Here is a 144,179-nt window from a genome sequence, read left to right as displayed (position 1 = left end):
AACAGAAATTTAAGCCAGAAAACCAAACTAATAATATATAGAACACTCATCCTACCAGTGCTGACATATGGGTCAGAAACATGGACCATCTCCAAAACAGACGCAAATCTTCTGCTCGTCTTCGAAAGGAAGATACTAAGAAGAATAATGGGCGCATTCTGTGAGAATGGTATTTGGAGAAGGCGATATAATTTCGAATTGTACGAGAAGTATAAAAAAATAGTAAATGGTAGAGATGTAATATCCTTCATAAAAATAGGTAGGCTTAGATGGGCTGGACATGTGTCAAGAGCAAATGAAAATTACCCACCCAGATGAACTCTATTATCGGTTCCAGTGGGAAATAGGAGTAGAGGCAGACCACGACTGAGATGGAGGGACGGTGTGGACGAGGACGCAAGGAAAATCGGCGCGGCAAATTGGCAACGGTTGGCGATGAACAGAAACGACTGGCGAAATAGACTGGGGAAGGTCAAGGCTCAACTAGAGCTGTAGCACCACTGATGATGATGATGAATTGTGATGTCTCTGAAATACGTGGTTTGTTTTTAATTACATTTCAAAATCATGCATATACATTCTACAGAAATTTGTAGTACAGTCGTTAAATCAATTAACAAGACATTATCTCCTCTTTTTCATTTTTTGGAACAAACTTAAACGTATTCTCTTCTTCCTTTTTTCCGGAAAGTCCTGCAATTACTGACAAACTAGTAGCGCTAATGATTACATCTTCATCTGTTTCACATTGCGGACGGATCATTAACGAATGCAAACGTTCGCTGCAATGTAAAAGGTATTACTTTGTAGAGGACAAATGACCAAGCGTACACGTACCAATTCGTTCTTTCGTTCGTTCGTTTTTGTTCGCTTTGATTTAAATACACCTTAAGAATTTATCAATGTGTCTAAAAATTAACAGAAAAAACCAAAAAAATACTCAAACATACTATATATAAAAGTTAAATCAATTTAATGCTTTCTGATAAAAAATTTTTTTTTTTTTTTGCGTTGCCTCAATATGCATACAATGATGACTGTTTTCGGACGCGCGAATAATTGCCCTTGCACGAAACATGGAAACTTTTTGTTTCTGCAAACTACCAACCGTTGGTTTTGTAAATTATTTATTGTAATTGCAAATGCTAAACGCACGGGAAATTGTAAACCTTTGAAATCATCGTTCGTTGGAATCATCGACATACGCATGATCAATACATCCTCTCCTTTGTATTTTTCCTTGATGATAGTTGCCTCAATAACATTATTCATTAGCATTTTCACAGTGAGTCTCGTTTTATTGCACAGTCGAGGGTAATTATTGTTACGTAGCATAATAATAATTGATCCTACTTTTAATTGTAAATTGTTAGGTGGGAATCCAGGTAATTCTAATGAATTCAAAAACTCCGTAAGATAGTTGACTTTGTTGACAGAATGGTCGCAATAGAATCATCTACATCTGTGTTTTTTGCCGCCAATATTGCTCGTGCAATTATATGGTAATTATAACACGCAGAATAAGCTCGGCTCAGCAAATTAAAAATAAATTTACTTGAGAAGTACACTGAGAAGGTAAAATTATAATTTGCTCGATGCATAAACAATATAAATATCCGAAAACTGTGCAGAGTTTTCGGAGTGAGAAAAGGTTTATTGTGTGAGGGAGACAGGAGACCGGCTTTGTTCCCATCGCTGCTCCTTGCTGTGTACAGGGTGAGAAGTGATACTGGCGGAAGCCTGGCGAGAATAACTGATCTCGTGATAATTGATCAGTTTTCGACCAGAGTTAAAATGTGGCTATTCAAACATATTTATTATTGATAGAAGAGTGAAAATTAAGAATTTTATTATTTAATGCCACATTATAAATGAATAAAAATAAAAAATATTGTCCAAAAAATAAAAAAATGTTTGGGGTGAATCACCTTTATCACTTAGGGCTTCTTCTTCTTCTTAACATGCCATACACCAAAGTGTGTAGGCGACTATCTCATTACTAGAATTCTGTTCTTGGCGGCGTGACACAGCTCGCCTGTATTGTGTATTCCTGTCCATTCTTTAATATTTCTTAACCAGGATAATTGTTTGCGGCCGGCTCCTCTCCTACCTTCGATCTTCCCTTGTAGGATTACTGTGTCTATAAAACATATATTACGACCGATTCTCACACCTACTGAATAAACACATAAAATTTCATAAAAATCGGTCAAGCCGTTTCGGAAGAGTATAGCAACTAACACTGTGAAATAAATATGGCTATTGAAAAATAGGGGTTGGTGATAGAAGGGTAAAAATTAGAGTTGTATGTATTATTTAATACCACATCATAAAAATAAAAAATTTTGTTCAAAAAATTTAAAAAAATGTTTGTAGTGGACCACCCTTACCACTTAGGAGTATGAAAAATAGATTACCGCCTATTTTCAAACCTAGCGAATACACTTAAAATTTCATAAAAACCAGTTCAGCCGCTTCGGAGTAGTGTGGCAACTAACACTGGCATAAGAATTTTATATACATATATAGGTAACATAACAAGAAAAATAAACAAGTATAGATTTGATTTTCAAATAAAATTTTATTGTTTTAGAAAAATGTATTGTTAAAAGATATTAGTTATTACTATAATACACAAATGTTTAAGTTACCTACCATTGCATAACCCTTTATACTAAGAATAATAAGAGAAAAGTAAAATTTATATAATCCACAATAAATATTAATTTTTAATTGTTTAAAAAATTATTCAGCTAAATTAATAATTTAAAAATTATTTAATTGCATTTTTAAAATCTATGCTAAATCTTTTAAAATCCATTAAAAAAAAACATCCATTTTCGTTGATAAGAACCGGAGTTATTGCAACTTTTATAAATTTGAGTTATGAATTCAGTTTTTGAAATAAAAGAGTTAACTAGGGTTTTAAGGGTTTAAATGTTTATAAACTTAAAATCATAGTACTTTTGTCAACCTACTATTTCAACCTATTTTACAATACTTAACATTAACTTTTTAATCGTTCGATGATTTAACTTGTTATCATAGGCCTTTCTCTTCAATTTGGTGCTTTCAGAATTGATGTAGATCTAATAATTTACATAATAACGTTATAGATACAAGCTTTCCGGGATAAACTCTTTCAATTTAACTATTACGTGACAGGTATAGAAATTTTTATAGCTGAATATTTGTGATATTGTCCCCATTCTCACGCAAAAGTAAATTAGACAGAGAATTTCAAAACTGGCTATTAGAAAAAAAAAAAGAAAGAGTGAAATAAATATAATATTAGAATAAAAGAAGAAAGAGCAATTACTAGCTCGAGATGATTGACCTGTAGGACATGCGGGTATCGGCCATCTTTAAGAGGGACAGAGGGACATCACCTAAATATGAAGGGTGCACTTGAATGAAGATAAAATAGTTAATTCAAAAATCAGAAAGGACGAAGAAAGAGTTAATTGTTTTTTTTTATTCGTTTTAAACAAGCACGTAGTAACTTCTCAGTCTTATTTTCGTCAGATTACTTGGGCATTCCTGATCGTCATCATCTCAGAAATCCTGAACTCAGAGTTTAAATGCATCTATTTTTTTTTCATTCTTTTCTTCGGCATACATTATTTCTGAACATTTAATACTCCACGGAAGTTATTGTCAATTTCTTGATTTAGGTACCTTTACTTATTCCTTCTAGGCAGGCACCTAATAGCTTTCGAGAAGGCCAGATTTACAACGAATCTCGTCAAGTTTATGTCAATAAGTGGTATTACTTTTCACATAAGTATTATCACTGGTTAATTTTTATATAGAAATGTCTATGTATTTAATTTTTTTATAGTTACAGATTTCTATTTCTATTTCACTTATCTTTTCTATTCAGAATTCATTAAATAAATGACAATTAAGAATATCATAATGTGGTACCTAATCTTCATAGAGAATCGTTTTACTTGACAAGGTTTTCATAACGGAGACAAGCATCATGATAAGTTAGAAAATCACAATATTATTTATTTAAAACTATTTTTGTTGGGAATAAGTGACAGTATAAGTTTAAAATAAGTTTGTTTTTGACGTTTCGATTTCCTCTTCGGAAATCGTTCTCAAAATATAAAGATTAATAAATTAAACAAATTTTGTTTTTTGTTACTTGAAGAAAAATTCTGCTAATCATTTAATTTTGTCTGACTCATTTATATTGACAATTCAGATATACAGTATACAAATGATATTGCCAATATTTTTGAGTTGTATTCTTGGGGCGACTTTATGGTAAGATAGTTCATTCGATTACATGAAATCAACTATAACTTGAGAATTCCGTCAGAAAAAATCATGGCATGTGACCCGTCTTTAAAAAGACAACCACATACAATGATGACAAAAATCACCACATCCACCGATGACAGTAAAATTCTCCCGTTAGTAATTCCATAGTAAATCACGAGGAAAAACCTCATGATACTATCCTGACATGGTCAGCATTTGATCTTATATTTAGTTTATTCTCAATAAACACCAAACTCTGATTTTATGTTTGTTATTTAAAAACATAAATTATGTATTCTCAATATGTCATTGACTTTTGTATTTTCATTGCTTTCCTTTTTTAATATGGGCAACCAGATCCTACTGCGCTATGCCGAGGAATGTGCGACGCAATTGGTCTTATTTAACATAATTAGAGCCGCTTCTTTGATGTTATTCTTTTTACCCTCTAATTATTTTAGGACTATACTTGAACCTTTTGATTAAACCCTACGTTCATTTTCCCATGCATGTTTACATATTTGAGATCTATCAAATTCTCTATTTTTAATATAAGATTGATGTTCACCTATTCTAAGATTTAATGGTCTTGATGTTTCAACTAAATAAAAATGATCGCATTCTCAAGGTATTTTATAAATACAATTCTTTGTTCTTTCTTGTTCATTGTTAGGTTTAGTTTTAGATAAAATAGATCTCAATGTGTTTGTTGTTTCGAATGTTGTTAAAATGTTGAATTTATTTCCTATCGTTTTAAGTCTTTCCGATAATCCTTTTATGTATGGTATTGTTATTCTCTAATTATTTTTAATTATTTTCAGATCTTGGTTGTTAACTGCAAAGAATAATTAAAAATCTTTAGTGGAATCAGACAACAAATCTCAGAGTTGAAGGTGAACACACTGACTATGTGAAAATCATGCGTGGAGTGAGGCAAGGCTGTATTTTGTCTCCTCTAATCTTCAATCTGTACTCTGAAAGAATATTTATCAAAGCTTTTCACGAAACTGAAAAAGATATTCTACTAAATGGTTACCGGCTAAACAACATCAGATGTGCGGATGACACCATAGTATTTGCGGACAACTTAGAAGACCTACAAGTTCTTATGAACAAAATCACGTATCACAGTCAACAATATGGACTCAATATAAACGTTAAGAAGACAAAGCTTATGATAATTAGCAAGAAAAGGATAACAGAAGGTCAACTCTACGTCAACCAATCCCCTGTGGAAAGAGTGACGCACTACAACTACCTCGGCACCATAATAAATGAAGGATAGACCAACCACCAGGAGATTAGAGCACGCATAAGAAAAGCTAGATCCACCTTTAATCGGATGGGGGCCTTCTTCAAAAGTCACAACCTCTCTTGATACAAAAGTAAGAATGCTGCGATGCTACGTCTTCTCTGTCCTTTTTTATGGTGTTGAATCGTGGACCTTGAACGAAGATATGTGCAGAAAACTGAAAGCACTTGAGATGTGGCTATATCGGAGAATGTTTAAGATCCCGTGGACCGACCGAGTCACAAATGAAGAGGTCCTCAGAAGAATAAATAAGAACCGAGAGGTACTGACCACCATCAAATTTCGAAAGTTATAGTTCTTCGGACATATTATACGAAATGAATCCAGATATGCTCTCCTTCAAGCCATCCTGCAAGGAAAAATATTTAGAAAACGAGGTCCAAGAAAAAGAACAACATCTTGGTTAAAGAACCTCAGAATCTGGTTCAATACAACATCTGTGCAGCTTTTCCGCGCTGCTGCAGATAAGATAAATATTGCCATGATGATCGCCAACATTCTTAACGGATAGGCACATTAAGAAGAATTGTTATTTTCCTCTTATTATTCCTTGTGAATGTTGTAGGATCCCGTTCTAAGTTTTTCTGTTTCATTTGGTCTATTCTTAAAAATTAATAAGGGATAATCATTTGTTAATAAAACAGATGTTAACAAATGTTTCTCCTATAGGAACCAATTTTCGTTAGAACACGTAATTTTGGCTCTATCGTATAAGGATTAAATGATTCAATTTTAAATGTTAATGCCTTAAAGTTCCGTAGTCATTTATAGCATAGTTTGAATAATAGAAAGTATATGATTAAAGAAATCTACTTGATATTTTAAGGATATTATGACCTAATTTTAAGTATAAATCAATCTAAAATCGCCAACTTTATTTTCTGTCAGATAAGGGATTCAATTTGATTTCACTACTATTCATTATTTAGATCTTTACTGCATATTTTTCATTCAAACTCTAATTGATCTGACCAAGCTTTTTGATCTGATCTGTTAATGACTTCTAATACATTTTTACTAAAAGTAAAATTTTCAAAAGTAACAGTCCAAGCTCTATTTGTGGTCCACTTTCGCTCTCGTTGAAGGTCTGGGTTAGGGCGTTACCTACTTCTTGTCTCGAACTTGATGCAATTTGGTCCACTGAATTAAATGTACAGGTCTGTATCAAACAAATTTGAAACCAGTTTAATAATCTTCAAATTACTAAAATAGTTCTCCAAAAAAACGTAAAATTAAATCTAAAAAACAAAATTAAAACTAAAATGTTATTTTCAGTAAAATAAAATGATTACACAAATATATTAGATTGTTTTTAATTATGTCGTTACTCATCATCACTGATGCTTAAGTTAAAAAAAAGGTTTTTTAAAATAAACTCATATTACGCTTTTTGAAGGACTTGAATGGGCCTTTAAATTGAGTATTGGTAAAAGTCATTAGGATAAAATTAGCAAAGGTACAATTAAAATATGATTTTTGAGAAAAGAAATCGATATTAAAATTAATTACTTGACGACAAACAATAAAATTAAGCGTAATTCGTCACCATTTTACTTTATTCATATATAAAAAAATAGGTTTCGGGAGTTTGAATGGGTTTAGAAACTTAATTTTTTAAAAATGTTTAGTTTTTTAAAAATTTCAAAAACTAAAAACGTTATAAAAATATGGTAAAATAAAAATTATAGGTTTTTTTTACTAAAAAATTATTTTTTTGTAGAATTTTTTGTAAATTTTTCTAGGATCTTTCACTGAGTTATGATTGATTTAGAAGCTCAAATCTACGCACGAAAACTACCTTTCTTAATCCCTTTTAACCTACAAATCTAAAAAATAAAGTTCTTATCTGAAAATTTAATTCACAGGACTTACATCGCTTCAAATTCATACAAAATGGAGTTTTCAGCGAAAATTAAAAATTTATAGTAAAAAAAAAACAAATTGCATTTTTCGGTAAAATTTGTAGCAGGTAAATTACCTTCATCTTTGTGTATTTTGAAGCACTAAATGCAAAGAAAACAACCACCCAATAACGTCTTGAAATAATTTTTTGTAATAATTGTAAAATAGGATGCGGCACAACTTGTGGTTCCAGAAAAGTTAGACTTTTTTGCAATACCGCATGTAGTTCTTGTTCTGGCGATAATAATTATTGTAATAATTGGTCTCCAGTTATGTATCAAGATGAGGCTGAAGACAGTGATGAAAGTGAAGATAATTAAATATTTTATTATGTATAGGTACATTATAAAAATAATAGTAAATTTTTTCACTACTCATTTTCATTTTTTCAAAACTAATGAATAATAACAGTGATATAATACTTTATGAATGCACCAAAATTTAATTTTAAGCTAGCAACATTCTTTCCCTATTATTTCCAAGATATCTGAACATGAATTCAAAGTTTAAAATACGTAAATCTGGACTTTTCGATTTTTTTTCATAAAAGGGGTAGTTTTTACCCCTAAATAGCAAATAACACACATTGAGACAGTATAAATTTTTAAATGGAGGCTTAGATGAGCTGGTATACTTATCAGAAAATTCTTGCAATTCAAAAAAATAGGAGCTTTTACCTCATTTTCAGTGGCTGTATTAAAATAGCAAAAGCAAATATAGTAGAACATTTTAATGTCATATCGCTTTTAGCAACTAATAACAGAAGAAGAAAATCTGGTAGGGTTTTCTAAGGGCTTCTTTATTGCTCCAGAATACCGGGAAAATATTTTTCAAAGTATTTGTTTAATGATAACAAGTGCTTTATAAACATTATTTTTTAAGATGGATCAAAGATTTCTATCGATTTTTAGTGTGAGTTACTTTAGTGTGACTAGAAATACTTGATCTTCATATTTTCTTTTTAATAGGAGCAACTTCTTCTGAAACCCAGTCATTGTATCTTCCAAGTGAAGGATATGAGTATTGTTTCCCTGCAAAGACTTATTAAGATCATTTAATCTGAAAATCTTGCAGTGTGCAAGAGAAATTAACTTTGCAAACTAATGCAAATCAATATATGCACAGGTAGCCAAGCATCCATGGGTGTTCTTATAAGCCCTAAGGTGGACTCTAGGCTAGTGTGTAAATGTCGACACGAACTCGACAGAGTGGCGGAACATAACAGTGTTACACTGGTATAGGTTCCAAGTCATCGGGGAATATATGACAATAATGAACTTGCCAGAAGAGCATCAGCTACAAAATATATTGGTCCAGAGCCGGCCATGGAAATGCCAAAATGTATCGCCCACTACCGGAAAAAAGACTGCATCCGTCGCCAACACAACTCGCATTGTGAAATAGGGTGCTAATAGGGCTAAAGTACTGTGGAAAATAAGCAGGAATCAGCTCAGAATCATAACAGGCTTGCTTATTGGACATACAATTAAGCGATACCTGCATGCAATAGGACTGTATCATGGAGACTTAAGCTGCAGACTCTCTAGCAGAGAACCTGAAACAGTCAACTATATCTTGCATACCAATCTCGTAAGTTCTTCAACCATGAACACTTTTTTCGTCCTGGACTGCGTTTGCCTGCTATTTTCCCTTGCATAATATTTTGTAGCAGCCGATATTACTCCAGCTTTCTCTTCTTGGTACTTTTTATAATCTCAGTAGTCTTGTGGAGTTTCATATCTTCTCTACACGAGAAACTTTTACCAAAATTCTTCTATACCACCACATTTCGAAAGCCTCAAGGTAACTTAGATTAGGTTTATTTACAGTCCAAGGCTCGACACCATAAAGTAAGACCGATAACACCTAGCAGCAAAGTAGGCAAATCTGCAATTCCAATTTTAGGTCTCTGTTACATAATACCTTGGACATCCTTCTGAAAGCGGTTCTGGCCTGCTCAATTCTGGATCTAATTTCACCGTGACTCCCTGCATTACAATTTAACTGCTATCCAAAGTAAAAATTTGATCAACTTGTTTAAGTTTGGTACTATTACTATATAAGTATAGACGGTTTTATATTCTACCATTTACTTATCACGAGTATTTCGGTTTTTCGTATGTTCAGATCCAGACTCGCTTCCTTACATCTCTAAAAGACACTGTCTAGTAATATTTACAGATTTTCTTGAGTAGAAGCTAGGAGTACTTTGTTGTCCGCCTATCACAAATTATTGATGACTACACCGTTCACAATTATTTCTTCTTGTTTTTCAGAAAGTAGCTTTCTGAAAATTCTTTCAAAGTAAATTGAAAAGCAGCGGCAAGAAGAGGCATCCCTTCCGTACTCCTCTTGTAATATTCAGAGCCTGTAATTTCAAATCATGTACTAAAACTGATGTTGTTTAATTCCAATGCAAATTTGCAATTATGTGAACGTCTTTGCCATCCAAGCCAATGTCTCTTAGAACTTCGATCATTATAGAGTACCTAATATGATCAAATGCCTTTTGGAAGTCAATAAAACACAATACATATCTGCAGATATATTACGACATCTTTAAGACAGTACGTTCATCCTACACAATGCCTCTCTTTCAAACCCGTTACGGAAACCAAACTGTGTGTCACTTAGGTATTCCTCGCATTTATAATATATTTCTAGATACGGCCATGTATTACTTTTAGAAACATTTTTAATAAATGGCTTAAAAATTGATGGTTCTATAATTAGCACAAGTTTATGCTGTTTTCTTCTCAGGTAGAGCTATGAACAATGAAATAGACCAACCATTAGGTAGGTGCCCGCTGGTATAAATGGTATTGAAAAAGTTATAGCCTCTAAAACATTTCTCTCATTTATAAGCATTTATATTTCACTTGGAATTTTATCAAGACCTGTCGTCAGAGGTGAACTAATCCTATCGTCTTCGAATAGGTTCGTAATGCAATTTTCCCATTCTTTAAGTTTGTCCTCTACTTCAAATATTACTTTACCATGTTCATCATGTAGCAATGCAGTTTGTCTCTTATTAAAGATACAAGCTACGTCTTTCATTTTTTTATACATGTTAATCGTGTCGTATCTATTTTCGAGTTCTTCTGATCCAATATGTTTTCTGAGATCTAAGACTTCCTTTTAGCTTTGAGCTGCATTTTAAATTCTTTTCACATATTTCCTTTACTGTTGTTATAATTTTATTTAGCTCTCATCGATATTCTCACCGATATTTTCCCACACTAAATTTACATAAAGAAAAAAGCTTACCTGAAATACATGTTAACTAAAACCGTTGATTGAATAACCCAATGGGTTATTATTTGGGTAATTCAATCAACGCTAAAACACAAGAGGCATACCATAATTACAAGATAATTAGAAACGATACACATTTACTTGTAAGAAAAATAAAAAATGATCAATGGGAACGCTTTTCGAAAGAAATGGAACAAGATTTTTCCGGTCTGCAAAAGGAAATATGGCGCTTCATAAGAGGTCAAAGAACGTAGGTAAAGGAACTAATAGAACCAAAATACATAGAAAAAGATACGTGGATTGATTACCTAAAAAAGCTATATGCAGAGGAAGAACAAACGACGCTAGAACCGGAAACACCAGAAATTACCACAAATGAACAAATTAATATAAATGTACAGGAAGTTCTCAAAATACTTGAAAACCTGAAGAACAGAAAAGCAGCACGTAAAGACGGGATAGCAAACGAATTACTGAAATGCTGTGAAGCAGCAATGACAGAACAATTAACAACATTAATTAACAAAATTATAAAACGCAATAAAATACCGGAAGAATGGAAAATGAGTGAACTAATTCTACTAAGTATTCAAAAAAAGGAGATCAAAACAGCCATAAAACTAAGAGGTATAAACTTGTTAAATCCTACCCTAAAACTTACAACTAAAATTTTACAAGTGCTTATAAATCAGAGGATAAGTTTAGCAGATGAACAACAGGGTTTTCGTAGTGAAAGATCGTGTTCAGATGCAATATTCGTTATAAAACAAATTACTGAGAAATCACTAGAGCATAATAGACCAGCATTTCTGTGTCTGATTGACCTAAAATAAGCGTTTGGAAGAGTAATACTTAAAGATGTAATCCACCTTCTGTATAATAGAGAAGTTCCCCTAAATATTCTAAAAACTATCGAAAACACTTACCAAAACAACAAAATGGAAGTCAGAATAGATGGACAACTTACAGAACCTATAGAAATAGGCAGCGGAATAAGACAAGAGGATTCATTGAGCCCCATGCTCTTCAATTTAATTATGGATGAAGTCATCAAAAGAGTTAACAAATAAAGAGGATACAGAATGTGAAACAAAAAAATAAAAATATTCTTTTAGGCAGACGACGCAATATTGATAGGCCAAGATGGCCTATCAATATTGGCCACAGATATAACATAAGAGCAACAGAATTTAATATGACAATCTTACCACAGAAAACTAAAACAATAGTAGTCAGCAAAGAACCAACCAGATGTAAAATATGGCTAAACAGATATATTAATACTGAAATGAAGTCAAGAATTTATAAAGCCAGTGTAAGATCATTAATGGCATATGTCTCAGAAACAATACCCGATACAGCCACAACACAAAGGCTACTGGAAACAGCAGAGATGATACTGAGAAGAATTATAGGAAATACGCTATAGAGATCTAAAGAGAAGTGAAGAGATTAGAAGAAAATGTAACGTACAGTGTATAAATGAATGGATACAAAATATCAAAAAATAATGGAATAACCATATAACCAACACCAGTTGTCTTTGAACCTTGCAATTGGGTTGTATCAATATTACTTCTTCACTTCAATACTTCTTTTTGATCACCTTTTTTAATTTTAATTGAGTTACAGCTGCAATGGAATTGTGATCAGACCCAATGGTCCCGCCTGGATAAGTTTTAGTTGAATTATTGAAGTTTCTAAATCGATTGTTTATTAGAATAAAGTTAATTTGGTTCCTTATAATTTTATTCTGTGATTCTGCATTTGACTTCGAGGTGTAGATTATTTTCGGTGGTAATTTGAAGTGAGTTTTCGGTATAATGAAATCGTGTTCTTGAAAGAACTAGATAAGTCGATCTCCATGTTCATTTCTGTTTCTTATACATCAGGATTTTGCATATTAATGACCTGAGACGCCCTGCAGTCTTAAAATTGTCCTCCCCTGTCGGATCTCAGGTTTCGAGATCCACGATCATCAAAGTTTTGACTTATTATTTAGAGCCATGATAGTTAAAATTACTAATACGAACAGGCCTTTTATGCAGTAGTTCTCCTTTGCTTTCTGCATTGTAATGCCGTTGAATAATTAGCTATGCCTTGGGAACCAATTTCTCAATTCCAGACAAAAGAGTAGCCTACCACTTACCAACTCATCTGCCCAAAGCCGTTGGTCAGTAAGTGGAAGATTGCTTATACCGGCAATAACTCGGATGCCAGAGCCTCGTTTGTTATCTAGCAGAATGTACTGGATGATCAGAATCAAGATTATTTATCAAAAATCTCTACGCCGTAGAAAAAAATATGTCAAATAAAAAATGTAGCTAAGATAATTTTAAATAAAAATCTTCTAAAAAAAATATTTATTTTTCACGTTGAGAACGCCTATGAATATCTGTTCTGATGAGCCCTATTAGGGCGAAATACGTATAAACAGATACATAGACACTTTGTACGTGAAATCAAATCTTGACTGTCTTTTTTATTTTATTCGGATATACTCTGTATGAGTACAAGAAACCAATTCGCTAAGGATTTCTGCTTAGTTGAGTAGACATGTCGTGGAATGCAAATTTTAGATTCCCCATGTCTCTATTAACATCTTTATCAACGTCTGTTTTGCCTTGCAATTTTTAGTAGGCTCAGATTAAGGCAGAAATCTGAATTGTGTTTCGAAATTATTTTACGAATTTGTTATCAGATGTCGCTATTGCGTCCATATCGAAGCCATTTTAGTGTTGCTTCTTAAAGACAGAAAATATTTATTTTTCACGTTGAGAACGCCTATGAATAGCCGTTCTGATGAGCCCTATTAGGGCGAAATACGTATAAACAGATACATAGACACTTTGTACGTGAAATCAAATCTTGACTGTCTATTCATTAAATAAAAATGTTTATTAGCACTTTTTGTGTAGAATGAACCGTTTTCACAAAAACAACGCTTGAAGCGACCGGCGATTTTGAATGTCAGTTACGCGGGAAAAAAATAAATTTTAAATAAAATTTGTATTAACTACGCGTTAAAACTTCGACATCTTTTGTTCAGAGTGTCCTAGCGACAAAAATCAAAATATGTCGTAAATATGGAGAGGGCAGTTTTCGTATGCAATTTTTGTATTTTGTCACAATTAAAGTCAGTTTTTATAAATACGTTAAATAAATAAACGTTTCACGATTTTTGCCATATTTATAATTCTCATAAGAGCAATAAAACGTATTATTTTCATTGATCGGTCACTATGGATTTTCTATTATTAGGTAACAATCTTTAAAACCTTTAGCATAAAATTTCGGTTTTTAGTTTTAATAACAAATGTAAAATATTTGAAATATGACTGAGAACGCTGAATTTAAACTTTTACATTACAAACGATCTAAAACGTTCAAAACGTCATCTTTTGATTTCACAGGTACAGGAAAGCTGCACTCTTCATCTTTAAAACGAATTTTGATTCTTATCGATAGGATACTCTGATTAAAATATATCGAATATTTTCCGTCGAGTTGATACAAATTTTATTTAAAATTTCAAGCACTGTTTCTGAAAGAACGGTTCATTCTACACAACAAGTTCTAATAACCATTCTTATTAAAAATTATCTCAGCTATCAGCTACATTTTTTATTTGAAAAATTTGTTTTCTGGATTCTTGGTAAATCGATTCCCCCCCCTTACCCCCAACAATGGGTTTGCATTCATGTTATTCATCGACTACTTAGTAAAAGCTTCTAATAATTTAATTTTATCTGATTCATTCATATTCATTAACATTCAGACATATACAGGGTGTTTCACGAAGGTATGTCATAAATTAAATCACGCATTCCGGGGACAAAAATAAATTGATTGAATCCAACTTACCTTAGTACAAAAGTGTACACAAAAAAAGTTACAGCCCTTTGAAGTTACAAAATAAAAATTATTTTTTTGTATTATCTCCTAAACTACTTGACATTTTGAAATAAAAATGGACACGTTACTTTCTTGTTCTGGTTTAAGGGGGGTGTGCAACCCTAAATCCCCCCGAACTTTTGAGTACGTTTAAATCAAATGAATTTTGTGGCATCATTAGTTTAATACTTTATTTTTAAAACTTGTTTGCCTCTTATCACTTTTTCGAAAAACTAGTTTTTTCCTAGTTGGCCATAAAATTACAATTAGTTTCTACGGATAAAATAATTGCAAACAGTTCCATCAATAATAGTCAATAATTTGAAGCTATCATTTATTGTGTGAATAAGTTTAATATTAAACATTTTGATATTACAGTAAGTTGGATCAAATTAAATTATGATTTCAATAAACTATCGGGAATATTGTAGGTGAATGTCAAGGAAATAGTGAAGCAGCCGCAAGGCGTTATGCAGTAAAATACCCCAATCGAAATACACCCGATAGACGACTATTTCTGACCATTGATCGTCGTTTATGGGAAACAGGTACATTCCAACAGCACGTTGCTGGCAATAGTGGTCGTCCAATAATGGATGCAACTGATGAAGACATTTCAGAAATCATTAAAGAAGTCCCTGGAACAAGTACAAGGGTAATAGCTGCTCAACTAAATGTTACTCACGTAAGGGTTTGGAGACGTTTGAAGGATCAGCTGCTTAAACACTATAACTTAACAACGGTTCAAGAGTTATTGGTTGAAGATTATCCTAAAAGGATTGGATTTTGTAATTGGTTGTTAATGGAAAACACTCGAAATGTTAATTTTATTAGAAATATTTTGTTTACCGACGAGGCTACCTTTAGTAGAAATGGAATAACAAACCATCATAACGAGCCGACGATTAGGGCCGACGAAAATCCTCACGCCAAAAAAACGACTCATCACCAAAGACTTTCAAAGTTAATGTTTGGGCAGGAATTGTGGATAACAATCTAATAGGCCCAGTATTTTTTCTCAACAATTTAAATGGTGATAATTATTTGCAGTGCTTGGCAAACGATTTATAGGAGTATTTGAAAGAAGTGAATATTGCAATAAGGCAAAATATGTGGTTTCTACAAGATGACGCCCCACCGCATTACAATAATGAAGTCCGGGAATACCTTTGCAGGCAGTATCCTGGTCGGTGGATTGGAAGGGGTCGTGACTCACCTATTTCTTGGCCACCCAGAAGCCCAAGTCTTAACCCCATGGTGTTTTGCTTTTGGGGGTTTATGAAAGAGAAAGTGTATTCTGTAACAATAGAGGACGAACAACAATTCATTTAAGCCATTTATTTAGTTGCACGTAATTTTTTAAAAGTTAATGAAAAGGGCCGTAACACAATAAAAACTGTTTTTTGAAAAAAGTGATAAGAGGCTGTCCAATATCAAATCTTCATAATTCATATCCGAAATTGGACAGTATAATTTTATCACCCAGTAGACCGAATGAATCTATTTGTTATTAAATACACACACGTAGTTAATTAGGTTACATACACATTTGGTCAATTATAAATAATAATTTGAACATCAGTCAAAAGTACTGACAAAGTTAAACAATTTACATAAATTAAATACACATATCACGCTAGGTACGCGAAAAATATTGACCCAAATAGAATTTATATAAAACTAATATCTCTTGACTAGAGAAGCATTCAATCAATATTCACTCAACGAACATATAGTCTTCAACGATCAACTTCATCAGTCTCTACTCAAAGTAATCCCGGGTCTACACCCATAGTGTACGTCTCAACAATAAACTCTGCTACTATTATTTGGTGTTTCCATTACAACAGAACGAACATCTTCACTGAGCCAACGAAGGGAATTTGTTCATGGTCCTTCGAGCCGGATTTTATTTCGAAAAATTAAAATAATTACGTAGCAAATAATTTCATTTATTTTGATAACAATATATATATATATATATATATATATATATATATATATATATATATATATATATATATATATATGTATATATATCATTATAAGAGTGTGTGGATTACATCTTGACCTACCTCAATGCAAAGAATAGCACAGCAGGCAAGGTCAAACTCATATTTCGCTAAATTGCACATTCCGATAGAAAAGAAAGTGTTATAATACAGGTATACTTATTTAATACATAACGTACATTTAGTATTGTCTAATATATTTACCGCTGAATGTAAAAATTTTAAAATAATCATGGAGAGTCTATACGTTAAGCAAGCGGAAATAGGAACAGAAATAGTGAAACCCGTTTCAAATACAAAAAAGGATTCCCAATCTCGGAAAAATCAACAATACATCCGGGATAGACAGGAAAAATTAGAAGAATATTGGGCAAAATTTTTAAATAACCACGAAAAGCTGCTAGAAGGGGGTATAACGAAAGAAAAATATTTTGAAACAAAATACTATGATCAGGTATTTAAGACATACATTGAGGGGAAAACCCTGTTGGAAGAATATGGAAGGGTGCTGAAAAGAGGAAAAGCACCGAAAGTAAAGGAGATACAGATAAGAAAACAAAGAATCGAGGAATTATTACGGCCAGAAAATGAACAAGACTTGCAGGAGGATGAAGAATTGCAGTCAGAGTTAAGAGAATACATGGAAAAGATGAATACACTAATGATTGAAGCAGCAGTAAATGAGGAACTGGACGCTACAGATATTGGAGAAGTAGAGAGAATAAATCATCTAAAGAGGAAAGTCAGGGAAGTTTTAAAGAAAATAAGGCCAGGAATGCAACGGCCAGAAAGCACACAGAGGAGGGACGGTGTGACATTACCGCAGGTAAAAATCCCTGTGTATGAAGGCAGATATGAAACGTGGAGAACTTTCCACGATCTGTTTACTAAAGTAATACATGAAAACGACCAGTTATCAAACGCAGAAAAAATGCAGTACCTAAAAACTCAAGTAAGAGGGGAAGCCAACAGAATGATACAACACTTAAACATATCCGAGGCCAACTACGAAGTGGCCTGGAACATGCTAAAAGATAGGTATGAGAACCCAAGGATGATATTGTTTAAATTAATAGACAGGATGCTACTAGCGCAGGAAGTAAAGGAATCTTCTGCTAGAGCATTGAAATCACTACATGACACCTTCCACGAAAGTCTGGAAGCCATAGGAGGGTTAGGAACAGACACGGAAGCGTGGAGCCCATTGATAGCCCGAATTATCATAACGAAATGGGACAATGAAACTAGGAGGCTGTACGAAAACCACATTGGAGACAGTAGAGAGATACCGACGTACAAATCGACACAAACATTCCTACAGCGAAGATTTCAGACACTGGAACTGCTGGAGTCAGAAAAAAGACAAGAGAAGCAAGGAGGATCTCTTAGGAAACCAAGAACACATTGCGTGATATGCAACGGAGATCACGGAGTACCGAACTGCAGAGAATTTCAGGAACTCAATGTAAGAGACCGGAACAGGATGATAAAAGAAAAAGGATTGTGTACAAACTGCCTAGCACATAAAAAAGAAAAACAATGTTATTCACAATATAGGTGCAGACACTGTGGCGGAGACCACCACCATATGTTGCATTATGAAAAAGGAAACACAAGCAACAAAAGAAACTCCAATGAAACGAAATGAGAACAAACACAAGAAAGAAATGGAAGAGATTCAAACAATAGAAGAAACGGGTACCAAGCTGATAGGTACAGAGGAGGAAATAATAATCCATACAACGCCAGAGAACAAAATAACGGAAGGCGAGAAAATACACAAGATACCAATGGGCCTAGGAATAGCAACGACCAGCAAAGAGGGCAGAATTCAGTAAACTGTGCAAGCCATAAGGAAGGTGAAGCATTACTAGCGACAGCTGTGGTACGCATAAGAGATGCGAAAGGAGATTCACACATAATGAGAGCACTAATCGACCAAGGGTTACAATGCGCATTTATAACGGAACAAGCTGCGACGACGCTAGGAACAACAAGGAAGCCCATACAGGCGACCATATCCGGGATAGGCTCGTCAGGAGAAAAAACAGCCAACTGGAGTATGAAACTTTTAATCGAAACTCATTACGAAAGTGACTTCGAGATGGAAATAGAAGCACTAGTACTACCGAAGATAACAAGGAATTTACCGGAAAAGGATATAATTCTACCGGACTATAACGAGAAAAATGCAATACTGGCAGATCCAAGATATTACAAGGTAGGGAAGATAGACTTACTACTAGGAGTAAAAGAATACAGTTACATATTGACAGAAGGGATGCACAGAATAAGTAATGGACTCCTGAGTCAAAACACCAAACTAGGATGGATAGTTTCGGGAATAGCACGAGAAAGGGAGAATATAAAAGCAGAAGTAAGCTGTATGATATCAAGACAAGAAATGGACGTACAAATAAAGAACTTCTGGGAATTAGAAGAAGTAAATCAGGATACAAGTTTCTCAGTGGAAGAACAAGAATGTGAAGAACTGTATCGACAGACTGTAAAAAGGAATGAAGAAGGGAGATACGAAGTAAAAATTCCGTTTAGGGAAGACGTCGCAAAGTTAGGAGAATCTAAACAGCAAGCATTCGCCAGATTGATGCAACTAGAAAGGAAGTTTGCAAAAGACAAACAGTTAGAAGCGAATTACAGACAATTCATGGAAGATTATGAAAACCAAGGTCATATGGTAATAGCAGAAAACCAGGGAGATGGGTACTACTTACCTCATCATCCAGTGAGAAAAGAGGACAGTACTACAACGAAAATAAGAGCCGTGTTTGATGCATCAAGCAAAAGCTCATCGGCAGTAAGCCTGAATGATATTATGCACACAGGGCCGAAATTACAACAAGACTTGACAAATATACTATTACGATGGAGATCCAATAAGGTAGCATACTCAGCGGATCTGGAAAAAATGTTTAGACAAATCAGAATGGCAAAAGAAGACCAAAAATATCAAAAAATTTTGTAGAGAAAGGACACAAAGGACCACATACAAGAGTATAACTTAACGACGGTGACATACGGCACGGCCGCAGCACCCTTTTTAGCGTTAAGAACAATACAACAATTACAAGAAGACGAAGGAGCGAGGTTCCCGTTGGCATCGAAAATTGTAAAAGAAAACATGTATGTAGACGATATACTAGGAGGAGCTGAGACAGTGCAGGAAGCAGAAACAGCCCAAAAGGAATTAATACAACTGTTCAGAAAAGGAGGTTTCACTCTTAGAAAATGGTTGAGCAACGAAGAAAAAATAATGGAGAACGTACCGGAGGATATGAGGAACGTAGACTCGAAGGCATTCAAACAAGAAGAAGTACGGAAAACGTTAGGAATACACTGGTCACCTAAAGAGGATATAATCACATTCAAAATAGGGATAACGACGGCAAAGAAAATAACGAAAAGACACGTACTGTCAGAAGTAGCAAAACTATACGACCCACTGGGATGGATAGCACCTGTAGTAATTCAGGCGAAAATGTTCATACAGGAATTATGGGAGCAAAAGACCAGTTGGGATAAAGAATTAACTAGCAACCAACAAAGCAGGTGGAATACATACCAGGCGCAATTAGTAAATCTGGAGAAAATAACATTGCCCAGGTGGAACAACTTAAGCAAGATAAACAGAGTAGAACTGCATGGATTTGCAGATGCGTCTATGAAAGGATATGGAGCGGTAATCTACTCAAGGGTATTAGGCCCAGAAATTAAAACGAACCTAATGATAGCAAAATCGAAAGTCGCACCATTGAAAGGGAAAACGACGTTACCGAGGCTCGAGCTGTGTGCCGCGGTACTACTAGCAAATTTAATGAAGAAAACCCTACAAGCATTGAACAGGGAAAACATTGAGGTATATGCATGGTCGGACTCAACGATAACCCTGGCTTGGATAAGGGGATCATCAAAAAGGTGGAAAATGTTCGTCGCCAACAGAGTAGAGGAAATAAGACGCGTTATAGGACCGAAAAATTGGCATAAGGTAGATACAAAGGAAAATCCAGCGGACATCCTCTCACGTGGAAGTACCGCATCAGAATTATTAGAAGCAGAGCTATGGTGGAAGGGACCAACTTGGCTGACTAGTAACAAAACTTTAACTCAGGAATCAGAAGAAATACCAGAGACAAATGAGGAGGAAGTCAAAACGAAAATAACGGTGCACACGATAACGATAAAGGAGGACATATGCGAGAGATTCTCAAATTTAGAAAGAATGAGAAGAGTACTTTCATATTGTAGGAGATTTGCAGACAAATGCAGAAAAAAGAAGGACAATGGACAAAGTCAGATTACAGTCCAAGAATTAGAGGAAACGCTATTAAAGGTGATAAAGCACACACAGCACGCCTACTTCAAACAAGAAATAAATAAGCTGGAGAAGAAACAGCAATTAGACAAGAAAAATAAATTAGCGTCATTGGTACCATTCCTGGATAGACAAGGAATTCTAAGAGTCACCGGAAGACTGAGACACACGAATCTAAAGTACGGAGAAAAACATCCGATAATTTTGCCAAAGGATAGTGCATTAACAAAGTTACTTATAACAGATAGTCACGCAAGAAATCTACATAGCGGATTACAACAAACACTACAGTACATAAAAAGGAAATACTGGATAATCAACGGCAGAAGAACCGTGAAAGATCATCTAGCAAAATGTTTAAGGTGCAGGAGGTATAAAAGCAAAGCAGCACAACAATTAATGGGAGATCTACCGAAAGACAGAGTGAACCCGAGTCATCCCTTTACTAACACAGGGATAGATTATGCCGGGCCAATAAAAATAAGTACCACGAGAGGCAGAGGACAGAGGAGCTATAAGGGCTACATCTCAGTATTTGTGTGTCTGTCAACGAAGGCAGTACACCTTGAGGTAGTAAGCGATATGTCTACGGATGCTTTCATCGCAGCGTTCAAGAGATTTACGGCACGCAGAGGACAGTGCAACAACGTATACAGCGATAACGGAACCACATTCGTAGGAACAGCAAATTTGTTGAAAAAAGAAAATCAAAAAATAGATGACGAGATAAAACAAGGATTACTGGCACTAGGTACCCAGTGGCATGTCATACCTGCATATGCACCACATTTCGGAGGATTATGGGAGAGCGCAGTGCGAATAATGAAATATCACTTGAAAAGAATCATCGGGGAAACAGTTCTAACATATGAAGAATTGAGTACGGTGCTGGCACAAATAGAAGCATGTATGAACTCGAGACCATTATGTGGGTCATCAGAAGACACTGAAGGGAAAATAGCCCTGACACCAGCTCACTTCCTTATAGGGAGAGAAATTATATCACCAAATCGGGAAGAAGAGCTTACGACTTATTTGAAGATGCCGACGAGGTGGAGATTAGTGGAGAAAATAAAAAGAGACTTCTGGAAAATTTGGAAACAGGAATACCTGCACCAATTACAACAGAGAAATAGATGGCATAAGGCGCACCCTAACATAAAAGAAGAAGAAATAGTTATAATTAAAGGAGAGGATACACCTCCAGGCAGATGGCCATTAGCGAGGGTAACAGAAACACACCCTGGAGCGGAGGGATTAACCAGAGTAGTAACAGTGAGAAAGGCAAACGGGAAACTGACTAAAAGACCCATACATAAGCTAATACGACTGGAAGAAGAGAAACAGGAAAAGCCGAAAAAGGCAGCAGCACTAAGATGGAAGAAAATACTAGTAGCTATAATGTTTTTAACGATGTTAAAACCCATAAAGGCAGAACCGTATAAAATATATAATCCGGTACCAGGATTTTTCACAGAAGACCTTGGAGAGGTCGTCATAGACCGGGGAACATTTCGAATAAAGGTGTTACTCGAAAAAGGAAGAATTCGAACAGAGCACCAACTAATAGGAAATATGATACAAGGCGTACGAGAACTGTGTCATGAGATAAAAATCGTGAATTGTAAGGATATAATAGAGAAGTTAGAGGAAGGACAAAGAAAGGCGGAGTCAGTAAGCGAGGGGTTGACAGTAGAAATAAAAGGAAGGGAAAGAAGAGGAATATTAGGAACAATATTAACCTCAGTATTTGGAGTCAATGACGAAGCCTACAGTAACATTGAATTACTGTGCATTAGATAATAACCAAAAGGAGCTAATAAAGGAATCACAGCACCAGGCGAAGATAATGTTAGAAACAATAACATCAATCAATCACACAGAGAACAGGATAAACGAGCAAATGAACAAGTTTAACAAAGCACTAATCACAGGTCTACAAGAAATATCTAAAGGACTTAACGAAGTAGAAGACAAAGCACAAAAACTAGAAACCGAATATAGCACGTTACGAATACAAACGATAGCATTACAAGTTATGGACTTCATAAACGAATATACTCAATTTTACGAGGGAATATTAAACCTTCACTATAACCACGGACACTTCATTGATATAGTGAAACCGGGTGAAATAACCAAATTAATAGGGAAAGCAGGGCAGATACTGCCTCAAGGGGTCGAAATACGACGACAACCCATTATAGAAACAGAAGTCAGTCATGACGACAGATATATAACAGTCATCGGCTACTTCATAGTGACAGGGAAAAATAAGTACAGCATGCTCAAAGTCACGGCCATACCACTTAACGTTGAGGGGTCGGTGTTGCGCACATTTGTCGCCCCAAGGAATCTACTGGTCGTAGATTATGCACTACTTCGAATTGACCACGGAAGATAGAGAAAGGTGCTTACTGTTGACAAAGGCGCAGATAGCGTGCTCACCAACGGCTATAAGAAACATGGATACCCAACCAAACTGCATACTAGAAGAAATTTATGAGCGATCTAAGAATAGCACATGTCCAGTGGTAGCCAGGACAATACAGACAGCTCAATGGAGTAAGATGGGTACTCCCAACCTCTGGCTAGTTATCACGCCAGTCACGATACACATATCCATTATTTGCGATGGAAATCGGAGCGAAAGAGTACTGGAACGAGTCACATTCCTGAAGCTTTCACCCAAATGTATCGCCCAAACGAAAAATATTACATTACTCCCCACTAGCAGTGGGGTGGACAGAGCAGTGACGAGTTACCTGAAGTCGCCAATCACTCCCGTGGCCCAACTGGTGGCGAGGACACCCCGCAAGTTTAACACGCCTCTAAACACCTACCTTGACATACCAGGAGGAGAGCTACGTCATGTGTTACTTGAGGAGGAGAGTCTGGAACAAGAAATTACGCATACGCAGTGGCGATCGATTCACGAATCTAATTGGCATTATTTTGTGGCCACCGGGATCATTACTATAATGGTAATAATTGGGATACTCACGTTATGGAAGTACCGTCCTGTTGCACGACTATGTCGTTCAGGGAATCCACAAACTCAGACTAACGAACAGGAAGTACCTGTATTAGTTAGTAATCGGCACAACATTGTACGGTCGACTTCCCAAGTTGACATCCCACTTTCCACATTTTCATCCAATTGCCCTAATTTTAATCTAGAGATAGTGTACGTCTCAACAATAAACTCTGCTACTATTATTTGGTGTTTCCATTACAACAGAACGAACATCTTCACTGAGCCAACGAAGGGAATTTGTTCAAGGCAAAAAAATTTTAAAAATAATGTGTTGAAATAATGATGCCACAAAATTCATTTGATTTAAAAGTACTCTAAAGTTTGGGGGATTTAGGGCTGCACACCCCGCTTGAAATTTTTCTGTGCGCTTAGATTGTGTTGTTTCTATTTTATGAAAAATGCTTTCAGAACAAGAAAGTAACGTGTCCATTTTTATTACAAAATGTGAAGTACCTAGTTTAGGAGATGATGCAAAAAAACAATTTTTATTTTGTAACTTCAAAGGGCTGTAACTTTTTTTGTGTAAACTTTTGTATTAAGGTAAGTTAGATTCAATCAATTTATTTCTGTCCCCGGAATGCGTGATTTAATTTATAACATACCTTTTGAAACACCCTGTATACATTTTAAAGTAGATAACTTTAAACTGATATTGCCAATATTTTTGAGTTACCTTCCTGGGACGACTATTGTAAGATAGTTAATTCGATAATTCATTCATTCGATAATGTCATGAGGAAGGTTTATCAAATATTATTATACTTTAAAATGTATTATATATGTCTGAATTGTCAATATGAATGAGTCAGATAAAATTAAATTATTGGAATAATTTTTTACCAAGTAATAAAAACAATTTTTTTTTTTTATTTAAAAATGGTTTGTATTTTGAGAATTATTTCCAAACTGGAAATCAAAACGTCAAAATAAACTTATTTTAAAGTAAAATTGTGGTTTATTCACAACAAAACTAGTAAATTGCATTAAGATCCACAAGAAAATATCTTCAGAACAATATATATTTGAATATTTCAAATTATTTTCTATCTTGATTATTTCACTTTATAGTTCATAATTTCTTATGAAATAAATCTTCATTCATTGTTCATTTTACAATAATTCTTAAAAAATAATAAATATTTCTCCTTCATATGCACCATAACAAAATAAGTCATGTAACTAAATCATCAATCTGGTTTGAAATAATTATTTTAATGATTCAACCAACATTAAAACTTGTTCAGGTGTTTGGTCGATTGTTATTGTGGTCCAGTATTGTACTGGTTCATCTGAAGGTAAAATCAAAAACCAGATTGATTCTCGTCGTTGTAGTTCAGGTTTTAACGACAGGATTGGGTTAAGTTTTTGTAGAGAAAAAGTGTATATAATTATACGCACATTTTTATATAACTTCTTCTTATAAGAGTGTAGTATGTAAAAAGTATTATATTTTAAAAACTATAAGTAATCTAAATAATACAGGGTTATTAAGTTTTGTGACAAAGTCGAATATATATCTAATATTATAAAAAATATTAGGTTTATTGTTATTGTACAAGGTCTTCTATATTACTTAACAACATCAGAGACAATGTTTTTAATAAAACCCCTGTATTTCATTTTGAATTTAAACTCGCTTCACTTTCTCGTTACAAAAATACAAAGTTGTGTTATACACACACACATATATATATATATATATATATATATATATATATATATATATATATATATATATATATATATAATATGTAGGTATGTATACACACACTCAAAAATGTTTTGCATATTATCTGTAACGCCACTGAGCGTTTCTCATTTGAAATTTTTTGCACTGATTTTTTGTCTACTAAACTAATGTATTTTATTGCTTGGTTTTTGTTTTTTAATTGTCGCAAAGATTCTCAGTATTCATATTGCGTTCGTCAGTTTTCGAAAACCGATATTTGTAAAAATTGGTTTGCGTTTTATTCACTTTGTAGTGAACAATATGAATAGACACGTGATATCTGAGTTCAACAGAGCGAGAATCGTGACTTTGATTGAGGAAGGCCACACACAAGTCGACGTTGATGTCCGGGTTGGAGTTAATCAGAGTAATGTGTCTCGGATTGTGAAAAAATATCGAGACACGCATTCTGTTAGCGATCGTCCAAAAAGCGGAAGACCCAGAATTACTACCAATGTCCAAGAACGCTTTTTAACGTTAACTGCCCGGAAAACCCCCTCTTGACTGCCCCAGCTATTAGAAGAGAGCTCCAGCAAGCTCATGATATTGTAATTTGCGACCAGACTATTAGAAACAGGTTGCATTCGGCGAATTTATTTACAAGAAGACCATTGTTTGTACCAAAGCTTACGTTAGAGCAGAAAAGGACTCGACTGGAATGGGCCAATGAACATTTACAATGAAATGACAACAGATGGAGAAACGTGTTATCTTCTGACGAAACCAAAATTAGCCTTTTGTCAGATAATCCCCGAATTAGGATTTGGAGGAACCCAAATCGATAGGATAGACTTAACCAAGCTGTCCAAAGAGTCCCATATCAAGGTGGTTCCATAATGTTTTGGGGCGGCATCATGCTAAATAATAAAACTCCTTTAATTCCTATTGTTGGTAACATGAATGGACAAATTTATATTGATACCATTCTTAGGCCTGTTGTACGCTTGTGGCGAGGAGCCGTTGGTCCAGAATTTATTTTTATGGACGACAATGTGCCTCCCCATCGTACGAGACATGTGGCAGATTTTTTAGATACAGAAGATATCGTCAGATTACAATGGCCACCTTGCTCACCTGACCTCAATTCCATTGAGCACGGATGGGATATACTCAAAACAAAAATTCAGTCCCCAAGGACCTAACAACACCTTAGAATAGCAACGATTGAAGAATGGGGCACCATGGACCAGAACTACATTAATAGGTACACTTATAAGAAGCAATGGGACATCACATTCAGTCTTGCATTGATGCAAGAGGTGGAAATATGGCATATTACGTATTAGTTCCTATATCTGTACAAATTTAAAAAAATATATTTATAATACATAATATAAATAATAATAATAAATTGTTAATCCTTTAAATTTTGTTTATTGTTTTTTTCAAAACATACAATTTTATATATATAATAAAGTATTTTGTTAAAAAAAATAGATTTCACCAGATTTGGTGGATAATTTTGAAAATATATTATGCAAAACATTTTTGAGTATATATATATATATATATATATATATATATATATATATATATATATATACATATAACAAAAAGTTTTTTTAACCACAGTCGTTCAATTCCCTGTATAGTAAAAAAGTGGTAGAAAAGCAACGACCTGTTGTATGCGTAGTTTCTAAACGATTGTCAAATTTCATAAAAATAATTGATCTTATTTCTTTATAAATCTGATACAAGGTATATCCAAGGTATACCTAGACTTATTAGTATTAGAGATACTTAAAATTGTAGTGAAAAAGAGGTACCTATTTTATGAATTAAATTTATAACTTTTATTTACTTTACTATTTACAAATATCTTAAAGCAACACACAAAAAAATTAAAAAATAAAATAAAAAAAATTGTTATTTTTATTGTAGAAAGTGTTCGAACTAATCTCCCATTACGTAAACACAGGAATATCAAACCGGTTTGGCAAACCCAAAATTGTGGGAAGATGACATTGACGTCCACAACATATTCATAAAATTTAAACAGAAAATTTAAACAATTAATACACAAAAGTTATATCAAATATTGTATAGCTTTAACATCCCCCAAAAATACATCCGACTAGTAAAAGCAACAATGGACTCGTCAACAGCAACTGTCAGAGTACAGAATGAGCTCACTGAGAACTTTTCAATAGCCAAAGGATTAAAGCCAGGAGACCGGCTGGCACCGACAATATTCAACCTGGCTCTTAAATATGTGATAAGACAGCTGAATATGGGAAGAGGTAATCTCCTAACAAATAAATCAATACAGATTGCCGCCTATACCGATGACATTAGCATTATGTTTCGCAGAACAGAAGAGGCGGCAGAAATATATTCACAATTACAAAGAGGGCCAGAAGAGACCTGACTAGAAATAAATATTCAAAAGACAAAAAAACTAAAATAGGCAACAGCTAAGGTAAACAGACGCATAGTTGAATTAGAGGACGATATAGAAACTGTAGAAAGTTTCACATATCTGGGAGTTGCATTAAACAAGGATGGAACAGAAAGACTAAAAATTCAAAGAAGAATAAGAAAGGGAAACAATCCTTACTTTTCACTCGCCCATGTGTTCCGCTCCAAAAACACACACTGGAGATGGAAAATAAGAATCTACAAAACTGTTATCAGACCAATAGTATTTTATGGATGCGAGACGTGGGTGATAACAGAAGACATAAAACGAAGTCTTCGAAATAAAAGTCCTAAAGAAGATATTTGGAACAAGTAACGAAAATGGAGTATGGAGACAGGTACAACAATGAACTCTACCAACTGTTCACAGAGACACCGATTTCAGAATTCGTTAAACTTCAGAGACTTCAATGAGCTGATCATGTAGTGAGAATGGAAACCGAAAGATTTTCAAAAAGAGCCCTCGATAGTAAAATACAGAAAGCAAGACCAAAAGAAAGGCCACGGAAGGTAAAAGAATGAAGTGGCAGGGGACGCGCAAGAGAGAGAGAGAGGAGGGAGAGAGAGAGAAAGAGGTCTCATCAGAACTACTGGGTAAGAAGCCCTGAATCAGTTCAGAATCATAAGCGGCCTCCTTACTGAACTAACGCGAAAGTCAAAGTAGTTGTTATATGCAGATACCTGAAGCTGTTACATGAAGATTTAAGTTGCTGATTTTGTGGTAGGTAACCTAAAATAGGCAAACCATATTTTGCATAATTAAGAAGAACAAGAACGCAGGCGGCAAACTTTAGAGACTAACAAGTTACTCAAAAGAAAAGTAGAAAAATTTTACAGTGATGATAAATTGCTATTAAAGTTAAACAAAAAACATAATATGTAAATACTGCTTGGATATGTTAATGCCAAAGTAGAAGTTTGTGCAGTTTATGGATGTGTGTGATCTTATGAATTAGGAACAAAAAATGGTTCAAATCATCAAAGCGTAGTTAATACATCTGAACATAAACACTCGTAAGCAGGGTTTTCCTAGTGAAAGATCGTGTGCAGATGCAATATTCGTTATAAAGCAAATTACTAAGAAATTACTAGAGTATAGTAGACAATTAATTATCCGATGAAGTCCCATTATAAAGAGGAGTACGACAAGGTTGCATACTCTCGCCTTTGCTGTTTAATTCGTACTCTGAACATCTAAATCAAAACCAAGATAGAATTTCAATAGTTGGCTCGCCAATAAGATTACCAACAGAGGAAATTAAAAATGTATGTAAACAGCTGAACAGGAACAAAGCACCCGGACCAGGAGATATACCCGGATAATTGTTTAAGTACGGAACGAACAAATTGTACGAATGTCTTTGACAACTTTTCCAAGAATGCATAAACACAAGCGAAATCCCTACGGAATGGAAGATATCATACCTCAGAACTATACATAAAAAGGGTGATAAAAATAATTGTGAAAATTACCAAGGAATAGCTGTAACCGGATCTATGAGTCGAATATATGGAAAGGTGTTAAAGAACCGAATCGAGAGAGAATACTTAGATTATGAAGCAGAAGAACAAGCAGGATTTCGTACGGGTCAATCCACTATTGACCACATTTTCTCCTTAACCCAGATAATAAAAAAAAAGATGGCAAGGAGTCAAGAGATTCATATGTTGTTCGTCGACCTAATTTGAGACAGTGGACAGGTATGACCACCACAGACCTATTTCGACCAGCTGCTAATAAAATACGATGGGCCACTGTAGTAGTCAACATCCATAAAGGATAGGCACTAGCAGAAGAAGAAAAAGACCAGCATTTCTGTGTCTTATTAACCTAAAGAAAGCGTTTGACAGAATAAGACTCAAAGATGTAATCCATCTTCTGTATAAAAGAGAAGTTCCCCTAAATATTATAAAAACTATCGAAAATAGTCGATAAAATGGAAGTCAGAATAGATGGACAACTTACAGAAATAAAAATACTCTGTTACGCAGACGACGCAATATTAATAGCCCAAGTTGAAGATAGTCTGCAAAGACTCGTCTACAGATTTAACATAAGAGCAAAAGAATTTAATATGACAATCTAATCTCAGAAAACTAAAACAATAGTAGTCAGCAAAGAACCAACCAGATGTAAAATAGAAATAAAAAAGAACAAAAAAATTTAATATGAAAATCTCATCTCAGAAAACTAAAATAATAGTAGTCAAGCAAGTAGCAAAAGAATTTAATATGACAATCTAATCTCAGAAAACTAAAACAATAGTAGTCAGCAAAGAACCAACCAGATGTAAAATAGAAATAAAAAAGAACAAAAAAATTTAATATGAAAATCTCATCTCAGAAAACTAAAATAATAGTAGTCAGTAAAGAACCAACCAGATGTAAAATAGAAATTGATGGCATCAGTATTGAACAAGTAATGGAAATAAAATACCTGGAAATTACACTGTCTAGCTATGGAGACCTGGACAAAGAAGTAAGAGGGTAAGTACATAAAGCAAATATATTGCCAGGATGCCTTAATAACACTGTATGGCGAAATATACACATTAACACTAAGATAAAGTCAAGAATTTATAAAGCCAGTGTAAGACGAACAATATAAGATATGCCGACGACACGGTGATCCTTGCCAGTACCATAGAAGAATTACAGCAGGTAATGGAAAGAGTTTATTCAGTTAGTGAGGAATACGGCCTGAGTTTCAACTTCAAGAAGACAAAGTGGATGCTGATAAGCAGGAAGCAACAGCCTGCTCGACAGTTACGGATAACTAACATACTAATTGACCATGTAGAATCTTATGTGTACCTTGGCACCAACGTAAATGCAAAATGGGAACAGGCCACAGAAATTAAGGCGAGAATAGAACGAGCTAGAGCCGCATTTAGCAATATGAAAAAGCTCCTCATAATCAGGGATTTGTCTCTTCCCCTAAAACTACATCTAGTTAAATGCTACATTTTTCCGATCTTACTGTATGGTGTGGAGGCCTGGACGCTGACGGAGACGCTCACGAGAAAACTAGAAGCATTCGAAATGTGGGTGTACCGACGCATTCTTCGTATATCCTGGACCGAACATGTTACCAACATAGAGGTAATCCAAAGAATCGGAAAGGAGAAAGAAATCGTGAATACAATTAAACAAAGAAAGCTTGAATATCTAGGCCACATATTGAGACACGATAAGTACCGTCTACTGTAATTGATTGTCCAGGGAAAAATAGACAGTAAGCGAGGGCCAGGCAGGAGAAGACACTCGTGGCTCCAAAATCTGAGGAAGTGGTTCGGGCTCACATCGGTCGAACTATTCAGAAGCGCCGCAAACAAGATCAGAATTGCCATGTTAATAGCCAACGTTCGCAACGGACAGGGCACTTGAAGAAGAAGAAGAAGTGTAAGACCAATAATAACATATGCGTCAGAAACAAGACCCGATACAGCTACAACGCAAAGGCTACTGGAAATGGCAGAGATAAAAAATCTCATGGCAGAGATGAGAGTATTAAGAAGAATTACAGGAAATACGCTGAGAGATCGAAATTAAAGTGAAGACATGAGAAGAAAATATAACGTACAGTAACACAAACTAGATAAAAAGAATGGAATAACTACATAAGCAGAATGGAGGAGACCCGTGTCGTCAAAATAGCAAGATATAAGTCACCAGTCGCTAGAAGAAGTATCGGACGATCGAGCAAAAGATGTTGTGACAACCTTCCATAGATGTATTAATCCAACAATGAACAAGCCGAATTGCCTACAAAGAGGAAGAAGAAAAAGAAGAAGAAACGTAAGCACCAGATATAAAAGATTGTATTAAATATATTACATTATTATTAATCAGCGATACGGGAAAACGATGCAATCGATAAAAACCTTTCCAGGTGCACATGTAAGATCCGTTGACAATTCATCGGTCGCAACTTTAAAGATAAGATCAACACATAACCAAAAAACTGCAAAATTACTAACTTCATGTATCAAACTTCAAAGACGAGAATATAAAAACAAGTCACACAAAACATAAAAAAGCGAGTAACACATTTAAGGCAAGAAACAAGAAGAAAAGATGTTGATGGAAGGTGGTAATATCTAAAAGAAATCCTTTAACATAAAATATCAATAACATCTTAAACAACATCTTAGCAACTTTCAGTTGCTAAAAAAAAATAAATTTTAACTACCATATTTAATACCATGTTAACTAATATAAAACCATATATCATCATCATTATCATCAGTTCGTGAGCCCTGGCCTGCATCGAAACATCTCTCCATCCTTCCCTGTCGAGTGTCTGTGTTCTCCCTCCCCTTACTCCAATCTCCCTTAAATCGTCCTGTACATCGTCCAGGTACCAGAGTTTAGGTCGTCCACTTCTTCTTCTTTCTACCGGCCTATCTAACATGGTTATTTTAGAAGGATTATTTTCACTCATCCGCATAACGTGACCAACCCATCTAATGCAGTTTATCTTGATGGCTTTTAGGATATCTGTATCATCAAAAAGTCTAGAGAGTTCGAAATTATATCACCTTCTCCACAGACCCTGTTCATTGACTCCGCTAATACTTATCTTTCAAAGATTCCTAGTAACTCTTCATCTGGGTCGTCTTGCCCATGTTTCCGATCCGAAAATGAGCACTGGGCGTATTATTGTTTTGTGAAGTTCGCACTTTGTAGCTGTTGACATATTTTTCGCTCTTAGTTGAGGGCCTAGGCCAAAATAACAGCAGTTAGCCACGCATATTACTTGTGTTATTTTTTTGGATGTGTTGTTTTTGCAATCAACTAGTGACGCTGAGAAGCAGAACTCTTCCACCATTTCTATAGTTTCGTGTTGTACCTCGTTATTTTGCAAGCTATTTTGTTGCATTCTTGATATAGCCGGCATATATTTAATTTTCTGCGACCTTATGAATTGGAAACAAAAAATGGTTCAAATCACCAAACCGTAGTTTATACACCTAGACATTACCACCACATACAAAAGATTATATAAAATATATTACACCATTATTAATCAGCGATACGGGAAAACGAAGCCATTAATTAAAACCTTTTCAGGTGCACATTTAAGGGTTGCACCTCGTTACTTTGCAAGTTATTTTGTTGCATTCTTGATATAGCCGGCATATATTTAGTTTTCTGGGAGTAAATCAGAAGTCCGATGTTTTCTGCGGCAATTTTAATACGTGTGAAAGCTTCAACTGCTTCATTTCTGATTCTTCCAATGATCACGATATCATCAGCATATGCCATTAATTGTAAACTACGGGTATATATCGTACCCGTTAAGTTTATTCCCGAATCCCTCATAACTTTTTTTAACGCTAGATTGAACAGCGCGCATGATAGCGCATCTCCATGGAGCAGTGCTTTGTTTATTATAAATGGTTCTGAAACATCCCCTTGTACTGGCACTTTACATTTAACTTTTCTCATTTTCATTTTAATTCATTCTACCAATCCTTTTGGTATTCCAAATTCGATAACAGCCAAATTGGGGTCAGTCAACAGTATCGTACGCTGCTTTAAAATCTACGAAAATGTAATGACAGTCTATGTCTTACTTTGTTGTTTTTTCTAATATTTGTTTGATGGATGATATGCGAATAATGGTAGATCTGTGTTTAAAAAGGCCTCTTTGGTAGGATCGTATTATATTGTCAGTATACTGTTTCAATCATTCGTTAAGTATCAGGGACGAAATTTTGCATGCTGTATTAAGAAGGGAAATCCCTCTAAAGCTGGACCAGTCAAGTACGTTTCCGTTTTTATGCATAGGGTATATAATTCCAGTATTCCAATCTTCACACATGATTGACCATCAAACTGAAATATTTCTGCGGGTAGGTTATCTGCTCCGGGTGACTCCGGCTAGAGACTGAATTGCTTTATTCATTTCTTCCAAAGTTGGTAAAGTTGTTAGCTGAGTTTTCTCCTGTTCTAGTACATATCATCTCTACCATCAGCTCTACTTTCTTCATTAAGTAGCGTACTAAAGTGTTCCTGACACCTTTTCAGAACTTCTACTTTTATTTCAAAACAATTCCGTTATGAGCCTTCTTGCTTTGCTTGTGGCTTGAAAATTTTTATTTTTATTAAAATGTTTTTAAAATTTTCTGTGTTCCTGTTCTCTATTTAATTTTTCCATTTATTCGAACTCTTTATTAATTTTTTGCCACTTTTTTTATTTGTGCTTTTGTTTTTTCTCTCCTCTCTTGACTTGTTATTATTCAACATTCTAAGTCCTTCTGTTGATCATTTTAGATACGCGTTATACGTATCTCACGCTCATTTCACGTAATGCTCCTAATAATAGTAGCAAGCAAGCAAGCAATTTAATTAAACTCAGCCTGTGAGACATGTTCGCCCCTTAGGATTACGTTCGGGTGTAACAATTTATTAGATCGAGGGGTATTAACTCCAGTAATACACTCCACCTCGCTCCAATGCTCCAGACGATTCCTTTTCCCTCCTATAGCACTCTGATGCGCGATAGGAGCACAACTATCTGACAAATGCTCTGCATTTGGCAGATATGACTTATCCGCCGATCTGAAATTGGTTGCTTGGGCCTCAAGCTTCCGCTTTGGGCTAACGCCCAGTTGGGAGACTTGGTGCTCAAGAATTTGGGCCCCACGTGCCCGGTTTTTTTGGTTTTTTATTATTATTTTTTTGGGTGGCTTGCACCGGTGTTTTTTTGATATTTTTTGATTTTTTTTTTATGTTTTTATTGATTTTTTTTTGTAGGATGTCGTGGTGGAAGGTTTTCGTTGTTGGGGCCTATACAGTGCCTTGTGTTAATCGGAATTGGTAGAGCTACGAACGGTCCTCCTTATTTTCTTTACTTTCTCTTTAGGGGTTGTTCTCTCTAGGGTATGTATTCTCTCCGGGCATTTATTACAGCTTTCTCTCTTGGGGTTGTTCTCTCTATAGGGTTTGTGTTTATTTCTGTCTCTCTGTATACCTTTTATTTTATTCCACTATTTGTTGTTTTGTACGTTTGTGTTTCCATCGATGGAAAGCGTCGTATCTCATGATCTCTCGCAGTATGAGACTCGGGTAATTTTCCAATGCCCGCCGCTGTCCGTAGCGGGATACAGTCTACTGGCGGATATCGTCAACATACGTCCTACATTGCCGTAAAAGCGTTAATTAACTATGTGTTTATTCCATTTATTCTTGCAGTTTGTGCATTTTTCATATTTTTAAGTGTGGTTTGCAGTTCATGCATTGTTATTTCATGAACTTGCTCGATTTGGTTGTCGTCATCTAAATCTGTGTTGTATTTTTCACTAGACATAAACGTGTTTGGAATTGAAAATTTTGTTTACCTCGATTTTCTGTAGAATTAGTCAAACTTGACCATAAAGTATAAATAGAACAAATATTGGCCATTTAAATTAATTATAATAATAAAATAAACAGCGAATATTGTACCTAACATTAAAAAATTTATTTGTTTTTGTATTTTCACTGTACGCTTATTAGTGATTTAAAAAGATTGGATAACAGTCTAGTCGGATTATCGAGCGATGTTGTTGGATTTTTAAAAATTCTAAAAATTGTATAAAAAAAGGAAAACTAACTGGCGTGTGTAAATAACGATAAAGGATAAAACTTTAGCTTTTCGAAGGGAGGACCGAAAGCTGGTTTTTCACGGCGCTAAAGTTGATAGTTAATCGATAATAATTTAACCAAAAAAGATGACATACGAGGGTAGCAAAAAGAGGAGTATAGATCTTAATCGTCAACCATTTAAAAAAGTAGAATTACAACAGGACAAAAACTAGCCAAAGAAGACAAAATAGATAAACTGTCGGAATTGATGCAGCATATGAAAAGGGAGATGAAAAAAGAAAATCGTATCCCAAACAAAAATTACGAAATATTATTCAAACAAAACCTAGAAACTAGAAAAGGATATAAAAGAGGTACAAAAGAACATAGAATGACTAGACAAACAGAAAATGTAAAACAAGGTAATGACAAGACTAGCAATTGAAACAACAGATACATTCAAACCAAAAAACAGCATAATTGCCCAGTATCTAGAGATTCAAACAGAAATTAAATCTGCAAGAAAACAAAGAAGCATGCACCACTAAATTTAATACTTACTTACTTACTTTCCATGTCTGCAACACCAGTAAATTCTCTGTTTTCATATAGTTGACCATATAGGCTCATTTGCTAAAATTATGTCTTCATCTTTGCAGGCCCCTCTCATGTTTGTACATATTAGTAGATGGTGACTATTCTGAATAGCTCCACAGTCGCAGTTTTTGGGTTACTAGAACAACGTGATACGCCAGTTTTTAGTCTGTTTAGCGCTCTTCATGTCGGATAAGGCAATTTGTGTCCAGCGGCCATTTTCTCTGAGTAGATAAAATATGTTGTAGTAGCTAAAACTTACCATAAGTAAGAGCATTAAATGCGCTTCGGGGACAGACCTTAATTTTTTCAGAAAGGATTTCCGAGACTCAGTCTCTTTGCCTGAGTTTTGTGATCATACAAGGGGTGTCTTTCATCATTCTCCTGCTTCGTTCGTTCTACCTCAGACATAACCTGTTTTCTTATACGTCTGATGTCGGCTTCAGACAACCTGATATTTTACTAATTGTTTGATTAAGAGCCACGTCGACGTTTTTAGTTTCGAACAGGACTGATGCTCCAAATTCCGCGACGACAAAACATAATGCTAAGACAGAGCTGCGGAGAGTGTATGGTTCTACTTCTCATTTTATATTAGTTAATTTACAGATGATGCCATTTCTTGTATTTACTGCCTCTTAACAATAGTATCAGCAACACAGAGTTCTATTCAGAGGTGCCAAGGTATTTTGGCGTTTCGTTATCTTCCAGGATTTGGCCACATAATTTCATCTCCAGAGTCAACCGAGCATGCTTGTTATTAAGGTGGAAAGCTCACAGCTGTGTTTTGTCGGATGTAGTTTCAGATGGTTTTCATCATAGTACAGTAGTAATTCTTCTAAAACATTTGTCACTTTTTCTTCTATATATATACAAGGATTTCCACAGTTTTCACTGTATTCCTTCACTCAACCGTTTTCTCCAATTTTTCCTGTTTAGCCAGTCCCCTTCCTGTAGGTTTCTTCTACTCATTGCTTCATCCACTTCATCTCTGTAAGATCTTCGGGCTCTGCCTCTCTTTCTTCTTCCTATCGGGCTCCACTCTGTTATTCTGTTTATCCACCGATTTTGGTCTGCTCTTCTGACATGTCCGTACCAGGTGGTTAACTTCTTCTGTTCGATGTAGTCTATTGTGTCGAAGTTCATTCCCATTCTCCTCTTAATCTCCATGTTATTTATTCTATCTCTTCTTGTTACTCTGCAGCTTCTCAATTCCATCTCTGTTGCTCTTATTTTGTTTTTGGTTTTCTTATTTATTGTCCAAGTTTCACACCCATAAGTGAGGATACTTCTTGTCATAGTATTATATTTTTTTTTTCTTTGTTTTCATGCTGATGTTCTTATCCCATAGTACTGGGTCCAATTTTCGTATGCAGTCTCTTGTTTGTCCTAGTCTATTTTTTATATCTTCCTCCGTTGTTCCTTTATTTGATATTATGAAGCCTAAATACTTATACTTGTCTGTTCCTTTGATTTGTTTACCTTCGTCTATTTCCAGTTGTTTTATTTCTGTATTCTCCGTTGTTAGGTATTCAGTTTTCTTTAGGTTTATTTCCATTCCATTCTTTGTATATTCCTGCTCCAGTTTTTTCATCATAAAACTGAGGTCATCCTCGTCTTGTGAGATCACTATTTGGTCGTCGGCAAAACTTAGCGTATATAGATATTCGTTCCTTACTGGTATACCCATTCCTTCGCACTTTCTTTTTCGTGGTTTCAGGGTTTTTTCCAGGAATATTTTGAACAGGGTGGGGGATTTGGAGCAACCCTGTAGTAGTCCCTTTGTCGTCTTAAATGGACTGCATATTCTATTGCCCGTTTTGATAGCTACTTCATTATTCTTGTAGAGTGCTTTTACCGCGTTTATTAATCTTCGTGGAACTTCGATGTCTTCCATTGCTTCCCACAGCTTGGTTCTAGGTATTGAGTCATATGCCTTCTTAAGATCAACAAAAGCCAGATGGACGGATCTAGTTTTGGCCATCCTTTTTTCTATTAGTTGTTCGACCGTGTAAATGTAATCTAAGCATACTTTCCCCGCTGTGAAACCTGCCTGGTCTTCTCCAGTTTTTCTTCTACTTTATTAAAGTTTCTTCCCTGAGTTGCGACAGCTGTATTATTAGCGTAAATAAAATGTTTTGTTTGTTGGTTTATGGGTTGATCGTTGGTGTATATGTTATATATAATCGGCGCGAAGACACGTACCGACGACAGACTATTATTTTGGTTTCTATACCGACTGTTCCTGGACTGGAGTGTTACGTAGAAGCGTCTGTTTTGAAGAAAAATTTCATCAACCTTGTGAGTGGCAAATTGTCATAGGAGGCAATTAGATCTATAAATGCTACCCCTATTATTTCTTTTTATTAAAAATCATCATCAATAGGTTGGGTGAGGTTAAGGATTTGGCCGCAGCCGGACTTACCGGGATGAACCCTGTATGTTCTGGATTAATTTTGTCTTCATAAATTTTGAGGATTTGTAATGTACTGATGCAGCAATTCATCATTGGTACAAACCAATCTACGGTTATTAGTACAAAGTTCTTTATTTGGTTTGTTCGTATTTAGTCTATGTCAGCCGGCTCATTATCTTTCATTTGGTGAATTATGCTCTCAACTCCCCTAGACAAAAGGTGATATCTATAACGTCAATTTCTTTGCGTTTGCTGTTTTGTTTTATGTCCAGGCTCATCACCAGCGTGCATTGCCTGTCCGTTCTGTTAGCGGATGACGCATATAGTACGTCCTCCCCAGCTTACGCTGTCGTTTAAAAAAAAGGGCTATCCTCATATAGCTTCTCATATCTTTTAAGTAGGGGTTTATTTATTGCACCCTGCTTTTTACTGGGTTCGGCAATCATTGGAAAAATACTGTCGTGATATTTATTTTACGATTTGTACAAACTTATCATATGACCCAGAGATGGTTTCTGTTGGGAAACTTCTTGATCCAAGGTATCAGAAAATTTTTCCCGTTTTGTCTTTTTGAAGCTAAACCTTCTCTTGAAAGGAGAACAGTTTCGTATCTGATTGCCGCATTGAAAAGGCAAGTATTGGTCTGTGTTGTGTTTTTGGGAGGGGGCTTCCAACGATTTTTGTCACCTAATCTCCAATCCTCTCGCTGATAAACATATTGTCTGCGTTCTAACAACTGCGCTATCTTTCCTTATTGAAAGATGCGGTTTATTTTGGACCATGGTTAAGTTTAAGGTTCATGTTTTCCGCCCATTTTTCTAGTTCTTAGCCATTGAAAATCCGCCTCGTCATAACCCCAATAGACACTGTGACAGCTGAAGACAACCAATACGAATTTTATTGGCTGTGAGTGAAAGTTATACGGTTCCTCGAAGGAAATGTCAGCGTTTGGTGGTTTGTAGATTGACGTTATCATATATAAGTTTAACTGCACTATGAGGATCTTGATATCATTACGGTTTGTTAAAGATGTAGTGGCTACGTAATTATTGTGGTCTCTCCAGTATAAGCTTTATACCCCCAAACCTTAGTCTGCGGCTTGCAGTACCTCGATGGGTTTCTTGAGCCAGCAGAATATTGTCATCGTGGTCTCTGCGAAAATTAGATCACAGACCTTTTTAACTGCTAATTATATGAATATTAACTAAAGTATTCCCCTAGGATGGCCTTGATAAAGACCGTTTGCGTTTTGATTAAGTTTGCATCTGTGTTGGAGCACCGCTTTTGAAACAATTAGCCTACATTACTCATTTCCAGGGGTTGCCCGATTATTTTTTCTGGTGGGCACAATCTATGAGGAGGCTCATTTCATGTCCCCATAGAATGTAATAATAATTCTAAATAAAGAATATTGAAAATAAACAGAATCTTAATTGAAAAAAAGATAAAACAAATATAAATCAAGATAAAGATGAAAAACTATCAGACAAAGATCATATACTAAAGAAAAACTAAATACCAATAGAGCACAAGTAGATTCGATTGTACACTTGCACATAAATTCACCAGTAATCATTGGTACTGCCAATTCTTTAGATAATTTAAAGAACGCGCTTCTGTGTTTTTCAAATCGACATTTATTTTTATATACTGGACATAAAAATACAAATATAAAAACATATTGCATATACAAATATGCAAAAAAATACGTCACAAGATGTCATTTTTGACATCTGGGTGTGTATTTGGTGTAACATCACATAATATTTTTATTTTCTGTTACCAAAACTGATCTTCCGTGTTTCTCTATTTAGTCAAGATGCACATTCTGTAATTTATCTTTAAGGCTGTTTTATCGGTGCACCAAAACCTAGGGACAGTGTTTTCTCTGTTATTTACTGACAAAATGTCTCGAAATTTGGACACGTTATTCGAAATTATGTTGCCTTTAAACTGATGGTTTTACTTTTTTTATTTTTTTGAAACTTCTGTTGAAAAATTGGAATATACTGTTTAACGTTCTATTATAACCAAACTTTTTACGCCCATCACTCGAAAGAGTTTTTTTTTCTGTAATCGTTAATTTTTGTTTCACCTTTCTGTGTCCAGTAATAGTCGAGAAAAGCGTGTTCCAATTTTAAAGAAAATTGCTAAAAAATACTGAAATCTAATAGTGAAACGTGTTACTCATAATTGGGCTTAGTTTCATCGTTATCGCCTTCGTGACGTCAAATCTCATGAACGTACGGTCAGTTAGTTCGTGTTAAAACTAATTTGAATGGAGAATAATGTATTTGTTGTCATTAAACTACCCGTCGGCCGGCGGCACTGAGTAAAGATGGTCGCGCGTAAGCAGTGTAGAAAAGTAAGTGATACGCCCATTTCAAATCGCAGTGTACTTGAACTGCTAAAACAGCCTTAACCCCTAACACAAAATTAGATTTATTGTGCATTGAGATATTCTTTGCTTAATCTTAATATTTTTTATTCTATCTTGAAAACATCTTCTAGGGTTGGATTAAGCAATTTTAATGATCTTTTGTGGTTTCTATCCTATGCCTCTATTTACATGTAAGGCTTCTCTAGCCAGTACCTATTATTGTTGGTTCTTAATTTTCTCTTCCACTTTATAAGCGGCCCTAACTTCATTATCAGTAATTTATTTAACAGGATACGACATATTACATACGCTCATCAATACTCATCATATATTAAACAATAAGTCATTTCAACTCTTCTAAACTGAAAGTGATTTTGAAATATAAATTTACTTTATAAAATATTGAAGAACCTTTATTTGGTGCACAATTTATTCTTATAGCTTAAACAAAAAACAGACAACTTTTACAAACAAAAATATCTAAAACGTCATTTGAGTCGTTAAAGTATTATTCCTTTGCAATTTTCTTCCATAATATGATTCCTGTGTATAAATCCTTTCACTCCTACTAGGGGATTTACTTGAATCTACGGTAACAAAAGGCAGAAAGGAAAACACTTGTTTGAATCCTCTACGGAATCTAAAATATGAAAAAAAATGTAATTGGATACCAAAGAGAATTCAAATAATATATTGACTGAATTATTGATTCAGTAACTCATTCAGTAAATAATTCAATAACATTGAATTATTTTAATGTTATTTATATCTGAACTAATTACAAATAAACGTTCTTATATAGTTAGATAATAAATTCGAGGGAGTTCTGGTTAAAGCATCGGAGAGTCCGAATCTGATTTTTACTGTTTCAGATTATTTCACAGATATTGCTCCCATCTATATACATCACGTCATTCATCTAATTTCGAAGAGTGGCTACAATTCGAGTCAATTTAGAAGAGTGACTACAATTCCAGCTGTATGGAGCTCTTGAAAGGGCATCGGAATTTGTATTATTTTTGTCCTATACTCTATATATATATCATAATTACAATATTCTTATAATCGCTCTGGCCATCTTGCCATTTGACCACAGAGATTACGAAATTGTAAAAGCCACTTCAAAGCTGCATGATCGGTTCATAGAAGAAACTTTCGACCAGACATATTTGTGAAAATGTTCACAAGTCTTCACCATACCTAGAAGTCCTCTTTTAGTAACGCAATAGTTACCTTCTGGTTTCGATCAGATACTTTTTAAAAAGTGCAATGTCTTTATTATTCAAATTTCTGTCACCAATTTATTTTTAGTTTATAAATTATTTAACAATTATATCCTACACTTAAAAAACGAGTTCTTTCTGTACTCGTTGACAATAACAACAAAATTATTGTAAATGCAAACGAAATAAGAACAGAATGGCAACTGTATATATCAAAGTTGTTTGAAGATGACAGAAATAATATTACCGAATCCGAAGCTGATAGATGAAGATAACATAAAAATACTAGTAAAACTTTTTAATGCAATATATAACACTTGAGTGATTCCCGCAGACTGGCTCAAGTCCATCTTTGTTACAATACCCAAAAACAATGCTAGAAAATGTTCAGAATATCGATTAATTAGCCTAATGAGCCACACTCTTAAGATTTTCCTAAAAATACTCCACAACAGAATTATACTTAAATGCGAAGAAGATCTCAAAGATACCCTATTTGGTTTTATAAATGCTATGGGAATTAGGGAGGCACTTTTTGCGCTAAATATCCTATTACAAAAATACTGTGATTAAAAAAGATTTATTTGCATGCTTCGTTGACTTTGAAAAGACATTGGGTAAAGTACAGCATGCAAAATTATTGCTGATGCTAAAACATATAGATATAGATGACAAAGATATTCGTGTAATTAAATATCTGTACTGGAATCAAACTGCTATCGTAAAAATTTCAGATGACTACACCGACGAAATCTCCATACAATGAGGAGTCAGACGAGGTTGCATTTTGTCCCCAACATTGTTCAATGTTTACTAGGACCAACTATTTAAAAAAGCACTTGAGAGACAGTCATACGGAATTAAAATCAACGGGGAACTACTTAATATAATTAGATACGCGAACGATATAGTAATTCTGTTAGAAAACATTGAAGGTCTCCAAATTCTGCTTGATCGTATTAAGAAAGTAGTAGAGAATATGGGCATTAAAATAAACTCAAAACAAAATCAAAGTTTTAGTCTTTCACTAGATCCAGACATAGAAATAAAACGAAGAGTCACAATTACTAAAACTACTTTTATGAAAATAAACACATTTCTTTACAATAATCATCTCAGTTTAGAACTAAGACAACTAATGGTTAAGGGCAATATTTGGTCTGTATTTTTGTATGGAGCAGAAGTGTGGACACTAAAAGTAACAAGTATGAATAGAACTGAAGCATTGGAAATATGTATTCATAGAAGGATGCTGAAAATACCTTGGGCAGCAAGAAAAACTAGTGAGGGAGTACTAAGGAGGGTCAACGAAGATAGAGAATTGCTAAAGACTATTAAACATCGGAAAATGTCTTATCTACTGTAAAGTAGTAATTTCTTGAATTGTCTGAACATTTAGTTGTCACGATCTTATGCAACATTTTCGTTTATTTTGCCGCCAACACTGCAATTCAAAGTTTATAGAGACCGAGCCAATTCAATACTTTATAATTAATGATAGAGTTTAATGTATTATTGATCTCGTTCTTTGGTTCAATAAGAAAGATCGTGAAGATAAACGTTTTTAATAAATTTTCGTTTGTCTAAACATTTAATTATTAGGGCTCGTATAGAGAAGAAAAATCGATATAGAATCATACAAATGATCCATAAAGGCAAAACAGAAGGCTGTAGAGGTGTAGGAAGAAACCAGGTTTCTTAGTTAAAAAATATTCGTGAATTGACTCAGATATCAAATGCAGGGCAATTATTTTATGTATACTTCATTCACAATTATTAGAACTGACTTATGCAGAATTTAAAAGTATCCCGCTAATAAAGTCGAAGCCATAAAGGGATTTGCCTCTTCAGGTAAATAGTAAAAAGGGCCGGCTTAACGAATTTTATATTTTATTTGTCATTTACATTACATATTTAATATCTAGATAATTAAGGGAAAAAATATATGAACTGATGGAGTATTCGAATTAATTAATTATTATATTTTCTGTCTCGATTCTTTATTAAATATATCCAAATTTTGAAAGTCATAAACAATTTTTGTTTTGTTAAAAAAATTGCAAGTGAAATAATAAACTGGTGAAGTGAAAATTAAAATGAATTAATGTAGATATATACATATAGCTAAATATGATTATATTTTAAACTTCACGTAAGGAAAGAAGTGTTTTAATTGTTAGTAAGGTATAAAGTATGTCTGAAAAAGTTGGCAACAAATGGGAAATTTCTTTATTATTAATTTCATGAAAAAAACTATTCTTCATAAACATTTCTGCATTTCATAGAAATCAATAATCAATAATCAAATTTATAAAAGTTTAAGTGGTATACACCGAAAATCAAAAATATTGATTTATGCTTAAAAGTAAAATACTTTTAAATTTAGGTGCAGCATAAAATGTTATTTTAATTTGGTTGTAGGATTTAAAAATTATTTTTAAATTTAGATGCATGGCCTTTTAATGATGCATCAGTAGGTGCATTAATTTTTAATTTTATTTCTAATTTACCTTATTCAATATACAAAATCAACAAATGCAAAAGTATTTTTTTATTTACTTTTTACTTTAAATGTATTATTTAATTATTAGAAGGTCGTGAATCTAAACTTGGACATAATGTTTAATAGCTACAAACATTTTAAAATTACATTTTCTTGCATATCTAAATTTAAAATCACTTTCCTCTTCAGTATTAATTAATAATTTTGATTTTTCCTATCTACCACTTAATATTTTATAAGATTGCACAACCTTTAATGAAGAATAATTTTTTTTTCGTAAAATTATTAATAAAGAATATTTCCCATTTTTTGCCAACTTTTTCAGACATGAAACGGAAAACTTAAACATAACATGTCAACATGAATAAATATGAACCTTTTAAAACGAGTAAATCGCTACTCACCGAAGGGACCTCAGACGTTCAGATACAATTAGCGTTTCTTTGTAAAGACAATGAAGTCGACTTTACTAAAGTAACAAGACATTTATTTAACACAGACACTACACAGTACTCCCCTGAGTTAAACTAGTGAAAACTAGTGCCAATAAAACACAAAACACACACAAAACATTTTCTTCGTTGAGACTTAAAATAATGATTAATAACAATAATTATGGGAAATTTGTATGTTTATAAAAAGAGTTTTTTGACATTATGCTTGAATGATAATATTTGATCTGATTATATATACCTATATACAGTTGTGCTATGTTTGGCTATTATGCCGGTCCTGGCAGCTTTCATCTTTTCAGCTTATGAGTCCTGGCCGGTCTCATTATAAAATAACTTTTATAATGAGACACTAAATTTCTGGATACAGTATAGCAGAAAATTGATAGGTCTTCTCAATGGTAATTGCCGACGTCAGATAATTATGATATGGCACCTAAAGGTAAAGAAGAATCCTGGTTTGTCCCAGAAAGAGTAACCCGTGACCAAATCTTCAATGTAATTAAAATAAATCTTAACCATTGCCAATCGCCTTAGAATGTATTCATTCGACACAAAACAATAGATTTTTAATGCGTTAGATTCGGCAAATCGCAAAGAAAAATTACAAATACGGAAACACTGGATGACAGACGAAACTATGAAGATAGTATAAAAACGGAGAGAGGTAAACTGCTGTACAAAAAACCTTACAGATAGAAGTCAATGGATCGCAAAACTAATACACAAATAAAACATCTAAGTAGAAGAGACAAAAATAGACACATCAATGCCATAGGAGGTAAAATACATGAATACGCGGATCTTCAGGAATCTAAAGAACTGTTCAATAAAGCAAAGTACCTATCTAGAGAATTGAGAGAAAGTACCAAATATTCTTAGAATCGAGAAGCAGTAGCTGTCATAAAAAGACTGTAACTAGGAATATCAGGAAGAGAAGACCAAATAACAGCTGAAATAATAAATGGCATGGGCAAGACGGAATTAACGTTATTCATATACAATGTGTGAAGAGATAATTATGGAATACAGAAAAATGATATTCCGATTGGTGTAAATCCTTGTTTAATCCAATGTATGGAAAACGAATCTCAACAGATTGTAGTACAGATCAATAGCTCTTACATCACATGTAAGTAAAGTTCTTCTTAATATTATTAATGAAAGGCTAAAAGTGTTTCTGCTATCCCAAATTTTGGACGAACAATCATCAATTAAATGGAGTTTAAGTTGAAAAAGTCACAAAATTACACAAAACATCAACTAGATTCAGACAGAAATAATACGCAAAATATCAATTACTAAAACTACTTTTATGAAGATGAAGTCATTTATTTGTAATATTCATCTCAGTTTCGAACTAAGCCAAAGAATAGTTAAGTAGGGAAGACTGGTGTCAATTGTAACAGGTGTCGTTTGTAACAATAGTAATATTTGCGCCATCTTTTGAAATAAATCAAAACGAACTAATATGCATAGAAGGATATCTACCTCACACCACCGACTGTAGTTTCAGAGTTAGCCGTATCCTATTGCACAAGTTTAAGGCACATGTTTGTATTTCATCATATGACGCAACTAAAATACATTTTAGTTGCGTCACAAATTGTTGATTTTGCCGTTCGAAACTCAACTTAAAAATATTTTAAGGTAAGGCCAATCTTTTTTAACATCTTTAATTTCGTTTACTGTAGCTCACCTTTTCTACGAAGGGCATACATTATCTTTCTTATTTATAGGTTAACTTAATGTCGATTGTAACACACACTGCGGTGTCGTTTGTAACATGTTACAATTGACACCTATTATATTCTTTTTTAATAGGGTTCTTTATTTTCTAGATCGACGAAAAATGGTGAAGCCAAGGCCAAGAAAAACGGAAAGAGGGTTAACGTCAAAAGATATTTATGACGAAGCAGCTAGGAAGGTAATAGATACTAACCAATATATTAGAAAAGTGGCTAAAGATTATGGTATGTGTCACGTTCCTTTATATCGCTATGTTAAGTCGTTACATGAAAACTCGCAACTTCGGGTTGGATACAATCCTTACAACAGAGCGTTTAATTATGAAATGGAGTTACAGCTTGCTAAATAGTGCGAAACTATTGTAGATTTATATTTCGGACTTACCACAAAAGATTTACTCGACTTAGACATGTACGAAGTCTTAAATCCAAATTTAAGACTTCGTACACCTCAAGCTACTAGCCTTTCACGAGCCATGGATTTTAATAAAGAAAATGTAAACAATTTTTTTAATAAATTGTCAACTGTTTTAGACAGATAGAATTTTGAGCCTTACAATATATATAACATTGACGAGACGGGTGTTTCGACCGTTCAGAAACCATCCAAAGTTATAGCTAGAAAAGGAACTAAGCAAGTAGGATCCATATCATCCCAGGAACGTGAAACTCTAGTAACACTATGTGTAGCCATTAATGCAGTGGGAAATACCGTACCCCCAATGTTCGTCTTCCCACGATTACGTTTTCAAGACCACTTTATTAGAGATGGACCAGTTGGGTGCATAGGAACTGGAAATAAGTCTGGATAAATTCAAGATAATGAATTTCTTATTTTTATGAAACATTTTGTTAAACATGTAAAGCCAAGTGAAACTAATAAAGTGCTTGTATTGCTAGATAACCCCTCGTCTCATATTTCGATATTTCTGATAGAATTTTGCAGAGCTAATTTCATTGCTCTACTTTCGTTTCCGCCTCATACTTCACATAGGCTTCAACCTTTAGATCGTGGGGTATATGGTCCGTTTAAGAAATATTTTAATAATGCTGGTGATCAGTGGATAAAAAATAAACCTGTAAAGAGAATGAATATATACGATTTGCCTTCAATTGTAAGAACATCACTTCCTTTGGCCACAACGCCTGTCAATATTCTTGCTGGTTTCTCATGCACTGGTATTTGGCCTTCCAATCGAGAGATTTTCAACGATAGTGATTTTAATGCATCAACTGTAACTGATAGACCTCTATATGAAGAAAACATAGAAAATAATCAACCAGAATCACCTACAGTTCAACACAACAGTCACTTGGAAAGTCAACCGTGTCTATCCGCTACCTTGTCACCAAAAATACACAATACTCTATCACCCAAGTCTAATAATCCAGCAGTATGTATTTCGCCTCAAGATACGAGTATTAAGCCATTGCCGAAAGCAGACTTAACCAAACCCAAAAAAGGAGGAAGAATGAGACGAAAGAAAGCTATTCTGACTGATACACCAGAGAAGATGTTGATTGAAGAAGAAAATTCAAAGAAAAGGGACACCGTCAAGCGTAAAGTTCAGCTTGGACGTAATCCAAAGAAAAATCTTTGCCACCTTTGCCATTGAAGAAAAATATCAAAAAGAGAAGAGCACCCCTGAAAGCAACTGAAGAAGATTCTTCTGAGTCTTCCGATGAGGAAGTTTTGTGCTTGGTATGCGGTGGTCCATATTCATCAAGCTCCGAAGATTGGTTACAATGTCGAGAATGTAAGCACTGGGCACATTTAAACTGTACAAACAAAAGCCCATTCTACATTTGCTTCAATTGTGAATTTGACAGTGATTAGTTTTTTTTTCTGTAAAAATATGTTACCAGAATTTGTTATTGCTTTTATTTCTAATGCTTACACATATCTATTATTTTCTGTCATTGTAATATGAAATATATTTTTACTACTTCCTATTTAATTTATTTTTACTCTATACTATAGGTTAATATCTTTTACAATCAACACCAGCTCTGTTACTATTGACACCAATAAGGTGTCAATTGTAACGCATGAGGTAACCTGACACAAAGGGTCATAATTTCATTTCTGTAATACTTAAGCAGCTTTTGAGCCAAAGATACTGTGTAATAGAGTCCGTAGTACAGGTTTGAATAAATTAAAAATTTAACAAAGCTCAACTTAGTCAAAAAAAATCAATTTGTGACATTTGTTACAACCGACACCAGTCTCTCCTACTATATGTGGTCTGTACTTTTGTATGGAGCAGAAGTGTGGACACTAAAAGTATCAATCATGAACAGAATTAAAACATTGAAAATGTGAAATTATAGAAGAATGCTGAAGATACCTTGGACAGCAAGAAAAACGAATGAAGTACTAAGGAGGGTCAATATATATAAACACTTTTAAACATCAAAAAATGTCTTATCTGGGACATATGGTGAGGGGAAATCGATATAGAATATTACAACTGATCCTTAAAGGCAAATCAGAAGGCCGTAAAGATGTAGGAAGACAACAGGTTTCTTGGTTAAAAAACTTTCGTGAATGCAATAATATATCAAATACAGGACAATTATTCCATGTGGCATAAGATCGAGAAGCCTTGGCAATGGTGATCGCCAACGTCGGATAACTCTGATACGGTACGTGAAGAAGAAGAAGAATCCCTCACTTCTGATAACACTTGTAACGAAAATAAACTCTTGGTTCGAATTATATTCACAGATTTTTTTAAACGTTATTTAAATATGTTTTAATTTAGTTCGGTAATAAATTCGAGAGAGTTCTGGTAAAAGAATCAAAGAATCCGAATCTACTTTTTAGAGTTCCAGGTTCGAGATTATTCAAAATATACCGCTTGTAGCGATATGTTTATGATTCAATATTTTTTATAAAATTCTTATTAACTCTTATAGAGTTTTCAAAAACCGCATACAGGATGAAATTTATTTTGGGAATCAAACAAATTTTTTAAAATTACACCTGATTTTTTTCTAGTTTGACTAAATTAGTTGATTAGAAGAATAGAAACTTCAGTCAAAATTTGCTCCCCTGTTATAATTAAATAATGGGAGCACTCACACTTTTTTTACTTGAGAACTTTACATAAAATATCCTTACCATTATAAACAACATATATAAGAAAACTCAAAGAACATTGGTCCAGTGGCGCACCTAGAATTCTCTGCTACTTTCATTTTGAGTCCTTAAAATTTGGGTTTTAGTTTAATTTAAAGTACTTAAGATAGCAGTGCCAAAGTTTCAGGCACCCGTTATCCTGCCTACCAACTAAAACCACCCTCTCCTACTTGTGCACAGTTGACTGTTGCATGTATCGTATTCCGAAAGTGGGATGGCCGCTGTAAGACTGACGACATTTTTGGAACACTCCCTCCTCTTATCTAGATCTTATCTCTGTCGTTAGTAAAGTTATTTTTTCTCTTCTTCTTCTTTCTATTTAACTACTGTTCGGATGTAATTGTGAACGCTAGTCCATCCCTCCTTACTTCCTGTCATCTTCACGATGTCTCTCACAGTCACAGGGTTCATACCTATTTCTCTATACATTTTGTTTCTCTCCCCTGTACATCTATTACACTCCAGTATTGTGTGGGTAACAGCCACGAAATATTCGCAGTATAGGCATTTATCTGTATCTGTCTTTCTGAACCCATGAAGTTTCTGAGCCTTAAAACAGACAATCTACCCAGTCTCTTAGGTTCGGGATCAGCATCTTGGTCCACTGGGCAACATCTTTCATGTTGTTTCACTCTTCTTGACATTTTCCCATTTATCCATCTTCTGCTCTCTTTTCTCATAGATATGTCTCCTTTCTACTACTAACACATGCAGAGGAACACAACCCGTGATAGTCCACAAGGCCGCCGCAGATACAGTCCTGTAGGCGCATGTTATTCGCAACAGACTCATCATCATCATCATTTAGCCTATATTTGTCCACTGCTGAACGTAGGCCTCCCGTAAAATTTTCCACCTATTTCTATTCTATCGCAATAGACTGTTATATAATAATTATTGTATTCTATATATTTAAAGTGGTAATTTAATTATTAAGTTACCGTTGTGGATTTTTTGTATTGTCTGTGAAAGACAAGTTACATTTTCCTACTATTGTTTACATATGGGTGGGTTTTAACCCCCAACCCCCTCCACCCCTGGGTGTGCCACAGCAGTGGTCGTCCAGAAAGTAAATAACATATTGTCACAGTACCTTAGGCTATTTTTCTATGCAGTTGGCTTGGTTTTTAAGGCATTTATTGTATCGTGGAATTAGTTTTTAGATGCCGGTGTTATAGTCGTCTACCGCCAAATACCTTCGTCGTTTTGAAACTCCTTTTAACCCAAGAATTCCTTTAGTTACGGAAACAGATGATAATCGAAGCTCTAGGCTAGAGGAAGGGTGCTCGAAAATTTTCCATCGTAGACGTTGAAGTTCTTCCTGAGTTCTGCCGATGCATGCGGCCGAGCATTTTCGTGAATCAGAAACACCTTCGTCGATATGCCACGTAGTCTATTCTGTATTGTAATATCCGTTTTAGTCTTTGTAGGGTTTCGCGATAGGCTTCTAAATTGATTGCTTCACCCCGAGACATATACTCTACCTGGATTAACGCCGCTATTTAAAAATATTATAGAACAAAGACGTATGGCCACATAGTAATGAGACTTAGCTCACACTTATGCGACAGACAGAGGTAACTGGCACGAAATTGCGGCGGTGGAGGATAGGCGCCGCGCGTGATGCGCAATCGTTCTTTACTTTCTGGACAACCCACGTATTATTGTCGACTTGCGGAATGTCAGCACTTACTTGTTCGTAACTCACGCCATCTAGAAATTGTTCAAACATCCGAGTATAAAATTTAATTTTGGTCTACCGCTTTGAGTGAGAATTCATAAATGAATCAAGTCAGCAAATGGATGAGTATTGATGAGAGATATTCGTTAATACTCATTGTCTTTTGAAAGCCACCAAGATCCCAAGCTGCTTCTAAGCACTGCTATATTATTATAATGGTCTAAATAGTCTTAATATTAATACTTATTTTTGACTTACCGTGCGTTCATCCAACAATATATGATTGGATTATACATGGAATTGCTCATTGCTAACCAGTATATAAACAAATATACCTCTTGAACATAAGGAGCAAGCGTTATAGACGGATAGTAAAAAGTAAGCAGAAAATATATTTGATAAGGAGACCAGCAAACTGCAAAAATTGTCACCACAACTATCATCATTTTGACAACCTAAAAAAATAATAAAATGTAAATAATAGGTACCTTAAAAATTTACAATATTACTGATAATTTTTTCAAATCAAAACCTTTGAAACTATTAATTTTGACTTGAACTTAAATGAAAAATATAAAAATTTAAAAAGTTACAAACATACAGTAGGTTTTAAAATAGTTTATATAAATAAACTGTTTAAATTTTGCTAATGCAAATATTTTTGTGTTTTTACTAGGGTAAGTCTAGAATCATTTTGAGTCAGCCCTCAATTCGTTCTCGGACAGGAACTAGAAGATAATTCCAGTGGCGAATCCAAGGGGGAGTCACAGGGGTCATGACCCATCACCAAACAAAAATACATATGTATAAGTTAAGAGTTAAAATGATTCAAGAAAATAGGAAGAATTTGAATCCAATAATAAAAACTGTTATTCTTTGTGGTAGACAAAATATTTCTTTCAAAGGGCATGGGGATGATAAAAATATTGAAAGTATTGTAAACATCTATGGTACAAAAAAAATGATGGCCATTTTAGAGCATTACTTCGGTTTAGGATAGATGCTGGCGATAATGATCTGCTAAAACATTTGGAAACTGCTCCAGCTAATGCTACATTAATTAGTAAGACTACTCAAAATGATATCATTTCTTGCTGTAAAGAAGAATGTGTCTGCGATATCTATATTTAAATGAGATTAGAGAAGATTCTATTACATTTGTTATCGCCTACGATTCGATTCGAGAAGAAGCTGTCGGTTTTTGCGACATTTTGCAAACATGCTGTGCGTTGTCAATGTAGCAATCATATTTTGAATAATTCCTTGGCGAGCTTCTCAAAACTTATATTATGTCGTAATGTTTCAGGAACTATGAGAAAAGTAGTAGCTTTTGCTAATGCCTCTCCCAAACGACATGATGTTTTTAAGAAGGAACTGGGGGCTGCTGTCCAAGGTATTTGTGAAACTCGTTGGGTTGAAAGGCATGAAGGTCATCTTCAGTTCCGGGGCGAATCAATCATTAAAATATACAATGCTTCTGAAACAATTTTTACGTGGAAGGACAGTAAAACGTCAGCTGATGCATTTTCATTAATGCAAACTATTAGGAGCCCAGAATTTCTCATTTCAGTAGTTTATCTTAGTGATGTTTTAGGTAGGACTGTATCACTTAGTCGTCTTCTTCAGTCACCAAAATTAGATTTGAAGAAGGCTACTGAGAGTATAGAAGGCATTAAATGCATTCTTTAAAATAAAAGATCAAATGCTGAATCTGTTTTTAGCAAACTTTAGTATGAAGTAAAGGAAATAGCTGAACAACTAGAGATTAAATTGAAGATGTCTCGTATAGTTTCTCGTCAAAACCAACCTGCTAACTCTTGCGAAGAATATTTCCGAAGATCTATTTATTTACCCTTTTTAGACAATATCTTAACTGATTTAAAAGAACGAATTTCACCGAAAGTTATGAATCTATTTAGTCTTAGAGTTGTTTTACCTAAAACTGATAACACACCAGAAGATAAAGTTGCATTAAAAAATATACTTTTTTAAAAAAATATTGATGTATTGATTGAATTAGGTAAATATCCTCAAAAATCTAAACTAAAACTCAAAGAGAATTTTGTTCCCGTGGCTAAGCCCTCGCAAAGGGTCTCTTTAGGCATTAAAGAGAGATTGACCTTTCCGGAACCGTGCTACAAAAACTTACGCTTCAGGCCGTGTGGGGTAACTATGGTACCCCACTAAAATACTTTAATAATTCATTATACAATGAAGCACTAGTAACTAAAATAATTTGTTTTTATTTTTAAACAAATATACATTGTTTTCATTTTTACCTTTAACTAAAATCTTTAAACTCATTATTTTTACAGTCAGGGTATACAAATTTTTTACTTTCTTCTCGATATATGTTGCAAATGGGTTTTCTGCATATACTACATGATATTTTAGTATTTCTATCCCGTGATCTAGCACAAAAGCTGTATCTTCGATTTGTATAATGTTGAGTTCCTCTAGCAGGGTTTTCTGATACTGTAGCATTACTGTTAGAAAGAAATACATCTATCGCGGTTTTTACAGTTTTGTGAAAATTATTGCTATTCTGTTTCCGGTTTATAATATTTGGGAGTGCAAGTTCTTGTGCTAAGTTTTGTAAAAAAATCCTTCGCCTACTTCGGTTATTACTTTTCCAATCGGGAAACTTTTTAGTGAATATAATATAGGGATTGAGTGCAGCTATATCAATAATTTCCATAAAAATCCTAAATGGCCATCTCCTACTTGAACGAACACATGTATATTCTCTGGTCATTTTATCTCCGGTGTCAACGGACTCTTTGGTTTTATTATAGTGTAAAATAATTTCAGGCTTACGTTTTGCTTTTTCATCAGAGGATATTTCTTTGCTGTGAAACTGTGTCGATAAAAGAATAACTGCTTTCTTTTTTGTAAGTACATAAGACACTAATGTGAGATCATCAGAAAATCCAAAAATAGAGGAACGTTCTTCGCGCACAGAATTCGGAGCAAATTCGGCAGGAATATCTTTTTTGTTAGCCCTTAGAGTTCCCGTAATTGTAAGTTGATGTCTTAGCAGTTCTTCGGCTAGGGGAATGGAGATAAAAAAATTGTCTGTACTAACTCCACACCCGGATCCAAAACAGGGTCTAACCATATCTTAAACTACCCTAAAACCTTGATTCACTTCTCGTTGTTTTTCTATCATTCCAGTGTATATCTGACTGGTCAAAATATAACTAGTATCAGAGTCCGAACAAACCCAAATTTTTATTCCATATCGACCAAGTTTACTTTTTATATAAACTCTAAATGGACATTTTCCTCTGAATGTAGCTAACCTCTCATCGACTGTGATATTTTCACCAGGTGAATAATTATCAATGCAATTTTTTACAAATTGATCATATGTATTGCGAATTTCTTGTAGTTTATCTTTTGTTTCTATTATTCTATTTGTTCTTGTGGAGGGGTCATCAAATCTTATGTGTCTGTAGATCATCTTGAATCTATTTCGAGACATTACAGCAGTAAAAAATGGTTGTTTGAATAGTTCATTTTCGGCCCACATTTCCGCCAAGTGAAGTTTTCTTTCGTGATTCCTTCCACTGGCTATAAATACTTCAATGAAAGCGTTTAATTCAGTAATTGTAACATTTTCCAAACCATTTGATCAGCAGGATGATTTTCATTAAATTTTTCAGTATATACTTCTCCGTGTCGATTTGTGTGCGTGCATATGCCAGCTAGCATATTCTCCTTTATATAGCATTGGAATGCTTCTTTTATTGAAGTAATAGCCATGACACGACAATTTACTATATTATGAGCCCTGCGCTTTGTAGGTGCAGGTAGTTGTGTTTTCCATTCATATCCAGATTTCGATTTTAGTATTTCGGCAACTGGCTCAAAAGTAGATTTTTCGCTTTCGTTTTCAAGGACTGTAATTTCATCTAGAACTATTTCTTGTTCTTCGACATTGTCCTTACTTTCTGATTCACTAGGACTAAGCTCTCATTCATCGTCACTATTGTCACTTTCTTCTAAAATTCTACGTAATTCCTCTTCAGTATAATATTTACGTAGCGCCATTTTCTCCAAAATACACACATACGTGAAGCAAAGCAAAGTAAAGACTAACAGTAATCTAAAAATAGAATATTGTTTATGTATTTAGCTGGCCGACGACAGGAATATACATATATGATTTCAATACATAGCAGGCCGTGCGGGATAACGGAGGTACCCCAAGTAATTAATTTCAATTTTAGTAGAAAATTAAAATTAAATCTAATAATTTTTATAAAACAAAGATTTAGTAATGTATTTTCTAAGATTACCTGGAGGAACAAAAAAAAAATAAAAATATTTTAAAAAGTTATAATAACAAAACCGCATCTGGGGTATCTAAAATACCCCGCACGGTCACGAAAAGGTTAAAAAATCAACTGTTCGATTTAGATAAACGTGGCATTATTAAATGGCAGTATTAAATGTAAACCTAAATGTAAAACTCCTATAGAGTGTTTGAGCAATTTGGTTATTGTTGGAAAACCTGATAAAACATTAAAGATTTGTTTGGATCGTAGAGATTTAAACCAAGCACTTAAAAGGAATATTGTTTAATAACTACTATTAAAGACATATGCAGTAATTTAAAAAACAAATGTTAATTTTCTGTTTTAGACTTTAAAGAGGGGTTCTGTCAAGTTCAGCTTGATGAGATGTCCAGTAAAGTTTGTGCATTTGAAACTCATTTCGGCATTTGGAAATTTGATACACTTCCATTCAGACTTAATATTGCTCCCGAATTTTTTAAGGAATTAATTTAGAAAAAGGACTGCATTTTAATAACTGCAGTTAGAAAAGAACTGCACATTGATATCTGAACCGATTTTAGTAATACGAATATTTTTTAATAATTTTCTTAAAAAACCTTGTTGCAATATAAAATAGCTTTTACACTATGTTAAGCTCTTCTACCTTTGTGAGTATTTCAATAAAATAACTTTTGTTTTACCTTTCTTTTGTTTGTGATAATTTCCATTTGTCTATCGGTAACCTCACCGATACTTTTTGACCACCATAATTCTGCTGCTACTTGAGAATATGTAATAATCATTGCACCGACTGGTATAAAGTACGTGAAAACTATGAATGATATGTTGTAGCTGAAACAATCAAATAAATTAATACATAGATATCTAATATCTATATCTATAAATAATAAGTGTTGCATAGATTATAAAGGTAATAGAAAATCGACAAATTAACAAAATAAATCAGATGTATTGATTTAGAATAGTAAAACCAGCAGAGATTAGTCTCTTTCTTAAATTCTTTTTTTTTTGAATGATATAACGGTATAATGAACAAAAATCACATAAGTTTTCCTGCATGTTTCTGTATTTCACTATTTCAGGAACTATTCTAAACTTCACTATTCTAAACCGAATTAACAACAAGTGCGAAGAAATAATTAGTCAAGAGCAGTTCGGGTTCCGGAGATGCCTTGGAACTAGAGAAGCACTATTTTCTATGCAAACACTCCTTCAACGATGTTGGGAGGTAAGAAAACCCGTATATATGTGCTTCATTGATTTTGAAAAGGCATTTGATCGCGTCCAGCATACCAGACTAATTACCGCCTTGCAGAGCATCCAACTAGATGAGAAAGACATCAAACTTATTGCCAAACTTTACTGGAACCAAACAGCCATTATTAATACCAACAACAGAGAATCAAAGCCAATCAGTAGTGAACGAGGCGTAAGACAGGGCTGTGTACTGTCTCCCATCCTCTTTAACGGGTATTCTGAGAATCTATTTAGGGAAGCTTTAAAAGATCAAAAAGGAATTATCATAGGAGGAGAAATAATTAACAATATACGGTACGCCGACGATACTGTGATTCTAGCTGAAAATTCTAGCTGCTGATCGACGATCTGCAGGAGCTAATCAATAGAGTTGACATGGAATGCACAAATTGGGGACTGTCGATAAATATCGATAAAACTAAATACATGGTGACCAGTAAATGCAGAGAGTTCAGAGATTAAAATACCTTGGATGTTGGATTACCCAAAATCTGGATCCATCCTTCGAAATTCGATGTAGAATTGAACAGGCAAGAAACTCATTTCAAAAACTCAAGCCTCTATTATCCAATAACTCATTAAATTTGGAAATCCGTGAAAAGTTTACAAGATGTTACGTGTGGTCTGTACTTTTGTATGGATGTGAAACTTGGACTTTAAACGCCGATATCATGAATAAGATCGAGGCGTTTGAGATGTGGTTGTATCGAAGTATACTAAAAGTTCCATGGACTAGCAGAACCAGAAACGAAGAAGTTCTTCGAAAAATGGGACATCAACGAACTCTATTAAATATTATTTAGAGGCGTAAACTAGAATATCTTGGACATATAATCAGAGGACCAAGATATGAGTTCCTTCGGCTAATTCTCAACGGTAAAATCGAAGGAAAGAAATGGATAGGACGGAAGAAACTCTCATGGTTGAGGAATTTGCGGCAGTGGACAGGTTTGACAGCGGACCAATTGCTACACGTAGCGCAAGACCGAGATCAGTATAACAATATTATAAGCATGGTAGTCGCCGACGTTCCGTAGGGATATGGCACTCTAAGAAGAAGATTTCAGGAAGATGATCTTCTTTTCATTATTTTTATCGAAATGTACAATAATATTTTCTTAAGCCATTGCTCTCCATTCACCTTTGTTACAGGACCAAACTATTGGATTGTTCCTTGCATTCTGTGATTCATTATTTCTGTGGCATTTGGATAAAGCTTTATTTCTTAATATCCAATTCTTTACATTCTTGAAACTTGATCATCTGAAATACCTATGGGTTTCTATTTTTTTTTGACATAGTCAACATTCCGCACCAAAGGATAGGATTAGTTTTACCAGTGCTGTGTTTATACAAAGTTTTATATGCAAGAATGTCTTATTAATACACTAGCTAACCCGACAGACTTAGTTCTGTCAAATAGATTTGGATGTGGCAGTTTATTTTTTTAATTCTCCTGAACAGAACCGTCACCATGATGATAGGGAGTGTGTGACGGTCAGCTCGGGTGACCTAAGTATCTTCGTTTCCACGAACTTTGGCCACCCTTTTGGACCCACTAAGGGGATGTCTGCCAGAGGGTTTCAAACTAAGAGGGGAACTTAAGGTTCAAACCTAATTGAAAAAAATCTAAAGGGATAGTGGGAATCTAAAGGTGACAAATATTATAAAGTGGGTGCTTCAATGACAAAACATAGAGATAATTAATTATTTATTATTATTACTATTAACATAGGGTTAATAACCGATATAATAAAGAATAATGAAATAAAACGTATATAAGTATTTTCAGTAATCGCTTTATTGCAAATCAAGTGAATCATAATTATTAACAAAAATTTGTTTTATTTTTATTGTAGTGCTTTATGATATACAATGTTTTTGTTTGATTACCTGGTGAATATATAAACAAATCTGATGGTTTTTCAACACGGGAACAGGCAACGTACAATTGACCATATGAAAAACATTGTTTTTCTATATTAAACCACAAAAACCTAATGATTGCCCCTGGGACTTATTTATGGTCATAGCAAAAGAAAGCCGCACTGGAAACTGTAGTCGTTTCAATTCAAATGGTACATCAGTCGGAATCATTGGGATGCGTGCTATCAAAACGTCTTCTCCTTTATACTTTCCTTTCGGTATAGTTGCTTCTATCACGTTGTACCGATCCAACCTTTAATTGAAGACTATGAGGTGGCAATCCTGGTAAACCCAGCGAGTTTAAAAATTCAGGCGGATAGTTGGCGACATCATCTTGGTTAGTAGCCGAATCAACTGATTTATATATCCTCAATTCGCCTGTAATTTGTTCTTGAATTTTGAAATTTAATTCATTTACATCTATGTTTTTTGCCGCCAATATAGTCCGTTCGCTAAACCAATCATGGTTTCTGTAATTTTGAGCAACATCTGGAAACACCTTTTGAATAAGCTCATCTTTTGATCGAGTTAACTGACAAAAACTTTGAGGAAAGTTAATGCAACCAGTCAAGGTGTTTATAGGAAATTTGCAATTACCAATGAAAATGAGTTGTTTAGAGAATATGTCTCCAGATTGGTCATTTTGCAACTCGACACGTACATTCTTGATTAAGTGCAATACCTTGACATGTTTCCACAAAGTGGAGGACTTTAAACATGCATTGAGTTCATCAGCTGGCGTTGATCGTGGAATGTTTGACTCTCCTCTGGCATGAATCACTGGCAATCTCCTGCTAATAAAATCATTGCACCACCAAATGGGTTATGATTGCTCCGTAGATCTTGTAAAGTTCTATCTGAAGCCTCCAAAAATTTTTTATGTGCCATCGTGCATTCATCCCAAACAATCAATTCACATTGCTGCAAAACCTTTGCCATTGCAGAGTTCTTCGAAATGTTGCAGGTTGGAGTTTCGTTGCTTTGCATGTTTAATGGCAATTTTAGTGCTGAATAGGCTGTTCGACTACCTTCAAGCAAAGTTGCTGCGATTCCCGACGAAGCGAGTGCAAGTGCATTTTTATTTTGTAAGCGAATTGTTGCTAATATCAACGAAATCAAAAAAGTTTTGCCTGTACCACCAGGTTCACCTAAGTAGTAAATCCCTCCTGTTTTATCATTTGTTACTTTCATAAGTGTATCAAATACATACTTCTGTTGTTCATTCAATAGTGGAAAATTTGTTTGAATTAATTCTTTCAAAGTGTTGAGATCATACAGTTTTTCTCGGTGCAACACTTGTTTAAAAGCATTATGCATTGGACGATTGGGCGCGGCCAGGCCTAATTGAAATAATAGTTTGTTTAATATCATCAAGCACATGTCCTCAATTGAAATCAATGCTTCATTGTAAATTTCTGCGCTTATTTGTATATTTGGATTTTCCCTTCTAATCCGTATTTAATACAAAATATCATCACACATATTATCTTTGTACTTGATCCACAAATCATTTGGGTTTGATGGGAAGCATGTAGATGTGATTATAGAAAACAATGTTCGTATTTGATGAGCTTGTGATGAGTTTGATCCCAATGAGCGTCATTTTCTAGCAATTGCAAACATTAGCAGACTTCTCTCTATGATCCACACAAATCACCATCAACAGTTCCTAAATGTTAGAATGATGAAGGGCCACGTACATTGACTAATAGAAGTAGTAAATAAAAATATTCATCATTGCTTGGATGTACTGAACAAATTCGACCAATCGCATCGGTAGAATATACATCTGGGTATCCTGGAACTGATTTTCCTTGTTTCCGTCGTATAAATCTCCTTGAGGATTGATTCCAAGTATAATATTTTGGCATTTCAGAATATAACAATGTTTGAGCAAAAGCATCGTTTTGGCACATCTCAAAAAAACTGGGTAATGTAGTAGATGGTGGCGAAGCAGCTCTTTGTACTGCCTTCTGTGCTGTAAAATATACTCTTTGTCCATTTTTTAAATGCACAGCTAAATGAACAACAGTAGGGTCTCTCTCATGAATAGGAAAAGAAAATATTCGCTAAACTGCTTCATTACTACTAACATAGCGACCCATTTGGTATTGGGTAACTTCATCATTAGAATTCCCTGCATTAATACCAATCACATCCATATCACTCCCTTTGGTTACATATTTACAAATGTATTTAATAGATTTCACTGAATGGCAAGATTCAACGTTGATGTGCGCTTTGAAGGTCCTTGATGAAATGGGTGAATATGGAACAATCCAGCGATCATCTATTTCAATATCTTGTTGATTTAATTTGGCAATTGTTAATCTTCCATTGTCTGCTGTCGATCGGCGACGATACAGTGGATAACCGCTATTATCAGTCATTTTTTCAGATATTAATGTCCGTGGATATCGCTTTGAACATTTGAACGGTTTGAACATACACGGTGAATTTTGATTAAGAGTTCCACAGGCACCATGTATCATGTTTTTGATAACTACCTTATGCAATCCAGGATCTACTTCTACATTAGGGAGTTCAGCTGATATTACTGCAACAACTTCATTTGGCTTTATCTTTTCAACTAACCAAATCAAAATGTGTGCATGTGGCAATCCCCGTTTCTGCCACTCCACAGAATACATCCAGCAGCGTGTCTCTCCAAACACATAATGTTTCATAATGAAATCCATTAAAGACTTCAACTTTTGTCTAAAGACTCTAGCTGTAATATCATGACGATAAATGGGTGATTACCCAAGGAATAACTCCTGCTTGATTTCTATCCAGTGTAGATTGCATGTGAATGTGATGAACAAATCTGCTGTACCATAATGACGAACATATGACATGGCATCTTAAGCATATTCATGCATATGTCGAGGGCTTCCGATGTATGTTGCTGGAAGAATAGTCTTCCGACCAACATTCTGTGCATTTCAATCAGTATTAATCGCATCTCGAAGGTGAATATACTCTTCAGATCTAAGTTTGGTCTGATTCAACCTGATGAATATTAATCTATCCGTTTCAATTTTAACATACATGTCTACAACATACTTGTGATATAATCGCCGACATTTGAGTATGTGATTGTCTTCATTTCCCCGAATCATTAGGCAGTATGAATAATAGTTTATTAAACTGACTTTTTTGTTGGTTTTAGAACCTGGAAATAGATTTTTGTTTTCATAACATTGAAAATAAAAAAAATAATATAGTGACTGATAATATATCTTCATAGCTAAAGTAATATTTCAATTACCTGTAATGGAATTTATCATCTTGTTTAAGAAATCATAGCCATCTTCACCTTGCCAAAATATAATGGGATATTTGACAAAAAGTGTATGGAATCTGGTCATATTCCTGAAACCAATGAGTACAATGGATCTGGTGGTGGATCCAATGGTATCAATTTCACTTTCCCATTTGCGCAACACAATCCATTGGCTTTATATTTGTATTTCAATGCCTTAAAATGAGAGTAAACCAAGATCATAGATCCAATAGTAACACATTGGTAATTACTGTAGTCAATTGACAAATCGTAATTGAAAGCAGCTCGATTCAAACTTGCGCGATTATTAGTTGAATCTCTCGCTCTCGCTTGCCGCGTTCGCGATAAACGAATTCTTTTAAGTTCATTTCGGTCGTCACGTTCTTGTGCAGTATGATTAGATCGGTAATTAGTTTGTTTTGTAGCATTTCGAGTTCTTCTACCTAAATTACTTCGTCGCATAGGAGGCATATCGAATATATTAATCACAGGTATTAAAATACTTTGCACAAAACACGATATTAAACAATCAATCAAAAATAAATCAAAGAAAACTGGAGAATTTGTTTCGTTTATTAAGTTTATCTTTCACGTCATTCTCAAGGTTTCTATCTATTTCTTCCTGGTATGTCCTTGTGTTAGTAATCGCAGAACATGTTTAGTCCTTGTTACCATATTTCTTCGTTCCTTCTTTACGTTCAAGACTAGCTTCGCTCTAACCATTCTATGGTCACTTCCGATTGAAAATTGATTTAATACAGTTACGTCTTGAACAGCGTCTTTTTTGTTAGTAAAGATAAAGTCAATTTCGTTTTTGTTCAAGCCATTTGGTGATTGCCAAGTCCACTTTCTTTGGGGGCTTTTTTTAAAATGGGTGTTCATGACATAGTCTGTGTTGCAGAAGAAATTCTATAAGAATTTAAATAATATTTCTATAAGAATATTTGATCCCTTTCGTTTCTGTCGCCATATCTGTGAGGTCCAAGTACAAACTGCGAATCATCCTGCTTGTGGCCTATTTTGGAGTTTAGGTCTTCCATCAGTATGGTAAAATTGGTGGTTACCTCTTCTAGCGCAGTGTTAACGTCATCGTAGAACCATTCAACTTCTTCGTCTGTGTGGGCACTGGTAGGTGCGTATACCTGGATGATCTTTGATCGAATTTTTTCGTTTATTTTGTAGATAAGATAAATAACTCTATCACTTATGCTTTTAATTGTAAGTACATTCTTCGTGTGTTTTTTATTTATCATAAATCCAACGCCACCATTAGAAGATTCTCCTCTATAGTGAAATAGATTTCCCGACGAAAGATCATTTGTTCTTCACCTTTTCGCCGTACTTCAGATAATCCAAGTATATCCCATTTTATATGCTTCAGCTCGTTTTCAAGTTCCTCAAGTTTTTTGTCTTCCATCATTGTTCTGGTGATATATGTTGCCATCAACCATATTCTTTGCCGTTGTCGTTTATATAGGTAGCCTGGTCCACTCCGGAGATTCTTAGCACCCTCTGTCCCTCTACCTCTGTGACTGCTACCATAGCCTAGTTGGGCGGAGACTGAGGGCCTTGCGTCTTCATCGTTACTCATTTTACGGGGCTTCATGGCCGTTTCTCTAGCACGCTGGCCTGTGCGGGTTTGTAGACGGATGTTAGGATGGGTTAGGAAATTTTAGGGTCTTTGGATCTTGGGATCTTAGGATTTGCGATCTGTAAATATTACCCTGTCCAAAAAATCTTGATTTTGTAGCTTATGGTTTAAAGCAACAAATATAACTCTTGATTGTTTCTGTTGTGGTGTAAGGGCTTGTTTTTTTGCTGCTGTTCGGTACCTAAGATGCGATGCTTTAATTCTGCGCTAAGTTGTTATCTTTCTTCCCGAAAACTGTGACATAGTTCTTGCAGTTTTTGCATCTTCAAAAGGATTCTCTTCTAATCTTTCCAAAAATGTACGATCTTCATAAGCGGTAGATAATTTTGGTCTTCCGGAACCTTGCTTTCTTTCGAGAGTTTCTGGTTCTCTCCATATTTTATTAATATTAAAAACTGTTGTTCTGCTTACGTTAAAATGGTTTACTACGGCAGATAGTAACCAACCATCTACTAATTTCGTTACAATTCTTGCTTTTAGTTCTTTGCTAGCATGTGGAGCCATTTTTTGAGGTTGAACAGAATAAGTTATTTGACAAATTTTAAGATTTAGTAGTTATAGTGACAACATGTAAATAATCAGTATTTACCCTTCAAAATACACTGCTCAAATTTCTACAAAATACGCTTTAAGAGTCATATCAGTTTTTTTAGGAACCAGCTGTACATAAGATATATCTAGAATATTCTGAGGAATCCAAAAATTTAATAATATACAGAGTATTGTATTTAAAATAATAAAGTTGGTATTGGCTACTGTTTTATGACAGTTAAGGTATAAAAAGTTTTTATTGCAACAAAAATGCAACTAATACTAATACTAAATACCAATCAACGTGTCCAAGCGTTTTTTTGAACATGCCTCCATTTATTTATTCATGTTGGCTATTCACTCTGTATACACATTTTTCAGTTGTAATAATATTGAGAATATCTGAAAGTTCCACCCAAATAAAACATAACATAAAAGATATTGAAAATAAGCGGCGGTTTTTAATAATTAGAATTACGGATTCAAAAATGTAAACAAGTCAGCCTTCTATTGTTATCACCGAAACCAATCTATGGATTTGCTGCATAAATATTACTTACATATATTCCAAATTTGAACTATTTGTATTTCCGTCTGGCCATAACGAATAACACGAAATTCTGTCAGTACATGGAATTATATCAACTTGGAAAACCAGCAACTGCGGCATTGCAAATACAACTGCCAACATCCAGGTACACAAAATTATAATTAGTGTACATTTTTTACTCATACGTCTTCTTAAAGGAACTATAATAGCCATATACCTAAAAAATGGAATTTTATTATAATTCTATATTTTTTTTATTCACTTTATTGCTTTTAATCACATAGTTACATAGCAAGGGTAGTACAATTAAATACCAAACGTATAAATATCGTATACAAAAAAAAATAAAATAAAGAACAAAACTATACAATAACAAGATTTACAATACCGAATAAAGTACATATATCATTAATTGATTATAAATGCCCCGAGTTTAAGCACACTAGAGATGTAATTAAAAATTGCTTTAGCGGAATCAGGTGTTGGATTGTCAAGAGAAAAATCAAAATGATCTAAACTGGATAAACAGTCCTCACTTTCACGTTTCATTGATGCATAAATTGGACAATTTAAATAAAAGATATTCGATTGTCTCCACTAAGAGTAAGTTATTGCAAACTCTTAACTGACCTATTATTCGGGTTATATGAATTGGCAAATTTAACAGAAGATAGCTTTTGCAATAAGGGAGAACAATAAAGTTATTGTAAAAAGTGAAAAGGAAGGATCTCTGCATTAGAGTGAAATCTACTTCGTAAGGTTTTTGTTTGATTTTTATATTTCTGCCAAAGCAAGTGCTAAGTTTGAAACTTCTTTTATAGCTTAACAAATATCTATGTCTTATGATTAAAGTAATTTGCTAATTTTGACAACCATTTGCAAAATTGGATGGATTATTTCCAAACCCATAATAAAATCCAAGGATTTTATTTGATGTAGTATCCCTTTATCGTTAGCTCTAACTTTTGCATTAGTTGCGTCATCAACTGTCTATTCAATGGCTTCTATAATTGCTTTAATCTGATTTTTGTTCACATCAACTTCCTCAGCACGACAAGCCCAACTTGTTTCAGATAAAGATTTCAAGTTTTTTATCTTATTATTTAGAGCTTTCACAATCTCTTTAAAAACAGCGTTTCTTTTTGGACTGCCTTTAATATAAGAATAAGCAAATTGTGTTACATCAAAAAATCGAAAATCTTTGGATTTTCAATATGATTAGCGCAAGCGGCTACAAATGCTAAAGTAAGGCAATGAACATAGCAATGAATATACAAAAAATTAAATCTTTTTTTCTTTAAATCTTTTCTATACACCAGTAAAGTTTCCTGACATCGCTGAAGCTCCGTCAAAGCATACAGCTTCAACATCCTTCCAGAAACATTCATATCATGCAAAGTATAATTTAATATTCAAAAATGGTTTCACTTTATTCTGAATATCCCAACTTTTTGGAAGAACGTAAAATATCATTTTTAATGTAGCTGCTAAGATAAGTGCAATTTTTTGGAACTAATTCCAAGTATGCCTTAAATGTAGGGTCGTATTTTTTAAGAAATTGGACAATTGTGAGAAACAATTCGTTTTCATTGCTTTCTTTCATTTTATCAACACCACGAAAATGTTGACCACCTTTTATTAGGCGGAATATGACAGTAATGGAAATAAAATACCTGGAAATTACACTGTCCCCAAGGACTTTTCTATACAAGATTTACATAATGGGGCGTATGATGATGACGCTGCCGATACAGCTTTGCGGGGAGCTAACCCCAATACACTTGCTCGATCAAAATCTTGGCATTGTGTGCCAAAATTCTTGTCTCATGATAAAGACAATTTTAAAGAATCTATTAACTTGGATATTGCGACCATAATTGGGTCAAAAATCCCTAGAGTGCCATTACACCCATCTGTAGGTTTAGCATTCGGGGTACATATGTCTAAAATGTACTCATATTTTTCTCGTTTGCGCCAAGTAAAGGCGTTTGTGTCTTGTTTCATCAGAAACGTTCGTAAAAATCAAGCTGAATGGTATATTGTTCGAGACATAAAAAGTATCTCGATTCCTCGTGTATTGGAATCGATACCATCCTGTATTACCAATCCGGATAATCAGTTGGATATTTCGAATTTATTTCTAGAGGAAATTATTCACCGTACAATAGTTATCGGTATGTTGAGGAGTGCTTCTATTCCTTATGCTCAAAAGCATCATTTTCTTCTTTTTTTGAACAACCTAGTTGTTTTAAAGATGTTCGAAACACACGTATGGTTGGAACATGTAGGGCCTAAATTTATTCCAATTTTAGACATTATTTCGGATTTAGTTGTTGCACATTTTGTAATGTTGAGAGTTCCATACATCATTTTGTTACCTAAACCTCTCTGATTGTGCTAGTCGTGTTTTACCATCGGCACAATTGTTACAATTTTCAACAAACTGGCATTTTCGTACCCTTGAGCTCGTCGAAATATCATTACCCAGCAGTCGTCGAAGAATTTCTTCTAAAATGCGATGCCATGCTGAGATTTCGACGCTGTTCTTCTTCTTGTTTTTCGTACCCCACGAAATTCTTATAGGAAAAGAGGCAACGGTATTCTGTTTAACACAGTCTTCCTAGTTGAGTAGGTCGAAAAATTCTACTGATTCGACGCTATTCTTTTTAACTGATGGCATTGTACGCGTTGTTAATCTTAGCACAGTTTCAGATGGTATCCAACAATGTCCTGTGGTCAAAATATGACCGCCGCTTATTTGACATTCCATGTTTTACTTTTACTTACTTCTTTATTAGTACATCGATCTTTTCATGTCTCTCCTTTACACTTATACTTTCAGCTGTTTTTAAAAACATTTGTTTCTAGAGCAGGCGAATGTTTGGGAAAGTATTTAGTATTTACTAGCGGACCAACTCGACATCGAGTTTTTTAAATGAAATTTTTATTTTGCGAGAAAAATTAAGAGATCAATACAAACAATATAAGCAAGAATATACATAACATTCATCAATAATAATGCAAGTAAAAAAAAGTGATTATGGAAGTCGACCTCAAAACCGGAATGCAATTTTTAGTTCATCAAATGTCGACATGGATATCATTTAGCAGTTAATTTTGCATGCTGATCACGAATCCGGTGTCAGATTTGCTCTATCTTGACGTTTTATGCGCGTTTCGGATCACTTCCGGTGTCGGATCGCAACCGGAAGTACATATTTAGATTCGTCTCGACGAGACCTTTCGATCCATATATACATTGTGGGGTCTAAAACTTAAAGTAAATTTTAACTTCCAATCATCTCAAAACCGGAAGTGAATTTTTGTACCAAAAGTATATCTTGACAATCTCATGCGTAAAACTAATAATATTCCGAAAAAATATTTTAATTATCTAATATGGTTTTTGAGTAAAGTGGTGGACAAGAAAAGGGCTTAGTGTTTTAGTATATAAGATTGTCATATTTTGCATTTAATATTTTTATTACTGTATTATAATATGATCTTATTTAATGGCATATTCTAATTACTTATTTACTTTAAAAGTACAGTATATTATTTTCTTCTGTTTAACAAATTCTCATTGTTAAACTGTCACTTTAGTCATTTAGTTTTTAAGTTCAAAGAGATGCACTGTCTTTGTTATTTTGGGAACTTCTTCGCAAGTACAAAAAACGCTGTAAAATATCAAATTTCTGTAACCATTTAGTTGAATTATCGCCATTTAAAAGCGCCATACAATAGAGTTGATTTATGGGTATGCACTTGACTCACTTTCCCTACGGACCACCTAGAAGTGTAGCCAGAGGGTTTTCTGACTATCTCAAGACACTTTCTATTGAGACAGCGTACAGTAATCATCTTGAGTTTATCGGGATATCCTTTTTTTGTTCCTCGGCTGACGCCGCGACGGACAGATACAACTCTACTCCACTGACTACAATAATTAATACACCATATTTCAAAGGTAAGTCTTTTCTTTGTTCAGATAACAGCAATGAGTTAAGCTAGTTAGTTTTCGTAATATTTAAATTAGTTGCTAATTTATTCACAATCAAAATACTGCATTCTTTGTTCGATTATTATTATAATTCATTTAACCAGCAACCTCCAAGTTTTACACAAAACACATAACATAACAAATTTTTCCGTTCTAATGTTTTAATGAATTAAAAGTAAGATTAAACTAAACTCACCTATCGATTGAAATTGCCATAAGTGAAAAGACTGAAGCACAAACAGTTGAAACGGCCATAAACTGCGTAATTTTGCAGTACACTAATCCAAATGGCCAAGTTGCGTGTAGCATATATACAAAGTTAAACGTAACATTGAACGTTGAGACCATAGTATCTGCTACCGAAAGATTTACTAAAATAAAAAAGAAATATACAATGGAACTGAGTACTACATACGATTCGTATAGAAAATAATTTTCTTCTTCTAAGTACTCTTTCAGACTAAGCGACCGGTGTCCGCCACCGGTGATTCGTCAGCAGTATACACGAAATGCCGGTGGTTGACACAGATTAGAATTACATCAGTTTAAACATGAATCTCAGTAAAATAATATTAGCGACAAGTGCATTGTTAACCCTGGAAGATCACACCTATTTTTTTTTAATATAAATGACACACGTGGGTGTCGGATACCCAATGATTTTTATGAAGAAATAAAAAAAGTAAATATTTCAGAATTGCCAGACACTGTCTAATCATTATTGAATACACAAGAATAATCAAATCAATCATTTTATTTGTTCTCTCTTAATTGAACCAATAAAAAAAATATTAAAAATATTTAAGAACATCTAAAAAGACAGACACATATTTTAAAATTTTTTAACTCCATTAACAAAATGGTTTTTCTAACTAAAAGGTTATATAGTACGTTAAGTTTTAAATTAGATATACACACTATAAATGGCAACACTGCGCGCCGTCGACTTTCTACGAACCTTCGCTGCCCCGTCGCCAATAATTTGTCATTATACAATGGTTGTTTAAAGCAATAAGAGCGTAGTTTTTTAATTTATTTTTGTAAACAACATGTCTGTTTATACGCCCGCAGAAAAGGTTTAAATAATAAAATGGGTTTTATGGTGGTAATTCTGGACAACAGTGTGTAAATTTATTTTCTGTGTTTTTTAAGGGAAGACCAATTCCTTGCGTGGAGTCAGTTCATAAAATTGTTAAAAATTTTGAAAGTAGTTATTGCCTCAAAATTACAGGAAATGTCACGCTAAAGAAGTGCCAGCAGGAAAAGTTGAGAAAAGAGAATACCGGGATACACAAATTTCTGCAACAATCGAGGTAGATTCAACACGTTCAAGTAGAAGCTTTGCTAAAGAGTTAGATCTTAGCAATGTTACTGTAACGAAAGTATCGAGAAAGCATTGTCACAAGGTTTTTAAATATTCGAAAACGCAGCAGCTTTATCCAGACGACTACTTTCGAAAAATGGAGTTTTGTGAAACTCTAATAACGAAGGCTAATGTTGAACCCAATTTTATTAAAAACATTTTATTTACTGATTAATTTTCTGTTTCGTTAGTAGGGAGACACAATCCTTCCATTACATGGTATTGGGCGCGGGAAAACCAGCACAGAAGTGTTTTTTACCAAACTCAACGTTCTTTAAAAGTTAACGTCTAGACTGGCATTTTAGGAGACCACATAATAGGTCAATTTTTTATTTAGAGCAACTTGAAAAGTAGAATCTACCTCGGTTTGTTACAGAATAATTTCCCGCTATTCTCAATCTTTCTGATGTAAATCTGGAGAATGTTTGGTTCCATCAAGACGGCTGCTCAGTTCATAACGCTCGAATAATTAGGGAGTACTTAAACAATACTTTCCCGAATAGAGTTATCAGTGAAATAGGCGTTATTAAGTGGCCTGCGCGATCTCCAGATCTTACATCCATGGACTTCTTTTTTTGATGACATTTTAAAAGCATCATCTACGATCATCCTGAGGCTAGAGTACAAAATTTGGATGAATTAAAAAACTGAATAAGGGAAGTCAATAATTCTGTTACAGCAGAAACTCTTACCTCTGTCCGCAAAGTTTTTATGACGGATTGGGATACTGTTCAGCCGTAGAAGGTCAAATGCGCTTTTATTTTTAATTCAACCTCAAATTTTTTTTCACATTATTAAAAGTCAGTGTATTTTTATCGAGTTTATGTTACAAGAAATGAACCGTGTATACGTAAGCAAAACAAAAATCGACGTACCGAGATGCATATTCCTTGCGTTGTTATGTGTTACTAAACGGTTTTCGTGTTCTGCCTCTGCCTAGGAGTCTAAGGCTAAGGTGCTGGAGGTGATCGGAGACTTACACTTACTCCGTACGAGACAATGTTGCCGATTTGTTGCCTCGTAAGAGGCGATCTTACTGATTTTAGCGCTTTATGTAGTTTGCAATATCCAATCAAAAACTTAACGTACTATATAACTCATATTCAACTTGATTATATAACTTATATTTTTTATTCTTAGTCAGGTATTTCAATTTTACTCATTTTGATGATCACATTTATATTACAGTGGTCATGCTCCATGCAATATGCTTTATGGCAAGCCGAGTATACATACTTTATTTTTCTATTTTTGAAGAAATGACAACTAGTTTGCTTTATCAAACTTGTAAGATATTGTGTTGAAAGGTCTTGAAGAATGCCATAAATTTTTTGCCTGATTGATTTCTGCAAAGAAGGTATTTGAAGTCTCTGTCGTATTCGTGGTTCAATTAAAGTCATTCCCAAAGATTTCAAAAATGATATTCTATTATTAGATGTATTTTTTTTTTCAATGAAGATTTGCGAGAGAAAATAGCAGCATTACATTTATACAACTTCATGCATCATGCATGTTGAAAAAAATTATTAGTGACCATCGTCTGGATTTTCGTGATGTATTATAAGAATAGCAAGTATAGTTGGTCAAGCTTATATGTACCTCTTTTTGATTCACTATAGGTATGTATAAGGTTTGGTTTTCTTATAACAGCATTTAACCAATCATCTTGATGTAATATTGACGCAGAAGAAGAACTTTTTGGGGCTTTGGAGTATAATGATTTACCTACTTCTTTTTTACCAAGAAAGGACGGTGGAATTTCTCGTTTATTTTTTCTTAGTGTACTCTACAAGAGACTTAGTTTGAACTACTTTATCATTTGATCAGCCAGAGGTACTGACGTAAACCAGTTATCTACTGTTATATTTCGGTTGGTTCCATCTACTACCAACAATTTTCGAACGTAAAAAGCTGGCACTGACTCATTAACTCATTATCCTGTGTATTTTCCACTATATGGAATAGCGTTAACCTTATAAAATGTTTAAGAGTTATTCATCATCATTACCTTTATTCCATATTTATCGAGTTTACTACTCATATGAATTTTAAAAGGTCATTTCCATCTGAATCCAATGAGCTGGTTATCGATAGTAGAAATCTAAAAAGGAGTGTGGTATGATGTACAGTTGTTTATAAGAATTTCTCATAATGGCTTATGGGTGCAAATTTATCCGCTGTTTTTCTTATCGCAAGCAAATATTTCATACAGCCAGAAATTCAAACGTCTGCTGCGACATCGTAGCACGAAATATTTTATTCCCAAATTGTAGGGAACAAAGTTCATTCACGTTAGAATTAGAAACATGTAATGTACCAGGTAATAACAATAACCCAATTAAGGCTTTACTTCTGTTTTATTTTTTAATCTAGTATAACTTGGCACAGAGATGCTTTCACTTTGAGAATGATTTCTTCATTTGACTCAAGGACAATATCTAACATTTGTTCATTAAACAGTAACTTCCAGACTTCGTTAGGAGACTAAAATATCGTAGGTTTTTCTTTGGGGCCTGGTAAATATTTCTGGTTGCTGTAGAGTTGTTCTGTAGATTGACGATGTCCGCCTTTTTCAAGTAAATTTGCAATATTTCTAACTGGTTTATGATCTACTGCAATATTGCTTTGTCCACTTTAGTTAGTATCGGTATTGGAGTTTTGTTCTTCGATATAATCCTCATCAGACTCGGAATCGGCACCAAAGATATCTTGACCATTATTCTCGTTGTTTTCATTAGCAAATAAATTTTTGACTTCCCTTTCCACTTCAGCTTGGGTCAACGGACGACACTTGTCCCAGTTTTCTTTCCAGCTACATGAGTTAATACAGAAAGTTAATAAATTATTGCAAACCTCACACATGGGTGTTACATAACCTAGCACGTATTTAATAATTTTTCTTGATTGGATATATTACCCAAATGAGACAGCAACTACTGTCGCCCTTGGCAGACTACGAACTAAATTTACATAAAGGGGCATCCATATTGCTGCTGCGCAAGTTATATTAACCTATTTATCTGGATAAGTATCTCACATCTCACACCAAGGAGTGAACTTCCAGGGTTAATAATTTGACGGCAATGCAGGAGGAGGAGACAAATAAAGAAAAGATTATGAGTGGATCCACTAGTAGTGCAGAGATATCAAAAAGGTCTATTTTATACTTTGATCTTCGATTTGAAAAATGTTCCAACTAAATTCTTTAACTACATTCGGATTTCTTTAAAATTTTTCAATGAGCTGCTAATTTTATTACAAGATATACTTCGAAAGCAATATTATTAAATCTATTTCGCCAAAACAAACTATTATGGTAACATTAAAATAAGTAGTAAACAAATACTATTAATTAGTTAAGAAATATTTATTATATATTAACTGACAATGTTTGTACTTAATTATTAAAATCAATAAACAATGTCTAACTACATTTTTAATATTGCGATTGTGCTGCTGATGATAAGGAAGAAGCCTCATTTTATGGAGAGAATTACATATGTGTTTATTGCTTGGTGTTGAAATGGAGGCTAAGGTATATAATCTTGAGAACATTATTGAAATCATTGAGACGTGCTAGGAAGGTCAGGTATCAATGCTTGTTGTAATCGGGACTTTGCCTTCCTAAAAACGTTCATTATCTCCATCTTGACATCTAATTTTAAATTTTCTGGAACTTTCTTGTGTTCTGGTGCCAATGATAATAGAAAGAGTGTGTGCTCGTCATATGTAATTTGGGGTCGAGGAATAATCTTTTCAGACATTTTGTCTTTAATCAGATTGTTTCTTTTATCTCCTGTAATTTAATTCGTTTCGGTGTTGCATTTTTTACTAAGTGCTCTCCGTCTGTCTCTCTTATTTCTTTATTATCGTTACTTGTGACTTCTTCTACTAAATTTGATGTTCTAGTTTTGCTAACAGTTTGCAGAAAACTTAGCTAATTGAAATATATGTATTGTCTTCTGCTTTTGTACCTGAACCAAATTTTGCGCTTTTTCCCTTAAGTAGTTCTCTTGTGTAGCTGTTACGTAAGCTTTTCCATTTTCGGTGATAAGTTTTTGCTGAAAATATAAACGAATACATAAAATAAAGTCAGATTATTCAAAATTTATGTTCACTAATATGTAATATATAGAAGATTAGAATTAATTTTTGACATATTTTAGATATCTGACTACTGGATGTTCAATGATGGAATTACATATTGTGTGAAAACTAGCGTATCTACTATTGCTTAAATTATACGAGAAGTTTGTCAAGCAGTTTGAAAATATATGATGGAAATATGTACTCCTACCAGAGAAAACCTCTCCTACTCCAACTGAAGCGGACTGGCTGAAAATTGCTAATGGGATTTGTAAACGTGCAATTCTCTAAAAATTGGTAGGGGCAATAGACGGTAAACACAAACACAAACGATTGATAAAATCAAACAACGTTTCTGTGTGTGTATACTGGTGTTTATGGTAAATCATTAGATTCAACTACACAGCCGAGCATACAATTAGGGTCACCCCGTAATTTGAATTTATTTTAGAAATTATTATTATTTTTTAAATATTTTCGGTTGTAACATAGCTTAATAATGGATTGCTTGAAAAATTTTTTAGATCAAAATAGACTATACGTTAAATAGTTTGAACCTTAATATATTTTTTGATATCAAAATTCTACAGGGGGTTAATTTTGCTGCGAAAAATAAAAAAAAACGTAATTATCTTTTAAATTACCTCGTAAAACACTGCCAAACCTGATATTGAACGAACAAGAACATCGATAAAAGTAAAAAAATGTAAAAATATACAGGGTGTTACTTTAAAAAAATAAGTTTGTTACACCCCGTTAATATGGGTGGCCCTGTATATTTAAAAATATTTTTAGAGTATCGTCCTATCTATGCTTGAACTTTAACCTTAATAATTTTTTCGTATCTCTTACGACAAATGAGATATTGGACTTCCTTGCACTAATGCCGCACCCTGTATATGTAATTAAAGCCTGTTGTGTGTTACAAAATTTTGTACGAGAAAGGGATGGGTATAACTTTGATTATACATTAAACATTAAATGTTTAGATGATATGACAGTGAATTCAGTAAAGTGGAGTAGAAGAGCTAATAATATTCGAGATCAATTTGCAATCTATTTCATGAATGAATGACAAGTATCTTGGCAATTAGATAAGATTTAAAAATCAATTTCATTTAAGCAAGTTCAGGTATTATTTAATTATCAATATTTAATTTTAATCCCTACACCCTATGGGTACAAGGGAATTAGATTATATGTATATTTAATTGAAGTTCTTTAATAAAGTGTTACATACCTATAGTAGTTTTCTCTTTGCTTTCTTTCTCCATAAAATCTTTTTCAAATTTTGATATTACTCTTTACCATGTACCTATTTCTTTTACCGATTTTGTCACTAAGTTGTTCTAATTTATGATTACAAAGAACAGATTCCTCTTCAATAGAAGTTATAAAATCTTCCGTATTAAAATTGAAATTACCTTCCATACTTAACTTAAACAAATTATTAAAAAAAAACTAAAAACAAGACACCAGAAGTGAACGTTTCGATTCATAAGAATCCTCAATACAATCCTTGATAAAAAGAAAACGGCGACCGGTGTCCGGCCTGGTGGCGAAGGTGAGACACAAGTCGGCGACTACGGAGCCACTTAAAGCAGCCACGCACTAAAAGTTGCTCGTCTGTAACACGTTAAGCCCCGGTATGAATTTTTTTTGTGTGATCTGTGGGCCGGAAATTTATTTTACTTAAATTATCAAATATGAGCCTTTAAATGACTCACAATATAATTTCCATTAAAATAAAATAAAATAAAAGTGGGACGAACGGTGTCAAGCGTTCTGGAGTGTGTTTCAGAATTATCGACTCTTGGTAGAATATATCAATGCGTTGGGGGTTACATGCGATTATTTCATTAGTTTACAAGTAACTGTTAAACGTGGTGAACTTTGAAGCTGAACATTCTTGACTAAAAAAATTACGATGAAGTAATGTCAGAAGTGAGATAAAGATATTAGTAGCCGTTTGGGGGCAGTGATTTATCAGTTAAAGATGAATTATTATATGATTACGTTGCTTCTGATAGAAGTTATTCCAGTGAATGTGACATGGTGCCAAAAAAAATTATTAAGACTCAAATTAAAAACACTCCATCTGTAAATACATTGAACTCACATAAAGCTGGTACCAGTAATATACAAGTCAATCAAGAATTTATTATTGGCAATACTGGTAAGGATAATTCAAACGAGGATAATCGGACTCAGGTATATATTTATTTTTGAACAAACATCAAATAAAGTCTAACGAATTTGTAGTAGAGTCTGATTCTAATTCCGAGATCGACACTTATAATGCTGTAAAATAGACAACGGTTGATGGATCCAAATTCAAGACATTCGCATTCAATGTCAACAATCCTGGAATAAAAACTAAATATTACGCGCTAATCGATAAGAACCCATAGGATTTTTTCAAAATATTTATTACAAATGAATGTATCGGTTCGGGAGACAAATATATATGCAGAGTAGAAATTTAAGCTAAAAACTCCATTTTATACATAAAAAACAAAGACTTGGACGTGTACTAATAGAGACGAGATGGACAAATTCTCTGGTATTCTGATGGGCCTTCTCAAAGCACCGCAGCTCAGCGATTATTGGAGTAAAAATTGTTTATGCTAGAATAGTTTCAGCAAAATAATGACGAGAAACCATTTCGATTAGCTTCTGTCCATGTGGTATTTCAATAATAATGCTTTTGAAAAATGTTCAAAAAGTAATTGTACCCAAAGAAAATATCTGTATAGATGAAACAATGGTGTCATTCCAGTGACGCCTGAAATTTAAACAGTATATTGAAGATAAACGCCACAAATTTGGAATAAAGCTATACAAGTTGTATATCGAAAATGGACATACTTTCAATATGAAGGTATACTGTGAAAAACACAAAGGACCTGTAGGTCTATTATACTTAGTGCTCTCTGCAACTTAGAGCTGTCACAAAATGTTTAAATTCTTGTGTCAGTAGTTTCAGATTCAACAAATGGCACCCTATTCTTAAGCTAATATAAATAAAACTAACGGATATCAGTGCTAGATGGTGTTGTTTCTAAAAACTGTTTCGTTTAAAACTTTTAGATGCAACACTATCTAGTATTGATATCCGTTAATTTTATTTTTATTGTACTGAAGATGGAGAGCAAATTGTGGATTAAACTCCGAAACTAGACACAGAAAAAACAGGAAATAGTTGGTTACCTATAACCTAACAAGAATTTATTATTTATTTAGTACTTACACAAGAAATAGTTGGTTACTGTTCTCATTCTTTTGTTAGTCCAAATGATCCATATCACAATTACATTTCCTCCTATTGCTGTTATTACCATTACAGCATAAAATGCGCACCAAAAAATTTGCCTCCATAGGGGTAAGATAAACTGTACAGCTGGAGAAAATGCTACAATTATATAAAACTTAAATTTAGGTGTTTATCGTATATTGGTTTTACATGTAATAATACAAATATTATGTAATATATAAAACGATTATCCAATTATAATTATTAAGAATTATTAAAAAAAATATTTTAGAAAAATAATAAACCATTAATAGGCCTAAGTTGCAGATATCAAATGTCTCCAGGAAATCTACGAGAATTAATAAGTACTAAGTGTCTATTACGGGTTTGCTCAATTGAAACCCATTTTTGATCCGGAAAAAAATTATTGGCAAATATATCAAATACAGTACGTTAAGTTTTGGATTAGATATTGCAAACTACATAAAGCGGTAAAATCAGTAAGATCGCCTCTTACAAGGTAATTGTAATTCTCCGATCCCCTCCGACATCTTAGCCTTAGACTCCTAGACAGAAAACGAGAAGACGAAAACCATTTAGTAACACATAAAAACGCAAGGAATATGCATCTACGTCCGTCGATTTTTGTTTTGCTTACGTATACCCAATTCATTTCTTATAACGTAAACTCGATAAAAATATACTGACCATTATAAGGAGGTGCATTTGTATCGGTTTTTACAAATTTTGGGCTATAGCCTCAGGTTGATCGTAGATGATGTCTTTTAATTGTCCCCAAAAAAAAAAGTCCATGAGTGTAAGATCGGGAAATCGCATAGGCCACTTAATATCGCCTGTTCCACTGATAACTCGATTTGGGAAAGTATTGTACAAGTACTCCCTAATTATTTGAGCGTTGTGAACTGAACAGCCTTCTTTATGGAACCAAACATTCTCCAGATCTACATCAGGAAGAGAATAGCGGGACATTTAAAAACATGATTCTGTAACAAATCGAGGTATACTCTACTATCTTCTTCTTCTTTCAGTGCCTATTCGTTCCGAATATTGGCAATCATTCTGGCTACAATTATTTTATTGACTGATGCTTTAAATAGATTCGTTGTTGTTGTGGAGAACCATTTCCTCAGGTTCTTCAACCATGATATTCTCCTTCTCCCAATTCCTCGCTTTCCGAATACTTTACCCTGTAGGATTACCTTCAGTAATCTGTAACTCTACTATCTAAGTTCCCCTTAATAAATAATGGACCTGTTATTTTTCTTCCCATTCTAATCTTTTAAAAATATCTTCCAGAGCCTGATTGAAAAGTTTCGGTGATATTGTGTCACCCTTTCTCACGCTTCTATTTATTTGTATTGATTTTGTTCCTTCATAAACTTTAATTGTTGTTTTGGCTTCCTTATATATATATATATATATATATATATATATATATATATATATATATATATATATATATATATATATATATATATATTGGCTATTAGTTCTGTATATCTGTGGTAAATTCTGCTGTTAATCAAAGAACTATTCACTGCCCAATGTTTGACACTGTCGAAAGCCTTTTTGAAATCTATGAACGCTATATATAGAGGAATGTGGTATTCATTTGCTCGTTCTATAAGTATTTTCATACTTAGTAAATGGTCACTTGTGCTGAATCCCTTTCTAAAACCAGTTTGTTCTTTCGACTGGTATCCGTAGAATTTTGTCGTTAATCTATTGGTTAAAATTTTTCTTAGGTATTTATACATTACATTGAGGAGTGTTATAGGACGGTAGTTTTTTATATCTGCTTTATCCCCTTTCTTGTGTAGGATAATGGTTACGGATTCCTTCCAGTTGTTTGGGATTCTTTTTTCATTTAATATCTTGTTAAAAAGGGAATGTAGAGTATTAGTTACCACTTCTTTATTTCTGATTTGCTTATTTCTGGCTGTAGCTCTGAGTTGACATTTTTTATTTTAGCCTTAAGTTGGTTTTTAATTTCTTCTGGTGGATCCTTTTTTGTTTTATATAATTCTGAGTAGAAATGGTGAATTATATTTATGATGTCATCTTTAATGTTTGTTTCTACTCCGTTTACATCTTTTATTTTGTTTATTTCACATTTACCTAATTTCGGTCTTAAGCATTTCATATTTTTGTTGTTCTGTATTACTTCTTCTATTTTTATTTCTTGTTCTTTTCTCTTATTTTCTTTTATCATTCTGCTTATTGTTTTATTGATTTCTACATATTCTATAGATTTCCTTTTGCCTTCTTCATTCAGCTTCCTTTTTTTATCCATAAGCTTCTTTGTTTCTGTTGATATATATAGTTGTTCTTTTTTAGATCCTTTTTTGCTATTTCTTTTCCTGATGTAATCATCGTTGCTGTAAGTATGTTGTCTATTTCGTCTATATCTTTATCATCACTGTCTAATTTTTATGTAAGTTGTTCTTTTAATAGGTCTTTGTATATCTCTTTATACTACCCAGTAACACTAGCACAACATAAATGAAAAAAAAAAAAAAAAAAATCCGTCAACCTGTCAATAGAGACATACAATATAAGATTAATGTTCACGGATGAAAAAGTACATGAACTGGAAGTATTAACAAACATAAAATGGGATATCATACGCCTATCAGAAACTCGACGAAAAGAAGAAATACTGTATTATAAAGGAAATGAGAAGAATAGTAAATTTGGAGTAGAATATATAATAAATAAAGCTTTAAGTAAGCATGTCCAAATTATCAAAGGTATATCAGATCGTGTCGCCTATGTCATACTTAAAATAAAAAGAACATCAATTAAAATTATCCAGGTATATGCCCCCACGACAGCTTATGATGATGAAGATATCGAACTATTTTATGAAGATATATCAAAGGCCATGGAAGAAAAAAATCGTCTTACACTAGTAATTGGAGATTTCAATGTCAAACTGAGTAGAAAACTAAACAAAGAAGAAACAAAAATAGGAGATTTCGGGTATACTCAGAGAAATGATAGAGGTGCTACTTTGATGAACTACCTAGAAGAAAAGCATCTATACGCAATGAACTCCTTTTACAAAAGAAAGTCCCAACGAAAATGGACATGCATCAGCCCTAATGGATCCACAAAAAATGAGATCGACTACATACTATCCACGGAACGATATATCATTAAATATGTAACAGTTCTTAACAGATTCACAACAGGTAGCGATCACAGGATGGTCAGAGAAAAAATTAGTATTGACAGTAACTATGAAAAATAATTAGAGACTGGGATCTAGCAGATAAAAACAAACTAGGGCAATATAAAGAGTTCACGGTTAAGAATCATAAAATAACATTTCATTACAATATTAAAATACAGGTTGTTCCATTTAAGAAAACTCAGAAAATAGTTATTCCAAGTTTCGACCAACCCTGTGTATCAAAATACTATATTAAACTATATTAAAAATCTTCTACAATTCTACAGTCTGTTGATTTTGCTACGAAATTAATGAAAAAACGTAGTTATTTTTTAAGCTACCTCGTATAACACTGCTAAAACTTATATTAAAAATAAAACGAAAACATTAGGACGAGTCAAAAAATGTAAAAATATAGAGTGTGTTCAAAAAAAAAATGTGTTCCATCTTGTCAATATTGATGGCTCTGTATATTTAAAAATAGTTGTGGAGTATAGTCCTATTTATGCTCCAACTTTTACCTAAATAATTTTTTTCGTTTCTCTTACAACAAATTAATAAATGGACTTCCTCGCATTAATGCCGCACCCTGTATAACTATTCTTTCGTATCAAATTAGAACTTTCTACTTTGGCATTTTACGTCTCTTAAATACTAATTATTATAAGACTTACATGAATTAAAGGAGAAGTTACATTTACAGATGACTGAATCTACACATTCTGGAATAGTAGAATTCATAATCCTTTCTTGTCTGAATTTCTGTTAAAATTGTAGTTCGCAAACACTGTAACAAATAATTATTTAATAGTAAAAAATTTAATAAGATTAAATGTATTATAAAAATAATTAAAAAACGAATAATTCTAGGCAGTGTTTATAAGTAAATCGTCTTTTCTTGGCAGATTGCAGGCCTTACTCGACTAAGTAACTTACGACTTACTAAGAGTGCCTTTATTCAGGTTTGAGATATGCAAAGGTGTCGGAAGTAAGACAACAATAACGGAAAAGAAGTTAGAAATTGGCAAATACCTAACAGTATGATGCCTGAACGATACAAAAACAAACATATACTTAAACTTAGAAATGAAAAAGCGCATATATAAATCTGTAGTTAGGTCTGTAAAACCAGACTGCTGAAACTAGACCAGAAACTAGCCCAACAATAAAGTACCTGAAAAAAAAAAAGTGAAATGAGCATCCTAAAAATAATAACTGGAAAGGCACTCATGAAAAAATCTAGAAGTAGTAACATTAGAAACACGTTCAATATAGACAATATAGATAAATTTTTAATAGAAGCATAATATGTAGCCACACTGACAGAATGGCACAAAGCAGTAAATAGTTAGAATAGCCCGGGATAACTCACATAGTCGAGGAAAGAGAATACGTGGGCCTAAAAAGAGATCTAATAACAATATTCTAGTAAAATAAAAAGCGTTTTTAAATAAAAACAGGCATTATAGCTAGTAAAAGTAGTAGTAGAATAGTAATGTAAAAAAATATTGTATTACTTTTTCCCTTTTATTAATAATTTATTTAAAACGACCTTAGTCAAAATTCAAATCTTTCTGACCATTAATTTGTAATATGTTGTTGGGCAAACCTTCATTTTCGTCTCAGTAATTTTCCTCTTAATATATTTTTTATTTAACATGTAAGAACTTAATGTTAATAAAGTTATTTACATTATTTTTAACATTATTTTTGTTTCACCTTATCACTTTATCGGTTACTTTTTCTTGTAGGTCTTGAAAACGAATTTCTACATATTCGAAAGCTCGAGTAATAAAAAATAGTCTTCTAACAGCACTTTTATTGATTCCAACCCACTTAAACTCATTGTTATATATACCGTCAAACGGCAATGAGGTCTCAATCTGCCTACTTCTCAGTGTAGAGGACGACCGGTATTACCCTATGTAGCTGCTTTTATACCCTTAGGATGCGCGGAAACGGTCTAAGCGGGATCGGTTGGCGCGAGAGGTCGCTGAAGCAGCAGTCGCCATATTGCCGACAGTATTTTAGCGTCATCGCACGTGTTTAAGCTATTAGGGCGTTTTTCAATTTTGATGGCTTCACAAATGATTCTCGTTTTAAAGAGTGAATAGAAGCGATGGTTTTTGGCTTTTCGAAATCTATTTTAAGATCTTCCGAGGAGGAGGTTGTCAATCCTCTACCGGACGCGTCCCCAGGTGGCGGATAGGGGAATGCCTCCCAGATATGGGTGGTATCGGGGAAATGAAATACCCGACGCGGACCAAAACTGACAACAGTAGCGTCTGACCCAGAGTGGGCGGCTGCAAACAGCGTCTGACCCAGAGTGGGCGGCTGAACAATAGGTCCTCCAAAAGGGGGTTGTGGCGTTAGGCGTTAGCAACCTAGCACACTTAAAAAAATCCAAGGGCTAACGAACAATTGGCAGAAATGAAAAATTTTAAAATTAATACCCGGGTGGCAATCCACACCTCCGAAGGAGGGAGCCCCATCGGATACGGGGGGGGGGGGCACTTCTGCTTTGAGTTCAACAAACCCGGCTTCGAAACTCAACCGAAGACAAAGACAGAGAAAACTAAGAATCGGCACATGGAATGTGCAGGGCTGGAGAACAAAAGCCAGTGAAGTAACATCAGAATTCGAAAAGATGAATCTCGATATCCTCGTCACAACGGAAACAAAAAAGAAAGGAAACGGCACGGAAAGAATAGGGGAACTAATCCATTGTTGGAGCGGAGTAGAAAAAAAAGACCGCGCAAAAGCTGGAGTTGGAATTCTACTAAAGAAGAAATGGGAAAAATTTATAGACGATTGGGAACCCATAAACGAGAGAATTGCCAAACTGAAAATCAAGATGTACGGCAGAGAAATTATAATACTAGCAACATACGGTCCAACGGAAGACAGTCCAGCCAATGAGAAAGAACGATTTATCGGACAACTTCAAGAACAAATGGATAAGAGAAAACCTAAACAAGAAATAATAATAGTGGGGGATCTAAATGGAAGAGTCGGAAGAAAAGACAATGACAGAACAGTTGGTCCATTTGGAGAAGACACAATTAACGACAACGGAGAAAGATTGGTAGAACTATGTGAAGTAAATGATTTGAAAATTATGAACGGATTTTACAAACACAAAAATATACATAAGTACACATGGACTCAAGAGACAAGAAAACTAAGATCCATTATTGACTACATTATCATGAACCACAAAAGCTCCATCAAAGTGAAAGACATCAGAGTGAAAAGAGGGGCAGAGTGTGGAACAGATCACAAACTTGTGGTGGCATGGATGGAATTCCCCTATATCTGGACAAAACAAAAACATACATCGATTGTTACAACGGGAACGACAATAAACGAAAAGAGGCTCAAATTACATCTATTGCAGGAAGAATCAATAAAAGATTTATACAAAAGAAGACTAGACCAAAAACTAGAAGAATTCAGATATGACACGTTAGATGAAATGCATGAACACATAAAAACCTGCCTGATTTCAGCGGCCTTAGAAGCTCTTGGAGAAGACGACCAAAGGAACACCCATCAGAATATCAAATTAAGGGAAGACACATTGAAATGCATAAAAGAAAAGAAAAAACTACACATAACATACCTAAACACCAAAAAACAGGAAGACTTAGACGTATATAGAGCGAAAAACAGAGAGGTAAAGAAAAGAGTAACAAATGAAAAGAACGAACGATGGGAACAAGCATGCACAGAGATAGAACGACATATCGGAGGAACGAGAAATTCAGAATCATGGCGAATATTAAAAGCACTTCAACGAAATAAGACAGAGAAAACCCAGATCGGCAAAATCAGTGAAAACGAGTGGCAAGAATACTACGTAGAACTACTTACAGAAAACCGTCCCCAATTTCAGGAAGAGAATATAGAACATGCAGGAAATGGGGCATACGACCAGATAGAAATAAGCCTGGCAGAAGTTAAGAGAGCAATCAAGACATTGAAGAACAAAAAAGCCAAAGGACCCGGAGGAATACCAAACGAACTAATTAAAAACGGAACGGAAAAGTTATTCCGCATGCTACATAGAATGTTCGAAAGAGGACTAAATGGAGAAGAAATACCTGCGGAATGGACACAAGCATACATCACATCCATACATAAGAAAGGAAACAGGAAAAAATGTGAAAACTATAGAGGAATTAGTATAATATCGTCGGTAGGTAGACTTTACGGGAAAATTATTAAGGAAAAACTAGAAACTGAAATAATAGGAAAAATTGGAGAAGACCAAGCAGGGTTCACAGTAGGAAAATCATGCCTAGATCATACGTACACATTAGAACAACTGATAGAGAAGAAAATGGCAAAAGGTAGACCGGTCCATCTGGCCTTTGTTGATCTAAAGAAAGCATATGACTCAATACCTAGAGTCAAATTATGGGAAGCAATGAATGATCTCGGAATCCGACAAACACTAATAAAAGCAGTTAAAGCACTATACAAAGAAAACAAAGTAGCTATTAAATGTGGAAATAAAGCCTACAATCCATTTAAGACGACAAAAGGACTTCTACAAGGCTGTGCTACGTCCCCTACTCTGTTTAAAATATTCTTGGAAAAGACACTCAAACCATGGAGGAGAAAGTGCGAAGGAATGGGCATACCAGTAAGAGACGAATACCTATACACCTTAAGTTTTGCCGACGATCAAGTAGTCATCGCACAAGATGAAGAAGATCTCAGCTTTATGCTCGTAAAACTAGAAGAAGAATATAAAAACAACGGAATGGAAATAAACTTAGAGAAAACCGAATACCTAACAACAGAAAATAAGGATATGAGAAACCTAGAGATAGACTAGGGAAGACAAATAAATGGAACAGATAAATTCAAGTATTTAGGAACCATAATATCGAACCAGGGAACAACAGAAGAAGATATAAACAACAGACTGAGACAAACAAGAAACTGTATAAGACAACTAAACTCAGTGTTGTGGGATAAGAACATTACGATAAAGACAAAAAAGAGAATATATAACACCCTGACAAGAAGTATCCTGACATATGGGTCCGAAAACTGGACAATAAACAAGAGAAATAGAGGTAGAATAAGAGCAGTAGAAATGGAGTTCCTGAGGAGAAGCTGTAGACTTACAAAAAGAGACAGAATTGAAAACGCAGAGATTAAGCGGAGAATGGGAGTGCAATTAGACATAATCGACTATATAGAGGAGAAGAGACTATCCTGGTACGGCCACGTCAGAAGAGCGGACAGAGGACGCTGGATAAACAAAATCACAGAATGGAGCCCGATTGGAAGAAGAAAGAGAGGAAGACCCCGAAGGTCATTCAGAGATGAAATCGACGAGGCTATGGAGAAAAGAACCCTGCGAGATGGAGACTGGAATGACAGGGCAAATTGGAGAAAACGGTTGAGTGAAGGAAGACAGTGAAAACTGTGGAAATCCTTAGTAGTAGTAGTATTTTAAGATCTGTCTGATATAATGTTGGGCTAGGGCTGAAGTAGTATCGGAATGTTTTACAGATATCGAATATTCGTAAATACGGTTGTGGATTTATCGGTTTGTCTGTTGTATGTATGTTCGTGGGCAACTGGAACAAGGTATATCGTAGACACCATGGTCTTCATTGGGGATTTGTTTAGAGGGTTAAGAGTTTTACTGATCTTGTCAGTACCACATTTAATAAAAGGTAGAAAGATTTTGGGTTGATTGAGCAGCAACGTTTCGGGGTAATGGGGTTTAGATGTTTTTGAATGCTTCTATTGATTTGGGTTCTGTGGTAGTGGTTTTGTAAGAGTGTTTGCCTTATTGAATTGATTTCGAAGATTTGTGATTGTCGTCGCTTAGTCTTATGGAACGGGAAACAAAACTGTTGATAACTGAATTGAGTTAGAAGGAGATGATGATGTGACTTGGCATTGATATAACGGTTTGTATGGATGGGTTTTATATTTATTTATGGAAGTATATATGATCGTATTCTTATTATTTGATAACAAATTTGCAACTTCATTTTCGTCAAAAAATTAATGATAAGTGGCTTTTCCTTGACTTTCTATACACTCAGTTACTCTATTGGGCATTGACCAAATTAAGTGGTCTATATCATATTGCGGAATACTCATCTGGATTCCTCTTATGGCATTCCACAGGTTTTCTAAGATTACTGGAGGAGCAATCGATTTAGGTTTCGACCTACCATATTCCACACATGTTCAATGGGTGACAAATCACCTGATCTTCACAGTTACTCCAAAGTCTCTATACTAGATTCTTGAATGAACTCCTTGGTTTCACGGGCAATATGAAGTCTTGCGTTATTCTGTTGAAAGATAGTATTTGGAATGGTTTCTAGGTAGGAATATAAAACTGGTTGCAGTTCTTCACCAATATATCTTTGAGCTATCAGAATGTCGATAATAAGAACTAGAGGTGATCTGCTTCCTAAACATGGCACCCCATACCATATTGCTTGGATTTCTTGCTATATGACGTTAAACTTCTTCTTCTTCTCGTGCCACTCCTAGCGGAGATTGGAAATCATCATGGCCACTGCGACTTTGTTAGCAGCGCACCTAAAAAGTTCAATCGAACTACACCCGAACCATTCACGTAGATTACGAAGCCACGATATTTTTCTTCTTCCCACACTTCTTTTGCCCTTAATTTTGCCCTGCATGATATTTCTTAAAAGTTCGTACTTTTCACCTCTCACAATGTGCCCCAAGTATTCCATCTTTCTAGTTTTTATCTCATTTAGAATTTCGCATCTTTTGTCTAAAGTTTGGAGTACTTGCGTGTTAGTGACGCGGTCCATCCATGATATTCTGAGAATGCGCCTATAGCACCACATCTCGAAAGCTTCGATGTTTTTTGTGGTCAACTGTTTTAGTGTCCAAGCCTCTACTCCATACAACAGGGTAGAAAAGACATAACACCGCAGCATTCGTATTCGTAACTTTATACTGATATCACGATTGCAAAAGAGTTTGCGCATTCTATTAAAGACTGATCTAGCGATTTCTATTCTACATCTAATCTCTTTTGTTTGATCAGTATCGTCTGTGATCCAAGCACCTAGATATTTATAACAGGACACACGCTCAATCGTTGTATTGTCTATTACAAGATTAGCTCTGATGTTCTTTGATTTCGTGATTACCATAAATTTAGTTTTTTTTCAAATTAATTTTCAAGCCGTAACTGTTACAGTATATATTGAGACTTTGAACGAGATGTTGTAGTTCTACTAGGGTTCCCGTTAGGAGAACCGTATCGTCAGCATACCTTATATTGTTGATCGTCTCACCATTTATTATCAGACCAAGATCTTCTTCCTCGAGTGCTTGTTCACAAATAGCTTCACTATACAGATTAAATAAAAGTGGCGACAAGATGCATCCCTGCCGGACTCCTCGACGGATTTGAATTTCTTCTGTTAGCCTACCCTCAACCTTCACATTTGCTGTTTGATTCCAATATAGGTTGCATATAATTCGAATATCTCGGCTGTCTATATTTTTCTTTATTAGAATTTGTCGTAGTGGTTCATGTTGTACTTTGTCAAAGGCCTTTTCGAAATCAATAAAGCAGGTGTAAATTTCTTGGTTCATGTCTAAGCATCTCTGTGAGAGAACGTTCATTGCAAACAGAGCCTCCCTTGTACCCAGCCCTTTTCTGAATCCCATCTGAGTGTTACTGTCTACGTCTAATTTCCTATAGATCCTATTATGGATTATTTTCAGGAACAGTTTTAGAGTAAGACTCATCAAAGCTATCGTACGATATTCGCTGCATTCCCTTGTATTTGCCTTTTTTGGCAGTAGTATAAAGGTCGAATGGAGCCATTCCCTAGGTATTATTCCAGTTCTATATATTGTGTTAAATAGATCTAGGTGTATTTTAATAGATTCATCGTCCATAAGTTTGAGCAGTTCTACGGGAATTTCATCAGGACCGGGGGCCTTACCACTTTTCGCTTGTTTGATTGCATAATCTATTTCTTCTCTGATTATATCAGGCCCTGTATCATCTATATATTCGTTTGAGATTTCTTGTCTATCTTTGTCATCAAAAAGTTGTGATATGTATTCTGTCCATCGATTCATTTTTTGTTGTAAATCTGTTATGAGTAAACCATCTGTATCTTTGATCTGTCCTGTCTGTGTTGTTCTTCTCCTTCCTGTCATTTCTTTAATCTTTTTGTGTACATTAAAAAAGTCATATTTTCGCTCCAGTTGTTCCAACTCCTGGCATTGCTCACTTAGCCATCTTTCTCTAGCTTCTCTTATTTTCTTTTTTATCAGTTTATCTGTTTCTTTGTATCTTATCGGATTATTTGTTTTGTGTACCCTTCTTTCACACATCAACTGTAGTATTTCCTCATTCATCCATTCTTTATGTTTCCTTTCTTTCGGTGTTAAATTTTCTCTCCCTGCCAGCATTACGGCATGTTTAATATTCTCCCATTTTTGGTCTATGTTATCAGTATTTCTATTCAGTTTCTCTATATTTTGTAAATTTTCTTTGATGTTCACTATTGTTTTCTCTTTTATATGTTGTTCACTCAGTCTTCTCACGTCAATTTGTTTCTGTATGTGTTTTTGAATGATCTTTAGTTTTATTCTTAATGTGACTACTACAGGATTGTGATCCGAGCCTATATCTGCTCCTGGGTAGGTTTTAGCTGAGAGTATAGAGTTGCGGAATCTTTGTCTAACAAGGACAAAGTCAATTTGATTTCTGACTACTCTACCTTTGGTGTCACTCGGAGATTTCCATGTGTACAGTCGTCTGTTAGGTAACTTGAAAAGAGTGTTAGCAACTACTAACTCCTCCGCTTGACAAAATTGTACCATACGGTCTCCGGACGTTAAACAGTCAAGTCTATATTTCGTCTCTCGCCTTTTCTACGCGCCCTTCATTATTACCCAAATAAAAGCTAGATTCATCACTGAAGTAGACAAAATTCCATTGGCCATTCCAGTTTTGCTGAATTCTGCACTATTCTTAGCGTCGATCCATATGCTGTGTTGTCAAAGGTAACACCAAAATCGGACGGTAAGCCCGGTAGTTCCATTCCAAGTAATCTTTCATTAAGTATTCTTCTTGAGACTACCCATCCTGTAGCTGTAACTAAATCATCTCTTACTTGCTGTACACTGCCCCGTCTATTTCTGAGAACAAGTAGTCTAAGATGGCGCAAATCACGGCCTTGCAATATTTTAGGACATCCAGACCCTCCACGATGCCGATATGTCTCCTCGTTGGACCTTCTCCTCCAATCTCTTAATACCGTTGGTGGATTAGCTTTAACCCTTTGTAAAATTTCTCGTAAACCAAAATTGACCTCGTTCATGCCTATAATGAGTCCTTTTTCGAAGTTGCTTAAATGACGAAATTGCTGACGACCGCGAACTCTTGGCATCTTACATATTTTGGGTAAAACGGAATAATCCAAAAAGACTAAAACTTAAAAATAAACCCAAGTTAAATACCTAGAAATAAACTTTCTTGTCCTTTTTATTTTTGTAAAAAAAAGAAGAAAACTACAATTAAAGAAAAGATAGCGGGGTAAAAACTTACTATTACATATATATTTTACTCAATATATATATATATATATATATATATATATATATATATATATATATATATATATATATATATATATATATATTTTACTCAATATATATATATATATATATATATATATATATATATATATATATATAACTATGTGATAATTAAGTCGAAAATATATAAGTGACAAAAACTGGTAAGATAAATCCAAATTACATACTTTTAAATTGTTTAAAGTAGGGGCGCTTGGTTAGAAATAATGAAGGGCACCTAGTGACTACTATGATTGTTGGTTCTCGCTAAAATGATGCAACACAATGCGGGTCCGCAAACACTTAACGAGGTACTGTTAATACAACAAAATAATACCCTCTTTCAGGAAAATTATGCAAGGTCCCAGAATGAACAGATGCTGTACACGGCATGGAAACAGACGGAAATGGAGAAGATTTACGCTACAGATAGAGTAAATCAGCTCCAACTTCAGTTAGATAACTTACAAAAATTAAATAAAAGCTTGCAATTAAAATTTGCAGATCTAGAGAAAAACTTGTCGAAAGAGAAAGAACCTTAGAAAGAGGAATTTCATACTGACGAGGAGGAATTAGCTGAGGAGACAGAGTGGATACGTGTCAAAAACTTCAAAAAACGTAAAATGGATACATCATTGACCCCACCACAAAAAGAGTCATATGTCCAACAAAGAGAAGAAAAAACTAAAAAAACACAAATTCCATCTCCAATAATTGTGGAGAGTAGCCTAGAATTTAGGCAATTTTATGAATTAGTCAGACTACATACTGCCAAATTCCAGATAAAAGTACTTGGAGACGAGAGCGCTAAAATTAATGTCGATAGTAAAGAAAATTAACGAAAAAGTTGAGTGAAGTAAATTATTCATGGCATACGTATGAAAATAAGCAAAGCCGACCCATTAAAGTTATGGTTAATAAGTTACATCATTCAACCAGTAAAGATTCGAGTAAAAAAAATTCAAGATAATAGATGTCATACCGAAATTAAAATAAGAAACAAAGCAACCACTAAATATGTTTATGTTGGTATTCAGAAATGACGAAAATATCACTAGAATCTATGAGATCTCAGATATCATGAGCATAGAAGTACAAATACTTCCGCTAAGAAAATCAAAATTGGTACCTCAATGTAAGACATGTCAGGCATATGGACACGCACAAGGTTACTGTGCGAAAGAACCAAGATGTGTCCGCTGCACAGGAAAACACCTAACAGCCAAATGTGAGAAACCCAAGGACGCAAAACCTAAATGTGTCCACTGTGGAGAAGGGCATCCGGCTGACTATAGAGGATGTATAGTGGCAAAGGAAATACAAAAAATAGATAAATTAATATAACAACAAACAGACCCTACCCAGACAACCACAAAGAATGCATCCAAAACCTGTAGAAAATCCAAAACAAGAGGAAAACATAACAAGAACTTATAGCATGGTAGCAGCTGGTAAAAGTAACGAAGAAAACTATAGTAGTCAAAAATATCTGAAAATAGAACAAACACTACAGAAAATATTAGAGAGATTAACTAACCTGGAGGAGCGTATAATAAATATAGAATATAGCACCAAAGGAGCTATACCTAAAAGACTTGATAATGGCGGGTAGTTTACGAATAGTAGAATGGAATGCAAATGGTATCTTAAAACATAAGCAAGAACTACAACCAATACTAGATATAGAAAAAATAGACATATGCCTTATTTCTGAAACCCATTTTACGAATGAATCATACATTAGATTTAGGGGTTATAAAATTTATCATACTACTCACCCTGATAATGCAGCCAGATAAGGAAGTAGTGTAGTAATAATCAAAGCAAATATTATGCACTATTAGGAAATGGGATGCAGAACTAAAGAATTTCAGGCCACATAATAAAAATTAAATGTAAAAACTATGAGGTAATCGTCATAGCAGTTTACAGTCCGCCAAGACATGCCATCAAGAAAAATCAATATGTAAATTTCCTGACCAGTCAAGGACATAGATTTATCCTTAGAGGAAACTTCAATGCAAAATATACGCATTGGCGGTCACGACTGACTACCACCAAAGGGAAAGAATTTTTAGAAGCAATGAAATATATAAAATGCGACGCAATATCAACGGGAAGGCCAACATACTGGCCTACTGACACAAATAAAATCCCAGACTTTATCGACTTCTTTGTAGTCAGAAATATTTCAACAAATTAAATAGAGATAGAAGAAACATTGGATATTAACTCAGACCATCCAATTATTCTCACACTCAGTGACACTGTTATTAAAAAGAAAGCCCCCTAGACTTGATTACAAAAATACTGACTGGAAAAGTTTCCCGATAGACCTTGAAGAGAAGATTAACCTCTCAGTTCCATTAAGAACAGTTGATCAACTACTAGAGGCAGAAGTAGAATCACTCAATAAAAATGTACAACAAGCTGCTTGGAACAACAGCTCGAACAGTGTCGAAAGAATAAAAGGAAATAACTACTCGAAAGAAATCAGAGAAATGAACCGAAAAAAGAAAACTGAGATGCAAGTGGCATCAGTCTAGAACACCAGTTGATAAAACTACATTAAATAATGCCACACAAAAATTAAAAAGAGAAATTCAAAAAATTAAAAACGAATCGGTTAGCATCTACCTAAGTGGACTATCAAATGATAGCCCTACTTATTACTCATTGTGGAAGGCTAACAAACGATTAAAAAGGCCAATCGTACAGAATCCACAAACTAGAAATATTAATGATAGCTGGGCAAGAAGCAATATACAAAAGTCCAACAGGTTTGCTGACCACCTAGAAAATACTTTTTAACCAAATGAAGAACAAGAGCTGGGAGCTCCCTGATCACGATGAAATAGAGATTAGCCCTGTAACTCCAAAAGAAGTATATTTGAAAATAAAAGAAAATATAAATAAAAAGAAAGCTCCTGGATTTGATCTAATTACTGGGGAAGTGTTAAAGCAACTTTCAAGGAAAGCTATAATAAAATTAACACATCTTATAAACGCTTCCTTTACGCTGAGGTACGTACCAAAGATATGGAAGGTGGCAGAAATTATAATGACACTAAAACCAGGAAAACGTCCACACGAAGCTTCTTCATATAGGCCTATTTCACTTTTACCTGTCATGTTTAAATTATATGAAAAATTACTCTTGTAGAGACTAAAACCGATTATAGAGGAAAAAAATCTAATTCCTAATCATCAGTTTGGGTTTAGAGCAAGCCACTCAACGATAGATCAGGTGCATAGAATAACAGATATAGTAGAGAAAGCTCGAGAAGAAGGAAAAGTCTGTTCCGCAATTTTCCTCGATGTAACGCAGGCTTTTGACAAAGTGTGGCATGACGGATTATATCATTAAATGAGATTCTACTTATCAAAAAAATATTCTGAGCTACTAGAATCATATATATCCGACAGATACTTTCGAGTTAAATATGAGGAAGCATATTCAGAATTAAGAGAAGTTAAAGCTGGGGATCTACAAGGAAGTGTCCTGGGGCCAGTGCTATACCTGCTCTATACCAGCGATATTCCATAATTAGAACCTAACACAATTGCGACATTTGCAGACGACACATGCATGCTAGCAGTCGGACAAAACCACGAGGATGCAGCAACCATGCTACAGAACTCTGTTGAACAAATTAACATCTGGACCAGGCGATGACGTATCAAATTGAATGAAACAAAATCTGTTCATGTCAATTTTACTAACACAAGAGAACAATATATCCCAGTTAGTATAAATAGAAACCTTATGCAAATGCGGCAAAATATTTGGGTATGACATTAGATTCCAAGCTACGTTGGAAAGCACATATTAAGAAAAAAAAAGGAGGAATTAGAATTAAGTTAAGTAAGTTTGCCGAGAGTCATGAACAAAGGCTCTCCGACCACGTGAATGTGGATGCCATCAAACTCCTAGACAACGCCAACCAGATAAGAAGACTTAAGGGAACGAAAGACATAAGTGAGTGAAAGTGAAAAAGCAGAGCAAAGTGTACACGTTAGCTAGTAGTACTATAATGTATTAGAGCCTAAGGAATATTGTTGAATGTAACGTTAGATAAGTTTTTTGTAATATTTTGTATATATAACTAACTTGCTTCTTGATCGTAGTAAATGATAGCAATAAATTTAGATTTAAAGATAGATTTAAAGCACCACTTCAATAAATCAATTTTATTTGTAAACAGGCAAAGAATAAAAAATAAAACTTTACCAGATTTATTCTACATTTTATTAGTAATTATAACAATTTGTCTAATCATCAGAAAATGTTGAAGTACAGGAGAAAAAAAAAATAAAACGAAAAATTCTAAAAAAAGAATGATAAGAAAAGTAAACTAAAATATGAAAAAAGTCTTAATAACGAGTGTTTCCATCTGTACTACGTATAACAGCCTCACATCGTTGGCCCATACTTAAAATTAATTGCCGTATTTCATTTTGGTCTAGTTTTCTCCAAATCTGGATCAGCCTCTCTCCCACTTCCTGTAAGTTTGATTGGATCGGTGTCGCTCTTAATCGCTTACCAAGGATATCCCAGAGATTTTCAATCAGATTTAAATCCGGACTATGTGCTGGCCATTCCATAGTGTTAATTTCTACCTCTTCTAGATCATTTCTGACGATCTGTGCAGCGTAAGGTCTGGCATTATCTTGCATTAGTAAAATATTGAATTGAATTAAAAAAATTTTTAATTAAAAAAATTAAAAATAACCGGAAGAAATCTTTCAAATCGCATTATTTCTCACAAAAGTGATTGCAGAATTAAAAAACCATCTTGTGCTTTGGCAGAGCATGTAATCGATAAAGATCATATTATGGATTTTGATAACATTAAAATTTTATGTAGTGAAAGTAATAAATTCAAAAGGACTTTTTTGGAAATGGTTTGTATTAGCAAAAGTGATAATAATTTAAACAAAAGATCAGAAATTAAAAATCTAAGCAAAATTTATAATTATATTATTTCTTTATAATTTATATATGAAACTTGAAAAATATCACATTTTTATTTAATTTTCCATATATCTGTTAAATTTTTTAGACATCTATCAATGGTGAATAAATCTTCTTCTTTTTTGTTACTAAACAAAAAAGAATTTTTAAACAAAATTTTATTTTAAGTTATTAAATATTACTTAAAATATTATTTTAAGTTGGCATTTATGACATTGAGGCTTATTTGTAATTGGTTGCTACTTTAAACTATTTATAAATTCAATTATTTTTGTTAAGAAAATGTTTTCAAAATTATTAAAATTTCAGGGAAGAATTTATTAGATAAGGGCATTTTAGTATTAATTCTTTTTGAAATGTATTTGCAGCAATTTTATTAACCAAACTAATTTTATTTGGTGAGTTAACAAAAAATTTTTTTCTTTCTTGTTCAACTTTGTAAGATATTTTGTCTTTTTTAGCAGCTCTTGATAAGAATTGTAAACACAATTAAAAGCTCCAGATAATAAATAGTTAACCAATAGCCCCTTTTATTGACTCCAACCCATCCAAAACATTATATATATATATATATATATATATATATATATATATATATATATATATATATATATATATATATATATGTATATATATATATATATATATATATATATATATATATATATATATATTACAGATAGATAACCTGAGTGCCGTACTCACCTCAAATATTTTTTCTACTAGACCTAGACCTCGTGTAGGTAAACTGCTGGGTTTGAGAATTAGATTGTAAGCTTTTTTTATGAAAATCAACGTATATCGTATGATCCAATTAACTAAATTCTTTTAATCTAGTCAATCAGGAAATTATTGTCTGCCATAATGAAATAATGGCTAATGGGTTTATTAAGGTGCAGCCTGTCATGAATATTTGTCATTCTGTTGGATGTATTGGTCTAGTAGATTGACTTAATAAAAAACACGTGTTTTTATAAACGTCTAAATGTTTACAATACATACATTTTTCTTGTCACATTTCTTTGTTTTTATAGATTTAACACAGTCATGTAAATAATATATTTATTTTATATTATATATACAATGCTAAAAAACATCAATCTAATGTAATTACCTGGCATTTCTATAAATATAACAGTCGATTCTTTCTATAACTATTTCAAATCGTAAAAATATATATTCCTGCGTGGTAGCATAAACTAAAGAGTCAAAATTTTAACGCAAAACTAAAAATTATGTTAGCTATCAGTAATTTTCACATGAGGCAGAATCATTAATTTTTTAGGATGAGATATTATAATAAGCAGCTTACTTTTTATCAGCACAAAGAAATATACAGGGGTGGCCATTCAAAATATTCCACCCTAATATTTGGCAATATTCATTCGATTTTGTGAAAATGCTAAAACTGCTCGATTTTGATTCCAAAAGCAACATTTTTTAACGATATAGATATCTAGCATTGGTCAACCTCCTCCCTTTCAATACCTCAGAAAATATTACACCACTTAAAAAACTCAACGTAACGTCTAGGTTGGGCTAGTGGCAATTTCAATTTTTTTCTGTCACGTGAAAAATTAAATTAAATCGAAATTTGCAACAATAATAGGAAAATTAAATGTAATTTAAATAAAATAAACTAAATTTTAAATTAATCCATTCATAATTCAAAATAGTTTAGTCTCATCAGCTATAAATTAATTAAATTTTCAAAATGAGATTCACCAGCTGACGCTATTCGAAATACCGACAAACATTTTGAATCATCTCAGGAATTACCTACTAGACTACAAATCTTGGTTTTTAAATAACTTCATAGGAAGAAGCTCAGGGGAGTTAAATAGGGGAATCTTGCTGGCCATTTAATAAAATCTCTTCCAATCCGTTACCTAGGAAACCGTTCATTAAGGTATTGCCTTACGTTAAGGCTATACTGCGGAGGTGAGCCAAATTGTGGGAATAACAAATCATTTTCTGAGTAAGGAACACCCAGGCAATTCCACGCACAGGAGAATTCTGCACATCGGTGTCATAGCAACACGGCATAAGTATTTGAATATTCAACACAGCGTGCAGTCACGTATTTGCTAGCCGACGACACGTTTCTAATATGACTGCATTCGTAGTGTTGGTTTAGACAAGGTCGCCGATTGTTTATTTTTCAAGACGTTGATGTAATTTTCGAATAATCTTTAAAAAGTGGTAAGTTATTTTGTTATAGTGTTTAAAAAGTGTAAGTAATTTTCATATACACTATTCCATGAATATTTTGCTTTATATGTACAGCTAATTTCACGCTCAAAAACAATGATTTGATAAGTTGGGTTCCGTGCTAAATGTCCGTGCTTACTTTCGAAAAACCGAAAGACCAAATTGGTTAGAAGATGAGCAAAAAGCTGATATCACTACTATAAGATCTGGGCGAAAAATACGAGAAGTAGGTCGATCATTCAATATTCCACAATCCACTCTACGTGACAAACTAAAGTCCAATAGCCATAAAAAAATAAAACTTGACATGAATCCAATTTTTAATGATGAACAGGAATCCACCATAGCTAAACATGTTAAAAAATTAGCGAGTATGTATTTTGGAATGACACCAGCAGAACTAAGACGTTTAGTATACCAGTTTACTGAAGCGAATAAAATAAAATACCGTTTCGACTCGATAAAGAAAATCGCTGGTGACGATTTGTTAGAACTCTGTTTAAAGCGTTATCTAGACATGAGTGTTAGAAAACCCAAAATTACCAGTCAAAACCGCATTTCTGCTTTCAATAAAGATGAAGTTCAATGGTTTTTTTTTAAATCTGCTAACAGTTATGAAAAAGTTCAAAGTTTCTGAGAGTCTAATTTTTAATGTAGGCGAAACGGGCGTTTCTACGGTCCAGAAACTATTAAAAATTTTGACACCAAAAGGTCAAAAACAAGTAGAATCCGTAATATTTTGCGAAAGAGGTAATAATGTTACCATAGTTACCTCGAATACGTATGTCCACAAATTAATGAATCCCAACTGAAACAATATATATAATGTTCAAAAAACGGTTGGATAAATGAAGAGTTATTTTTTTTCGACTGGATAAAACATTTTTGTCGGCATATAAAGCCCTCGCAAGAAGATCCAGTGCTTCTCATATTGGATAACCATGGGAGTCACATTTCTTTGGAGATTTATACTTACTGCAGGTCACACGGAAGTGTTATGGTTTAACTTCCCCCACATACCTCACACAGGCTTCAACTTCTTGACCTAACTTTTTTGAACCACTAAAGAATGCTTTAAACCGTGAGTGCGACTTCTATCTGTGAACTCATACTCATGAAAATACCACACATTTTGAACTTGCTTCCATTTTTAACATGGCATATCTGAGAGTTTCCACGATGGACAAAGGAATATCCGGGTTATGTGCTGCTGGAATATAACCCATAGATCCGAATTAATTCTTTAAAGATTATTTCAGCTTAATAGATCACACTGAAGTTTTAGATATAGATATTGTAATGAACTTAAATGAAACCGACGATACCAACGATGGCAGTGCTCTTGAGCAGTCGTATGTAAATTTTGAATTTGAGCACAGAACGGCTTTACAAACAATGCAGTCAAGATGACACGAAACTCTTCAGAGAACGCCACCTAGAAATACCGAACCTCAACCGAGACCATTGAGATGGTATGAAACTATGCAGAGAAGTCCACCTAGAAATACCAAACCCCAACAGCGATGTAATAAAACTATGCACAAGACTCCATCTAATAATACCAAATTTATATCAAACAAGCGAGCTGAATTCCAGCCTGGAACGTCAGGAAATGTTAAAACTGAGTCTAATGTGCCTATTGAAAAGCTAGCGCCTCTTACTGCTATTGTAAAGAAAAGTTCCTATGCCACTAAAAGCTTAATTAGAAATAAAACAAAGAGAAATTTTAAGAAAAAAGCTGAAGAGGTCAGAAAAACTGAAACCAGAAAAAGAATGACAGGAAACGTAGGAAAACTGGCTACTAAAGCAAAGAAACGACCTATAAACAAGAAAGCTGGAGTTAGAAACTTACATTTTGATGATTCTGAGTCTGAAAGTTATGATGAGAGTAAGCTTTGTGTGCTAACATAAGAAATTAAGGAGTGATAAGGAGGCATGTGTTGTTTGGAATTCAGCAGTTAATTATACGTGCGATATGCGTGCCAAGGTCAAACGGAAGACAGAAAATAAAATTATCTCTTTAATATTTTTTTTCCCGAATGGGTTTCTAACAGTCCCGACTTGTCCCCGATAGAGACTTTGTGGCGCGAAATAAAAAACTTTTGAGAAAACATACTGCCAGGTCCGTCAACGAATTGAAGGAAAAATGGCAAGAAATATGAGATAGACCAGAAATAAAAATTGTGGATGTCATTAAAAATAAAGGGGATGTAACACTTCCACATTTTTTTTTGTTGACATCAATATTCTATGCATTTTTTAAAATTTATTAATATTCTGTTTAATTAATAGTTTTCGTTACGGTATAAAATATTTTCTATAATAAGGAAATTCAAAAATGTTGTTCAATGCATTAAAACTTCTAAAATTTACACTGCCCTTTTATTTTTGTTCTCTAAAATTTAATTTTCTTATCAATCTAACGTTGGGTCAACTGATATGGGAAGGGGCTCGGATAAGTTAGACAAGGTAGAATAACATTAAACTAGCCAAAAAAAACATAACATTATTACACAGTTATTAACATATCAACTGAAGATCTCATTGACTGAAAGAAGATAAACAAACTGATGAAAACACATTACCTACAATCTTAATAAAGGTAATAAACAAGGTGCTATGAAATGAGAAATTAACAAAAAATATGAAATCACCCAATTTACCATTAACCAACACACTTGGACATATACCTCAACGCTCCATTACATTACCACCTACCACAATTACAAAAACACACAACAATACCTTAGAAGAATAAAACGTACCGACAAGGAAAATGGATACAAAAACAAAGACATGCAGAAGGCAAGACAACAATTATAAAAACTAACGTCCTACATAAATTAAATCAGAATCGTTTTTGTCCTATTTCAGTGAAATAATAGACAAAACTATCCAATTTATTGGTAAAAATAATGTAATAATAGAGCACTAAGAAATTCAAAGAATATTTTTTCTGTAAAAATCATTACATAAAAAAAGCTTCAAAACATTCTAAAGAATAAACAGGTTTTATTTGTTCATGAAAAATACTGTCTTATAGCACAAAATAAACCCCAACTTCTGCAGAATAATTGCAGTCATCATAAACTGAAAAAACGATGGTCCGATGATCCAAACGTCCATTCAATAAGGAAATAATTAGTTATATTAAGGTAGCAGGTAGGATACTTTTCTACGATCCCAGTAGAGAATATATCTACTTTAGGTCGAAGAAGAACATCCTAGGATCATGGGACCAATGATTACATCAAAAGGCATTCCACATGGAGCTGTTTTAAGTCCACTACTTTTTGATCTGTACACATAGTCTCCCAACATTGCTTGTTTACAATAAGCTGATGATATTGTCATCTATTCACAAAAGAAAACGTATATTGAATATATTACAGAACTAAAACATATAATGTACATCTTTAACAGCTGGATTTTGTTAAACGGCTCCACTATTTCGTACCAGAAGTGTAATGTAGTATTTTTTCTAGAAAACACCCTATTAAAGATGACACTGTATCCTACAGGGCAATGCTGTACCAATTAATTGGGAATTCAAATACCTTGGCGTAATACTTGACAGAAAACTGCTTTGGACTCAAGATATTAACTACACAAGTAGTCGCTGCGAAAAAGGTATTAATTTACATTGATCAGATCAAAATATTACGTTGAATTGATTACAGCTGTTTAGTATATGGGTAAGCAAGTATAACTAATTTACATAAACTTGATAGAATTTAATTTAAAGCTTTGAAAATTGTGTTAGGGTTGATGAAAAGCACTCCAAATGAAGCCACACTGATTCTAGCCTCTGAAAATCTACTCTCATTACGCAGAGAATATCTGGCAAGCAAATACTTTCTAATCCAACATTATCGGTTTACCTCATCATCATGATCAGTTGGCGCTAGAGGCCCAGGCCAAAATAACAGCGGTTAGCCACGCATATTCTTTTTTTTATCTCGTTGGATGTGTTATTTTTGTAGTCTACCAGTGATCCTAAGTAGCAGAATTTTTCTACCATTTTTATCGTTTCGTGTTGCACCTCTAAGTTATTTTGTTGAATTCTTGATATGGCCGGCATATATTTAGTTTTCTGGATGTTAATCAGAAGTTTGATGTTGTCTGCGGCATTTTTGATACGTGTGAAAGCCTCCACTGCTTCATTTTGGGTTCTTCCAATTATGACGATATGGTGGTTTTAAATGGTTTTTAAACATCCACTTGTACGCGCACTTTACATTCGACTTTCATCATTTTCATTTTAATTAATTCTACCGTTGATTGAATAACCCAAATTTGGGTTATTCAATCAACGATTCTACCAATCCTTTTGGTATTCCTAATTCAATCATCGCCGAATATAATTGGAACCTGTCAATAGTATCGTACGCTGCCTTAAAGTCTACGAAGATGTAAATGCAGTCTATGTCGTACTCCGTCGTTTTTTCTAATATTTGTCTGATGGATGATATGTGATCAATGGTAGATTTATTTTTCAAGAAGCCTCTTTGGTAGGATCCTATTATATTGTCAGTATACCGTGCCAGTCGTTCGTTAAGTATCAGGGACACAATTTTATATGCTGTATTATCTGTTCACCTATAATGCCAAAATAATTAATCCATCCAGCTGATCTAACAACTACATTTTTCTTAAAAAGAATTCCCTACCACTTGCAAAAGCATTTGTAACTTGCAATGAACTTAAGTTATAATAAATTCTCTTTATAATCCCATTTGAGAATCATTGGGCATATAGGTAATGGATTTTGACAAGAGCTGTGACCTTGTAAATAACTCTTGTCAAAGCTCTTGTCAAAATCCATTACCTCTACCACACCTGACAAGTGTACTATCTACAAACATTATTATTCCTAAATACCAAACTGAATTTTGTCATAATACTCTCAATGAGATCTTAAGGAACTAATTAGATTACATTGCAATGTATACAGATAGGTCAAAATTAGTAACATGTACAACCAGTGTTTACTTTGTACCAAAAATGAAGGCTAAAAAAGCATTTACTTTAAATAATCAATCCAGCATCTTTTTCGCTGAAGCATGTGCTATATATAAAGCCTTAGATGGTGTTGTGAACACCAGTGGAACAAAATTACAATAAGTATTAAATGCATTACAAAACTTTAAAGTCACAACTAACAGCAATATTTTTATATTAAAAATTTTTCAACAGTTACTAGAATTGTCAGCTTTATCATATGATGTTAAATTCGTATGGGTTAAGGGACATTCAGACATATTGATTGATTCATATATACTGATTGAAGAATTTAGCACATATGATCTCCTTGCATATGTGAAACAGTATATTAAATTTAAATGGGATAGACATTGGATTCAATTCGGGGAAACGACAGGCACTAATTTGTCTAAATTATAACCAATAGTAAACCAATTTTACAAAGTTGTTGCACTAAATATAAATACAGTGTCGACTATCCTAAGGTTAAAAGTAGATCATGAATGTTTTCCGAAGCATCTACATAAAATCGGAATTATCCCAACAGACAGATGTGAGTATGGAACTAGTATAGCTGATCTAAATCACATATTCTTTAACTGTCACTTACATGTCAATACAAGTACTTCAAGAATTGCTAAAAGCTGGTTTAAAGACGCCATTAAACTTAAATGTACTATTAAGTGAAGATAACACAAAAATTTTTAAATTGATTATGGTATTTCTGCAAAAAATTAAATTAAAGGTGTGAATGAAAAATTTGATCGTTTGAATGGATATTTTTTTTGTATGTCTACCTATGGGGAGTTAAGCATCATAAGGTGTTGCTAAAGAACCCTGGTAACCTGAGCAACTCTACGGGAGATTAGGTAACCAACCCTAATAAAAGGAAGGGTCGGGGCTGACGAGGAAGGGAGCTTTCTGGACAACGACTTCGGGCGGATGAGCTGATAAGTGAAAGGGTACTCTCTTGTTCTGATATTGACAAAGCAGTCTCAAAGACGGATGAACCGTAAATAGTCAACGGCATAAGGATGCAGAAGGCAAGGAGAAATCACTGCATTAAAAATCTCTAAGGATATCTTAGGTGGGGTTCACGGCAGGAAGATCTTGCAGACCACATATATACACTCCAACAATTAATTGAAAAAAAAATGGCAAAAAATAGACCAGTACACATGGCATTCATAGATTTAAGAAAGGCAACGGTCCCCAGAAAACAACTATGGAACACGAGGAAGGAAATCGGAATAACTCAGAGGTTAATAGAAGCCGTAAAAACCTTTACAACAACAACAAGGTAAGAGTTAAAACCGGCAATAAATACTCCAACGAATTTAAGACCACAAAAGGCTTATTGCAGGGATGCTCTACATCTCCGACACTGTTTAAGATATTCCTCGAACAAATATTAAAACCATGGAAAAAGAAATGTGAAGGGATGTGAATACCAATCCGGGACAACTTCTTGTACACATTAAGCTTTTCAGATGACCAAGTGGTAACGGCTCAAGATGAAGAAGATCTGTGCTATATGCTCCGAAAATTAGAAAAGGAATACACAAAAATGGACTGGAAATAAATCTAGAAAAGACCGAATATTTAACAACAGAGCAAGAACCAGTGAGAAACTTGGAAATGGACAATAATAGGGAAATTAACGGAACTGACAAATTCAAATATTTAGGATTTATACTAAACAAGATGTATTAAACAGACAAAAACATGTATTAAACAAATGGACGGGGTACTGTGGGATAGACAGATTACCAGAAATACAAAGAAGAGAATTTATAACACCTTGGTACGCAGTCTAATGACCTATGGAGCAGAGAATTGGGTAATATATAAACGAAACAGGTCCAAAATCACAGCAACTGAAATGTAGTTCATGAGAAGAAGCTGCAAAGTGACAAAAATGGATCGCATCAGAAATGAGGAGATAAAACGAAAAATGGCAGTAGAACAAGACATACTCAGCTACATCGAAGAAAAAAGTTTAATTTGGTATGGACATGTGAGAAGAACAGATCATACAAGGTGGATAGCAAAGATTTCGGACTAGAGCCCAATAGGAAGGAGGAAAAGAGGTAGACCCCGAAGATCATGAAGGGCTGAAGTGGACGAGGCCATGGAAAGACGAGACCTTAGAGATGGAGAATGGCAGAACAGAAAGGACTGGAGACGTTGGCTGAAAGAAGGAAGGCGGCGAAAGCTGTAAAAATCCCTATATAGATAGATAGAAGGATACCTCAAGAAAATTCACTAATGGAAAGTCAAAACGGCTCCGATTGCCTGGCGTCCCTTAAATGGGATAGGGTTGCAAAGAATCTCCGGAAAAACAAAATAAATCTAAGTCGTATTGCAACGTGGAATGTAAGAACATTATAGAAAACTGGACAACTCACAGCAGTAGCACCAGAAATAAGCAGACTTAAAATAGAGATACTTGGACTCAGCGAAGTAAGATTGCTCAGTGCTGGACAATGCTATCATAACGACATTGTTCTTTATTACTCGGATAGCAGTACTGGTGATCACAAAAATGGTGTAGGAATCATGATTAAAAAAACACTACAACCGTATGTTTCTTTATTCCATATAGTATATATAATAAAAGAATAAATAATGTTACAGGTGAAAACCTTCCTAATAAACATAAACATAATTCAAATTTATGCCCAACATCAAGCAGCACCGATAATGACATAGATTTATTCTATTCAGATTTATAACACCACAATTTATTTCTTGCTAACTCTGACCACAATTTATTTCTTGCTAACGTATACATTAAATTGAGAAAACAGCAGAAGAAAAGACTAAAATTGAGACTAGATTTGTCAAAGCTTGAGAGTGAAAAATGTCAACAACAAATAAATGAAGCAAATACACCAGCATTCATAGAAGCTTCAAAATAAGTTATTAACAGTGCCTGGAGCGAAATGAAGGCGGAAGTACATATAAGAAAATTAGGAAACTAGTAAAAACGCAGATCAAGGAAGCTAAAGAACGCTAGAAAATTGCAAAGAAATAGAATTTAATATGAAACACGACACACATAACCTACATAAGAAACTAAAAAAAATTACGAGTAATACGACAGTAAAACAGCAAACTTGGGAGGAATACATCAAGAACTTATTTACAAATAATAGGACAGAAAGAAGAAAAATAAATTAAACATTACCAACTGATGAAGATATACAAATTCTAATGTCAGAGGTGAAACAGGCAATTAAACACTCAAAAAGTGGTAAAGCGCTAGGTCCTGATGAAATTCCAGTAAATATACTAAAAATTCTGAATGACGAAAATATTGAGTGTCTAACTAAATTATTTAATAAAATATACAACGACGGTTAAGTTCCCGAAAAATGGTTAAAATCTATCTTTTTAACCTAACATAAGAAAAATAAGCCTAAATCTTGAGATGAATACTGATTAGTTATCCTCATGAGCTACACTTTAAAAGTACTACTGCAATCAAACAACGGTCATAAGGGTGAAAGATAGTAAAACAAACCAAGTAGAAAATCAAAATGGAGTCAGACAGGGATGTGTACTGTCGCCATAATTATTTAATGTGTACTCCCAACTAATATTTCAGGAGGCACTATGGGAAAGAACTGAAGGTGTAAGGAGTAGAGAGAGCATTATTAATAACATAATATTTGCAGACGATATCGCAATCATGGCAGAAAATATAGAAGATTTACAAATTTCTATAGAAATCATTAACAGACAAAGCAAAAGATGGAACTATCAATGAATATAGATAAACCCAAATACATGGTGATCTCGAAAAGCCCTGTTGACAACATACATCTGATATTGGAAAGTAAACCGTAAGACAGGGTCGACAAGTATAAATACCTGGGAGCAATTATAAACTCACAGTTAGATCAAGATGAGAAAATAAAGGTCAGAATTAAAATAGCTCGAAAAGGATTCATAAAATACAAGTCAATGTTTACAAATAAGAAATTGAGTATTGTTATCAGATTGAGGTTCGTTGAACGTTATGCATGGTCACAACTGCTATATGGGGTAGAAGCTTGGACTCTAAAAAGCACAATCCATAAAAAATTAGAGGCATTCGAAGTGTTGCTATCTAGGCGTATTCTAAAAATTCCTTGGACACCAAAAGTCTTAAACGAAGAAGTGTTCGTACTTTGAAACGATAAATACTCTCTTCTGCACGTCACCATGCATGTAGAGGGAAGTAACCACTTGGAAAGAAAGAAGAAATCTTGGTTGAGGAATATCAGACATTGGACTAACCTCAGTATTGAACAGATATTTTACGTTACAAAAGATAAGAAAGCGTTTAAAGAAGTGTTCGCCAACCTTCGTTAGAAGACGGCAGAATAAGAAGAATAATGTGTACCTATTTGTTGCTCACCTATCTAACCGTAGTTTGTCTTGTGTGTTATAATGAAGTCGCTCTAATGAACCCTTTAGCGTGAAAATTGTCTTCCCTGTACAATCCTGAATGAATGAATACTAATATTTGTATGTAATTACGTGGCTAAAGGTTCTAAACTAAGGCTAAAATAAAAAAAAGAACATCCTCGTCCGAAATCTCCGAGGGTGTTATCAAGAGACATCAGCTAATCTATTTCGAGTTGCAGTAAACAAAGTTATTATTGCCAATATGATCGCCAACGTTCGACAATGGGATAAATTACTCAAAAAAGAAAGAAGAATAGATTTAACATATCGAGAATGAGTAGACTGATTTTTATAGAAACTTCTAATAAGCTTTTCCACCAAAAAGTTAAACTGTTAAACTGGTAAACTATCTGTATATAATGTGTATATATGTTAAACCAAAACGCTAAACATACTTTTTTTACGCTCCTAAGATACTTTGTACTTACCCGAACACTGAAACTATACTCACACTAAATAAAAGTTTGGAATTACGATGAAAATATGCGTTTGGAAATATAAATTAGTAGTATTTTTATATTTTATAGAAAGCGTAAAATTAGATTTATAACAAAAGCGAGGATATTTTGGTGTTTATTAATTTTAATAATAGTGGTTTTTGCCAATATAAACATTTAGATGATTAAGAGATTCTCATTGTAAACACGTGAAATACGGAGTGTGAATTAAGACATTTAGAGCAGGTAAATATGTTTCTCTAGATTTAAGAGATTTTTGTAGCTAATAATAAGGTAGAAAAATCAGGAGTGTACAGTAAAATTGTGAAAATTAACTTTTTTTAAGATATATTTTAAGAAAAACTATTAACTAGATTAGTTTTTCCTTAAATAGTATACCTGATCAATCTATAAGATTGATAGGTATACTATCTAAGAAGGGTTAACTAGGATATAGATAAACTAAATAAAGGAATATTATTAAAATATTTTTATATTAATTCAAACACGCTATTCGACCACTCAGGGATGGTAGTCTGGGACTTTGGTATAGATAATTTTATGTAGATATACAACGCATTGTATTTAGTCATTAACGAACAGTGATAAGTTGAGTTATGTTACTCACCTAGGGGAAATAACGCGCAGCTGTGTCAGGGTAATTTCACGCTGCGCGGTATTACACCGTGTGAGAATTATTGCTGATATAGTATTTGTATTGTTTTTTAGATTTCAAAATGCCTCCTGCTTACGTTCGGAAAACCGAAAGATCAAAATGGAGAGAAGATGAACTAAAAGCTGATATCATATAAAATCTGGTCGAAAAATACCTGAAGTAGGTCGATTATTCAATATTCCAGAATCCATTCTACGTGACAAACTAAAGTCTAATAGCCATAAAAACAATAAAACTTGGAAGGAAACCAATTTTTGATGATCAAGAGTAATAAAAAATTGGCAAATATGTTTTTTGGAATAACACCAACAGAACTAAGGCGTTAAGCATACCAGTTTGCTGAAGTGAATAAAATAAAACACCGTTTCGGCTCGATAAAGAAAATCGCTGGTGAAGATTGGTTACAACTCTTTTTAAAGCGTCATCCAGACATTACTGCTAGAAACCCGAAGGTGCCAATCAAAACCGTATCTCTTTAATCGATAAAGATAAAGTTGAACGACTTTTTAACAATCTGCTCAGAGTTATGAAAAAGATCAAATTCCAAGAAAATCGAATTTTTAATGTACTTTGATGAAACGGGTATTTCTACGGTCCAGAAGAACCATCACAAATTTTGGCACCAAAAGGTCAAAAACAAGTAGGATCCGTTATATCTTGGGAAAGAGGGAAAAATGTTACCGTAGTATGCGCTGTAAATGCTTCAGGGCAGTTTGTCCCTCCTATGTTCATATTCCCTCGAATACGTATGAATCACAATTATTAATGAGGGGAGGCCCAATTGGACCAATATACATATTATCTAAAAAAGGATTGTATAATAGAAGAGTTATTTTTCGACTGGATAAAACATGTTTGTCAGCATTTAAAGGCCTCGAAAAAAGAGCCAGTGCTTCTCATATTAGATAACCATGGGAGTCACGTTTCTTTGGAGATTTATACTTACTGCAGATTACACGGAATTGTTCATAAACTCATTCTCATGAAAAGATCACATTCAATTTTTAACAGAGCATCTGAGAGTTACCACGATGGACAAAGGAATACCCGGGTTGCTAGAATTTCGAACATAGATCCTAATAAATTATCTGAAGATGATTTTAGCTTAGTAGATTACAGTGTAGTTTCAGATATACACATTGTAATGAACTTAAATGAAAAGCTAGCGCCTCTTCCTGCCAAAATTGTATAGAAAATTTCCAAATCATATGCAACATGCAAAACAACACTCAGAAATTTTCACTTTTATGCCACTAAAAACTTAATTGGAAATAAAACAGGCAAAGAAAAGTCTTAAGAAAAAAGCTAAAGGCGACAAAAAACTTAAACTAGGAAAAAACAACAAGAATCTTAGGAAAACCACTACTAAACTACTATTCTGCTCCTTTCGCAATATATTTATTTATATATTTCATAAAGTCGTAGCAAAGGTCTTACTAAAATCTGTTAAGCTTTTACCCATTTCGTACAGCTCAAAAAGACCGAAAACGGCAGTCGTTTTCGTTTAAGCCTACCAAAATGGGTGGCGTTTTTGTGTAGTGTTTCCAATAATTTGAATATTATATCTGTATTAGCGTGGTCTTGTAAGTCTTTCTTTTCTTTGTCCACGCCGTCTCGTATAATGGTTTGTTTCTCGAAAACGTTGAATAACTCTTGATATTGAGTATGAGATACTCCTAATTTTAAGCCAATTTCACGATAACCTAACCCTACATCAGCTAAAGTAACTGCTTGCACACATTCATCTTGGCTTAGATTTCTTGAAATACAGTCCATGTCAACTAACTAACATAAGCAAAACAGTAAAACAATTTATTGAATTGTAAACAAAATTATCGGTCTAAATCTGTCCTGTCAAATTGTTTGATTTTTCATGGCCAACTAACTGCATTTATTACAATTCAATAAAATCACGTTACTCTTTGATCGTAATTTTATAATAGTTCAACGTAAATAAACGTAATCTTTTATAATAAAGATATCAAGATGCTTTTTTTGAAAACGTTGAAAAAATATAAAAAAACAACATACAGAAGTTAAAACTTGGTCTGGAGTTAGTCTGTATCGTCTTAACTGACAAGAACCACGTGTTAAAAACCGAGCAGAGAGACATGTAGTTCCTCAAGTATTAATTTATCCAGTGTCATCGACCTAGAGTCAACACATAATTTAAGTTTGGAAAGATGTAACCCATATATGGATGTCATAGAAATCTAATTTCATTGTTAGCTTCAAGTACATAAGGCACTGAAGATGATCTGATTAGATCGAAAACGTTATGCTGCTACTGTATAAATTTTGACGACACTTGTAAAAGTTTTAACTACATATGTTTATTTTATATACCTAAATACAATGGGGAAGTGTTTTAACTTCTGTATGTTGTTTTTTTTAAACGATGGTATACAGCCAACTACTGGGATTTTCCCATTAATTTTTTGAAAAAATATAAAATATCTCGCAATATTAATAAGATGTAGCGTTTGTTTCTGATAAGTTCCACAACCAATACACGTATACGTCAGCAACATATGGCGTACTATGTAAGTACGCTTTATAGCATAAGGGGAGGAGTGTAAAAGGCGTCTTTTCGGCGCCTTAAAACTGAAATGCACCAGATAACCCTTACCAACTCCACTAAGACAGCGTGGTAAAGTACGCCTTGCAACCCTTAAAACGAAAGATGAAAGAAACACTAAAATGAAGAGATATTGGAATTAGCGACAGGAAACACATACGCAAAAGAAATGAACATGGTAGCAGCATACAGAGAATAAAATACAGAAGATTTTGTAAGACAATAAGGAAAAAATTAAGGAGATAAGAAAATACAATAAAACATCGGTAGAAAATCCAATCGAAAACAAGAAGAGTATTAATCATTGGGAAGAAGCAAATCGTTGATCTAACAAATGAAAACACCAGGATTATAGATATAAATAAAATAATACAACTCGTGACTAAATTCTACAGCGAACTATACAAAGCGGTTGAAACACTTGAAGAAGTAACCAGTAACCAAGAAGATGTACCAGAAATCCTACTAGAAGAAGTAAAACTGACAATCATAAAAATGAAAAGCGGTAAACAGTTATAATAGATAGCATAACAGTAGAATTGCTTACATACACTGGCATAAAAACCTGGAGAACATGTGTACGTATATTTACGAATTGCCAACTTCAAATGCATATTAGACCACTGGAATACAGCAAACATAATTCTTATTTATAAGAAAGGTAGCAAAGATGATATCAGAAATGCAGACCCATAAGTCTACTATCAATTAGATACAAGATATTCACAAAGATCGTCAAAAACAGATTAACAAACGCATTAGATGCTGCACTGCCAAGAGAGCAAGCTGGCTTTAGAAGTAGATTCAGTACGCTGGATTATCCCTATGCTTCAAAAACTAATGAGTATAGCTAAACAGTATAGAATGTCGCTAGCTCAAATCTTCATAGACTTCGAGAAGGCTTTAAGGAAAAAGTGTATAAAAACAGTCCAGAATTTACCACTACCAGAGGCGCCCCTTAAGGGAATGCAATATCCCCAAAGCTCTTTAGCGCTACCCTAGAAAATGTATCCAACAAAGTGGACTGCTAATAATGCTGTTAAACTACAAAAAATTATAAGCGACCTAAGTACAGCTAACAATGAAATTGGCCTAAAAATAAACTTTGCAAAAACAAAAACCATGTACAATGAGCTAGTGGATGTCCAAGATGGTATAAAAAAACAACACTGCACTTAAGACAGTAAACAAGTATGTATACCTGAGACAATTAATAAATAAATCTGGATCCTTACTCCCAGAAATCAAGAGGAGAATCTAACTGGCTTGGGCATCTTTTGGTGAAGATGATGTAATATTCAAATCTAGAATACTACTTGACCTACAGAAAAGAGCATGCGATTAGTGTACACCACCAATCATGACATACGGCTGCGAAACTTGGACACAAGAAACAAATAATAGCGAAACTTAAAGTCACTCAAAGGCCAATGGAGTAATACAAGTTAGGCATAACAAAGAGAGATCGCAAAAGAATAGATCAGACTGAAAACCCAGGTCACTTATGTAATCCACAGAATTAAATATCACATTATCCTCAACGGTACCTTTTTGGTTAAAATTGGTTAATCTTAGATTTTATTTTTATATTATATATTTGTCAAACTCTGCTTTGTGCCACACAAAACAGATTTTTACTGAGATATATAGTTCCGTAGGTAGCGGGTGGAGACTTTTCTGTGATCTTCTCACTGGATCGATCATTTTTTTCTTCTTCTCGACTGGCTTTATAACTCGGGGTTAGTCTTCGCCGCATCCACTATAGCCCTATTTCTTCTACGATCTTGGCTTCCATTTCGTATTGTTGTACCCCAGACCTAGATAAATAGATCTACTTCAAAAATAACAAACCTGTCTACGCGAGGTCATGGATTTCCTTAGCCTACCGTGACCGGGAAAATTATATGCAAACCCAAAGCATTCTCTTCTCCATCCTTTCTCCTCTCTCCACTTCTAAACCAACTCTTCAACACGCACCAACCAAGCGTGGCGTTTTAATGGCTTAAAACACCAAAAGGTATATTCCATAAAAGACGAAACTACTGAACGGCTCTCAGTCTCTAGCGGCTCCAATACCCCTAACCAAGGTAGCGGTTGGAACAGGGTTGGGGAGCAGAGGTTGTTGAGAATCCCATCAACCTCTGTTCAGGAAAAAATCAGGCCACTACAAAGACCGACAAATGCGTATTACTTCAAACAATATTGAAACTCTTATATCGAACCAGAAGATGATGGAACTGAGAAAGCTGAAAACAATAAAATCGGACATCATCGGCAATAAGACGAAGAGGAGAAGCCCAAATTACTTTTAAATCAGGATACTTATTTTATTTTGGAGGAGAAAAAGGCACTTCACTGCAAATGGTAAAATAGGATTCATTATACATAGAAAGTACATACAAAATATAGTTAAAACTAACAGCCTAACAGCCGTCAAAAGACGCAAAAATGTTTGATACTCCTCCCTCCGTGCTTCTCCCGAAACCTTCCCCTTATAGGGGTGAACGGAAAACATCGATTTACCAGGAATTTTTACGCCGAGCCGTAAAAAAAAATGTTTCAAACAAGAAATCTTGCTGAGATAAATTTAAATAAAAAGGTTTATTAGCACTTTTTCTGTTGAATGAACCATTTTCTCAGAAGCAATACTTGAAGCGAGCGGCGATTTTTGAATATCAGGTACGCGCGCAAAATCATCTTTTTAACACGTTAAGCCCCACCATAGGATCCAAAAATCTGGTCCCACCGGCCAAACTTATATTATTCACCTAATAAATTGTTTTTAGTCTCAGTTTAACAATTACTTTATGTAACTTTTAAAAAAAACAATATTACTTTAAAAAAAGGAGTATTTTAAGTTTTTTTTTAGTTATTTTCAGAGGTACTCATTTTATGTCGCGCGGCCCACCGAACCCAATTTGCATCCTAGGACCAGGATACAATCAGCTGTGTCGCGTTTTTTACAAGTCAAAACTTGCATGAATTATGTTATCGGTATTATGTTATTCGTACCGACCTCGGTGGTATGCATTTTGCAGTTGTCGATCTTGGTTCTCGTCAAATACTTAATAAAATGTACGAATCTAACCTAAAAAAACCTCAAAACTTGTGAAATGAGTCTTATCTGACGAAGATAGTGTAGGTGGTGGTTTTGACGATGTGTATTTATCCGACGCCTATACAACGAGTGAAAGTTCTGAGTCAGACAGTAGTTCTGAGAGTAATTTTATCCACTCTAATAACTGTTTGAAAGTGGATCTTTCAAAGAAAAATAAGCAGGTTAAAGATGATGGTGCTTCAACCAGTTCACATGTAAATGTTTCGACTAGTACTGAAACCGATATGTTGGATCAAGGAATAGAAGATGTTATACGTGGGTAATAATTACATTTCTACCTTAAAATGACACCCTGTCGATGGTACGTCTCTAAAGCACTTTCCATTTTTAGAACAAAATATTGCAATTTATGCTAAATTATACGAAGATTGTTATAACAAAAAACCAATTGATATTTTCAAATTATTCCTGACTGATTAAATAATTAGTCCTATGGTAGTGGAGACTAATCGTTACGCAGAACAGTGTTTAGACAAACAAAATAAGACCAAATCTCGTGTGAAGAAATGGAACTCCATTGCTTAGTAAACTTGTAGAAAGATTCCAAATAAACTATCATCATCATCATCCAGCCTTCATTTATCACGTCCACTGCTGGACATAGCCCTCCCTTAAACTCCTCCATTCTTTGCGATTGTGTGCTTTTTGTTGCCAATTTTTCGTGATACGCCTGATGTCGTCAGCCCAACGTGTAGGTGGTCTTCCTCTATTACGTTTGTTTGCTTTTGGCCTCCAATGTGTTATTTTACTCTTCCGTCGTGAGTCATGCATTCTCGCTACATGGCCTGCCCAATTCCATTTAAGTTCCGATATGCGCTCCACAACATCAGTAATACTCGTCCTTCTTCGCAGATCTTCGTTTCTCATTTGTGACGCAACGTCACTCCTAGTATACATCGTTCCATTCGTCTCTGTGCCACTCTCAAATTCGAAGCCGTAGTCTTGGTTAGAGTCATAGTTTCCGCCCCATAGGTCATGACCGGTAATACGCATTGGTCAAATATTTTTCTTTGAAGGCTAATTGGTATGTTGGCTCTAAGTGTGTCTCGCAGTTTTCCAAAGGCTGCCACGCTAAAGTAATTCGTCTTTGGATTTCACACGTTTGGTTATCCCTGCTAATTCTTATTTCGTGACCCAAATACGTATATTTCTCCACCAGTTCTACCACTTTGTTTTGAATAGTTAAATGGTTATTGAGGACCATATTTGTCATAAACTTAGTTTTGGACAAATTCATTTTGAGGCCCACTTTCGAACATGCAAAGTCCAATTCATTTAACATATCTGTGGCTTCTCCTAAATCATCTGTGATAAGAACAATGTCATCTGCGAAACGGAGATGGTTAAGTTTTTCGCCTTCTATTGTTACTCCTATGTAGTCCCAATTGACCATCTTAAATGATGTTATGAATAATTTCGGTGACAATGTATCTCCTTGCCTTATCCCACGTTTTATTTTTATTGATCGGGTTTTATCGTGTATCTTAACAGTCATAGTGGCATTTTTGTAAATATTGTAAATAAGTTCACTATACCTATGGTCGATCCTGCTGTCATTCATTGCTTCTATAAGGCTGTCTATTTCGATCGTGTCGAACTCTTTATGAAAATCTATAAAAGTGAGGACAAGAGGTTTGTTGTATTCTAGAGATTTTTCAATGAGCGTCTTTACTGTATGGAGGTGATCATTGGTACCATAATTTGATCGGAATCCTGCCTGCTCTCTCGGTTGGTAGAAATCTAATTTTCTCTCCAATCTTGATGTCACTAACCTAGTGAAGAACTTGTATATGTGGTTCAACAGACTAATAGGTCTATAATTCTCTAGGTCCGTCCTATCTCCGTTTTTATGTAGAAGAATGGTAATAGCATTGTTTCATTCTTTGGACCCAAAGAAAAAAAAAATAGACTATACTCCTCGTTTAAAAGTGTGCGTAGATAAAAAAATGGTTCCATTTCGTGGACGCCTTCGGTTCAAACAGTATATCACAAACAAAAAACACAAGTTCGATATAGTGTATAAGTTATGCTGTAAAGGTGGCTGTACATACAATTTTAAAATATATTGTGGTACCGATACTGCCCACGGTGGAAATACGTCCGCGAATGTAGTACGTTATATAAGAGTAATCGAAAATATAATTATATAGTAATATTATATAGTAATAGAGTAATCTAAAATATAGTACAAAAAAACTAAAATCCAAAACCCTAATTGGACAAGAAAGTGATACGGTAATAGTCGTTTTAAAACGGCGTAACAAGAAAGAACCGTACTTATACTAAGTACGGTTCACACAGATAAGCTAAAAGCTATACAAAACCGAGGTGTTAAACTCAAAAACCAGAAGCTGTAGTGGATTATAATGAAGCAAAATCATTTTATCGATCTTTCGGATCACATTAAAGCCTATTCTCATTGTTTATGTAGGGCTACTAAGTGGTACAAAAAAGTTTCAAGAGTTTTTGTTAAGTTCAGCTGTCGGGATGTCGGGATATAAGGAAGTAACTCAAAACAATATTCGTTACAGATTTTCGTCAGGAAATTTGTTTATCTCTCCTGGGAACTGAAACTCACCAATTTCCGCAACCAAACGATGTGGAAAACAATGAACATATTTTAATTGTAAATAATTTACGATTGCGGTGTTATCGTATTATGAAGGCAACAGGCGGGAGCAAGATTGCCCTAAATAAAGCAACACGTTCAAAGTGGCACTGTTCTGTCCTTAGACCATAAAAACGGATAGACACGCCTTGTACCGAACCGTTGAAGTAAACACCTTCCGCGAAAGTGACGTCACAATACGGCAAGAGCCCACTTGTATTCTTAGCAAAGCACTAATAAAATTACCCAATTTTAGATTAATTTTAATATAACTTCAATATTTTGTAAAAAATATGGAAGATAAATTATTTAGCAAAGTAATTAATAAATATTTTTGACTTAAATTGTAAAAATAAACGTTTTATTTGAAAGTACATACCTACATATATTGTTATATATATCGTTGGTAGGTATATCTCTTCTTGTTTGATAATAAAAAATAAATTTTAAGGAGAGTAATTTTCTTCTGGGTGGAAGTTTCAGGTTAGGTAAAAAAAATAATGTAGGAAATCTATTAATTTATTGACCACAAAACAAAATAGCTTTTGTTAACTTACTTCTAACTCTTATTACATTATTTAGTTTTTCACCTTCGTGGTACAATCTAATGTTGCAATAATGGAAACAAGTTATCTTTATTAGATTAAACAAATGGTTTGTTTCAAAATTATGATCAAACATATGTTCTTTGTATGCGTTAAACACAGAACCATGCACGTTACTCATGACATTTACGATCAATTTTGTCATTAATTTGGAATCATTTAATTTTGTTGAATTGTACATAAATCTAATTTCGCTTTCAGCAATTTTGCAAATATGAATGAGGTCTTTAGAAGGTTGAGTTAAAAAATTTTTTGATATGCTATAATTTTTGTGTCTTATGAATGGTGATTGTAAATTATCACATTAAATTGCACACAAACATATGTCACAATCTAATGTTTTCTTGACTTTCTTAACGACAAACCCAGCGATATAGTCAACAACATCACAAATATAAGATGATAATGTTTTTGAAAAACTTAAATTATTTACAGTATAATCCTGATCCTGGTAACTAGTTATTGTTTCCCTATTATTTTCATTAGTTATAAAGTTGTCAATGAGTTGATGATCAACAGTTTTCATTTTCACAGTATTTGTTGTGCTTATTGCTAATATTATGGAAGGTGCCTGTTCTATACAATTAGCCTGGGTAGATCCTGTAACACTTGTGTGCATTAAGAGTCTTTTATATGCAGCTTTAAATTGTTTTGCCGTTTTGTTGTTGTTGTAACCTCCATGACTCCTAATAGAACTAAAGAAAACTTCTAAGTGATCTTGAGAAAGTTTATAGGCCGAAAGATCCTTCATACCTTGATCCATATCCTCCACGTAATTTTTTCAAATTCCCATTAGTGACTAAACTAATGATCATACCAATAAAACCCGTCTTTCTTTGGCTTAGATATAGGGATTTACCATTTTTGGAACACTTAAGTGAACTAAGATATTTTATAGATTCTTCAATTTTTTGAAAAATCGCTTGATTATTATGTTGCTGTAAACTAGATTTTAGGTGTTTTGCCAATAAATTTCGGCTATTTAAAATATCAAAAATATCATTGATATTTTCAATGAAAATTTGAGTAGCTTCGCTATGTACAAATTCTTTTAAGCTTTTATATCTCAAATAATGTATTGCCTTAGCAACTTTTTAGCTAAACGTGCAGCTAATTTCACTTTTATTTTTTCCTTATACCAATTTAAATCCCTTCGCGCTATCCTAATTACAAGATGAAGGCCTTCCTCCTTTTAGATCCTGTTGGTTTGACTAAGACAGTTTCTCCTTTTACTGGAAATTATCTAGTTGTAGCTTGCTTAATTAAATGGTTTAAAAAATTGAAAATGCTGGATACAGCATCTTTTTTTAGTTGTTTTTTTGAACTCCAACCGCTAGTAATATACGAATCCGCTGTGAATTTTGCAATGATGAATCTTTAGGAAATCTAAAACAATTTATTTACTTAATCCTTCAGTTTTCAATCTAATTATAAGATGAAAATTATATATAAGACTCTCTCCCTCTCATATGTGTCTATTTTAAACACTTTAGGAGGAAAAAGTAAAATAATAGGTGCTAAATTTCTGGTATGTTTTTCAAGTTTAATTTGTGAATTTACTTACCCATGAAATGATATATTTGTCTCTTTTTTTGACGCTGAGTACAATTAAATGCACTGCAAGATAACACCATAATTAAAATATTAATGTATTGGAAACATTTTAAATTGAAACACTTTACAACGACTATAAACGCTTCAAATCTCTACCGTTTCTGCCGTAAACTGTCTATCAGTTTTTATGGTCTAAGGTTCTGTCTGTACAAAAACCTTAGTGTATTCCTTGTTTTTTTTGTTGCTCATAATGTTAGCAAAAAATACAACAAAAAGTTTTGATTAGAATGATGGATGCCTAAGGTTTAGTTTGTTCTTTTATGTTTTTGTTAGTTTGAACATCTTCCACAGATTTTTTTAGTTTTGTAGTTGGTCTTATATCAAAGTGTAACTAAAATATATACTTGTTCTTATAAATATTTAAAAGCATTGTTACTTTATACCCATGTTAAATTTGCGCTATATTTCCAATATTTTATACAATAAAATTGTAACATCATTGAAAACTCCTTTTTGCTTATTTCACGGAATTACATAATATAAAAGCAAAAAAAGAGGCTAAACTAATGGACCAATATTAACTTGTGGTTCCCCAGTCCACCTTCTTTCGATTTCCATTAGCAAAACGTATAAACGTGGTACACACGGTGTGTTACGATTCAAATAGAGGATAACAGGAATAAAGCTCCTTAGGCTAGCCTGAATTTGAATCGGTTAGGGGACAATGTTGGAGTTCTATTTTCAGGACTCCCACATGAAGAGCATTTGGCTGATATTTATGCCTCTATCGCGTATCAGAGTGCTATAGGGAGGAAAGAGATGATCTGGAGCATTGGAGCGCTATGGAGTGATTCCTGTTTATACACGAATTAACCCATTTGAACCTACCGTCCTTTATAAAGGCCAGAAGGTTTCTTCTAGTACATTACAAATTTAAACTTTTCAAATGTAGATGCCGTATTAGTTTTACAATCCTAAATTATCATATTACCCATCGAATCTTATTATGAATCATTTAGTAAATAATTTCCAGTGTGTCAGGAAGTTTTTGTGTAGGAGTGATTTCAGCTACTTGAAATGGATAAAGCTAGGTAAGCTATTTCTGTTTTGTTTATAATAAGTGATGTCGGATCGTGATAAAATATAAAGTTTAAAGATGAAATAATTATTTAACGCATATACAAAAGAATTTTTGTCGGTAATAATATCATAACACGTGCCCAAAGTATCATGTTCTTTTAAAAGGCCAGTAGGACAACTGGCGTCTACAGTGTTCTGTATTACTAATAAATGTTTTTTTTATTTTTCCCAGTCGCTCGTACTGGAAAAAGCCCCTTACGCTAGCGGAGCTACTTGAAGAAATAGAAAAAGAAGATATGGACGTTCCAGATAGCATTGCAATTTTGCCTCCTGCTAACGATGACGTTACCGATGAGGATTCGGGTGAAGAAGATAATGTTGATATTGAGAATTTACCTGGATGTCAACTTAGGGCAGAGTGTCAAGTTAATCTACCAAATCAATCTGATTCAGGTGATGATAAGTCATTAGCAGACTTTGTTGAACACAAACCTAAGAAATTTAAAAAATTCAAGTACTCAAAACGAGATTTACAATCGAATTTCTCTACATGGATTCCAATTCAATCTGTAAACAATCAGCGCTCACCAGCAACGATATTTAAATTGTTTATGGCTGATATAGTTAAGCAAATTACGGAATATAGTAATACATATGCCCAACAAAAAAATTCTTTAGGTGATATATCTACGGATGAAATGTTCTGCTTCATTGGTATATTACTGCTTAGTGGTTATTGCTCTGTTGCTAGAAGAAAAATGTATTGGCACAATTCTGATGATACGAATAATAAAGTAGTTTGTTCAGCTATATCCAGAGATCGATTTCAGTATATTATGACAAACATTCACTGCAATCATAACACCCAACTGGATAAGCAAGATAAGTTCTCTAAAATGAGGCCAATCTTCGAATCTCTGAACAAAAAATTCTTCGAATATGCTCTAATAGAAGAAAACCCCAGTATAGATGAAGCTATGGTGCCCTATTTTGGACGCCATAGTTGCAAACAATTCATCCGTGGAAAGCCCATTCGCTGGGGCTACAAGTTTTGGGTTGGAGCAACAAGACTTGGATATATCATTTATTTTGATCCATATCAGGAAGCATCTTCAACTCTACCACCAAAATATAGTCATTTAGGTTTAGGGTCATGTGTTGTTCTCAAATACGCCGATGTTTTACAGAAGATGCCATTTGCGCCATTTCATTTTTTTTTGATAACTACTTTACATCTTTGTCTCTTGTGAAAGAATTGAAGTTCAGAAACATAAAAGGTACAGGTACCATAAGAGTAAATAGAATTCCAGAATGTCCCCTAAAAACAATAAAAGAGGTGAAAAAACTGGAGAGAGGTGCTTTTGATTATTCCATGGTAGATGATGATAGTATAATATGTAACTGGAATGATAATAGTGTCGTTACTTTTGCATCGAACGTGTCTTCAGTTTTCCCTCTAAATAAAGTAAAACGATTTTCACAATCCGAGAAGAAGCATATATACATAAATCAACCTAAGCCCATACAGCAGTCAGCAGTACAACGAAAACATGGGTGGAGTTGACAGAAGCGACCAGAATATTGCTCAGTATCGAACAACGGTACGAGGAAAAAAGTGGTATTTTCCTTTGATATCCCATTCTGTTGATATGGCAAGTCAAAATGCATACCACTTGCAAAAACAGGATGGCGAAAAACTTGACCAGTTAGCATTCCGAAGGGCTATTGCAGTTGAGCTGTTAGAAACGCACAAGCGAACCACCAAAAGGGGACCTTCAAAAGCGCCAAGCAATCAACGGGAACACTCATGTTATGATAGGTTGGATCATTTAGTAACCTATCAAAAACAGCAAAGAAGATGCGTACACTGCCATAAAAAGGCAAATTTTATTTGTCATAAGTGTAATGTTGCCCTTCATCCTAAAGAATGCTTTTATAATTATCACACTCAATGAATTTAAATTGTACTTGCTAATAAATAAATAATTTTAACAAAAAAAAAATTTTCATTTAAAGTAACTTATAGTCCTACTGTCCTTTTAAAAGAACACCAAATTGTGGCCAATCTGGAGGTCGGATATTTTTTTGTTTATTTTTCCCTGACTTTTGAAACCTTTTTAATCACTACTCAATGTATACATTCAGGTTTAAACAAAAAAAAAGTTTCAGGACTGAATGGGTTAATACACCTCGCTTCAATGAAATGTTTACACCCGAACTTCATTTTAAGGGGTGAACAAGTCTCTCTTGTTGACTGGGTTCAATTAAATTGCTGGCTTGTTACGATTAAAAATCAAACTGCTTGTAGTGCGACATAATATGTGTACCACGTCTCCCAAAGAGCAAGGTTGGGTGCGACACGTGCATTATACCTCATGGAGCTTAACGTGTTAATTAAAATTTATATCAACTTGAAGTTAAAAAGTCGATATTTTTTTATTAGAGTGTCCCATCGATAAAAATTAAAATGCGTTTTAAATTTAAAGAATATAATTTTCCTATACAACTTTTGTATTTCGCCGCAAATGAAGTCAGTTTCAATAAAGCTGTTAATTTCTATAAATAAACGTTGTGCGATTTTTGCAATTTTTTACGATTCTCATGAGATCAATAAAATTTATTACTTACATTAAGCGGTCACCATTTAATTTCCCTTGCTAGAGCTTAATCTTTAGGAACTCTGGCATGAAATTTCGATTTTAAGTTTTTGCAACAAATATGAGGCATTTGAAATATGCATTAAAAACCTTAAATTTAAATTTTTACATAAGAAACAATCTAAAACATTTAAAACAGCTTCTTTTCGATTATACAGTACGTTTTTGGAAACTATACAACTTTAGCTACAAATTCCACTCTATACCTTCTTTATGGAAGCTTTTGCCGTGACGTGAGATTGTTTTTAGTATAAAAGTTTAAATTCACTATTTTAGAAATATTTTAAATGCCTCATATTTGTTGCCAATACTCAAAATCTAAATTTCATGCTATTGGTTTTGAAGATTAGGCTTTAACAACGGAATTTACATAGTGACCGGTAAATTGAAGTGATACATTTTATTGATCTCATCGATCGAGAGTCGCAAAAATGGCGCAAGGTTTATTTATTTAACAGCTTTATAGAAACTGAGACACAGTACATTGGAAGACCTCCTAGAAAAATTCGCAGAAGACTCAGAACTAGTTGTCACCAACACATTCTTCCAATTACTACCGTGGAAATCCCCTTAAGACAGACCTGGGAGAATTATTAGGAATCAAATAGTCTACATTTTAGTAAATAAAAGATTCCGAAACAGCTTTACATCTGTCAAGAATTATCCTGGAGCAGACTTGGAGACAGACCACGTTTCACTGGTGGGGGTATTTCGAGTCAAACTCAAAACAGTGCACAAAAGGAAAGCACAATCATACGACCTACGTATGCTAAAAGACCTTGACACGAAGATGAGAGTTCAAGCCATGTTAAACGAGCAAGTGACTGCAATTAGAGACGAATCGAACGAAGAACAAACGATCAAACATATTGATAATGCAAAATGTAAAGGATAAACACTTAAAGACAGATAGATTAATGAAGAAAAAATCGTGGATAGCAGATGCGATCCTGAAACTAATGGACGAGAGAGGAGAAGCCAAAAATGACTCAGACAAATATAAAACCATAAATATATTAATAAAAACGAAAATCATAGAAGCGAAAGAAAAAGAAGAAAGAGAAATATGCGAAGAAATTGAGACTCTGCAGTCAAAGTACGATAGTCACAATGTATATAGGAAAGGTACACAGGAGGATTAAGACGAAGGCAGAAAGGAAATATAACTGATTCTGATGGAATCATCATCTTGGACAAACAGATTAAAATAAGAACGTGGAAAGAATATCTAGAAAAACTATTTGAAGACCAAAGAGATAGCACCTTTGAGCTAGAAGAAGAGGTAAATAATGGACCAAGAATATTACAGCAGGAAGTTTATTTCGCAATAACACAGTTAAAGGATTGCAAAACGGCAGGCCCTGATAATATACAAGCAGAACTACTCAAACTAATGAACAACGAATTAATAGAAATATCGTAGAGATATTCAACAACATATACAACTCTGGAGAAATACCAACAGAATGGCTGAAATCTAAGTTTAATGCACTTCCAAAAAAAACAGGAGCCAAAAAATGCGAAGATTACCGTACTGTAAGCCTCATGAGTTCCTAAAAATAATTTATTATATGAGTAAAATTGTTCCTAAAGATAATTCATCAGAGAATTTACAAGCTGTGTGAAAGTCAAATTTCCTCCAGCCAGTTTGGTTTCACAAATACTGTTGGTACTAGAGAGACTTTGTTCTCAGTACAAGTCTTATTCCAGAGATGCAGAGACGTCAACTGCGACGTATACGCATATCTGGTTGATTACGAGAAAGCATTTGATCAAGTACAGCACTCCAAGATGATGCAAATACTAAAAGAAGCTGGAATTAACAACCAAGATCTGAAAATAATTAGAAATATTTACTGGAATCAGACAGCAAGTCTCAAAGTTAAAGGTGAACACCCTGACTATGTGAAAATCATGCGTGAAGTGAAGCAAGGATGTATTTTGTCTCCTCTAATCGTCAATCTGTACTCTGAAAGAATATTTATCGAAGCTTTGCACTTGCACGAAACTCAAAAAGGTATTCTACTAAATGGTTACCGGCTAAACAACATTAGATATGCAGATGACACCATAGTATTTGCGGACAACTTAGAAGATCTACAAGTTCTTATGAACAAAATCACGTATTACAGTCAACAATATAGACTCAATATAAACGTTAAGAAGACAAGGCTTATGAGAATTAGTAAGAAAAGGATAACAGAAGGTCAACTCTACGTCAACCAATCCCCTGTAAAAAGAGTGACAGCAAAGAGTGACACTTCTATTCGTTAGCGTGCCACGTGTCGCTATTGTGATGGTTTTCTCTCGTTTTGTCAGTATTATTTATGTTTTTCGTTAGCATTGTTAGAAACATTGTTCGTGCCACGTGTCGCTGTTGTAATAGTTTTCTTCAGTTTTGTCAGTATTATTCAAGTTGTTCGTTAGCATTGTTAGAAACATTGTTCTAGCATGGAAAGTGACTTAGGTGATTGCGAGGATACGCCGATGGTGTTTTCTACAAAAAAATTGGCCCAATCATGGAAGATCAATATGTGAATAAAAAAATTAGGCTACAAAGTCATGAAATTGGCAGGGAATGTGACTGCAAACGGTTACAGTGCTCTAAAAATATTCCAGCGGAGGAAAAGCAAAACATTATAAGAAGTTTTAATCTTTTGGAGTCTACCGATAAACAAAACTCCTATTTATGTGGACTTATTAGTATTGTTCCAGTTAAGAATAGACGTCCTCGGCTGGACGAAGAAAATGCTCGTTTAAGAGATGTTGTAGCTCTTTATAAGATTAGATATTTACATGAAAACAAACTTAATAAAGTAGCAGTTTGTCGAGATGAGTTTGTAGCTTTACACATCATCACAAAACGTAGAATTGAGTATTTACTCAGATCTTTAAAAATACCGGCATGCCTCCAATCGACAAAAGAGGAAAACACTTAAACAGGCCCTTAAAACTGTGTGATGATACTCGTAATAAAATTTAAGAGCATGTATCATAATTTAAAAGCAGAGGCAGTTATTACAGTACCAACGACTCTCAGAAGAAATATTTACTTAATTTAGTTAACGTTAAGAAAATGTGGGAAATGTTTAAAAAAATGCATTCCGCTAGCGAAGTATCATACGAAATTTACAGAACTATTTTCACCACAGATTTTAACATAGCTTTTGGTTACCCATGCACAGACACGTGCAGCATATATGATAAATACCTAGCTAAAATGAAATGTTTTAAGCAAGAAAAACAACCAGGTAATGAAAAACCTGTACACGTGTTTTTAAATGAAAACCAAAAAATTGATCAAACTAAGGAAGACATAACAACTAAAATTAAACAACTGACCACATTACATGATCTTCATTTACGTAAAGCAAAATCATTTTATTCAATTAAAAAGTAATCAAAGCTTTTAAGTCGTAAATCCAACGTAAAAGAGTCAATATCTATATAGACTTTGGTAAAAATTTTCCAATTCCCAAAATTCCTACTAATGATGTATACTACAAGAGGCAGCTGTCCATTTATATGTTCAAAGTACATGTTCTCTCTGACTCAAGAAGTATCTTTTATGTGTACCCAGAAACCATTGCTAAAAAATGTAGTGATGATATTGCTTCTCTACTGAATCATTCGTATATAACTATTGTGATTCAAACATAAGAGAACTGGGATTGTTTTGTGACTACTTTGGTGGGCAAAACAAGAATTACACCATTTCCCGCTATTTGCATAATCTTGTTCACCATCAAAAAGGTTTGATTATATTAGAGTAACTTTTTCTATGTCATTCTTATATAAAGAATGATAAGAATATGGAAATCATTAATCAGAAGCCAGAATTGAAACAGTGAAGGAATTATGCGATCTCGTTCAATCTGCCAGGCACAAACCTTCACCCTTTGTAGTGGAACATATTTCAGAAGACAATCAACATATTTTTCGAAAGTGGACCGAACATGTAAATAAACTTTACAAGAAAAAAGCTAAAAAAAGCGAACTCAGCAGTTGTAATCGATAGAAAACCTGCCTTTATCAAAAATTTGGGGAGTAACAATCAATTTCTTCTTCCTGAAATATCTTACTCAGGTAAAGTTGTATTCATAGACTGTTATGTAGTTTCACTATTATTTTTTTTTTGCTTCAGGTCAAATACCAATTTCGGCGCAAAAATTTGCTAACTTGCAAAGTTTGAAAAAGTTCTGTGAAAAAGAAGCTCAGGATTATTTTGCTCACTGGTGCACAATTAATTAAGAATATAGGGGACATTTTTTATTTTGTTCGATGAAAAAACCTTTTAAAATAATCGAAACAATCTTGTTATTTTCTTATAATAATGGATCTATTAATTTTTTAGTTTAACTATTTTTGTAGACGTAAAATTGTTTGTTACAATAAAAATATACTTAAAAAAAAAAACAAAATTGCAAAAAATATACATTCAGGGAAAAAACGGGCTAAGACAGAACCAACTTTGAATAACTTCTTGATTTTTCTATCAAAAAAATTTTTTAATGCTTTCAGTTTTGAACCTAAGGATCTCAGATAGTTTAAAAACATAATGGTAAAAAAAAACAAATTCTGACTTCAAAAACTTTAGTGTTTGTAGCGTTTTGAACTTTAAAATTGCTTTATCTTAAAATTCTAAAATGTGACTTGCTCGTTTTTCCCTTGTACCCTTCCAGGGGCGGCTCGTGATAGTACAAGATGGTGAGGCACACTACACTTAAGGAAAATTATTATTATTATGGTTAGCTTCTCTTTGCTCCAGTCATACCCGGCTAAGGAGGCATTGCTCGCGCCAGCAAACAATGACTTGGCGTGAGAAGGACTTCTGACGATACGCGCGCGGATCAACAAAAGTCATCCTCACCTCAAAGCTCACCTAAGCCCTCCTCCACCCTCCCTTATGTGCACTGAAGGTGCAACATAAGAACTGACTGCTTTTTGAAAAAGTCCGCGATTGAGCTGTATTTATGAGCACCATGTGTAATAGGGTGCTCATAAATGTAACTTAAATGATACCCAAGGTGTCGTTAAGCGACTTACTCCGGTTTATCATGAAATCTCGTATCGTGAGATAAAAGCGAACGAAAAACGAGGGAGCTCTAATCCTCGAGCCTGCACCTTGGTTAGCGGCCAAGTTGTAGCCTCAAGGATCTAGGTGGCATCTCCCGTGGCCTTTTTTTATTTTTATAATTTTTTTGTGAATTTTTTATTATTTTATATTTTTTTTGAATCTTTATATTTTTTATTAATTTTTTTGGGATTTTTATATTTTTTTGGGGGTTAGTAGGTATTTTTTATCTGGGAGATTTGTTAGTAAGTGTTATAAATGGCGACTGCTAATCTAGTGCCATCTTCTTCACGCTCTCACATATCCCTTCAGTTGAAGCTTCGGTCTAGCATATCTCCATTGATCGTTCTCGTCGTAAGATGTTAGTCGGAAGGTCGATTTTGTGACATCATAACGTGAGGCCGTTTACGTTAAATAAACTTAAACAAAGGGTTAAATTTTGTTTTTTGGTTTTTTATTTCACGATTTTTAAAAATTATAATTATTTTAGAAAAACTTCAAAAAAATAAATTCTAAAAGGAAAACTGAGTTCTAAAATTTAAAGTTTTTTATAAATTAAAGGAATTCTGCGAGACTTCTGTTCTGCAAAATGATCTATTACATCGTCTATAAAAACGTTCTCATCCTGTGATTTTATAAATGATTTTTCAATTGAGATTTTTGCCATATTACTCAATCGTGTCTGTCCAGTTGTATTTCTGATGTAATTTTTAATCCTTTTTAGCGCGGAGAAACTTCTTTCTGCAGAAGCACTTGTCACTGGCAAAACAACACAAATGCATAATAATTTAAAAACTTCTGGCATACAAAGTTTTAAATCATAATCGTGAAAAAAAGTTAACATTTCATAAGGGCTTGCGCAATTTTCTATTATATCATTCCCGTACATAGCGGATAACTCACTTTTTAGTTGATTTATATCAAAAATATTATACTGCGTTGTCAAGTTTTTTAATAGATCGTGAGGAAATTCTTTAGCAAAAATGGGAAATTTTGATATATTCAACAGATCAAAGAAATGTAATTTTTCAACGTCGCAAAACCTAACCTCTATTTGGGTTGCTATAATGTCAAGAATTTCAAAAAAAATTTGCCTTAATTGTTGAGTTTTATCAGTCATTTCAACTCCCTTACGACGACGTTTCGAGTGTAACGCAGCGGTATCCAGTTTTTCATAAATTGTATCAAAATAAGTACTGTTACTCCTAAATTCACGTATTTTACTTAGGGTATTTTGAAGTAAATTTCTGGCCTTAACAATGTCTGTATTTCTATTTTGTAGAATGGAAAAAACAGTATCAGTTTGATGAAAAATCAACGAAAATATTTCTAAAAAAAATATGTTCTGAGGATCTTCTAAAAAAGCTTTTAAACCTACTGCTTCTCTTATTGTTTTGTCATCAAAATCGCGACTATTAATAATAAAATCAAAGGTCTCAAGTAATTTATCCTTATTATTATTAACTGTGAGAACTGCGCGTGAAGTAAAATTCCAGCGAGTTGCTACATTAGAAGGTATACGATTTCCTCCAATGTGTTCTAACACTTGGGTACGCTTTGTAGATTTAGAAAAATATGAAGAAAAACCGGATAAGGTTGAGAAAAAAACTTTAACTTGTTGAATTGAACTGCATGCGTTACTTAAAACTAAATTAAATACATGTGCATAGCAATGAATGAACATGGCTTGAGGCGCTATAGATTTAATTTTTGCCTGTAGACCATTCACTTCTCCCGACATTACAGAAGCTCCATCGTATGTCTGAGCCACTAATTTACTATGCAAGTTGAACTTTCGAAATTTGGTAGATAAAAATTCAAATAAATCTTGAGCAGAACGCCCGGAACTTACATCGTAAAATCCCATGAATCGTTCGACTGGTTTATCGTTTATTACGTATCGAAAAATAACGGATAGTTGTGAATGGCAGCTTATATCAGTAGTCTCATCCACCTGCCAGGAAAAGAATAATGATTTTGAAATTTCTTCCTCAATTTTTTTATTTATAACAAAAGCAATTGAATCGATTAATTCATTTTGTATGGTTTTAGATGTCCCAGAAAAAACTGATCTAGAGTCATTATCATGTTCTAAAAATGTTTTTAAATTAGTGTCAAATTTACTAACAAGAACAACTAGCTCTTTGAAATTCCCGCGATTTAAAGATTCATTAGATTCATCATGCCCCCTAAACGGTAACTCTTGCATACAGAGGTGTAACGTAATATCTATAAGGCTTTTTAAAATTTGCCGATTTTCTTTAACCCTAGCATTGAAATTTTCAATATCTATTTTACGCGAATTGTCTAGTGCTGTGGCGATATTTTGCTTTTGTTTTCTCATAAGAGTAAGCTTGCAATTCGATGTAATATGTTGAGAACTTTTATTGTGTAACAATAGACTCCGAGACAAATTTTTCAAATCAGTATAACCACTTTTGAACCAAACTTTGTCGCTAGTATTAGCTGTGGCAAATAAAATGCATGGCCAACAAAAAAATTTATTTAATGTTATACTACCCGTAAGCCAGTCAAACTTTTCGTACCATGCATTTTGAAATCCCCGATTTGGTTTTCCGACGCCACCGATAGAAACAAGATGTTTACTTAAATCTGGAATGGGTCGTTTTACGACTTTAACTATATATAATTTATCTTCATATGAATGACTTGAAAAATTCTGCTGATTGACTAAAAAATTTACGAGATCACAAGTATTACGAATATTTACATTTACCTGGGAAAGTTGTGACGAAGTGCTCGGTGCTAAATCCATTTTTCACTAAAACCGAAAATCCTGCAGACAAAAACAAACAACAAACCCACCAAAATTATTAAAAAAACTTAATTAGAATTGCACTTATTATATAACATGTAATCTTACTGTTTTTTAAATGAAAAACAACACGAGATACGTCAAACGTGATCCTGCCGCACAAAGAGGTCAACAGGAAGTAATTTAACTACTACTTGCTCTTACTACAACAATTTTGCAGAAATTATCCAAAATGTACCAATGTTGCCAATCTGGTAAATGCATAGAAAAAAAATATTTTTTGTTAAATCGGAAAACAATAGAACAATATGTATAGTACCATCTACTAAAGGAAAATACTCTACTACAACATAACAATGTTGTTACAATTTTCAAATAAAAATCTATGTTTTATTTAAAATGTACTTTTATACCCCGAGGGAAAAAATGTAGCGAATTGGGTACCTTTGTACCCAAACGGCAACGCTGCTAAGAACTACACCAAACCAGAGCGGCATGCGGCATGCCTCTCTTGTTCGGTGAAATCGTGGGCAGAAAATAAATAAATCATGTTGAATTTCGCTAGATAATGTGATGTCTAATATGTCAGACAGAGCAATGCCGTGAGGCTTGCCTCGGCGGCTATAATTTTTAAAGAGAGAATGAGATGCACAGATTAGAAGCTGGCGCGGAAAATTGAGCCGTTGTTTATTTAATATTTTGTGGTTTAAGCTTGTCCCTTGTCCGGCCCGTAGATTATGAAGAAATATACAAAGATAAGACATCAGGGGTGTACATATTTTAATTTTTTATCATAATGAAAATAAAGTTATTTAGAAAATTCCAAAAAGTTAAATTGTAGTTAAAGAACGTAAATAGTCGATTGATACTGGTGAGGCACTGCCTCACCTGCCTCATAGGACCAGCCGCCCCTGTACCCTTCATATAATAATATTTAAAACTTACTTTTAATATATTTAAGTCCAAACGAATGATTGTATTTGTAGTCAACTGTCAACATTAAAAAAAGTATTCATATTACACATGTTTAGCACAGTTGGTATTCAAATTTAGAGTATTGGCGTGTCTACACCGTCGACGTCGTTTCCATGTCCATGGTGCAAAACTTAACTAAACGTAGGAGCCTAGTACGATGCTGAACATTGTAAATATTAAATCTGATTTATTTTTTTTATATAGTGTACGTTATAGTAATTGAGAGACCATACTTTTAATATAAATAAGTTTTTATTTTATGAATTAACTTCTTTTACCAGAATAACTGGGTTTAAAAATATTATATAACAAAGTTTGCTTATTTAACTTATACAAGTGTTTATTATTCCGTATAGTGAAGGATCAATTTTTGATTACGTATATATTACGGAACACGTGTTTGATTTAAAGTTGACGACGGAGGAACCACTACGATATTTTTATATTGAACTAAAGCTGGATTTTCACAGATCCGATATCCGATAACACGAAATACGAAATTTTTTTGTACGAATATATTTGATTGTCGTATCCGAAATTTTTTGAAATATATATCATATAATGTATCATGTGTCAGATTATTGGACGGATTGATATTTCAATTAACTGCATCGAGTTGATGATTAACTGGGAATAAATGATAGCTCTTTTTTTTATATAATATATATATATATATATATATATATATATATATATATATATATATATATATATATATATATATATATATATATATATATATATATTATATTGAGCTACGTTCTCGTCGTTTTTGCCCCACATAGTGTAGAAGACCCAAAAGCAACACTTTATTCATTGCATTTATATAATAATTAGGTCTTTGTTCCATTTTAAATATATTTCAAATAGTAAACATAAACAGTCCACAAAAGTAAGGCTAAGGTTAAAGTTAGAATGTCAACAATGTCAAAATTTATCCGATTTTCGTGCAAAAGTTAAAATATTTTTAACTTCTTCCGACGACTTTTAATTTCGTACGAAAATCCCACCTGTCATTTTTCAACCAATGAAATTCGCTGAAATTTATATCGTATCATCGTACCGTCGGATATCGCACCTGTGAAAATACTCCTTAAATCGTTGATGACTCTTAATGACGAACGAAAAAGTATCTGCAAAGGAAACAGAAACAGTTGTAGAAAAAATCGTTTTAATATATATATATATATATATATATATATATATATATATATATATATATATATATATATATATATATATATATATATATATATATATATATATATAGACAAACAGCCCAACACCTAACAGCCCCGAATCCTACCCTCATAGACAAAATTTCAAAAATTCTTTTAAAAAATTTTGAAACTAAATTTAAATGAATAAATATGCTTAGGTATGTTATATTAATTTTCAATTTTTAACATTATTGTTGCAAAGGATCAAATTTAAAACTCAACGAATACGTATCATTAGCCTTTTGGAAATTAATAATTAATATTAAGTAAGCATATTTACTATTTCAATAGGAATAAGCTACAATTAAAGGTTTAAGTAAGTTTATTGGCGTTTCAATTTCTACTTCGGAAATCGTTATCAAAATACAAACATTAGTAAATTCAATTTACTAATGCTTGTAGTTTGATAACGATTTCCGAAGTGGAAATTGAAACGTCAATAAACTTACTTTAACCTTTAACCCTTTGTGGGCCAGTGGTCCCATAGTGGAACCACAATTTCACGAATTTTTATCCTACTGTCCCGGTATGCGTCGGCCGGAACCACAGACCAATTCTATAATCCCTTCTCTTACACTATCGGCCCATGGTACAATGAACACATTGTACATTGTGTTCATTGTACCATGCTATAGGCCATGAGGTACTGATACGGTACGATAAGGTTTTGGAGCGCTTTAGTGTGTTCTAGTAGGTGATAAATGTGACAAAATTTTCGTTATTTTGCGCGCCAACTACTAAAATTTCTACTGAACGTAAACAAATTGATAATGGCAGGTAAAAACAGGTAAATTAGGTTAATTAATAGTTGTTAAAGAGATCGTATGATAAACAGCTGCAGAAAAGAATTCAAACCCAGAATAACAGCATGTAAAGACAGAGATGGTTCCATAATTAGTGACAAAGAACAGATACTAAACAGGTAGGCGAATCATTTTGAAGAACTGCTTAGCGATAGTCGTGAAGAAGACCAAATAGAAATTACTTTGCCTAAAATGGATGAAAACGCTCAAGAGCCGTCCGACCCCCCCCCCCCCCCCCCACCGAAGAAGAAATTAGAGAAGCCATTTCAAAACCGAAAAATAACAAAGCTCCCGGTTTGGACAATCTTCCTGTCGAACTCTTTAAGAATGGTGGTGACACCCTTTTTAAACACATGCATAAGTTAGTAACCAAAATCTGGCAACGGAAGGAAACGCCCGCGAACTGAAAATTAGGTGTAATGCACCCTCTTCACAAAAAGGGAGATAATATGATGGTGTGCGATAATTATAGGGGCATCACCCTACTTAACGTGGCATATAAAGTATTGTCCAACGTATTGTACAGAAGATTGATCCCATATGCTGAACAAATAGTTGGGAACTACCAGTGCGGTTTCCTACCCAATAAATCAACAACGGATCAAATCTTCACAGTCAGGCAGATTCTTGAGAAAACGCTTGAGTTCGGAGTCGACGCCCACCACATATTCGTGGATTTCAAAGCCGCATACGAGTCAGTTAACAGACAAAAACTTCTACAGGCTATGGTGGAATTTCAAATGCCGCTTCATCTTGTTCAACTAACGGAACTTACACTCACAGGCGTAGAGAGTGTAGTCAGAATCCAAAACAACTTTTCCAGACCCTTCCATTGTAAAAATGGACTGAGACAGGGAGATGGACTGTCGTGTCTCTTATTTAACCTTGCACTAGAAAAAGTAATTCGAAAGTGCCATATTAATACGAATGGCACCATCTTTAATAAATCTGTACAAGTGGTCGGATATGCAGATAACATAGACATTATTGCTAGGTCCACAGAATCTCTGATCGAAGCATTTCGATCACTAAGGGCGTCTGCACTTAGAATGGGATTAAAAATAAACGCACAGAAAACCAAGTATATGTATTGTACTAGATCAGGCAACCAGATACCTAGACTATTAAATGATGATCTGGAACTCGAAGGTGTGGACACCTTCGTCTACCTGGGCTCGCTGCTGACTAAAGACAACAATGTCAGCGAAGAAATTAAAAGAAGAATAGTGCTTGCCAATAAGTGCTAGTATTGCTTGAGGAAACATATGGCCCCAAAACTACCCAGAAAAATTAAAGTTACCATATAAATAAAACACTAATAAGGCCAGTGTTAACATACGGGTCTAAAACGTCCAAGTCAGGTCTAATACAGAACGACCAAGAATTGCTTAAACGTTTCGAGAGAAAAATTCTAAGGAAAATATATGGAGAAATCCAAGAACAGGCTTTGTGGCGTAGGCGCTACAACTTTGAGTTATATAGAAGTTTTGGGGAACCTGACGTTGTAAAATGTTATAAATTAGCACGCCTTCGATGGACAGGACATGTAATTAGGCGAGATGAAGATGCAACGATCAGAAAAATTTTCGACCGAAGAGGACCAGTGGGAAGACGAGCCAGAGGAAGACCAAAACTTAGGTATCAAGATAACATAGAGGATGATCTAAAATCCATCGGAGTTAAAGCATGGAAAAGAGTTGCCAGAGACAGGGGCGACTGGAAGATTGTTCAGAAGAAGGCTTTGGCTCATAACGAGCTGTAGTGCCACTGATGATGATGATAAAGAGATCGTATACAATTTATTCTGATATTTGTGTATATTTTTATATTTTCAAGTCGTCTAAAAGATGTGGTTCCGTATGGATCCACAAGTACTGTTTATTATTTTTGTTGTTTTTTTTTTTATTTTATAACAGAAACGAAGGCTGAAGGCCTAAATACTTGGTGTATCGTGGCTATCTAAATATTAAACTAATGGTTGGGGAAGGGTAATTTATTGATATGGGATTTGAAAGACTTTACAGGTCATGACCAAGTTTTTCACTTTTATTACAAAAAGAAAACAATGGACAATAAATAATTTAGAAACTATGGGAAATGATGGTGTATTTGCTTTGATTGAGGAAATACCATCTGACGGAGAGTCAGAAGCGTCAGATATTGATTCTGATGTTTAGGATCTTGGAAATAGTGAATCAGATAATTCAATCAAACAAAAAGAAAATAACGAAAGTGTTTTCGGTGATTTGGATGATTTTACGCCGCTATCTGTTTCTGGGAAAAGGAAAAGAAAGCTTACAAAATAAAACCAAACTTCAACGAAAAAAAATAATATTGGTAATGTAAAGAAAAATGTTAAGATTGTCAAATGGTCAGAAAATATTCAAACTTGTTACAAGACACCTTCAACTTGTGTTGAAGAAGTGGGCCCAGATATACCGAATTTACTTGAAGATCCGTTGGAGTTGTTCATGTTGTTATTATCAGAGGAGATGTTAGATATATTAGTGTTTCAAACAAAATTCTATGCAACCCAAATGAACCAGGAAAATGCCAACAAATTTACTCCCACTAATCGTGAATAAATGAAGTGTTTCTTGGGGATAAACATTCTGATGGGAACAAAGCATTTACCAAGCTACAAGGATTATTGGTCTTCGAGGACAGATCTACGTGATGGTTTTATTGCATCTTATATGTCTCGCAATCGATTCAGTTGGTTACTGGGTTACATTCATATAAATGATAACAGTATTGAATCGAAGAAAGGTGAAGTTGGCTACGACAAACTTTATAAAGTGCGACCAATGCTCGATAGGTTATCTGACAATTTCATTCGATATTACAAGCCAAGTAAATGCCAGTCAATAGATGAGTCAATGATTAGATTCAAAGGTAGAAGCATTTTACGCCAGTATATGCCCAAGAAGCCTGTAAAACGAAGTACAAAGTTTGGTTTCGTGCTAATGAATCTGGTTTTGTTCCAAAATTTCAAATCTACACTGGTAAAGTTAAAAACTTACCTGAAAAAGGCTTAGGTGCACGAGTTGTAAAAGACCTCACAAGCAGTCTTGCTGGCCAATGCCACAAAATATTTATGGACAATTATTTTACTTCGTATGATCTTTTGGAACAACTTAGGTCCAAGTATATTTATATGGGTGTGGAACAGTAAAAGCTAATACTAAATATTTGTCAGAATGTAATTTTCTAGAGAACAAAACCATGGAAAGGGGAGACACTCAATGGAAGATAAGTGATGTTGGTATACCTGCTGTGAAATGGATGGATAACAGAGCAGTTACCACAGAGCAGAACCACCTCCAAATTAAAACACCCCTTATATAAAAAAAATAATTGACACTTGACGTTCTCTTTTGTATCACTGTATACAAAACTTGTAATAACTTTTCAGTTTTTTATTTAATACTTAATTTGGTCCGCAATGGGTTAATTGTGGCTATTTTAATTCCCATTTAAATAGTAATTACTTTAAAATGCCACAAGAAAATAGCTTTAGAACAATAGTAAGCATATTTATTCATTTAAATATAGTTTCACATTTTGTTTTAAAGATCTTATATACTAAAACGCTAAGCCCTTTTCTTGTCCACCACTTTACTCAAAAACCATATTAGATAATTAAAATATTTTTTCGGAATATTATTAGTATTACGTATGAGATTGTCACGATATACTTTTGGTAAAAAAATTCACTTCCGGTTTTGAGATGACCGGAAGTTAAAATTTACTTTAAGTTTTAGACCCCACAATGTATATATGGATCGAAAGGTCTCGTTGAGACGAATCTAAATATGTACTTCCGGTTGCGAACTAAAAATTGCATTCTGGTTTTGAGGTCGACTTCCGGTTTCGTTTTTATTAGCCAAATCAATAGAGAATTCAACGTAGAGTTCAAAAATGTAAGTTCAGGAAATTATTATTTATAGTTTTTGAGTTATTGATAAAAATATTTTTACTTCCGGTCATTGTATATATTGTATATTTTTCTTGCAAAATAAAAATTTCATTTAAAAAACTCGATGTCGAGTTGGTCCGCTAGTATGTATTATCATTTTTAGACTTAAAACAAACTAAGAGGCATACTATTTGATAATTCTGCAAGGTACATTATTAGTTCTCACTTTGTGACTCATGGAACATGTACAACTGTAAGAACAAGAAAATGCATATAATTGAGAATAACATGTGGTTTCACATGGCTGTAAAAAATATAAAAATAAAACAGCTTTGTTGCGCAATTATTATTTATAGAAATAAAAACTTATGCAAAGAAACACACATTTTAATATTTATTTATCAAGAATTGTACAAGAAAGAAAGAATTGTAGAAGAATATTAATATTAAAAAATACAATAAATTTAAGCGAAAAAAAATATACATTTATTTAGTACACTGATCAACTGCAAAGAAACAAGATAAGCAATAACTTTTTTGACGAATATTGCATCTAAATTTTTTGGGCTTCTGTTCGACCACCAGCTTCACTCAGATTTTTGTAGCATTCAACACATCTGCGTCTGCCATTTCGACCAACATCTTCTAACACATGCTGCGGCAATGGAGGTTCATTACGACGATATTGCTCCGTATTTTGTATTTATTGAAGTAATTCCAACGTGACAAGTTCCTTAAATCTAGTAATGGTCATCTTGTCATTTCGTAACCTGCTGATGTAGTATAAAAGCATTGACTAATGATGTTCCAATAAGAAGTTCGACAGTTAATTTCCTATACCACTTCACGCCTCTTCTTAAAAAAGTAGCATAAGCTTTTATCTGATCAGATAGATCAATAAAAGCTTTATGATTATTGTAATCAACAACAGTGGACGGTTTTTCCGTTTGATTACGCCCGGAGGTAACTTGTAGAAGCTCTGAAGTATGTTTTGTGCTCAATGTCATAACATCACATTTGTCCTTCCACTTTTGAATTAATATTCAAGTATTACTTTCATCAGCTACTGTCTCACCTTTTTTTTGAGTTGCTTTTGTATATCTTTTGGATTAAAATTTCGATTAGCTCTCAGTATTTCTACTAGATTAGTTTCTTTTTCTAATAATGAATGAGCTAAAGAAATACTGGTGTAGTAATTGTCGGTATAAATAGTGCGTCCTTTGTTCAATAATACTTTTGCCAGTGTGAGAACTATATTTTTAGAAGACGACTGACCTTCTACTTTTTCTTGTCCACAATAAACTGTTAAGTTGTAGGTATAACCCTTTTTAACACAAATTTATACAGTTTGATTCCGAACTTGTGTCTCTTATTTTTACTAAATTGCTTGAAATTTAAACGTCCTCTAAAAGTGACTATAGTTTCGTCGATACACAAAGACTCTTTTGGAGTGTAATGTTTTTGAAACTTTTTCAGAAGTTCATTCATGAGAGGTGATATTTTTTGCAATCTTTCTTCCGTTATCTCTTCATTGTTGTGAAAATGCCACATCCTCAACAATATTTGAAACCGGTTTCTTGACATCATTGAACTATAATAATAACACTCTAGTGTGGAACACTGAACTAAACCCATACAAAGGAAAATACCAATAACTTTTTTCATCTCACCTGCATCTGTATTATGCCAATTTTGAATTCTTGCTTTTGGTGCATTTTCCTTCTCTTTACATTGGGAACATATCTATTAGTTTCAATGACCATTAAATTTATAATTTCAGTCGAGAAGAATAAAGTGTAAAAATCATATGGGGTTTTGTTGTAATAATCCCAGGAACAATAATTATTGACACACTCAATAAAATAAATCAAGAACCACCACCAGCACAGACAGTTATTTGAAATCCAATTTGTCAAAGAATATCAGAAATGTTGCAATATATGCCCAAGGGCCTAGAACCCTATTAGAAATAAAGTTATTCCAAGTGGCATATGATGGTGCCAAATCATTTTTAGAATAGTTGTAGTTTATATGGTTGTAGTATCTTAGTATATTATTAATGTACCTATTAGTTATAATATATTAGAATAGTTGTAGTTTATAAGTTTTAGTGTAGTTAGTTTTTAGTTTATAATATAATTACATTTTTAAATTAAATTAAATTTAGTTTTTAAATTTTTAATTAATTTTTTGTTAAAAATTACAATTCATTATATATATATATATATATATATATATATATATATATATATATATATATATATATATATATATATGTATATATATATTATATATATATATATATATATATATATATTATATATATATATATATAATATATATATATATATATATATATATATATATATATATATATATATATATATATATACACTCAGGTGCAAAAAAATCGATTTATGGGTATTATTTGCTGAAAAAAGAAAAGGTTTAAGATATTAGTTTTAAATCAGGTATATATGTAAAAGTATATGTTAGATTAAAATAATTTTTACAGATTCTCCAAAAAAATCATTTATTTATAGAGACATACGCCAAAACTCAAAAATCCAAAAATATTCAAAACTTTCTGAAATTAAGAAAAACATTGATAATAAATCAATATCTAGTGTTTCCCCCTCGGGCTCTTATAACAGCCTGTACACGTCTAGGAATTGAGGTAATTAACCTCTGGGTATCAAATTGATCCAATTGGTTGGTCCAATTGGTCCCATATTTCTTGAAGAGCCGCTGTAAGTTCAGCCAAGTTGTTTGGACGGGGTACTCGTGCTCGAAGACGTCTTCCCATCATATCTCATAGATGTTCTATGGGATTGAGATCGGGAGTGCAAGCTGGCCAGTTCATACGGACAATTCCCACTTCCTCTATATATTGGATGACGATTCTAGCACGATAAGGACGCGCGTTGTCGTCCATAAAAATAAAATTAGGTCCAATGAAAGGAGCAAAAGGTACCACATGCTAATCTAAAATACTTCTTATGTATTTTGCAGCAGTCATAGAACCTCTATCTACAATAACTAAATCAGTATGGGCTTCTGAACTGATACCAGCAAAAACCATAACGAAGACCCCCGATAACTTATTCTTTCCGCAATATTACATTAAAAATATCGCTCTCCGTGTCTTCTCCAAACCCTTTCTCGGCCATCTGGTGACCTAAGACAAAATCTGGACTTATCTGAGAACAACACATTGCTCCAATCTGCATCACTCCAGTTTTCATATTCTCTTGCAAAAGCAATGCGAGCTCTGCGATGTTCTATGGATAGTATTGGAGATAGGGATTGCCTTCTGGATAATAAATTACCTTCTACAAGTCGATGACGAACTGTCCATCTGCTTACATCCACATTTCTCACTTCGCTCAGACGATTTGCCAGTTCAACTGAAGTTAGATGCCGATTTCTTAAACATGATGAGACCAGAAATCGATCTTCTCTTTCGGATGTTACCCTTCTACTAACCGAAGATCGACTAACACCCAACATTTCAGCTGCATAATATTGGCTACGACCATCTTGAACTAAAGTCACCGCCCTTTCTCGGCGGTGGTCTTGCAGCATCTGTCGGAGTTAAAGACATTTAGGAAGGATAATTAAATAAAAATATAACACGTTTTGAAAATAAAATCACTAGACTAGTATGGTTGTTGAATTAAAAACAACATTCAATAAATATCTACTTGCTTCAGACCATGGACGTATAAACACAGATCTGTGTTTATAAGTCGTGTTTATAAGTCCATGCTTCAGACCCTTTTTGACAAAAACCTGAAATACCAATTTATTTTAAGAAATATAAAAAGCAATATTAAAAATAATATTTTATTTCTCGTATATGAGGGTACACCTACATTTACATACGTAATTTAATGTCTCTAAAATTATACAACTTCAAATAAATAAGAAATAAGGAATGGATCGATTTTTTTGCACCTGAGTGTATATGTATATATATATTACTTAAACTATACTATAAATATATAAAAAATAAAATTTATTTGTTTTCTTGAAAATCTATAGCACCCTCATTTATAAAATATCTCAAGAGATTTTGTCTCATTGTTTCTGCATTTTTTGCATACATATTACTACCCATTCTACCTATGGGTAGCAAATTATTGTCATGTTCACTTCTCCAGTCACCATGAACCAAATCTCCAGTTTCATTTTCATGATCAACAGTACTGGCAGTGATATATTTGTCTACACTTTCAAATTTCTGGCCATTATCTATCAAAAAATTATGTAGACAAACTGTAGCTTTCACTACTGCTACTACAGATAACTCACTCGCTATTATGGTTCTACGATATATTCACCACTAAGAAGCCAATATACCAAAAGCATTTTCAATAACTCTACGTCCTCTGCTTAATCTGAAACAAAATATGATTCAAGTAAAATTAAATTTGGAAAAGACCATGTGGTTTACTTACAGTCTAAATCTAGACTAATGTCAGTGTTTTGAATTAAAATTTACTTCATTAGATATTTACCTGTAATTGAAAATACGCTTATCTCGAGGAAGAAAGCGACCTGAGTAAGGACGCATAATTGATGTGGTTAAAGGAAAAGCTTCATCATCTACAATATAAAAATTGAAAGGGGTATCTCCTTGACCAAGCAATAAAGGTGGAGGAAAATGTATGTTGTTTGCATTTAATAATTTTTCCATAGTGGAATTTTTAAATATACCCCCATCGCTGTGTCTTATGAGGTTTATGTAAGATGTAAGTGATGTTGCTATGGTTTCACTAGTTTTGCATATTTACCCAAATAATGATTATGCTATACAATTTAAAAAAAAATGTAGCAAATTCTACTAAAATCACCACTTAAATTTACAATAACTTATTTTTAAAGAATTATGAGTATCCACCAAAAAAAAAATCTGTTAGTGGCAACATTGTAATCTATGCCTTTGCAAGTTGCAAATGGCGTTATAAAAAAAACATCGTATCCCAAATTTTGGAAATACCTAGGCGATAAACAGTATACATCAATTTTTATATATCTAATAAACACTGCTAAAAGAGAAGAAGGTACATTATCAAAATGGTATAGTATTCCCAATCAAAAGAATATTTTGTGTTGATGGGTGAAAGTTAAAGTTGGACAAATGGCTATTAAACATTCTGAGGATTAACAGTTTATTTTACAAGCACCAGGCAAAAACAGCACCTAATTATACCAAACTTTTGTTAGTAAATACAAACTCAATACTATTTTGTACACTTTGCTTCTGTAGTTAAATTACCTTTAAATCTTAACAAACATTAATCTTATATTTATATACTTAGTATATATATTTTAAAATCATTAAAACTCTTAACTCTTATCATTGCATTCCTAAAAGTTGCCTTATTTTATAAAAAAACTCTTAACCCTTATAATTGCATTCCTAAAATTTTCCTTATTTTATAAAAAAGTCATACATTCTTAATTTTAATAATATTTAATTATTTTAGATTTTCATGGATCTTCTACTTCTGAGCAATAGTTACATGGAGTAACATGCTAATTTGTAATGATCCTGAAGAGCAAGATCACAGAAATGCTAGAGTTTACACTTTATTATCTACCTACAGATGGTCATTTAAGGCAGAGTATTCTAGAAGGTATGGAACTTACAACAAACCAGTACTAATGAATATAGAGGTATCTATATTTGTGTATCAAAAGGAGGATCTCCAACACGATGGGAAGATTAAATGACGATTGGTGGAAAAATCCCTTCATGAAGTTGTCCATCTGGTACAGAATTGCAGCCACTGGAGACAGCAACCTAACAATATTTAGAGTGTCTCCACCCACACCTTAACAAGGGCTTTAGAAATGAGGAGGCGGAGGATATTTGTTGCCAATACTTTACCAAAGAAAATTATATCAATAAACAAGTGTCAGGATATCTGTGTTTTATTTGGTTGTTTTTGGGACTTATCATAAAATATTAAATAAAAACTTTTCTATACTATAATATATCTCTCTGTATCTTCAGATATTATGTTAAACATTTATAATAAAAATGTGTAAGTGTATACTATATTTTTGGACAGAGAGAATATATTTTTTGGCATAGGATAAGTTTTTGTTTCTTATTTAATGATTATATTTACTTTCCATTAAAAGAATACTTTTTGAATTTTGGCGCCTAAAATTCAGAGGAACTTTTTTGAATTGGCTGCCTAAAATTCAGAACCTACGTTTTGAATTTACCGCCAAATGAAATTAGTTTCTGCCCGTACGTATTTGGCGCTAGAAACTCTCTCTCAAAACTTTCTATGGGAGTTACCTTACTAGGGGGTATATACTCTGTTGGCAGTGTTGAAATTTACATTACAAATGAAACATACGCAATCAAAAGCAATAAAATATTTAAAAACTAATACTTAACAATTACCAAAAGAAGAAAAAGTAAATAGTTATAAAACAGTTTTTAAAAGTAAATAGTAAAATGTCCGTATAAATAATAAAGTTAAAAAGACATTCTTCTGCAATCTGGCAGCTGGTGGTTTGAGGGTTCTGACTCTATTGCCAAATCTATCCGCTAACCTATCA

General features: G+C 33.8%; 1 protein-coding gene across 2 annotated transcripts; it reads right to left on the bottom strand.

The window, feature by feature from the left end:
* Positions 1-41,535: 41,535 nt before the first annotated feature.
* Positions 41,536-131,785, bottom strand: TkR99D (Tachykinin-like receptor at 99D). 2 transcript variants are annotated; one of them, XM_072541603.1, is made up of 8 exons: positions 131,626-131,785; positions 81,947-82,059; positions 78,074-78,235; positions 69,571-69,745; positions 65,385-65,591; positions 56,854-57,004; positions 52,131-52,327; positions 41,536-41,763 (listed from the first exon to the last, which is right to left on the bottom strand). In XM_072541603.1, exons 2-8 carry the CDS (start codon positions 82,011-82,013, stop codon positions 41,604-41,606), a joined length of 1,119 nt encoding a protein of 372 aa, XP_072397704.1. In that variant the 5' UTR covers positions 82,014-82,059; positions 131,626-131,785; the 3' UTR covers positions 41,536-41,603. The 2 variants fall into 2 exon arrangements, with proteins under 2 accessions (XP_072397704.1, XP_072397705.1); XM_072541604.1 differs by lacking the exon at positions 131,626-131,785 and adding an exon at positions 107,946-107,998.
* Positions 131,786-144,179: the final 12,394 nt, after the last annotated feature.

The sequence above is a fragment of the Diabrotica undecimpunctata genome, chromosome 8 (assembly GCF_040954645.1).
Source record: "Diabrotica undecimpunctata isolate CICGRU chromosome 8, icDiaUnde3, whole genome shotgun sequence".
NCBI lineage: Eukaryota > Metazoa > Arthropoda > Insecta > Coleoptera > Chrysomelidae > Diabrotica > Diabrotica undecimpunctata.
This window is presented reverse-complemented; position numbering and strand designations above follow the sequence as displayed.

Bases quoted from the DNA above. Each gene is read 5' to 3' on its own strand.
- TkR99D (XM_072541603.1), bottom strand. From the start codon at position 82,013: ATGAATTCTACTATTCCAGAATGTGTAGATTCAGTCATCTGTAAATGT. The intron at 78,236-81,946 runs GTAAGTCTTATA...ATATAATTGTAG, and splicing joins TAACTTCTCCTTTAATTCAT to CATTTTCTCCAGCTGTACAG. The intron at 57,005-65,384 runs GTAAGTAATATT...TGATTGTTTCAG, and splicing joins AGTTCAAATTTGGAATATAT to CTACAACATATCATTCATAG.